Here is a 144,179-nt window from a genome sequence, read left to right as displayed (position 1 = left end):
CGGAGTTTCAGTTGTAGCTGCTGTTTCTGAGTTTACTGTTACCAAAGAAAGTGTCATACATTGTTTATGGAGCACTTTATGTACCACGTTTCTACGATAATAATGTAAATCCGTCACTAAAGGCAATTCTGAAGCACTGGAATATTAGCATTTTCGCATGCTAGTCTTTGTGTATATCAAACTGTTTTTCTGCGGTTATGGCAGAACCTGCTGTTTATATAATGAGCCAAAGTTCGGATGTCCGATACTATCTTAGATAAGTTTACATATCTAATGGTAAACAGACGGGTAAAACTTCAAGAATTTAGATAACAACCGGTTCCGGTGCTAACATAAAATATAATAGCGTAAGAGACTATAAACGTGGAAATCCATATCTGTAAAACGTGAAATATATGGAATCACATAACTGGGAAACAGGGGAAAACGGATAGCTTACACTCTATCTGTAGAAAAGACATTATGAAACACACTTCGGTCATTGCGGTATCATATCACACCTTGCAAGTTCTGTATTAGCTCGAGAAAAACCATGTTTCAACGACTAGTAGTTAGAGAAGAAGCTAAAGTTTAGAGTAGACAAAGATACAGTAGTAAATAGCTCATGATGTCTGCAGGAAAACCATCCCAGCATTCGCGTTATGTAGCTCAGTATGGCGCGAAAAATATAAGTGTTCGAATAGGGATTTAATCTCCAAGGGACAAGAGCGGTGCTGTGTCGTATTAGACCTGTGATACGAGTCTTCAACGTAGGAAGAACAGCAAAGACGCTCCTCATAATGAAATGCTACAGATCGGTTAAGGAAATATAGAAAAGCAGCTGCAGGAGCCAAATCTTCATGAGGAACAACAAGATACGAAACTCTATCGAAAAGATAATTCTGAAGCTATAAAATAAACTAAAAGGCTCAAAAAGAAAGTGGAAAGCAATAAAAACTGCTAGCGAAAACTGTGGTTTTTGTTGTGCTTACAAGTACTAAATGTATCATTATTGATCTAGATGATTGCATCCAGTTAATTGTAGTAGCTTCGAATCAGTGTATGAAGAGCCTCTTCGTGAAAATTTCACAACTTCCCTCGTTTTACTATAGTCAGGGTAAATGTCGTCATCATTGAAGATTTCTTTACTACAAAAGCCGTATCAGACTTTTCCATAAATATTGCAACTTGTCGGGAGCAACTCGCTTCATTCTTTATCGTAGACAACCTCATTCTACGAGCTGACTTTTCAGATCTTCGTAAGTTCCACAGATTTGGCACCTCCATTGTCCCAGTATATATCGCAGATATTATGACGAATGCCTGTTGTTGTTATGTTTCCGTCATCCATAAAACGAATCTTAGCTCTATCTCAAGTGCAAAGGCCGTTTTATTTCTACTCATCTTTGTAAACGCCTCTTACGATTTGAACACGTTCTGCAACTAAAAGAAAGTATATCATACTCCCCGCTGAAATATCATCCATTTCCTGGTGCATACATAACACTAAAATCTTGCTACCATTCATTAGAGTGAGATACCTAACGTATTTTTGCTCTGCCGTTTGCTCTTCATGAGAACAGTTTAACATGAGACTGGCGAAATTAGGGTTTGTAAAAAATATACACACAATCTGCACCAGCCCCTAGTATCAGCGGGCGAGCTCCAGAATCGTCATCGAGCAGCAATTAGTTCGCAGATGGAGAGCTATTTTGCTACAAAACAGTTATGAGTAAATCTAGAAATAAGGCTATAAAAGTTATACGTATCATATAAGATACTGCTCGCTAGTCGCCAATATTAATTTAGATATTCCTTGATTTACCTAAATTCTGTCACACTGATGACTCAGTATTCCTTTAATTAACTCATAGACTGTTTTCCATCCTATATCTCTAAAGACCTTGACGTCGACGGAATTTGTAACTCAAACCATTTTCAGCGCCTTAAGTTTCTGTCGTTGTCCTCATTAACTTCTGAAATATAAATCCTATTTAAAACCATTATTCAACTTGAAATGGATGCAGCAATTATATTCTATAGCTTTGCGAAAGTGCATTGATGAAAGTCAACTTTCCTTATACTGGCGAATGAGGATCCCTTGTATTTCGGTAACGATTCTACCTGTTTTCTGTAGGTAAAGACTGTACGGCTTTTTCAATTTCTTTCTGGCCTAATTTGATGACTAATAGAAGGTGATGTATTGCATTGTTGCTGTGTGACTTCAAGAGGCAGATGCAGTCATTTCATTAAAAGCACAACTGTCCGTTTCCTTCAATAAGTGTGAATATTAATTACATTTATTCAATTTTGAAAACTTCTGTGACAAGCGCGAAAAGACTTTCTCGTCGAGTATGTGTTGATTACGATGAAAGAGAAGGGAGACAATGATAACCTAATACAGACACTTAATTACTCCTTCAAATTTCACAGAGAGAGTTTCTGAGCTTAGTGTCCCCATGGGTGATATGAATAACCATTGAAGCTTCAAATACTCTTCCTCCATAGTACAATGCGGAGAGCTGTATGATTTGAATCCGTACATTGACCTAAAGTCTGGTAACCTGGAATTTTAAGCAAACATTTGTCCTTTCCTGCAATCAGGCCAAAAACTGAAAATTTCTTTCTCCACCAGGGTTCGAGCACAGTACATGCCTCTCGAGTACCACCACATTAAAATGCGTTCTCGGCCTCAGCTACGGAGTAAGGTGTTTGGCACGATTAGAGAAGGCCTCCGTTTGGTTCTATGTATCCAGCAGGTGCTGCAGTTTCATAGCTAGAATGACGTGTCAACGTTTCTGTGGAAAGTTCGCTTTAAATCCCTCTATAAATGAAACTTCCCGGCAGCCTAAAACTGTGTGCCAGACCGAGACTCGAACTCGGGGCCTTTGCCTTTCGCGGGAAACTACTCTGCCACTTAGGAAGGTAGGAGAGGAGATACTATCAGAATTGGAGCTTTGGGGACGGGTCGTAAGCCGTCCTTGGGTACCTCAGTTCATAGAGCACTTGCCCGCGAAAGGCACAGGTCCCGATTTCGAGTCTCGGTCCGGCACACAGTTTCAATCTGCCAGGAAGTTACATATCAGCACACACTCCACTACAGAGTGAAAATCTCATTCTCCCTCTACAAATGATTGTGCGGTTCTCTCCCAAAAACATGTTGGGTCGGCACGCCTCGAGCAAACGAATACTCCGCAAGATGCAGCCTATTGGAACAACAGCTGTCCTCTGTTGATGAGCTTCGAATTGCGAACGTCGTGGCCAAAACGTCATTCCTCTAGAGACTCGCTGTAAGCCTGTTAATATTTTTTTTGTGTTTCCTTCACTTCATATGGATAACAGACATCCTTCGTCTTCAAACACATTTTGTAGTTGTGGTCTCCAGTCTGAAAACTGGATTGATGAAGCGCTCTATGTTAGTTACCCTCTTTACTTAACTATAGCAACCTACATCCACTTAAACCCGCTTGCTGTAATCAATCCTTGGTTTCCCTGTACAGCTCTTACCGCCTCACTCCATTCCATAACCAAATTAACCCCGACGTTTCAAGATTTGTCCTATCAATCAATCCCATAATACTCTTTTCTCCCCATCTAGATTCAGTATCCCTTCATTAGTTCTCCGTTCTATTCATGTAATTTTCAGCTGTCTTCAGTAGCACCAAATTTCATACATTTCTATTCCTCTCGTTAAACCAGCTTCTCATCAACGTTTCACTTACACAAAAGGTTATATCCAGACGGAAATATGTCCTAACACTTAAATTTATGTATTAACACATTTCTCCTTTTCGAAAAGAATTTTCTTGCTATTACCACTCCGCATTTTATGTCCCCTCTACTTAGGCTGTCGTCGCTTACCTTACTACAAAAATAATAAACGTCTATCGAACTTTTACTGTCTCATTTCCTACTTTCCTGAGCATCTTCCTACTTAACTTTAGCATATTCGATCACTCTTGTTTTAATCTGTTAATGCTGAACTTCATCTTCTTTTCTTACCAAGAGTTTTAGTTGGTAAAAACAGTTCCACCGAAAGGCAGAAGGCCAGATCAAACCCTACCCAGCAAGCTATCAGCACGTTTTTATAGAACAGTGTTCTAATCAACATTACCACATACAAAATAAAGCCATTTAAGAACAGTAAGTTAACAAACATCAGAGTCGTAGTTCGGCTGAACTTGCGAGGCATTTGTTGTCTCGGACAGTACAAGCTACAACCAGCTGTAATCAAGAATTTAATACTGAATTCGTCCTAGAAAGTAGCACCGCAGTCGTAGAAAGAATTTTCACTCTGCAGCGATGTGTGCTCTGGTCTGAAACCTCCTGGAGGATTAAAACTGAGTGCGGGACCGTGACTCGAACGTGGAACTTCAGCCTGTCGCAGCACCTCCTCATTCGACTGGACTATGCATGCACAACTCACATGCCACCCCAGGAGCTTTCTCCGCAATTTCCTTCCTTCCAGAAGTCCTACTCCTATAAAATGTGCAGCAGAACTTTTGTCAAGTTTGTAAGGTAGGAGGGGGATGGTGGTGGAAGTGGAAGTATGAAAGTGAGTTGCGGGTAGATCAGTCGGAACAGCCGTTTACTGAGAGAGTAATTCTTACCGCTGTCGATTGACAACATACTATCTGTTCGTCCCGTGTCAACACTATTTCCTTCTGCTGTCATACTGCTGTATCTTCATCCACTCAATGAAGTATGGGACTGAAACACCATATATTACAAATTGTTCTGCAGTTTCCAAATCTCACTATCAATTGTTTCATTTAACTTTCATGTTACGTCTCTATTACTACTCTGATATTGGTACATGTAGGAGAGAACAATATTATTTGATCCACACTGGACGAAGAACAACACGTCTGCATAACACAATCAGTACCTTCCAGCGTGGTAACAGTGATAATGTTCCCGACGACAGTGCCATTAAAGCATAGTTACACAACATGGCTTTCCAAAATTCCCTCATCAAGGAAGATGTAGTACGTATCCCATAATTCGAATCAAGAACAACTGCCAACATGACCAACTAAGATGCCCTCTGTATAGCGAAACTACTAAAATCTGTTTCGAACTCTTTATAAGTTGCGGCCCTTTCGGAGTACTCTGAAAAAGTAGTACTAATTTTAGCAGTCATGTACAACCAATCACTTCACGAATGACCCGAACCTAAAGCCTAGGAAGTTTCACAGATCACACCAATCCACAAGAGAGGAAAAAGAAGTAATTCGTTTAATTATGGACCCACATGATTGACATCTATTTATTGTAGGATTGTGGAATGTATGCTGTACTTCAAAATTATAAAATATCTCGAAGAAAACGATCCATTGATGCGTAACCAGCATGGATTCAGAAAATACCGTTGTTGTGAAGCGCAATGGGTTCCTTATTCACACGATATAATGAGTGCTACTGAGAGACGACCTCATGTTGGTAGCATATTTCCAGATTTTCAGAATGCCTTTGACACCGATCCTCACAATGGTCTTGTAATGAAATTGCTTGCCTGTGCAGTATCGTCTCAGTTGTGCGACTGGATTCGTAATTTCCCGTGAGAAAGGTAACAGTTCGTAATCACTGACGGCAATATTTCGAGTAAAATGGAAGTGATGTCTCATGGGCCACAAGGAAGTGTTTAGGAAACAATCGCAGTAGCCCTCTTAGATTCCTTGCAGATAACACTTACCGTCTAGTAAAGTCTTCAGAAAATAAAATCCAATCACAATATAATTTAGACAAGCTATCTCTATGACGTTAAAAGTGGTAATTGACTCTAACCAATAAAAAGGGTCAAGCCATCAACATGAGTACTAAACACAATCCTTTACATTTCACCTACACGAAAATCATACATATTTAATGCCTTGTCAATTACAATAAATGCCTAGGGATTACGATTACGAACAACTTAAATTGGTTCCATCACACAGAAAATGTTCTTGGAAAGTCGAACCAAAGCCTGCGTTTTACTGGCAGAATAATTAGAAGATGCAACAAAACTACAAAACAGACTGCCTACATTAAGCTTGCCGCCCACTTCTGGAGTATTGCTGCCTCAGATACGATTCACGAAGGACTTCGAGAAAGGTCCAAGAACGGCAGGTCGTTCTGAATCGCCAGGAAAAAGGGGAGAGAGTGTGGATATGATACGTGAGTTGGGGCGGCAGTCACAAAAAGAAAGACATTTATCGTTGCAGTGAGATCTTTCCACGAATTTTCAATCACCAACTTCCTTCTCCGAACGCGAAAACATTTTGTTGACATTGGAAAAAGTTACCATCGAAATAAAGTAAGTTGTCACTTCAGAATGTACGTGGCCGCCAGTTAGAGCAGGAGCAGAGCATTGGTGGATATGCAAAACGAGAACCCAGATTTTTGCAGAGTTGTGCAATCTGTATCTCGGTCTGCCATATAACTTGTTTTATAAACAAGATTGAACTTCTTCAGTTACAAGATCGAATGCACGAATCTCGTGTGGTAGGAGTTGTTTATTCTTGATATTCCAGATACGTCATTCAGGTCAAAGTAGAGAAGTAATCTTAATGGATTAAGACAAGGGCTTACGTATAATCTAGACGAGTGTATCGTGCTCTGCAACATACAGGGCGTCACAGGAGGAATGGTCAGTGACAGTGATATAAGAGGAACTGTCATTCAAAGCAAAAAAGTGTAGCATAATTTCCTAAATGCATACCTTAAGAGATAAGAGCATTTCTTTATCTTCGATGCTATGAATGAAATCCTTTCTACCACAAGTAATTTGCTTCCCATATTTTGAGAGGTTGTAGTTTGGACCAAAACAAGAAAAAAATCCGTCAAACATGGACTATAAAGTGAATACCTCAACAGCTATAAGCGTTTGTTCATCTTTTATGTTGTGTGTTGAAAATGTGCCCGCAGCTCTGGAGGTACACATGTAAGAGCCCATCTCCACAAGACAATTTTCCTAGATTCGATCCATGCTGCCTCCTCCACACTACCTCCTCTTACGGTGTCGAAGATGAAGAGGTGCTCATTCATGTTTACTGGATTTTTGCTTCTAGTTGTCTTTACTATCATATACTTGAATACTGACCATTCCTCCTGGGACACGTGTCTATTTTAAACATTCTACTAAGTGAGTTATAGGTTGTTAGTACTAAGCCACGTGCTACCAAGTAGAAACCGAAGAGCTTGTTCGATAATCAGACTCCTTCGGCAAAAGACTACTACTCGAGCGTTTAGTCGCGATTACATCGATTGCAAACCGCTGAAATGAATGGCAAAGCACGAAACCTCTACATGCAGAATGTATTAACAGATATTTTACCAGATCTAGAAATCATGATTTACGTCGTTCTTTCTTCTCGGATGGCGGAATTTCAACGCAGCCTCCCCGATGCATTCCCGGGAAGATTTAGTCAGCAATACACATCGGGAAAGTTTAAGTTCATATACAGTATATATCTGACATGTCTTCATCAAATTTACAGACGAAAACCGTTATGATTTTTAAATATAGACTAAGGATGACAGATTCAGCATTATATCCCACAAACTTCGTTAATTTATGGTATCAGTATAGAGCCTAACATTTTGTGTAGACGTTTTATTACTTTTATTTTTATTGTAAATTTCGTTAAATTCATTTCCGAGCCTCTATCAGAAATGAAGCTGATTATATACAACAATGTGATCTGTTGTCATGTTAAATGACACAGATGTCATCGAAATAGAAAGTTCATTACTGACCCCATTTTGGCCGTCATTAACGGAAATTGATTTATAATGGAAATATACGGAAATGCGCAGAGATCTCCAGCACGAATCGGTATAGCGTCACGATACTATTGGTCTTCGTTGTTTCTGATAAATCCTTTAAGCAGCATCTTCTGCTGTGTAGCCGCTGACACACCATTCAGTTAACTCATTATGAGATGAAGCTGTATAAGCATTCTGTCTAGGATACTAATACTTCTTAAAATCACTAGAGAAGTAGAAAGGTATACGACAGTGAGCTTTACTAAAATTCTTTCACAATGATTCAGTTATACTGTTTTCCAGCGCTTTTGCAAAGGCGCTTCACTGTTACACTCTGCCGACTTCCGAGAGTTTTGTTAATGAATGAGCCATTTCGAGGCATATATGTACTAAATGGTAAGCAATAAATTGATGGTTTCATTTGTTACTTATGGTATGACACCATTTTCTACCTTGTAAATTAACTGAAATGGGTTGTACCCTCAAACATTCATTATCAGGTAAAAGAGCGGCTACGCCAATATGATGAGTAACTGTCATCATTAGAACAATCCCGACTGCAGTCTTAACTGTCCATAGTGTGTATACAGGAATAAGTAACAGCACTACAGCTGTTAAAATGCAGTAATCGTGTTGCCCTCGATATGCTAAATCATCAATTGCTCTCGAAATTGGTCACACCTGATACCGAAGAGTTTTAACATTATTAACAGTCAATTGCACATAAAGCAATATATTCGTTGGAAGTGTTCGGAGAAACAGTAACTCTAAAAAAAGTGTCTACGTGAGACTAAATCCATCAGCTTCTACGCCGATTTTTGAGACGAATTCTGCAGCGTTATACAGTCATTTAAATCAAATTTATTTCTGAACGTACAGCCACGACTGGATAAACTCACCAAACCTCACTCACTTCATCCTTGAAGATGTTGAAAAGAAAAACTCATGGAAAAGAAGTATTAATTTGTTTCCTGTTCCTACAAGTATGTAGTTTTAACTATATAACTCAGCTTCTAATTTTAAGAGTAAACTACATTAGTGATTTCATCAAACTCAGTTATCGTAATGAAAAACTTTTGAACGATATAATTTAACATACATGTAAAGAAAGAATCAGACACTAAAGAGAAGAGAAAGAACCGTTTGTGGCTTTCACAATAACTGGATAAATGGATAATTTTGCAGCATTTTTATTCGCTTTCTCAATTAATGCATTGATGGGAAATTGTTCACAGTTTTTCATGAGTCATTCATTATTCGAAGATTTGTTCTTTTGTATACGGCTCTAACTCTGCAAAAAAGAATAAGTAAATAAATAAATAAAAATATGATATTCCACTTTTTCAGTTTGGTGAAGAAGTAAAGTGAAAGGACACGATAGTTCTGCAGTTGTGAAAAAAGTACGGATCCAAAATGCATTCTTATGTCCCTTCAAATACGCATGATTACTTGACAGTTCATAAAGTAACAGTTAAAACTGGAACTGATTGATATGTCCAATGCTCTCCTGTAGCTGTATTTTTTCAGGTCAATTATAAACCCACTAACAGGTTTCGCAACTTTTACGTTGCATCTTCTGCTCCAAATATAGATGCTGTGCCATATGTTACAGACTGCTGCATAGCAACAATTGGCGTGGCTAGTTAAAATTTTTAACCCTCCTCAGTTGACAGTAAAACATCGTCAGCTGGAAGGAAGACCACCGTCATTGATGCATGCCATGTCTATGTTAAGTCGTGAGTTGTACTGATTTCAATTAAAATATGTCCTTTGTGGAGCTATGTTCAAATGGTTCAAATGGCTCTAAGCACTATGGGACCTGAGGTCATCCGTCCAATAGACTTAAAACGACTTAAATATAACTAACCTCAGGACATCACACACATCAATCCCCGAGGCAGGATTCGGACCTGCGACCGTAGCAGCAGTGCAGTTCCGAACTGCAAAATAGATGCAGATGTTAAAACTATTAAAACTGGAACTGATTGATATGTCCAATGCTCTCCTGTAGCTGTATTTTTTCAGGTCAATTATAAACCCACTAACAGGTTTCGCAACTTTTACGTTGCATCTTCTGCTCCAAATATAAATGCTATGCCATATGTTACAGACTGCTGCATAGCAACAATTGGCGTGGCTAGTTAAAATTTTTAACCCTCCTCAATAGACAGTAAAGCATCGTCAGCTGGAAGGAAGACCACCGTCATTGATGCATGCCATGTCTATGTTAAGTCGCGAGTTGTACAGATTTCAATTAAAATATGTCCTTTGTGGAGCTATGTTCAAATGGTTCAAATGGCTCTAAGCACTATGGGACCTGAGGTCATCCGTCCAATAGACTTAAAACGACTTAAATATAACTAACCTCAGGACATCACACACATCAATCCCCGAGGCAGGATTCGGACCTGCGACCGTAGCAGCAGTGCAGTTCCGAACTGAAGGGCCCAGAACCGCTCGGCCACAGCCAACAAAATGCCTCTCATAGTAGTTATTCAGGGAAGTACTGGGCTCTGTAGTGACAAAAACCGATACACTCATGTGTATTTTCCACCACATGGGAGCTGACAACATAAGCCACGCGAGTTCCGCGTGTTGTCGAAGCATATGCCGTTGCTGCCGTTCGGTACCCGACGTACCATAGACATCCATCACATGTTTTTTTAAAGCATCGAGAAGTGGTGTGTGAGCTTTAAGGAAAGAAGGAGCTTCAGTGATCTCCCTAGAAACAGGCAGGCCAGGACCTAGTGAGCATACTGTTCAGACAGTGAGAAACTGCTTGGAGAGAAATGCCAAGAAGGCAGTCAGTCCGAAGAGCCTCACGTCAGTTTCAGATTCCGAAGACATCAGTGAACGGCGTACTATATGACCAACTTCGTTTCCATGCGCAAAAACTCCATGCCATGGTGTGTCTCCAACAAAGGATTACACTTCTCGTTATGACTTTGCTGTTGTCATGCTCGCTGACATTTCTTTTCTTTTCTCCGAAGAGGTCACAGTTCATTTGAGACAATGTTAGTATCTGGAGGTTCCACAATCCCTTCACTGTATTTGACACCGTCAGAGACACACCTAAGCTGAAAGTGTGGTGCGGTCTTACGCACAATAAAACTAAAAGTGTACACATAGAAATTTTTTAAATGTTTGTGTCCACACAAAAACTTGAATATGTTACCTGCACTTCAAGATAAAGGATGTGTCATATTTTCTGCCTTATACGTGTCTGTAATCAGGGAAAGACCTCTGGGAGACCTCGGTTCGTACGTGTTGTATTATTACTCAGTATATGTCTGAAGATGGCCTTGTCAGCCGAAAACCGGTTAACAATAAAAGTAATATTGTAGAACAAAAGCAAACTGGTGCTTTTCATTTATTATAATGTTATTCTAGCAAGAACCGACGGGAGATTCTGTTAATATGAAGAAACATGAAGCACATATATTGGCTTTTCTGAAGCGTACTTATTCACTTTTCTCTCTTAAAAAAGTTGATTTTTATGATTATGTTCACAACACTGCGTGCTGAAATTTTTTGACGGTTCAAAACTTTGTACCTGCTGGGGTTCGAGTCTAGACCCTTACCTTTCGTGTGAAATGCTTTTAGAGGCTGAAAGATCCTGGCACAGCTATTACCGGTTTTAGCTCTGCTGTCAGCTCTCTCTCTCATTTTACAAAATTCATGGTACTTCTCATGCATAACCTTCTGGACGAGGGCTCTTATAATAAAAATCATCCAGCAGTGGTATAGCTTGTCTAGGTTTGGTGATTGTCTGCAGATGAATCTTTCACTCTGGGAAGCATTCGGATATTTATTCTTGGAACGTTCAGTGGATCTTATTCCGCCCTAAATTTCCTTTGTATTGGGTTAGTATTGCCTGTGAGTGACTAACAGCACGCATAGTTGAAAAGGCAACTGTAGTCAGTTTAAAATGAAAATGAGTTTTGTTTTCAAGTGATTTGAAATATACTTTTTCCTGAAAAATCGTTATAGTATAACCATACTGGTGAAAGTCTAAATCTCATAAAGTTTATTCGAAGGAATAGTATATAAGACCTCGAGGTATTAAGGACATAACTTAATTACAAAGTCCACCACTCATAACAGATATTACTATAGAGAATATGGGGAGAGGAGAGGTACGTAATACTATAACGAATATGAGAAGAGAAGAGTTCTTTTTACGGGGCAGCCGCAACTGTACAAATCCATTTCTAAAAATAAAGAAAACCGAAGGACATTTGCTTAATTCACAATTTTTTATTGGGCACACGACCGATTTCGTAACAGTTAACGTTCCATCATCTGCTGTGAAAAATAAAATCGCTTAGTCATCTGAGGTCATCCTCAATCCATGGTGTCCTGGAATCAAAGTTCCCTGTCAAAAGAGTTAAAGGGACAAAAATTCCCCAACAGCCGTTCCCCTGTGCTGTGTGATCGGGAACCCAGACAGGAATTTTTTGTCAGTTTTGCTCTTTTGACAAGGAAGCTTTGGCTCATGGGGGTGAGGATGACCCAGATGATTAAGTGATTTTATTTCTAATAGCAGATAATGAAATTATAATATTCCGAAACCGATCGTGTACCCAATTAAGGATTGTGGATTAAGTAACTGTGTAGCGGTTTCCTTCATTTTTGAAAATAGCGACGGTTAGAAGTGCGAGGAGAGATGATACGAGTATAATGATCGTTCATAGTTGAGGTTTGGAGATGGAGCGCAAGGTCGGAAGGGGACTGATCTGATACAGATGAATTGATCTTGACAAATAATGCAATTATAAAATCTGGATTATCGAACGGCGACTTGAAGGTCAGTAAACCGGAATGCGAGCCCAGTGATAAACACCATAGCATATCATTCGGTGTGACAGTTGTAGAATACAGCGCAGTCTGGCAAATTGTTCCCGGGTAGACCTATTAACACAGAAGTTACCTTCCCCTTGTAATCGTGGTACCAGACATACCTCTTTTTCAGGCTGCATTGGACAGTCCTACAGATCTGGTGTACGGAGAGTCCACCGCCTCCCTGTACGTTTGTCTGTCTGAAAATACCCATGATCACTCTACCTCACAAAAATGGCTTCAAATGTTGTGCGATATGACTCGTGTTTGCGAGGGTACTTGTTTTGGTATAACTGTTTGCCTCTCGACGTTTCCATTTGCTTGAGTGTACACAAAAACCATCTCCGCTTGTTGCTGACATGAATATCGGACCAATCTGTTGCTTATAGTACGCTGCGTCAATCACACAGCCTACAACACACAAGGAGGAAACGACAGGTGGTCAGAGGAACAGTCGTTGTCAGCGCCATCTACCGTGGCAACTATGCATTTCTGGACACGTGTTTGTTAGACGTTGCTTCATCCATTTCCAGTCAGGAACCCGTCCCTGAACTTAGTCGGTTTTGTTAATGTGCACCGTGTGTTAGCGTAGCTGTGGTACTTAGTGAGATGCTTTTCGTAAATTGACAGATAGTGCATGTACCTGCCTGCCTTCATTCATCCCCAAGATTGGCGATCTTTTACAGACGCTCGAAATTTAGCGCGGACTTCAATGCGAGGTGCCTATAACAGTTTCTACATCAAAACTTTGTCTCGAAACCTGGCACAAAATCCAAAGAGATTCTGGTCGTATGTCAAGTATGTTAGCGGCAAGAAACAATAAATGCCTTCTCTGCACGATAGCAATGGAGATACTATCGAAGATAGTGCTGCCAAAGCACAGTTACTAAACACAGCCTTGCGAAATGCCTTCACAAAAGAAGACGAAGTAAATATTCCAGAATTCGAATCGAGAACAGCTGCTGACATGAGTAATGTAGAAGTAAATATCCTAGGAATAGTGAAGCAACTTAAATCAATAAAAGCAAGTCTTCTGGTCCAGACTCTGTAGCAATTAAGTTCCTTTCGGAGTATGCTGATGTATTAGCTCAATCATATAGAACCGTTCGCACGACGTAAGATCCGTTCCCAGAGATTGGAAAGTTGCACAGGCCACACCAATATTCAAGAAAGGCAGTAGGAGTAATCCACTAAATTACAGGCCCATATCGTTAACTTCGACATGCAGCAGGATTTTAGAACATATATTGTGTTAGAACATAATGAATTACCTAGAAGAAAACGGTCTATTGACACACAGTCAACATGGGTTTAGAAAACATCGTTCTTCTGAAACACAATTAGCTCTTTATTCACATAACTGCTGAGTGCTATTGACAAGGGATTTCATATCGATTCCGTATTTCTGGATTTCCGGAAGGCTTTGACACTGTACCACACAAGCGGCTCGCAGTGAAATTGTGTGCCTCTGGAATACCGTCTCACTTATGTGACTGGATCTGTGATTTCATGTCAGAGAGGTCACAGTTCGTAGTAACTAATGGAAAGTCATCGAGTAAAACAGAAGTGATTTCTGGCGTTCCCCAAAGTAGTTTTATAGGCCCTTTGCTGTTCCTTATCTATATAAACGATTTGGTACACAATCTGAGCAGCCGTCTTCGGTTGTTTGCAGATGACGCTGTCATCTATCGACTAATAAAGTCATCAGAAGATCAAAACAAACTGCAAAACGATTTACAAGAAATATCGGAATAGTGTGAAAAGTGGCAGTTGACCTTAAATAACCAAAAGCGTGAGGTCATCCACATGAGTGCTAAAAAGAGTTCGTTAAAATTCAGTTACACGATAAATAAGTCTAATCTAAAAGCTATAAATTAAATACCTAGGTATTACAATTACGAACAACTTAAATTGGAAGGAACACACAGAAAATGTTGTGGGGAAGGCTAACCACAAACTGCGTTTTATTGGCAGGACACTTAGAAAATGTAACAGATCTACTAAGGAGACTGGCTACACTACGCTTTTAGAATACTGCTGAACGGTGATGATGATACGGGATTTGGGATGGACATCATTAAAAGAAAGGCGTTTCTCACGAAATTTCAATCGGCAGCTTTCTCCTCCGAATGCGAAAATATTTTGTTGACACCGATTTACATAGGGAGGAACGATCGCCACGATAAAATAAGGGAAATCAGAGCTCGTACGGAAAGATATAGATGACATTGTTTCCGCGCTATACGAGATTGGAACAACAGAGAATTGTGAAGGTAGTTCGATAAACCCTCTGCCAGGCACTTAAATTTGTGTGATTTGCAGAGTATCGATGTAGATGTAGGTGTCTTTCAGTGCGTCATGTAAGAAATGTGAAAATAAGGACAACCGTGACGCCTCTTCAGAATGACCTTCGGATACTTTCTGACATTACGAACAACAAGCTGGCGTTAAATTAATGAACGGAACGCCAGGCTGCACGAAACGAGTTGAAGAAAAGGCTCTGGATCAAAAGGAGACGAAGCGTGTCGAGATGTGTACCAGTACGATTAGTGACGTCTTAATAGACAACTCTTTTGAAATTCAAAATGTGAATATTTGATACTGTTACTTTGCAATTGTGAAACGCTCCTGGTTCACTACCTTTCCCGAAATGGTGAAGGAAGACAAATGGTTCAAATGGCTTTGAGCAGTATCGGACTTAATATCTATGGCCATCAGTCCCCTAGAACTTAGAACTACTTAAACCTAACTATCCTAAGGACATCACAAAACACCCAGTCATTACGAGGAATCGAACTCGGAAACACGGGCGCGGGAAGCGAGAACGCTACCGCACGACCACGAGCTGCTGGCTGAAGGAAGACGCTGGTATCTAAACTAGTCGATAATTACTGTACAGGGGCCCGTCTTTCCACCCCTCGGCTCGAGACGGTGAGGGCTGCCAACCTCTCAAGTCAATCACTGATCAATAAAATCTGGACGCGAGGCGAGGCGAGGCGAGGCAGGCCCTTCCGCGAGGCCGGGCGGCCGTCCGCCACGCCACAACCACCCCCACCCCCTCTCCTTCCCCCACACGTTGTTACCACCCCCTCCCTCCATTCCCCCTTGCTGCTCGCCCCCTTCGGTCCTCCGGCCGGCGCACAGCCGCAGCGTCGGCGTCCTTGCTCGCTCCCAAACACTCACATGTAACATAAACATTTCAAAGCAAATCCACGTCAATTCGGGGCCGGCCATTTTTGGGGGCAGTCGATGGAAGCGCGGCGCCGAAAGAGACGGGGGAGGCGGGGTTCCGAGGGCGGGCCCGCGCCCGGCTATCTGGAATTTCCACTCCCTCTTTCAGTATTCTAATCAGTACGCTGTTACGGGAAACATCCACCGTTCGTCATTAATTCATATCATTTCACTGGTTGACTTAAGAATACTTTTTGCGTTTTTTTAAATTTAGAGAGAGAACTTTTTGTTATTCCGGCTTCCTGTGGAACCCGCCACTCCTCTCGACGCAGTCTTTCCCGATCGCCGTGACCTGTTACCCTTCAGAACGTCCGGAATTTTGTTACTGTACGCCAGTCGATGATGAATATTAATACCGGGCGCCAGCGGGATGTGGAATGTGATACCCATCGCCGAAGACGCGATTGGGTACGAGTGCCACTGAGAACTCTGTTGTCTTTCCTCTCTTCTGATTGTAAAAATATTTGTATTTTTAGCAAAGTTTCTGTCGGCTAAAATATCGTTTGGCAGAAAATTGCCCTCCAGCACAACAGTAAAACGAGGAAGCAGAGAACGTTGTCACAAATAAGAAAGGCGGTTTCTGAATAAACTAGCCCTTCAGTATCGTCGCATGCGCAGTAGCTACTGAGTATAACGTGAAAACTGAGTATTAACTGATTCGTCATGATTCAATTCCCTGAATAGGAAAATCAAAAATACACATTTTAAGTATCAGTATGCAGGATACAACACACTCTTGTCTGCATGTGTGGTTCATCGAATTTAAAACACAAGATGTTTCAAGAAGCTATGATCCCATTACCAAGTTGTTAAGATTATTATGGCATTAAACACGGTGAAAAACAAGAAGCAAGCAAATATTTTTCACTGTGCCCAGTAGCATAATAATTTTAACCTGATAATGCGACCAAGTCGATGTGTTTTAAAGTCGAATAAATCACACTTCTGGGCAACGAGGGCATAATAAGCTCTGTAGTGATATCGTGATACAGTTGCACTATGGTTTACAACGGATAGATTTCAGGGTAGGCATAGCAACTTTTCTGGGAAAACCGAGGCAGTTAAATGTGTGGTAAGTTTGATAATGAAACATTATTTGTAGTAGGTTATGGTTCACAGCTTGAAAATATTTTTGAAAAGTCGTGACATGCACGAGAACCGTAAATATCTTTATTACAACCCTCACTTTCATTTAACAAGGCCATCCTCAGATATAAAAAAAAACACATAGGATTAAGTACAATGATAATCATTTTTAAAGTTTTGTGGGGGTCCATTGCTTAAGGTGTTTTGAGAACGAAAACGGAGTCCAAGCAGCCTGTACTCTATTTATTACCCATGCAGTTGGGCAATTTCAGCCGCTGGTCATTTTCAAGCACATAAAACGAAGCGCGAAGCTTAAAACATGTGCTTCAAAATGAGACGGTTGAAAGTGGCCAGCTGTACTGATAATAAACAGAACGCAGACTGCTTGGACCGTTCTTTTCCACTCCCAAAAAAATGATCATTTTTACCCACATCAACATATACTTTAACGGTACCAAAATTGTAGACTGCAGGAAACTGCCCCATTTATACATACGGCGACATATTGACAAGACGAACCAAAGGAAGAGCGTTGCCATGATCGTGATTGCGGCCATATTCTGTAATCAATATCCTTTTTTTACCAGAGGATAGTCTGCTGTTTGACCGAAACTGTTAGTTTTGATAGAGTGACTTAAAGGTATTTTACAAACATTTCATTTTTCGGTAATAATAAAATCAGTGTGCTTTCTTTTCGATACCAGTTTTAAATGTCCATTGTACATTCCGAAGCACAGCTTCGCCATCAGGGTTTCAGTTTGCTATCGGATGATGCACACTGGTGTCAGGGACGCGTATCTGGGAATTTCACCGAGTTCTGTTGTGTGTGGCATCAGTCATATGTTCTACACACAAATTTATGAACACTGTTGTATGAACCTACTGTATATATTCATATAATAATGTAGAAGCTAATACATTTTGATGTCATACACAACAAATATCAGAAAAAATTCCACTTACGTGTTTCTGGTGTGCTGACCTCCGAGTGAATGTCTTTTGATATCCAATTGAAGCCCTGAAGATGAAATTGTTCTTCGAACTGTATTGTGCGCTGGTGGAATAAAATTGCTGTTGAAAACAAGGTATAGGCCTATTGACTTCATTATTAAGTTTTTTAAGATTCATATTAAAACTGATATGAAACTATTATTGTGGTTAGCAGCTAAAAAACTAGCGGTCACTAAAATTTAAACTATTTTCCTACACATTTTCCATATCAGTAACCAAATGAGAAAGGGTAACAGACAGATCTCGTGGTAAGTATTAGTTATTGCTGCCAATGTGCTACACATGACATTAATATGCAGTCACGTGCACACGAAAAACATTGTCTGTGATTAGACTGTAATACCCGAAGTATTTTATTTAGCACTGACAAGAATTTCTTTCTATTTGCAGTAATTATATCCTTCTTCGACTCGGTTACAGAATTTTTTGGCAAAAGATGAAAAGTACTATAAATTATAACGTGGATTAAATTTTGGGCTGCGCATGATAAATAATACGAAACAGAAATTAATTATGCGATTGACGGCGTAAAAATAAATTCCCGTTCGTTCACCTTTGTCTTCCTAACCAAGTAGCGCTGAAAGAACCCGGTTCGTAAGAGATACGAATGTGAGACTAATTTTCGAGAAACAGGAAAAGCTATCAATAGTGGACTTTTCACATCCAAGCTTGTGTTCCTGCCTTACTTCGGGCTTATGGTAAGTAGTTGTCTTACAATGTTGAAAGGGATAATAAAATCTACAAGAACAAATTAACTGAAAGAAAGGCCTAGACGCCCTTATTTTATTTTTCAACATGGCCAAAAATCTAATGGAAACGCACAAATATTTGCTTTACGAAGAGTAGTTATTTTATTTAGTTATAAGTTTTCACAGATAAATAAAATATTTTAACTAATAAAACAATGTAGTTCCATGAAGTATTACAAAATGATTAAGACACGTGAATCGTACTGAAACTTAAAGTTACAGAAAATATTAAAGAAAGATAAATTCGTCCTGGTCTATGTTATCATTGTTTTAGAAGTCTTCTCAATATAGCTTCTCGTATTGCACTTTTTCGTGAGAGTCCAAGCAGTTGCGTGCGAGTCCAAGCAGTCGTTGTACAAATTAATGCGACAGTAACGGATAATAAAGCCGGGAATTTATACTAATGAAACATCGTTCATAGGAAATTTTTGAGGTACCGTAAAAAGTAATAAAAATTGCACCATCGAAATGAGAGTAGTTTTATATCGGTTCATTCGAGTGTTCCATATTAAGTTCTATTAAAAGTCGTTATCAATGGTTTCATCTAATTAGATATCTCTCTTGCTTGCCTAAGAGAAAAAGTAATTAATTACGACCTGTTTTGTTTCAACAAAGAGACACAGCCAAGTGCATATGCATTCATGCGCACCAAAGAGGAATGGAATGAAACACACATAGAAAGAAAAGGAGAGTGAGGGTTGTCAGTAGAATACAGACACAGCAAGCGAATAAGCAGCAAAGAAAGAACAGAAAGACGGAGCCTAGGAAAGCACCTAGTAGAGCGAGGAGAGGGAGAAAGATGAACACAACAAGAAGGAAGAAAAAGATAGACTGAGTGAGACTGAAGCGTGCTCTCAGATCATTATCACAGAATGAGGTTCTTCGGTTGTAGAGTTCAGAGTATTGGCATACAGAAAGTAGATTTTAGGATATGATTATAATTTGTCAAGAACATAAATAGTTCACAACTCGTATGAGTGCTGTGACGTTTGCTTCTGTCTCAAACACCCCAGGTAACTGTCGCTGTCACTATATCCTAATCCAGTTCACTGTCAAATTTCGGTTGTCTGACCCACAGACTGTATGTAGATGATATTATAGTATACTTCGTTTTTGACCTGGCAAGTCGTTCTCAGATAGGTCAATTGACATGGTGAATGCCTTTCTCTTGTAATCGAGGTACCGAATATACCTATTTTTTCAGGCTTCACTGGAGAGCAGCAACGACAGGGTTCTACGCTACGTGAACTGTATTTTTCGTGGATGTCCGTAAGATATACAATGAAAACTAAAATCTACACCCTTTTGGCCGAAGGACTATAAATCTTCGTACATCATCTCGTCGCTAGTCATTACTATTTACGATGGTATTGTAGGAACTGTTGACTTTCCTGTCTATATTTAGGGAATTATTACTCCAAAATAGAATCTGCTTTTTCAGCATAAGGCTATACGTTTTACATATAAAATAAAATGCGAGGGCTATTGCTTCTTATTACACCGAGATGTATGTTTGTACCAGATACCGGATCGTAGTAATAGATAGCGACTAGAGAAATCGGACTAAATTCTCAGAATTTTACTTATAGGTAAGGCACAAAGAAAAAATAATTTACAATTTCCTGCAAAGACTGCAGGAGCAGAGCACATAAACTACCGGAAATTCTTGAAGCTAAACAGCATTCTATGGACTCGCAAGAACTAGTTTATTGGACGATGTTTAGGTATCTTCTAGTCTTAGCGCGGAAGCACGTTTTGTACAATAGTAACAAGGCTCTACATTTCAGTATTACATTACTACACAATAATACTATTTCTTTAGAGTCTTATAATACAACCTTGATTGTAAATGTGTATTTCCAGCAAGTGTCTTAGATACAATACCTGTTGAACGTTTTGACCCCAAAAACTACTTATAAATATTATGTTTCACCTCTTACCTTTGGTACATGATGTAAATACTTGAGGCACATTTTCTAGACCGTAACAGCATCATATATGTATTCACTAATGGTGCATTAATAGTGATCTCTCAGCAGAAATATTTTAAATTAATTAAAAATAATTTTGGAACACAGTCTAAAAAAAACGTCGCTCCAATGTTAAATATTTTCTTTCCGGTCAGATCTGCACCATAGAATATACCAGAAAATTAAATTTCATAATGAATAATTCCAGGTATGCTGAAAGGTAAATGATTTTACTATTTCCTATATCGGTAGCAAAATGAGAAAGAGGGACAGACATTTCCCGTGGTAAGGAGTGACTATTCCTTTCTTTTTGCTACAACCTAGAATAATTCTACCAACCACCCTTAAGTTCATCGTCTCAAGCTGTCCTTACCTCTTGGATACCAGCAATCTATCATCTATTAAACTGAATATACGTCTCGCACACCATTTGATTTCCATCGCGGTCGTTGCCACGTCCTCCAAATTGGTCAGTTCTTTCCTCATTTGCTTGTTTTGTATTTGTAATCCCTAGATTTTAGAGGTGTTTAGTTGAATCGACAGTCTTCAAATTTGAGTGATGTTCGTGTAGCAGAAATTTTACGGATTTTTATAGTACTCAGATTGGAGAGTAAGAGAAGCAGAGCGCCTAAAACGCTTCCTTGGGAACCCCAGATATCACTTCTTTTACCTGTCACAGGGTACAAATCCGTGGCAAAATTCTTATAGAAGATCGTTTCTTGCAGACGACTGTTATTTATCTTCATTTCATTTTTATTTTGTGTACTACGTTGTTTCCCCTGTGTGCCCATTCTCAAGTTAATTCAACCCCATTAATTACATATGTTTTGGATTCCTGTCATTGTCATACGCAGTCCGTCGTTGGTTAAAGCTTTCAGGCCCGGCCAACAATGAACTGCCAATGAAAATGACTGTAGCACAAAACATAATAGTTAAAGCGTTAAATATTTTTATTGAGAATGCGTACACAGCCGAAACAACAAAATAAGCAAAATAAAAATAAAATGGAAATAAATAATCGCCGATTCTAGAAGCATTCCCTTCATTATATTCATCACTTATTTCTCACTAAATGACTTCCCGTCACTTACTATGAACTGTGACCTTCCTCACAGTAAATCACGAGTCCAGTCGCACAACTGAGACGATGCTCCTTAGCCACGTAATCTGATCAGAAGCCGCGTTTGAAGTATCGTTTCAAAAGTGTTCTGGAAATCTAGAAATATGAAGTGTACTTGAGCTCCCCTGTCTGTAGCAGTCAGTGCTTCTTGTGAATAAAGAGCCAACTGCGTTCCATAGGAACAATATTTTCTGAACATGGTCTGTGTCAACAGACCATTACTTTAGACTCATTTGTTAATCTCTGAGTACAGTACGTGTTCCAGAATCATATTACAAATCGATCTCAATCTTATTGGTCGATAACTGAGTACGTTACTTCTATTTCCTTTCTTGTGTATTGGTGTCACCCGTGCAACTTTCAGTCTTTAGGTGCGGATCATTTATCATTGAATATCATTCCTGAAAATGAAGCTGTTTTATCAGAACACTCCGAAAGGAACCTACGCTATTGCTGTACAGTCTGAACCGGAAGACTTATCTGACTGATCTCAGTTGCTTTCCTGAAACGAGGGACAGTTTTTGCATTACCAGTATGGGTCTCACTGCCGTATATCAGATCTGGCGACACACATTAGTGGTATGCCTTAGACGCTTCGTATGCTTAGTTGTCAAAACTCTATCTATTTTACCATAAGCGCTCCACACCATTTTTATTCTATTCTTATATGTACTTTTTTTACTGTCCGTCGAGCCGCAGTCCTCATCTGCCGTATAAACAAAAACTGTTCAACTGCTTCTAACGACTTCATTCTAAACCTTTACCATTTTCAGCTGTTCTTTGCTTTTTTTCCTCTATCTCTCTTAAACGTACTTGAGTTTAAGGGACTGTAACAATAAACGTGTTCAATTTTTATCTATAAAGCATTGTCATTTGTGTGTGGCGCTTATTATTTCCTTATACATTTACAAGGAAACCGCGTCTGCTGTAACATTCTCTTTAACTGTAATACATTAAGACAGAAAAAGCAAACAATATCACCAGATATAAAGCAGCTACTGTAGGAGATAGCCACCCGCACGATTTTTTAAACGTTCGTACTAAATTATTTAAATCTTATTTTGAATTATTTTCAGGGCTATTTTGTAATTAGCCATATGTTGTTCACCAGTTCGTTGGTGACGTTAATCTACAATAGAGGGAAAGAATACAGCGTCATTTCAAATACTGTGACAGTTGAGATCTGTACAATTTGCATGTGTCTAGTTTTCGTTTCGTCATTTTAAGAATCTGGAAACGGTTAGAGGTCCTGAAAATAGCTTCCGTGATAGAGAATATTCTTGCCTGACCTCTCTTTCTATTTCTCACTATTCTGACTTATAGATGTTGTGGAAGCTGCACTACAGCTTCCAAGTATTGCACAACAAGCCGGGAAACAGCAATGTGAGGGCAGTCTTTAATGTTTCATTTAACGTGTTTTGTACCAGAAAATTCAAAACCAACTGTAATAATTGACACATAATTGAATTACAAATAAAGTGTAGAAATGAGATTAGTGACAAACATAGCAACAACATTCTAAAAGTACGCGGTACAGGTGAAGGAAATTTTTTACCTCGAAATTAACGTAACACACTATGTACGAAACACTGATAATCCACGAAATAGATTGGAAATTGTAAGGAGAGGATTCCGCCCAAAAGGAAGTTTACTAGAGAACATTTACTTGAGATATAAATTTCGTAGAATACACATCTGAAGCCTAGAACTCTATGCCGGTGAATAACGGACTGTGAGAAAACCGGAAAAGAAGTGAATAAAATATATTAAGGTGTGTTGTTATGGAAGGATGTAAGAAATGGAGTGGGCTGATAAATAATGTGGGGCTCTACAAGATAGTAATGGTAAATACAAGTTATAAGAGAGGACAGGGTAATATGACCTGTGTTAAGAGAACAGGAATAACTTTCGTAGTACGAACTGTAGCTGTAGAATGGGCAAATTGGAAGGTAAGATGGAGATTAGAGTATATACAACAAATAACTGAGGGCGTTCTATTTAGGTACTGTTATCAGACGTAGAGATTGACGCAGGAAAATAAATCATGGCAGGTTGTATCAAACCAGTCAGAAGAGTGATGAAGATAAACTACAACAGTTTAGTAGTGAAAGACAGGCTTAACAGCACGGTACCACTGTAATTGGTTTACATAAAGTAAACGTTCGGTATCATATACCAGCACTCAGGATGAACGTATGCGTCGATGACCGAAAAGGAAGTAAACCTTTCCAACACCGTTTCAATATTAAATGTCAGCATTTGATTCGATTGGCACTACTCAGTTTCCACGATCGCTTCTGATTAATAAATAACATTTTTGCAGCGTACATGACTCCGAGAGTAAACACTTTATGGGGGGCGGCGTGTTTACCAGTAGGCCTGGCGGAGGATACGGTTGACCCATCGGCGAGCAGTTGGGGCGAACGCCCGGTCCCCGCTCGGCGTGTAACTGTGTCTTGAGGCTATCGATTATCCATTAGCCTCTCCTCTCGTCCCACCCACCCCCACCCTGCAGGCGCCGCTGTTTGCTGCTCGCTTCAAGACGCCTGCCAGCCGCCGGCAGTGCCTCTTTAAAGCGTCCCCAGCAGGCTGCAACCTGTGCAACCAACAAGTGCACAAGGCAAGCTACAGCTAAGAGACCTACAAGTGCACAAAATGAGCTACCGCTTTGACGCCAGTACCCGACTTGCCAAAATACTTCTATAAATTTCCCATATTTTTAAATTTTATCACAATAAGCCTAAAATCCGCCGTTTCTACAGTAAGACGTCCGTCTCAAAAGCAAGCATAAGCGTTTAACTTTACACATACTTCAGTTAGGTACTGTAATTTTCTATTTATAATCTAAACAAACACTCGATGTAATCAGTCACTAAGTTTTAAAGTTTTTTTAAATTTGTTTACAATGCTTTCCGCAGGGTTAGCTTCCTCACCAGGTCCGGATTTAGCTCAGGTACATTACTCCTCGGAAACCAACGATCTGTGCTTCTCTATTCTTCACTTTTCTCAAATCCACTGAATTTAAAGTTAACTCGTACACTTTTTTGCGAGGTATTAGCTTATAAAACGTCTTCAATGTAAAACTCTCTAAATAAAAAGTAAGATATTTATCGCTTTGTTTGAACATAAATTTATGTCCAAACACAGGCGATTTTCATGAAAACAAACCGGATATCCATTTTTTAGCTATTACCTAGATTGTAATATAACACAAATAAAAAGAATAGCTGAAATTTCATCGTAACACAGGGAGAACAGGTTACTTTACGTTAGCACTGACGCTTACTGCCCGCTATTCTCGTGAAACGTATACTCTCATTTCACTGTATCGCATTCATATTTTGTTACAAAATTCGTATAAGAACAATTACAGTTTTACGTCCATCTGAATCTGACATCATGTGACGAATAACACAAAACTACAAGTTAATAGCATCAGTGGTTAGTCGTGACAATTTAACATAACTCTTGAATAGTATATTACATATTCTCAGTAACAATTCATTGAATACAAAGAGAAATTAACGTTTCCTATTCGATGCTATAACCATTTTCTATTCTCAGAAATAATACCTGTTTTGTCATGGGTTTTTTAATAAGAGAATTGCTTCCTGTAGAAGTCTGGATGATTATTGCTCTACAATAGCCAAGTGATAATATTCCGTATCGAAGGCAGCAGTCCAAAATTGTAATATAAGATGAGAATATTGTTACCTATTCAGATTGGTAATTTTTCCCAATTTTTTGCTTCTACATTCTTTTTACAGTTCTGGTTGTTTGTAAAGATATAATTAGAATTTTGTGTCTCTTATTACTATATCTTCCTATGGGCAACCAAAACCCTACAGGGGTAACAGGTGTAAGTGAATTAAGCTAATGTCTCTTTATCTATAATACGTCCATAATTTCGCTCTTTCTTAGAGTAGCCTATAGTAACTGGAACGACAATAACTGCAGCCTCTGTTACATGCACAGAAACTACAAAAAGAAAATACAGTAGCAGCGAAATGATAGTTTCCAAATAGTTGAACATTTTACTAGAAACAATAGATTTAAGAGTGCTGATAAAAAATCTACTTTGGAATCAATACACGAATTTCGTCATAGTGGTACCAACGTACCTGTCCTTGGCCAAATAGTTAATCATTAAACGCTCTCTGGAAATTCATGTCTGGCGCAGTGACCGAGGGTCAACGGAACTTTTCATTGGCGCTTCATGATGCAGTACACGAATTGTGATAGCTACAGTATACATTTCACCCAACTGCATGGCAGACAAAGCTGTTCTTTATTCTCGTATTCGGCAAACACTCAATGCCGCACTGTGAAAAAGTCTTGTGGTGGGTGTTACTGAAAATCTGTGTTATGGGGACAGTGATACGTGAGCATTTTATTAAATTCTACGATACAGGTTGAAGAAACTCGGAAGGTCTATATTTGTAAGACTCGTTAAGTCCCAATCAGTGATAATGATTCCGGGAATAATATTATTAAAGGACTTGACGTAATAGCAATACCAGTACTGAAATATAATCTACAAGGTGTAGCATTCCACCTAAATTCGTTTAACTGTTATTGATGTAATCTGGAAATATATAAGCATGAATTCATAGAAAATGGCCTTGACGAGTGAGACTTAAATTCCAGTCTCTCTTTAAATTCCCATTTCTGTTCGTTCCGATGCAAATATCGCAAGAGCTTCAAAGGAAGTGTATTCACAAAAGAGGATTATGAACAATTCGGAAACGTTTACCGTGGTACAAACACTTCATTTCGTCCTACAATTCAGAAAAAATTTACAATATAGGTAAATATTGTCCACAGATTTAGCTCATCAAAAATCGGTAAAAACGTTCAGGAACCGTAGTAGATAATACCTAATTCCTCTGCAGAGTGAAAATCTCATTCCGAACATCTAATTCCTTTATTGAAATTAGTAGCAGAATTTTGTAAACTTGTGCCGATGGTCAATGAGCCACAAGTTAAGCGCTATCAGATAATACGTTTCTATGCGTTTCACCCATGTTCGGTATTGTATCTACAATATCCGCGCCCCCATTTACTCACAATTGTATTTCAAAAATATGTGACAAATATGAAAACTTTCACGTTTCGGTAAACTGAACGGTTAAAAATACAAACTAACCGCCTTTCTGTCACCTCAGATGGTTAACTTGCTAATTTTCGTAGAGCCAATTTTGTATACAAGACTGACTCTAGCCTTTCGTACTGTATCGTGGAGTAACTCCTAAGTGTCCCCAAGAGATGTCGTCGTTGTTTTGCAGAAAATCTTATGGGATATTTGTAACGATCAAAATCTGTAGAGAGTGTCGAGAAACGAAACAGATCTATCACGACGATAATTCGAAGTTGTTCTTTCCACATGATACACATAGTAAGATGTTGTCGGCAGAATGATAAGCGGGTTGTCTACGCATAGGGAACTCTCAACTGCGCAGCCGTCTTACGAAAAATACGTGTACGAAACAGAAAAAGGCGTCAAACATTTTAAACCTCTAAGACCCGATCTTTATTTCGTGAAAGGGCGGGTCGTATTGACGTCTTCCAGTAGCTTCTCACTTTTTATCGCCCTTTTAGGTTGAATGAAAAGCTACTAAACCCTTAATCTTTACAATGTTCTATTTAACAGGGCGCTAAGTAAGCATCTAAGGCATTCTGTATTTCAAAATGCCGTTCGAAATATGTACTGTCTGGATAAACATTTTTGTACCATTTTATGTGATTAAATATTTTCGTTCGGTATACTTATGCCAGCACCTAGCTACTGTGCAGCTGGTAAACGAATGAATTTGACATTCAGATCCGTAGAGACTTTACTCACTTTCCGTCTTCTAAAACCTCACCGGAAAAATTATTAATTCCGAAATTTCTTAACAAAAACAATTTTAAGCCATCACAGCTATCGTACATTTCTGACAAGCGTTCTTTCTTAAAATGCAAATCACGTAACTTGCACATCTTAAGAATATGTTCGTGTTCATACACGGGCCTCTATTTGTTAGATCTAAAATGTTCAGAGAAAGCTGACAGTAATTACAACTTTTTTCTGTACACCGGTTATAATATACATTTATTGGTGAATACTGTATGCTGAGCTTATAAACTCTAATTACTTAAACCCCTCAAAGGCTTCTTTCAGAAAGCGGAAGGAAACGCAGGGCGAAACACAGACTTAGTGAATTATCCTCTATGTTTACACGCGCTTCCAAAACCGGATTTCGTAAACCGAATTACCAATACCGCTTCTGGTTGGTCACGTAAACACTCCAAAATCTATTCTGGAAATCCGTTTCTAGCTGCGGGTTTTCCTCATTCACAATCGATTCTGGATCCCATATAAGACTCAATCGTTTTTGATACGTGCTTGGGCTGTCGGATTACGTCTTGTTTCCAAACTATTCGGCTAATATGGACGGAGTGACTCATTGTGCAATGAAGGAGAAGCAGAAATATTAGACTCAGAATGAAACTATATACCTCTAGTATTTAAGCAAACAGATACAACAATTGTGGTGACTAAATGAGAAGCTTGAACAACCGATTTACAGGCGCTATATTTAACTGGGCTAGCAAATTTGCTTCAGCTCTTAACATGTAAACACGGCACCGAAAAATGGTTTCCGAAATTCGTTTTTTGTCTTTCAGAAGATGTGTTGTACGTAAACGTAGTGATAGTAGAATAAGATTATGACCATGCAGCCACTCGATAGCCATAAATTACAAAACTGGTCAAATGCATATATATGCACGTGCCGTCTATGGATCGAAGCCACATGAAAATTACTATTTATTATACAAATGGCACCACTAAAAACATCGAAATGTAGCATCCACTTCGAGGTAACAAAATAGTGCAGAACACTTTCATTTGCAAATGAATCTATCTTTCTACCGTCTAGGGCATTTCTTACGTAGGGCCCGGCGAAAGAGTCTGCACATAAAGTACAGACTAAGGCACAATAGGCGTTCTGCAGCATGGTATTTGTACACAAATAATACAATACTTAACATACGGTGAAGTCATTCAGATAACGTATTCAGTTTCTTGCGGCAAAGAAAGCTGATAATTCCCATAGAAGAACAATTTCAGATGTAGACCTGTTGAATTTTGTTCATTGTGATGTACGTTCAGAAAACACGGAAATACGCAAAAGTTATTACCAATCTGAGAATCAATATAATGAATGCAGTGACAAAGAAGTGAAGTGAGAATATATAATAAATTAAATTGTTTCAGTAAATGTATGGAGGCGAGCATAATGAATGCACAAAGTAGTAACATAAGTTGTGACGTCAGTACTGACCGAATAAAAAAGAAAATTTCGTAATGCAGTCAGTTTCGATAATCCCTACAGAGACGACATTTTTTCACAAAAAAGGAAATGTATTTTCCTTAGTGAGGCAGTGTCATCGTAGCCTTATGGCAAGTATTACAGTTTTAGATGAGAGCTTATAGCGTGGGATTCAAAGAACGTTGGGAGGTACAAGTATTTCTCACCTTTCTTCGCAACACGATGGCATTACGGGAACGTCAGTACACTTTATTTATATCATACTTGATTAACATAGTTCCCTTAGCAAATACGATTCCTTTCCTACGTACTCACTAACAGACTTTAAGCTGTAGTATGTATTTTTGTGATTTTTGGCTATTTCATTAATTCAGATAATTTGAAGATGATCGGGATTATACAATGAGTGAAATAGATCGTTCTGAAAAAGAATCAACCAAGGCTGTGTAATTATATCACATGAACTTCTTAGAGTTGACATAAAGGTTTTCTTAGTATAGTACCGCGTCATAAAGTAAAAAAGCTATTCTGGAAAAATCAACGTTTCGGCCTCTGCTTTTTACATTATGACGCGGCAAGATACTCCTCTATGTAAACTGATTCTGGCCGCGAAAGCCTACGTATTTAACCTTCTTAAAGTGCTCGATAGACATTATACACTGTGTCACAAACTTTTCACTTCTCACACATGTCCTTCTCGGCATGTACGCCACAATATTGTAAAAAATTACACCTCAGCAAAATAGTTGTTCAAATGGGTCGTCTTTTTCTGTGGACATAGCTCACCTTTTCAGGTAAGAATGATTGGGTTGGAATACAGGTGAGTCTCCCAGAAGCTGATGAGCTGCCTTTGTTCGACATATTGAGCGGTTCCAGTGGATGGAGACCCGCTGCTTCTCAATATTTTGACGGCCTGCTGTCTCCTCAGGAACGTAGCCGGTGCCCGCACAGTAGAGTTATCGTCTGAAAAATAAGCACACTAATGTAAAAAACTGTATTTGCTAGAGCTGAATGTGCAATTCATGAATTGCCTCCGTTGACTCCTAGACTAGTTCATCCTAAAACTTAACAAATTATGGAAGAATTATTTTCATTAACTTAATTAAGTGTAAACGTTTTTTTAAATAAAGAACAGTCTAATATCGTAGGTTGTTAAAACTTAAAATTTATTAATCGGGTTATCGGTTTTGGTCTTGGTACGATCATCTTCAGACTATTCCAAGATGACGGCTGCAGAGAGCGTATCGAGGAGTGCTCCGCTATGTAGCGCTGGTAAACACTGCTTAATATCGATCTCTTTTCTCCCAGGAACAACATTCGACAAGATACTTAATTAAGGGTAGTATGCTCTTTGGAATTCTGAATTAATCATGGATAAAGCATAGGGAGCGAAAGCCAGACTGCAGTTGTAAAAATCTAGGAACTGAAAGGGAGGCATTAGTTGAGAAGGAAGTGAGACTGGTTTATAGCGTGTCTTACGCAAAACTCAATGAGAAAATAGAGATAACAACAAAGGAGATAAAAGAGAAAGTCAGCAATGGAATTAATGTTGAGGCAGAAGAAATAAAAGCTTTAAGGTCTGTTGTTGCCGTTGCAATTAATTCTATCAGTGACGGTAAGGAACTGCTGATCGGAATGGATAGCGTATTGAATAACACAACAAGAATAGAACACGGAATATAGTCGAACTGGAACAGATGACGATGGGATCTGATAAGGAAATGAGATATTAAAAGTAGTAGACAAATTTTACTGAGTAGACAGCAAAACTAACGATGACCCAAGTAGAGAGGATGCAAAATGCAGACTGTCAACAGTAAAACACGTGTATCTGGAAAGGAGAAACATTTTAGCAGTTAATGTAAATTTACGTTTTAAAACTTATTTTCTGGAAGTACGGTATTTGTCTGGAATCTTACCTTATACGGAAGAGAACCGTGGACGACAAACGGAACAGAGAAAAAGCTACAAGCTTTGCCTAAGTGGTACTACGGAAGAATGCTGAAGATCAAGTTGGTAGATAGAGTATTAATGAAACTGGGGAAAAGAAGCACTGTGGCGCAACTTGAGTACAAGAAAGGACAGGTTCCTAGGAAGCATCAAGAAGCCCAAGGAAGGTCAGTTTGGTAATAGAGAGGAGTGTGGGGAGTAAAAATTGTATGGGTAGACCAAGTCTCGGCTAATGTACGCAGGTTCAAGTAGCTGTAAAGACCAGATATTTCGCAGAGATGAAGAGGAGAGCACAGGACAGACAAGCTTCAAGAAATACGTTAATAGTCTTCGAGCTGAGGTCCGCAGCTAGAACATGACAAATCAGCGAAAATATGCGTTTCTTGTCTCAGGCGCTTTTTAGATAGAAACTAATTCATATCGACCAGGCAAAGCATAACTAAAATTTGTAAATGTTGTGCTGCAGGGTTTTGAATTCGGTATTACTTGTTAACGATGAATAAACAAGTGACAACTTCTTATTTATTTATTTGTTTATTTATTTTTTGAATATTGTGTAAGAGGCACTACACATTGTTTTTCTCGCACTGAAAGACGAACTTCACTGAAATGTTACAACAGCCAACTATTATTGTATTCAGAAGCCGTAGGCTGTAGCACAGAAAAGTTAAAATTGGGAAACAGTATGTGCTGAATTTATGACTGAAACCATCAGTTTTTTTTTTTTTTTTACTTCTGTTATAGGCTGAGTGGGAACAGGCGCAGGAGCAACGATTAATATTATTGGTCTAGATCTTTTTGCAACAAAGACATAAATTTTGTATTTCGTGTAGTTTTGTCATTGGTGGTCTCAAAGGCCATTTGGTAATATAAATGGACAATTTGGAACAAATATATTTTGGAAACGAGTGATCTATAAGTTGTCTGACACACCATACATTTAAATGATTTTCGTAAAATCGTCTTTAGGTTTTACTCCACATCTTCCATAAATGACATTATTAAATGAAACCACCACGAAGTTGCTAATATTTTTCTATGTTGTATTGTTCTCTAGCTAGTTTCCTTAATATTTCTTCGCCGAGCAAACTTAAAAAAAATTGAATTTTGTAAACTACAAGTCTTTAGTTTTGAAAAATGTTAGGTATCTAGTCACGTAAGACTCGGTGGTCCCGATGTATGACAAGACTTCTTCTAGCACAGAACGCAAAACAAAGTTTGGATTTATAAAACGAATATCTATACACTTGATGTGCCAAATGTAGCCACCACAAAAATTATTACAGGTACAAATGTAGACCAGCGCTGTGTATGGAGGTGACATCAAGAAATAGTGTTCGCTGTATATGTGTAAATTACAACTATAGTTACCCTCAAGATGCAGAGAGGTTTGGGTAAATATAAAACAGTGATGTGTATAAGGTGCACCCAACGTCTAAAATAATATCTTTTATAAGTATTTACATTTAAGAAACAAAGCTAATTTGTTAGGGGATATGCTCATGTGCAATGGTCTAAAGCCTTCGCTATTTATCTGTTATTGTATTGCCTTCAGGACACGTTAACTGCAATGTCTAGTGATTTTGCAAATAACATACATATTTCAGCATCATATATAATTACAGCATAGCACTTTACACAGTGAAAGGTCGGGCCGAGTATACTTCTTGTAGGTGGCATACCATCAGTGTCCTTTCCAAATTAGTTGAATTATATGTCATAGTGCATGTCAACAACATCGTATTCATTTCATTATTTCATCGTACAGGGATTGTCGTGTTAATGACACTAATGGCACTTTATTAGACGAAGAGGAAGCATCATTTTCTCGTAGGCTGCCTAAATTTTACCCAAGGATCAAGATAATTCTTTATGACATCATAACGAAAGTATATGTTTGGTACTTAGGTCTGCAGTAGCGTTATTAATAACAGTATCAGTGTTATGAGAACTTTTCTAATTGCCACGGGTTTATGGCCAGGAAACGAGGTGTTTATTCTTTTATTAAATGGCACCAAAACGAAATGCAACCTGTAGAAAGACTGCAAACATGTTAAGCCTTTCATGATACGCCAATCACTTGTAAACTCTTTGCTGTTTTCTTTTTCTTGTTTTTCGTTTTTTATTTCCTATGGCGAACATACTCCTATTATATGGTGTGGAGAGTTTAAAATTAACAGCGTCCACCCTTATTCTCTAACACGATAACTGAGGAATTCTGGAGAGATTTTTTTCATGTAAATTGTGATGTAATACCGTATTAAAACTAAAATGTGTACAATCACTTGAAAATGCTACTAAGCCGAAATTGCAATTGAGCATCCAGGAGAAAAAAACCAAACAAACGCGAGTAGGACTCACGCTATGAGTGTTCGGTGCATTTGTATCTCTGTTAATAGCAAAATTTTCTATGTGCTCGCCGGTTTCACAGTAAAATTTGGAAATTCGTGATAAGTTCCTATGGGACCAAACTGCAGAGGTCATCGGTCCCTTGGGTTACACACTATTGAATCTAACATAAACTAACTTACGGTAAGGACAACACACAGGTCCATGCCCGAGGGAGTACTCGAACCTCCGACGGGGGGAGTCGCGCTAACCGTGGCAAGGATCCATAGACCGTGCGACTACCCCGCCCGGCGGTTTCACACTAATGGCGATTTATTAAGAAGGGAAGCAGCTTTACTTTAAACTTTACAGTTACGGCAAGCTAAAGCGTATAATAGATACTTACCAGGTCTCTTATGTCAAAATTTCATGTAAACCAGATGAAAATTTTTTGCAACCACTATTGCCTCCCGCCCACCATGAAAACTGTAATGTCCTAGTGGGCGGTTGGGACCTGATTGACCACCACTGGTCTAGATATTTCATTTGTAGGTTTTCTTAAGTGAGTTTGTATCAAAATATGTGACATAATTTGTCTTAACAATAGAAGAAGCAGACATACAGAGGGACAGCAAATGGCAGAAGATATTTTATTTGTTATAATCTCAAATGAACACTTTAAGGTTTCTTTCCTTTACTCTTACTGTGACTCGCTACTTGGAACATTGTATGATTGCAAGACAACGGGAAGTACACACTAGGTCTTGATGAGCGAGTTAACGAGTATCGAAATATGTGATACAAATGCCGCTATCTTTTGAATGCACTGACTTAGAACAGCAAATACTTTACACCGCCAAAGGACCGTAGACGTTGGTACCTGACCTAAATTTTAACTTGATACCTATACCCCTTCGTGAGACAAAGAGATTTCAATAGACAAACAGACACACATACGCTCAACAAATGGCAAAAAATATCTTTTGCCCTGTAATTACAAATTAACATTTTTCTGACTTTTTTCTGCACTTTGACTGTGAAACATTCGTTCTTGTCGAATTTCATTTTTCTATTACAACCAGAAGTGCCCTATAAATTTTGATGATTGAGTTAGCGAGTATCGAAACATGTGATCCAAGTGGCCGTATCTTTCGACTTAGTTGACATAGAAGCTTAAATGTTGGACTTCTACGTTGTAAGAGTCAGCTCTAGCGTTCAATGTAATAGCTGGCATGGAGATTGCACTACGTGATTGTAGGAGATAGTGAAATGCGTTTTTTTTTCTTTATAGTCGCCATGTTGACGAGACCATTGACATTGAAAGTAAGTATATCTATGTCAACGTAACATATATTTTAGTTACTACTACAGTTTATCGAAACCACTGGAAATGTATATGATTGTTATTCAAAATGTATTAAATTTTAGTTGCATTTTTACTTTTCTTTACGGCTATGATTGGTTTTAGGCGTTATGAGTTCGTGGAAGTTTCTAGATGTGTGATTTGTACAAATTTGCTTTGAAATATATGACGTGAAATCATGGCTGGTTGAAAACTGAACGTCCGAGCAGTTCTACAGTGAAACCACCTCTTTAAAACAACTGACTGTCTACCTTTTGCCAATATCATCTCACATTCGTTGCTTACTACGTCCAAGAGGACTAATATTGTGAAAAATTTTACTTTTATATCCCAGACTACAACAACCTCCTTAAGGGAATGGACTGTTTACTTTTTTGCCAATTTCTTCTTGTTTTCCACTCTTGCAATGATAATTAGGGTTAATTACGTGAAAAATTTTAAAAATTATATTGAAGGACTCAGAGTGAGACAAACAGCCAGCAAAGTGTTCCTATAATACACTACTGGTCATTAAAACTGCTACACCAAGCAGAAATGCAGATGATAAAGGGGTATTCATTGGACAAATATATTATAGTAGTTGGCCGCGGTGGCCGTGCGGTTCTAGGCACTTTAGTCCGGAACCGCATGACTGCTACAGTCGCAGGTTCAAATCCTGCCTAGGGCATGGATGTGTGTGATGTCCTTATGTTAGTTAGGTTTAAGTAGTTCTATGTGCTAGGGACTGATGACCTCAGATGTTGAGTCCCATAGTGCTCAGAGCCATTTGCACCATTTTTTTATTATAGATATGATTCCATTTTCACGCAGTTTGAGTGCATAGATCCTGGGAAATCAGTACCCAGAACAACCACCTCTGCCCGTAATAACGGCCTTGATACGCCTGGCATTGACTCAAACAGAGCTTGGATGGCGTGTACATATACAGCTGCCCATGCAGGTTCAACACGATAGCACAGTTCACGTGTTGTGACGAGCCAGTTGGTAGGCCAATTTTCAATTGGTGAGACGTTTGGAGATTGTTCTGGCCAGGGCATCAGTCAAACATTTTCTGAATCCAGAAAGGCCCGTACAGGACCTGCAACATGCGGTCGTGCATTATCCTGCTGAAATGTAGGATGTCGCAGGGATCGAATGAAGGGTAGAGCTACGGGTCGTAACACATCTGAAATGTAACGTTCACTGTTCAAAGTGCCGTCAATGCGAACTAGAGGTGACCGATGGCACCCCATGGCACCCCATACCGTCACGCCGGGTGATACGCCAGTATGGCGATGATGAATACAGGGTTCCAATGTGCGTTCACCTCGATGTTGCCAAACACGGATGCGACCATCATGATACTGTAAACAGAACCTGGCTTCATCCGAAAAAATGACGTTTTGCCATTCGTGCACGCTGGTTCGTCGTTTACTACACCATCGCAGGCGCTCCTGTCTGTGATTCAGCGTCCAGCGTCCAGGGTAACCGCAGCCATAGTCTTCGAGCTACTGCAAACGTCGTCGAACTGTTCGTGCAGACGGTTGTTGTCTTGCAAACGTCCCCATCTGTTGACTCAGGGATCGAGACGTGGCTGCACGATCCGTTACAGCCATGGGGATAAAATGCCTGTCATCTCGACTACTAGTGATACGAGGCCGTTGGGACGCAGCACGGCATTCCGTATTACCCTCCTGAACCTACCGATTACATATTCTGCTAACAGTATTTGGATCTCGACCAACGCGAGTAGCAATGTCGCGATACGATTAACCGCAATCGCGACATGCTACAATCCGACCTTTAACAAAGTCGGAAACGTGATGGTACGCATTTCTCCTCCTTACACGAGGCATCACAACAACGTTTCAGCAGGCAACGCCGGTCAACTGCTGTTTGTGTACGAGAAATCGGTTGGAAACTTTCCTCGTGTCAGCACGTTGTAGGTGTCGCCACCGGCGCCAGCCTTGTGTGATTGCTCTGAAAAGCTAATCATTTGCAAATCACAGCACCTCCTTCCTGTCGCGTCTGTAGCACGTCATCTTCGTGGTGTAGCAATTTTAATGGCCAGTAGTGTAGTTCCATTTTTATGTATTGGGGTACGAAACCCTACAATAATAAAAAATCAAATGGCGAAGCCATTTTTATTTAGACAAAAATTATTAGTGTTGCAATTATTTATACATCCTCAGTGGTAAAGGAACAGGAATACTGGAGAAAGCACGGGTACGGCAGGGTGGTGGAGCAACGCGCTCGCACGCCATAAAACCCGTTTCGATTCCAGAAGCTGCCGTTTTATTTGGCACTCGGGCGCTCGCGGGAAGGTAGCTGGTGATTAAAAGCCTCGGTCGATTTCCGGGAGCAGAAATGCGGAATCCAGCGCGGCGAACGACACCGCACAATGGCGCGCGCTCCGCGCATTCACCGGCCGGGCGGCTGAGCCGGCGAGTCGCCGCGGGCGCAGCGAGTGGCTCGCAGCGCGCCCGGGCCCGATGTGGCGGCCGCTGCGACAGCTCGTCGCCGGCCGTGACGTCAGCGCGCAAGCGGCCGCGGCCGCACCGCCTCCTTAATTGGTGCGGCGGCGTCTTAGTGGCGCGCACGCCGGGCCTGGACGGCCGCTAATTGCCGCGTCAACACCGCCCCCACCGCCCCCGCCGCCCCGGCGCCCCCCACCGCCCCCCGCCGTAATGAGCCACGCCGGTAAACACCGTAGCGCCGCCGCCTGCGGCAGGCAATCCAGCTCGTGAGGCGGAGGTCAAGACTTCTGCAAGCACCCGCGCCTTAGCATTTAAGTCGGGCCCTTTTGTAGCAACACTTAAAGCTGCCGTAAGCGGTTCTTTACAGTATCCTATTTGTCTCACAGCGACCCACACAGTAGGTGCGGTTGTCAACACACTGTCCTGTGTCCGTAGATAATTTTAATTTTTATTCTTGCTTTTGTGACCATAATAGAACTCCAAGCACCATAGGCAAACAGCCAGCCGACATTAGGAAATAGTCCACCAGGCGTTCGGATAGATAGTAAGCTGTTGTGGAAAGCCCATGTCCAGGAACTTGTTCAGAAACTAAATGCTGCTTTAATTACCATTAGAACAGTATCTGAAATAAGTGACAGCTCAACACGGAAAGTAGTCTACTTCGCATATTTTCATACGCTTATGTCATATGGTATTATTTTTTGGGGTAATTCTTCAGATTCAAAAAGGTTATTTTTGGCTCAAAAACGGGCTGTTCGAGCTATATGTGGTGAAAGTTCGAGAACCTCTTGTCGATCCCTGTAGAGTTTCCTCATGGCTCACTCCTTCTATTCTGTCGAGGAGCTCCTGGAAGAGCTAAAAAATTAAGCAAATTCCAGTGTTACATTGTTGATTTTCTTTATTTAAACTTACGACTTGTCACCTGAATACGTTTTTTTATATTTCATTTTATCTGTTCCACTGACTTGCAACAAATTGCTACAGAATAGTGTCGTAATGGGTCCTTGTTATACAGTACTAACGATGTCACTAACAAAGAAAAACAATGATTATTAATAAAATCATGGAGATAGTGTTGAAAATCTGCATCTAAATCATTGCTCCTCAACCTATAGGCCGTGCGGTTCTATGCGCTTCAGTCTGGAACCGCATGACCGCTACGGCCGCAGATTCGAATCCTGCCTCGGGGATGGATGTGTGTGATGTCGGGTTGGGTTGTTTGGGGGAAGAGACCAAACTGCGAGGTCATCGGTCTCATCGGATTAGGGAAGGACGGGGAAGGAAGCCGGCCGTGCCTTTTCAAAGGAACCATCCCGGCATTTTCCTGGAGCGATTTAGGGAAATCACGGAAAACCTAAATCGGGATGGCGGGACGCGGAACTGAACCGTCGTCCTCCCGAATGCGAGTCCAGTGTGCTAACCACTGCGCCACCTCGCTCGGTTGTGTGATGTCCTTAGGTTAGATAGGTTTAAGTAGTTCTAGAGGACTGATGACCTCAGCTGTTAAGTCCCATAGTGCTCAGAGCAATTTGAAAAACTGAACTACATATTTTTAGTAACACCTTTACTGCTTCGTTTCGAATTTTATCTGTTAGTGTAAAGCCTTTCATTAATGCAGTTCTCATTTATTTTGCCTGTATTCACCGTATCTCCTGTACTTTGTTCTCGTTTCTCATTCTCGTTATTGTAAAATATACGAAGCTGAATGTAACCGACATTTCTTTCACTCTCTTCACTGTAGTCTTTGTTACTGAGCGTCATATGTACAAATACTTTGTACTTGTACTGATTCATTGTGAACTATGATCTTTAACAATTTCAAGGTCAATACCTTTGTTTTCTTGAGAAATAGTTTCATGCTGTATTTTTTGGGTTCTTTGTACAGGATACAGATACTTGATTACATATTCATTTCACTGACAATGAAAAGTCTATGGCACCTGCAAATAAAGGTTGTACACCAAGCTTCCTCTGCATGTCTGCTATTGTCATAAAATTGTGTCTATGAAAGTGTTCAAGACTATTAATGGACACACTATATTTTCGGCTGACTTTTCTGTTAATAAATACGTTTTATCTAGGTTTCTCTGCAAAATGATATGCTCTGCTTTCATTTTCACGCAAACTTGCTTCTATCATATAAAACGAACAGCTTATGTTTTCCATGATATTCCACAGTTTACTAAATTTTATTTGTTCATTTTTACCCTATTAAAGGCTTTTTCAAAGACCAATGATAAAATTTGTGTTTCCCTGCTACATTGTCTCTATTTCTCTATCTATAGGCTTAAGAAGACAGCAGTTTAGCTACTGTTTATAAGAACACAGTCTACTTCATTGCTAGGAGGTTCCATTTTAGGTCATTGTCACATAGTTATCACTTTATTAATTACTGATATTACATTTGATATTTTTCAGTCTTGAAAACGTTTTATCTTTCCAGCATATGCCGAACTAGTTTGATAATCTTGTGTATTGCAGGAGGCTTCCACATTATTATGTTTCGGCATTTATTTATCTAAACTGGACGCTTTTACATTTTGGCATTTTTGAAACTTTAAGTATTTTAGTGTGTGTGTTAATTGTCTTGTATTTACAGTGTCTTATCGTCGAGTACCTGTGTCTTTCGCTTTTATCTTTTCTGCATTTGGGCCGTACAATAAGTTACTAGAGATTTTCTTTTCACTACTCTTTTTTACTTTCACTTTAGATGTTGTGTTGTTGTCTTCAGTCCTGAGACTGGTTTGATGCAGCTCTCCATGCTACTCTATCCTGTGCAAGCTTCTTCATCTTCCAGTACCCACTGCAACCTACATCCTTCTGAATCTGCTTAGTGTATCCATCTCTTGGTCTCCCTCTACGATTTTTACCCTCCACGCTGCTATCCAATACTAAACTGGTGATCCCTTGATGCCTCAGAACATGTCCTACCAACCGATCAATTCTTCTGGTCAAGTTATGCCACAAACTCCTCTTCTCCCCAATTCTATTCAATACTTCCTCATTAGTTATGTGATCTACCCATCTAATCTTCAGCATTCTTCTGTAGCACCACATTTGGAAAGCTTCTATTCTCTTCTTGTCCAAACTATTTATCGTCCATGTTTCACTTCCATACATGGCTACACTCCATACAAATACTTTCAGAAAAGACATCCTGACACTTAAATCTATACTCTATGTTAACAAATATCTCTTCTTCAGAAACGCTTTCCTTGCCATTGCCAGTCTACATTTTATATCCTCTCTACTCCGACCATCATTAGTTATTTTGCTCCCCCAATATCAAAACTCCTTTACTACTTTAAGAGTCTCATTTCCTAATCTAATTCCCTCGGCATCACCCGACTTAATTCGACTACATTCCATTATTCTCGTTTTGCTTTTGTTGATGTTATATCCTCCTTTCAAGACACTGTCGCTTTAGGTATCTCTAACAAATTAAAATTAAATAACTTTTATAAGTCATTTCCTGCCACTGATTCTTTATATGTGCAGTAAAGCTTTCTCATTGTCAATGACATGACATGTTTGCTGTTTGTACCATTCTCCTTCATTGTTAGTGGGATGACTGATAGTCGTAATACACTTCATCTCTTTAATGGTTTATTTGATTTAGGAATTCTAGGTTTTCAACGTTTTTGCGTCGGTTTCGACTATATGGTGTTCAGTCAAAGTGATAATATTATCATTCATTTATATAAGAGCATTTTGTCTTGTGATAACATGTCTCCACACTGCAGTTATCCATTTACAGTAAATTATTGTAATAGAAATAAGAAGTATTTCTTATATTGTCCTTTTTTGTTTTAAAAATAAACAGATCACGATGGGTACTGATGAGAACTGTTATAGAAAATAACTGCAGACTACGGATAAAGACATTTAACTCTTATATAATCTAGACTCCAATAGTTTTGTGCTGAACTTTATAACACAAAACTTTCGCTTTAAGCACCCAAGTCAAGCACTGTCACTAAATCACAAGGATAATAAATTTGATGTTCCATGTGTTTATTTACTAAAAGTTGAACCATGCATGCAATAATTAAAATGCATGACTATTTCAATTTCTACAGATAGCTGTCAAATGTGAATAAAAATTGTCATGAGAAGTAATTATAACTTATAATACTGAATATAAGTATCATAAATGAAAGAAGGGAGGTTGAGTTCAATTAATCATCCACTGAAAGAAAATCTGAAGGCATTTTACATGCATATAATACTGAAACTTTGGACAGAGATTCTAAATCAAATTATATCACTTGGATAATATTCACATTTTCTGTAATAAATTACTATACAGAGCAAGATGAAAGTCAACGGACTTTACAAAAATCTATAAAAGAAAATATATAAATACACATATTTCTCAAAATACTAAGGTGAGTGGAAAAAAAGTAACAGGCCTCTACAGTATCTTCAGGAAGCAATAGAAAGTGGAGGAACTTAAGGTGAAAATAATAAATGCCTATCAACATAACTAAAGTCATCGATGTAAACCACAGTACAACCAAAGAAGCAAGACCTTCAGTCGTCTAGATCCTAAAGTACATGAAAATAAAAAAGACTGAATCCTTTCCATGTATGAAAATAAAGAAAGTAATTAGTGTTTTGACAGACTTTTTAAAAATAAAGTACTCCAAAGGGCCTAACGAAGACCTTAGAGAAACCTTATTCTCGTAGTCCCAAAAAGACGACTGCCACAATCCAAATTAATAGAAAGTTGAACTGTTGTGTATTGTGTAGATTTTGCAAGTGATTTAATTAATCACAAAAATCCACTAAAATGTAGTAACATTGTAAAGTCTTGATACAAGCGTTATATCAACTATATGTTTCACAAGAAAGAAAAATATATTATGTGAATAACAGATAACTGCAAAGCTGTAAAATACCGAAGAATATATCAGATCATCGTATGTACAGTTCCAGTAAAATAGTGGTGTCCAGAAATAATCCAACAGTAAAAGTATTATTTGATACAATGATGCTAAATAATGTTTTTCATACGACAAGCAGTAAGTATAATTAAATGTATGCTAAAGGCTCGAAAATAGAGAAACAGACACAGAAAATATAGACTGACATAAAACAATAATGTTGAAAGTGGAAGGATATGCTGAAAAATTAACAGTTGAGTTTACACAGAAATTACAGCAGAAACCAAACTATTTGCAACATTTCAGAACAACTACAGAAAACACTTTTTAAATCTAAATGAACCAAGCTCGTGTTTTTAACAATTGTTTAGCACAGTGTGCACTCAAGCATTACTGACTACATGTCGGAGGCTGTTACGGGATATTGTCTGATTACTTCAGTACAGTTGGTCTGTGACCTCCGCTGGTTCTCAGCCACTGCATTCACCACTCTCAATGTACAACCAACGCTATAGGAAAAACAAATACAAGATATCATCGTTCAATACTGGATGCAAGCTCGAGGGCGAAGAGTGAAGTGGGGATTACTATCGTCAGCAACTTGCCATCTACCGAAAAATCTCGTAACCTTTGTTGAGTATTTCTACTATGACACCAAATAAAACGAACGAAGTCAAAATCAATAGTGGAATTACAGAATTACTTAATTCTAATTCTTTTCTAAGAAGTCAATTTATAATGAAAACTGTCATCAAAGAATCTTTGCACAATATAGTGTAATATCAACCAATCTGATGAAAACCAGTTTCTAGGGCCCGAAAAAGAGGACGATCGGTAAATAAAGAGTATCCACTGACAATGACGTAAGCGTGCTGAAACGTATTTGGAGATTGTAAAGAGTCCCAAACTAAACATTGTTTTACAAACCTCTTCAAACAAAATATAATACAGAACAAAAAAATTGTACTTATGATTCCGGAATTTGCCTTGGCTTTTTGTTAGTTCCGTAATGAGGAACAAGTAACCTTGAGAAAACCGGAAATCGTGGTCGCTCTGCCTCCTGCACCCCGCCAAGGCCGCTGTGGAAGGAACAGGTGCAAACCGGTCAGCTCCTTGGAAGACGGACAGGAGGATCTCGGCTCGGAGGTGGGGGTGAGGAACCTGAAGCTTCTCAGGGTTCGGCGGTATGTGACGCACGTATGACGTATAACTGTTTTAAAATAAAGCCCTCTAAAGAGTCTAACGAAGACCATAGATAAATCTTATTCTCGTCGTCCCAAAAGGAATTTTCTCCCCCAAAATAACTATGAAAACCTTAGAACAGCTTCGCCATTGATGTCTGTCAAGAATTTAGTATTTATCGTCAGTCTGGTAGATAATGATTGCACTTTGAACTTCAGCTAGAAACATCTCTGTATCCGCTTTTATCCCCGTTGGTCTCTTCAGAGACAAAAACAGCTGTAGCGATTTTTATTGCTCTCCCACTGTCGCATTTATCTTTGAAATGATTATCGCTTTTGTTCAAAATTAGAACTTCTTCGAACCCGTCGTAGTTACGGAGCAATCTGTCAGTTTAATGTGCTGTGCACAGTCTTCTTAAGTCACTAATTTCAACGAAACCGCTAATCATTACAGTGGCAAATGCGGCAATAGTCTGCTCTCGAAAAAATTCGTCTGTTCAGATACTGAAGCTTTAAAAAATTTTCTGATTATTTGTTTTGCACATTATTTTGCCATTTCTTCCTAAATCTTTCAAATTATATCAATTTCTTCATGTATTGTATTTAAATCCGAGAGACAAAGGAGGAACAACATTTTTATTGATTCCCGTGGAACATTTGGGTGACCTTAAAGTCACTGCATTACATATTCACGATATAAGAACCAGGATTACTCGAGAAAAGAAACAGTAACCTAACTGACAGCGACATTAATGTAGCTTCCTAATTTTGATAAAGAAAATCGTGTAACAGCAAATTATGTCTTATACAGAGGACAACCAACGAGATTTTTTGAAGACATACATTTTTAAAAATCCAAAATTTGTGTACTTTGCACAGGTTGATTTTCCAAAATACTATCGTATTACGAAACAATATACAGGGATACAATGGATCAGGAGTGAAACTGCTGGAAGATTATCTTGCGGAAGATTACAGTTGGCGATATGACACTACCAGGAAGTGTTAGAAATTCGCCGTACGTATGACAACTCTTAGGAGGTTTTCGAGCGGAAACTTCTCAGAGATCGCCTATGCTCTTGTTATCGATCAAATGTACATGCTCCAAATTACGCAGCTATTCTTTGAAGTTCACTATTGTAATTAGTCGTTTCTACTATCAACTTAAAAATGGCAACTGCAAGGAAAACTGTTTCTGAAGAAGAGAAATTTGTTAACATTGCGTGTAGATTTAAATGTCAGGAAGTGCTTTCTGAAAGTATTTGTGTGGAGTGTAGCCAATATGGAAGTGAAACATGGATGATAAACAGTTTAGACAAGAAGACAATACAAATATTTGAAATATGGTGCTACAGAAAAATGCTGAAGATTGTAGGCTTAGATCACGTAACTAACCAGGAGGTACTGAATAGAACTGAGGAGAAAAGAAATCTATTGCAAAACCTGGCTAGAAGAAGAAATATATTGGTAGGACACATTCTGAGGCATCAAGGGATCACCAATTTAGTACCGGAGGCCAGCGTGGAGGGTATAAAACGTAGAGGGAGACCAAGAGATGAATACACTAAGCAGATTCAGAAGGATGTGGGTTGCAGTAGTTACTCGGAGATGAAGAGGCTTGCACAGAATAGAGTAGCATAGAGAGCTGCGCCAAACTAGTCTTTGAACTGAAGACCACAACAACAACAACAACATCCAAAAATGAAGCGAAAATTCCAAAATATGAAGAATAGTGAGGTAGTAGGTAGAAGCTCCACAGGGAAGGCATCAAACGGCCTGAAGCGCTCAGATACACGTCCGGGGAAGAAGTCAGTCTAATAGTAAAATATCTTTCGGGGTGCACAAAACTCAGACCTTCGTCACAGGGGTACCCTGTATGTCAGTTTCTTCGAAGATACAGTATATGCAGATATCATATGTCGTTAAGATTCACAGTGGAAATTAAAGATAGGAAAACTCTCAGGCAGCCATATAAACACCAGCGAAGGTCTAATTGGTACTAAGCTAGAAACAGGAGAAAAACATTAGTTATTTAATGTAATTGAGGAGGAATCTGCAGCTGTCTTTCTCACAAGTAGCGCTTTTCCTTTTAGTTTTACTACCTCAAACTTCACTTCAGTATATACGTGTTGGTAGCTTATAATAGCTTTACAATAGTTGATTATACTAGTTAATTTACACCTCAACTCTTTCTATATCCCTGAAGAATGTCCTTAATGATGGGTTATTCAGAACATGATGACTGAATGAATAAATATCTATTCACAGTATAAACAAATTAATTCACTCGGTGTGACAAGATACCGTCCAGTCTATTACCTGGCTAGATGGATATAATGTAAATGGAACTGAAATAAGTTTTCGAAAAGTAAAAAAAAAAATTATATTTTGACAACATTTTTGTATAGATAGTAGAGCGCAAACAAAGAAAGAGCTCTTCGATATCAAATATCCTTCAATCCTGAAATTCATGTTGCATTAGAGGAAGAGCTGTTAATCACAAATCATCATAAAAAATCACGAACACGCTCCAGAATCCTGCAGCAATGACATTAACTGCATAAGGATACAGTCTAATGCCTGTGATTAACAACATTCCTGGAAAACAAGAGCGTCTTACAATCTTTTCCAGTGACGAATGTGCCTCGCTGTTACAGAGATATTAGGTGTGGCTGTCCTAGATATGAAAACAGCCCTCCTGCATACCCAGAACGGCAGAAAATAACTCTGGTTGCGTGTTTTCAGGTTGCTTTCCCGTGCCACAGACAGTTGAGAGGAACACAAAGTTGTAGGGATTCTGGGAGAGTTCGATTCACCTGCGTAGGAAATTGCACATAGGAAATTGCGCACAGTACGTTATCGTAACCAAATACATTTTTTATTGTTTCAAATACTTATCAAGAAGACTTTATACAAAACATCGGATATAATCAAACACGCGATGTTAGAATCGTAACAAACGAAACTGTATCAGATCTGTCCAGGAAACCAAAACGCGAATGTTCGGAATTAAGGCAAGCTTTTTCTCGCGACGACGTATTGGGAAAATTTAGATAACTACTATTCTAGGAAGATAATGCAGCTATTTTGCTGGAGTTACCTCATATCTCTATTGGGATCGTGAGAATAAGAGATATTGGGATGCTTTCCGAGGAACAAACAGCATTTTTCATTCCTTCGCTCAATACGTGAATGCGACGGATAATCACTAATACGGAATAGCGCTTTGTAGTCTAAGCTGACCTCTCTAGAGTAGCTCCTGCAGTATAAATTTACGTGTGGTGTCAGATGTAGTTGCTTTTCGTCCTTCACCTTGCATGTGCATGGCTGTTAATAACACAGAATTGAGATATGCGATCACTCTTTTCACACTTCTATGACTCACAGGTGGTTGAACGGACGTTTCGATTAAACATAGCGCTGAAAATTGGCGGTTAAGTTTGTTAATTTGCATATACAATTGTGACTTCTGCCTTGTCATCGCTTTGGGAATGCTCTTATTAAACTATGCTGATTCCATACTTCCCTTCCATGTCATGATTGGTATTTTCTTAAATAATGCACCTGAATTCGAAACTAATATTTTATACATTGTAGACCTGGCAGTTAACAGTTCACAGGCAACTACTTTTGCCACCAAATGTTTTATTATCAGTAACTATTTGTAACTATGACAGCGTTTTCACTTATCATCTCTGAAGCTATAGTGCCGCTATTTTTTACAGTGTAAGCTGCCAGATCCCATACGTGATACCATCCCGGGTACTAAATTTTATCCATTCCATTTCCGATACAACATTCAGAACAGTTTATCACAAATCTTTATTCATATTACTATAGCAGACACTAAAAAGTTCAGGTTAATGACTGTTAATTGAAACTGACTGGTCCTATTACACTACACTAAGAGAAATGTGAAACTCTCTGAAGACAGTTCGCTGAAGTAAATAGACATGAAAAATGTGCAGTTAGCAATTGTAGTTGACGTTTAAAAGCTAAATATGCTCAGAGGGATACGAATAGTAAAGAGAAAGGAAAGTTGTTAACTATACTCATAAGTTTATCATGGGTGATTGTGGAAGAAAAAGACATGTCAGTAATAAATTACGAAAAGTGATCGATGTGAATCAAAGTTAAAGTCGGCACCTGATTAATAGTATACGTGTGCTAAGAAATGCCTTTGTCATGTGACATTTCAGAAAATAGCGAACGGGATTAACTAAAGGCACCAAAATCTATGTTCCTTGATATTCTTACAATAAATCATGTGGGGGAAGGATGAAGAAGGAAAGCAACTTCGACCTTCTCAAAGCAGCCATCCCTGTATCTGATTTAAGCGATTTAGAGAAACCACAAATGGCCCACACAGACAGAAGGTTTTAACAGACATTCTGCGGAATGATGACCCCGTGTCATTTCTCACTGTGCCACCTTGAACGGCCAAGACTTCGAAAATTAGCCTCCAGGCCACCGAAAGGGAAAAAATTTTCTTAACAAAAACATTGTCAGCGACGATAGTGAGAATGAAATTTACGTCCTTCGGAAAGAATGTCTGTGTGCAAAGCTGAATATGTGTATCTGTATGTAACAAACAGTCCTGTATTCTTTCACAGAAAAATTCTATTTTGATTAGTGATAGTTGTTGTTGTTGTCTTCAGTCCTGAGACTGGTTTGATGCAGCTCTCCATGCTACTCTATCCTGTGCAAGCTGCTTCATCTCCCAGTACCTACTGCAACCTACATCCTTCTGAATCTGCTTAGTGTACTCATCTCTCGGTCTCCCTCTACGATTTTTACCCTCCACGCTGCCCTCCAATGCTAAATTAACAGGCGAAAATATTGAGAGTGCATTGGTAATTCGACTGTTAAATGCAGAAGAGAGAGCAGATAGGTGGAGAGAGCACATTTAAGTCCTCTATATTAGATGGGGAACTTGCCTGATCATATATAAAAAGAAACAGAAGTCGACAGGCAAGACAGAATAGTGGGAAAAAACAGAGGATCGGTTAGATTACGATCAGTTTGGCTTTGGGAAAGGTAAAAGTCCCAAAAGGCCGGTTCTGACTTTGAGGTTTACAATGGAAGCAAGTCTGAAGAAGAACAGAAACACGCTCATAGGATTTGTCGACTTGAAAAAGCCTTCGACAATGCAAAATGGTGCAAGATCGTTGAAATTCTCAAAACAATTCGGTTAAGCATTAGGTACAGATGGGTAATAAAAAATATGTACAATAACCAAGAGGGAACATTAAGTCTGGAAGACCAAGAAGAACGAGGTGCTCAGATTAAAAAAATTGTAAGAGAGGGATGTAGTCTTTCGTCCCTGTTGCTCAATATATACGTGGAAGAGGAAGTGACGAAAATAAAAGAAAGATTCAAGGGTGGGTTTAAAATTCTAGGTGAATGGATATCTGTGTAAAGATTGGCCGATGACATTCCTATCCTCAGCGGAAGTGAAGAAGAAGTTCAGGATGTTCACTTGAGTGAACAGTCTAATGAGTACAGAGACATAATTGAGAGTAAATTGAAGAAAGAAGAGAGTAATGAGAAGTAGTAGGAATGAGAACAGCGAGAAAGTTCACATCAGAATTGGGGATCACGAATGAGACGAAGTAATTCCGCTACCTAGGCAGCAAAATAAGCCAAGTCGGACCAAGAAAGGAGGACATAAAAAGCAGACACGAAATGGCAGAAAGTCTGTTAGTATAAAAAATAGACCTTAATTTGAGGAAGGAATTTCTGAGAAACTACGTTTGGAACACAGCATTGTATGGTAGTGAATCATGGACTTTGGGAAAACAGGAAAAGAAGAAATCGAAGCACTTGAGATCTGCTACGGACAAATGTTGAAAATTATGTGAACTGGTAAGGTAAGGTGCGGGGAAGTTCTTCGCAAGATTAGTAAGGAAATGTATATATGGGAAACACTGACAAGAAGAAGGGGACGGATGATAGGAGATGTGTTACGACATCAGGGAAGACAACTGGAATACAGCCAACAAATAACTTGGGAACGTAGGCCGCAATTGTTTCTGTCAGATGAAAAGGGTGGAACAGAATAGAAATTCATAGCAGGCCGCATCAAACCAGTAAGAAGACTGAAAATTAAAATAAATAAATGAAAGAAATAAAATAAAGAAAGGAGGCAGACTGTATCTGACTACATCTTTTTCACAACGTATATGTATATGTGTGTATGTACGGATAAAGATGTCATTTAAGTTCTTGCTGACATATAATTAATACGAGAAGAACTTAAACAAAAGAACAGAACTGGATGTAATTATTACATTATTATACGAGACTGTATAGAACCATGAGCTGTATGGAACCATGAGCTATAAAAATGTCGTTAGTGACATGACTTTCAAATGTAGCGTTTTTCTCATAACTAATTCGAAGATAGAAAATTATAAGATCTAGCTTTCGCAGACATTTGGCACGTTGTTGAAAATAAAGTTTGCTGCTCAGGTCTACCTACTATAAAAATACTTGCTCATTCTACAATTTATACGACTCGTTGATGATTTAGTGAGTGAGACGAGATAATGATTTCTATCCAAGTACGTAGGAGACAAAGTGAATTTTATCCATAGTGGGTGCTGTTGAGCTCCGTGACAGTTCCTTTATAGGGTGCAGAAAAATTTCCGCTACCAGTCACAACAACAGATTATTTATTCGTCACATGACCGGTTTCAGGCTTGTGCCCATCCTCGGGTGTTTATAGATTCATGTACATGTTTTTAATTGCTGGCGATCACTGCGTAAATACAAGAACTTGTTCGCTGGTGACTGAACAGGTAGAAGCGGAACAATGGTAAATTCTTTGACCATAGCCTATATGTTGTACCTTGCCACTCACCACTGTTCCACTTGCACGTGTTAAAAAAAAATTGTATTTACACAGTGGTCTCCAGCAATACAAACATGTACATGAATGTATAAACACTTGAGGATGGCCACAAGCCCGAAACTAGTCGTGTGACGAATGAATAATCTTTTATTGAGACTGGAAGCGGAAATTTTTCAACACGTAGTACCCAACCTGCCTAAATTATCAGAGCACCTAGTGGTAGACATGAAGACATGAACATGGTGTGTGTCCCCCCACTGATTTTATGACGGTTTGAATTCAACTGGAGACACTTTCACTTGATGGTGATGAAATCCCATACTCCTTGACAGTTAGGTAGTTGAATGTATGTGGAGGAGTGGCAGCTTCCACAAGAGCTGAAACCAAAATAGGCAGTGAAGGTAAACACTGAGGTCTTTGCGCTGTCAAGCAGATACAAGGACATATCGTTTGCTGTACACAGTACAGACTGCTGTGCAACGTGTTCACATCCTCCCGCATTTAGCGATTTCTTGAGTGCAAGAAGGAAACCACACTGTAACCACGGAAAACACCCCCACACTTAACACTACCTTCTCTATAGTTCACAGTTGGCGCCACACAAAATGGATAGTAATATTCTCCATGCGTTCGCCAAACCCAGTCGATTCCTTTGGAATGCCACAGGATATAGCGTGATTCAATTATCCAGACCACTCGATTCCAGCCATTCACTGTCCAGTGGCGAAGCTCTTTACACCATCTCAAGCTTCGATTAACAGCGACCACAGAAATGTGTGGTTTATGAGGAGCTACAAGATCATTGTACTCCATTCCTTTTTAACCCGCTATGCATAGTTACTGTGCTAGCTGAACTACTGGTAGCACTCTGAACACACGAGTGGATCATCAGCCGAATGCAGGGAATTTTTTACTATCATCCTCCACAACGGTCGATGTACATGAGGGTTGCCTTGTTTTTGTTCCTCCACGTTTCCACTTCACAATCATGTCGCCAACAGTCGACAAGGGCAACTACCAAAGGCAGAAATATATTAAATTAAAAAAAGGATGTATTAAAAGCTTTTAGAAACACTTCAGAAGTGTTGAAATGTGCCTGCTTGCTTTGCTAGGTGACATCCAGTGACTAGTCCACATCCGAAGCCAATAAGCTATCCTGACCCACCCATTCTGCTCTTACTGTTCCTCTACTGACAATACAATACCTCCCGCTTCCTTTTGTACTGGCTGGCACACCACTCGTGACATCTGGTGGTCAGTTCCGGATTATATAGGACTGTCGAGATACTTTTGATCAGATGGTGTACATTATCTTTAAACGTGCTGCTCATTGATCCCTTATTTATGCATAATAACATGGTTCTGTGTTCGATTACTATCGTGGACACCATGTACCTAATTTAAGAGGGCTGTTCATATTAAAGTTTGATCGGATGCGGAATGGAAACCGCAGGGAAAATAAAAATATTTAATTTGCAATAGTTGGCTACACATTCCAGCTACTTCCTTACATAGACGCCGCACCGATTAAGACGTCTGTCGTAGCGTTGTACCAGCTTTCCAATACCCCTGTCATAGAAAGCAGTCACCAATTCTCTACCCTCGTTTGCATCTCGTTGTCTGCGCCAAAATGTTGTCTTCATAGCCAGCGCTTCATGTGGGCGGAGATGAAACTCGGAGGGAGCCAAGTGCAGGCTGTATGGTGGGGCATCAAACATCCCCTATCGAAAACACTACAGGAGCGCCTTCATTGCCCTTGCAGCGAGCGGCCGAGAAGTGTCATGAATAAGAAAATGCATAACAGTTACATCAAGTAGGCGTCTTTACGTGTCCACTGTGCGCGCAGAACTGAAAAGAGCAACATGAAGCGATCGATGCTCATAGTAAAAACACTGCCCAACACATTGCACAAAGCTTCATCGGATTTGCACTGTGGTTTCCATTTCGCGGCCGATCAAACCATAATAAACGAATAGCACTCGCATTTTTGCTTTGTAGGAAGAGTGTGGAACTATTGTTTATTTAACGCATATAATTTCTTAACGTTTATTGTAAATATGAATGGAAATGGAAATGAAATCCTATGCTTGTAGACAGAGCGTAGGAGAATGATGTGGGAGACCGGCACCGCCGTACTAGGCGAGGACCTAATGGAGGTGGTTTGCTGTTGCCTTCCTCGGACCATAATGGGGATGAATGATGACGATGAAGACTTCACAATAACGCCTAGTCATCCCGGGACAGGTGAAAATGCCTAACCCAGCCGGGAATCGAACCCGGGACGCCGTGCTCGGCAAGCGAGAACGCTACCGCGAGACCACAAGCTGCGGAATAAATAGGGATAATCATAGTTAATTAAAACAACGATTATACTCGCATGTCTGCATTTGTAATAATTCTCTGGTTTGTGGAATATCCTTTGGAAGTGATTCTGCTTTGTGCGTAACGAACGAAATAATAGCACTCAAGGTGAAAGGACTTGTTTCCCATTATCAAAAGAACACTATGGCAGAGAGACAGTACGAAGGACATTCGATGCCTCAAAGGAGGTTTCAGGGCCTGAACTTGTTATTCTAACGATTTCACTGCCGCTACCGCTATGCCAAACCGCAGGTTAAAGAACAAAGAGAAAGAGAAAGAAAATTAACGAAGGAAAAAGTAGACTGAATGCAGTAGAATAGCAACAGACAAATATCAAGACGGATATGGACAGTTTTTAACGCAAATTGAGTTAAGAAAATTTTAGTATTGCCCTCTGTTATTAAGAAACGATATCTTTGCTATGGGCAGACAATTCTTTCTTTACCAAGTATGGGACAAGGTAGCTGTCCAATTAGTTCTGAGAAGTAAATATCTCTATACTGTTCAGCTTATTTGAGTTTGTACAGGAGACATGTCAGATAGGACATAATTACTGAATCTCACTTAAAACGTCCGGGCTAAGAGGCCTCGAGTTAGCGCCAAATATATGGGCAGTGTAGAGGGCACCATAGTCCATCATGTGACATCGGCTACGAGATTATCTCTGGTAATGAAAACATTCTCGACTGAAAGTAATCGATCCTCATTCTTATGTTGCAATGTTGACATCGAAATTTTATCTAATTTAATATCTTCCCCTGTTCTGTTAAAATTAATACTGTGTTTATAAATGTCAACAGCCTCTCTACACATAAGCGCTTTACAGTATGAGGTTTTCGATATGATACTCGTCTCAGTGAATTTTATTTCCTGATCACACTCTTGGCAAAGATGTTCCGTTACCACCGATTTGCTCGTATATCCCACGCAGCAGTTTCTCTTTTGTTCGACCAGACGGGTTTTTATGGTATCAATATAGACCAGTTGACAACTACAACGAATTTTATACACACTCGATGTAGCCAGATGCTGTCGTATATACTGTATTTTGAAGATGTTAAACATTTTTGAACATTCCTGGAGGATTTGGACGTAGTTTCCACACAATACTTTTCCAATACGTTGTCATCGTATTTAACGGAACTTTCTCTTTGGACGGACGTCGTTTCATGTCGATCCTGGTGCTCACCATAGGGAAAAGTGTTCGATATATCTCGTTGTTAAAATAACCTTTCTCCTTGAATCTCGGCCGTAGGTGTTCGCGCCCATTTTCTAAATAACTCGGTTCACAAATTCTGTGCGCTCTGCCTACCATGGTTTTAATCACACCTCTTTTGTATGGGGTGGTGGTTAGAATCTTTATCCAGCTTACTGTCATTATGCATAGCTTCTCTCTACATTCTAAGGACCAACGTCCAGTCCCATCGCTTAATGATAGACACATCCAAGAAATTCAGTTGGCCATTATTCTCTGCATCAACAGTAAACAGTATTTTCGAATTGATACTGTTGAAACGTATCAGAAAGGCATGCCGCAGTCGGTGAGAAAAACGTTAGGATAAAGTTTCATGCATCGATCACGGCTAGTTAGCTTGGAATTTTTAAGTGATGTCAGTATTGGCAGTGAAAGCTCGCATTCTTTCATAATTACTGAATGATTGTGCGTTATTAATGTAAACACACACAAAGCTCGGGTTCAGGAACGTCAACTGCAAGTGCTACGTGAATGAAGGCAGCGTCATAGAAAACAACATCATTGCTTTCCTAAGTACATTCTGAAGCAGACCTCCTAAGTCTACATTTTTAAAAAAAGCGTCGTTGAAAATGAGACTTTCAGGGGACAGTTTGTACTGTGAACCTTTTTTGCAGATTCCGATGACAGACTGCGTCTTTCGAGGATTATGCTCTGATGAGCAAAGTACACGATACAGCACGTGTTGCGCAATAGAACTTCGAACTATCAGAACATCACCGACACAAAAGTCGCAATTGAGTTTCAATGCACGGACGAAATTTGAACTTTGTTGATGACATTGTAATCCTGCGAGAGAAGCCAAAAGACTTGGAATAACAGTTACACGAAATTAATAGCGTCTTAAAAAATGTAACAGCATGACTATCAACAATGAAAAAACAAAGTTAAAACAAGGAAATGGAATGAAATCGAATCTAATCAGGCGATGCCGAAGAAATTAGAAAAGAAACTCTAGAAGTAGTAGGCTAATGTGTTTTGCTGCTTGGACAGGAAAGTGAGTGCCGATGGTCAAAGTAGAGAGGATATAAAATGCAGACTTGCAAGAGCAATAAAAGTGTTTTTGAAAGAGAAACTGTAGAGATGAAAATTTTCTTTTAATACTATACAAGCTAGCAAAGGGCAGAAATACGGATGGTGTGTTACTATCGTCACAAAACACCCTTAATGTATTCTGGCGTGACACTATAAATGTGTAATTAAAGAGGCTGAGGTGTGTACTGATGTGTAAATCTTAGTCTTTCACACAAATTTCTTTGATTTAAGGTGTACGGTGCAGCGTTTGCGTTACTAAACTCTCACCAGGAACCGGGGAATCTCAAATAAAAGTCCTTTCACGCAGATTTAGGATAACTGATTCCACAGCGTAGTTTAGATGAGTACGGGAATATTCCTTCAACAATACCATGCCACATTATTCCGTGGTAGAGATCCCAGTGAACATGTACTTTGTGTCTAACGACCCCGTGTTCAAGTGTCATTTTTCCTCCTTTTACTGTTTGAGAACGAATTCTCGAGAGTATATGAGTACAGAAGCAAGAAAAAGTACTTTTCGATTTTTTTTGGCCTTAATTGCTCGGAATTGACAAACATAGTAAATATAGTAATCATCCGAGGTGGTAATTAGTATGGACTTCACAACAGAATTTGATCACCAATGAACCACAAACACTTTTAAAAATCCTCAAGGTTGTTAAGTAGTGGTTACGTATGGAGATCGCACATTCTAAACACCTGTTCAACACACAGAGCTCTTTGGGTAATAATTTTAATAATTATAAGCTGGAACTGCGTGATTTCCACAAGTGCTGCTTCTTAGCTGTTCACTTACACGCTTATTATTTCTCGTTTGTCACTGCTGATGACTAAAAGAAAATAATTGCAATTTTTAGTACACTGTTCCTATAGCAACAGGTACACACCCCATTTCTCGTACTACGTTCAGATCGTTGTAATTATCTCAGTCAGATCCCGTGTTGTTTGTATATGTGACTGCCTGAATTTCCTACAGCGATCAACTGCCGTATTGACAAGTGATGTGGCAGATAGCTCAAAATTGTACAAACATAAAACAACAAATTCAGACCAAATTGCCGGCCGGTGTGGCCGTGCGATTCTAGGCGCTTCAGTCTGGAACCGCGTGACCGCTACGGTCACAGGTTCGAATCCTGCCTCGGGCATGGATGTTTGTTATGTCCTTAGGTTAGTTATGTTTAAGTAGTTCTACGCTCTATGGGACTGATGACCTCAGAAGTTAAGTCCCATAGTGCTCAGAGCTATTTGGACAATTTTTTTCAGACCAAATTAAACACACATGACACAGTACCAATTACCAAACTGTCGCGTCAGTACTGTTTGCGCCCCCTCGCCCCCTCCCCCTCTACCCCCTGCCCCCCCCCCCCCCACCCCCCCGTTGCTCTCTGGCGACAAGGCAGGCTGATATTATCACAAGCAAACCATTGTAGAGGTGCCGAATCCCGTACTTCGACAGTTTGTCCGAAGCAACTTGCACTGGTCCTCCCAGGCTCTCGAACGAGTAAATTCCCACTTCGCCACGTACCACACATGTTCATTTGGTAGTTTTCTTACACCAAGAAGAACACGTTGTGTCACAACAGCCGTATGTGGACGGGCGTTGTTCTGCTAATAAAGCACGTCACCGTCCTGTCGAAGAAACAGCAGCAACACGGGGATGGCAATGTGTGCAATGTATCGGGCACTGGTTACTTTACCTTGCAGCAACAGCAAATGTGACCGCGAGCAGCATATGATGGACCCCACACCAAGAAGCCTGGGGCGGGACTTGCGCGTCGCGGACGAATACACTCCAAAATACGCCGCTCACCAAGTCTGAGCTGTAGAGTGTACATCCAATACCGAACCTACTGTCATCACGGAAGACAACAGAGTTCCAATCCACTCTCTAGTCGACTCTTTCACTACGCCAGAGGATGTGGTGTCATTGTTAGCCTGGCCAGAGACACACGCGATCTTACTCTTGCCGCAAGCAGACGGTTCTCAAAGGTCCTTGGTGACACTTGTGGTGTAGCATGTACCCACATTTCTTCTCTCGATGATCTTCGATCGTCCACTGCTGCTCTCTCAACGCGCCGATCTTGGCGTGCGTCTATACTACATGGACATCCAGCTCGTGGTCCACGGGTGTGAGATGTTCTGCAGGCCATTGCTAAAGTAACGACTCACGACCGACACGCTGTGCTCACCATATGCCGCAATACGTGTCCATTCAGTTTTCCACAGGCCCGTACTCCGACCCTGCTCAAATGGCTCACGTTCTTCATCAGGAGTACGTAATTACCGGAGGAGAATGGTTGTACCCTAGAATGAATGTTGCACACGCCGTTCACCTCTGAATTCAACACATTTCCCGAATTTAAAGTCGACAAGAAACAGGCCACACAAGCAACTTCAAAACGGCACCTGGTCGCCGTTGACGGTGACAAATGAATCACTAACACGACAGCCCCTAAGTGTACACGTATTACACCTTTGTGTCACAGAACAGAATCCTTGAGGGTGTTGATTTATTTTTTATTTTTTTATTTTCCGGCAGAGTCCTATCTGAAGATATAGTTCTTCTTCCGGCTATGTTAACGCGATTCTTAGTCTACACGCATTATGATAAACGGCTAAGGTTTTACAACAATAAATGGGCAATATGCCATTGCTAGAAATCGAAATATTCGAACTGTATAATTTACATGAAATACTTCGAGGTATCTAGGACGATAGTAGTGCAGTCAGGTACATACAAAGATTACGAAAAACAAGCGTCTGTATTCCGCCATATTCCGATGAAAGGAATGGCGCATCACGAAGGAAGATACTCCCTAACAACTAACGTGTTGCTACCTGTAAATTAAAAGCACCAAGCGTATAACAGCAAGGAAATTAAACGGCATCGACTTACAGTATTGAGGCGAAGAGGCAAAGTAATTACACTATTGTTTACAACGTGAAAAGCGAGAGTTTGACCTTCAAGGGGCTTAGTTCAAGAGAAATTTCCTTTCCTTTCCTCTCCCAACCCGAATCTCAACGCGCCATTGTTTTGTTTGTATGAAAACGCTCTTTGCCTGGAATTCTTCGATATGGTGACGATTATTCTTAAACAAATAAAAAATATAAAAAATAGGAAGCACTTGTTTTAGTCTGTCAGACAGCACGTATGTCATAACAGAGTAACATATGTACACAAACATGTATTGGCACTGACTGACAGTTTATGTTAATATCAGCACTTAAGATGACAGAATTCGTTGTAAGTATTTCTCCATCAAGCAGCACACGAAAGAGGAAAGAGATCAAGTCGCATCACATCATGAAAGCAGAAAGGAGCAGCTGTATAAGTATATACATTGTGGAGTACGTAGAAGTACCTTGTATGGAAACACTATGACAATTACACAGTAAAAGGTAAATTTCCTGCTCCAGTTTTCAAAATGTTTTTCTACACTCATGGTCGAAGAAAACATTTACCTTCAGAACGCACAGGTGTAACTAGTGGAATAGAAGAAATAAGATATTAGCACATTTTACCGAGTAAACAACATGCACGAAGTGCAGGAAGATCGTATGTAGCGGATGTAACTATTCCGGAGAGTCCAAGAAAAGTGATATTTAGGTATAGGAACTGATAAAATAACAGTACAGATCAAATTAAAACAAAAGACGTCCAAAATATGCTTCAACTTGAAAATTAAAAATTTATATTGTATGAAAATTATGGCACCGTAAGTTGGATCAACATAGCAGTAACAAAAGTATATCTGTGTATTTGTCTGGATGACTTTCAGTGAGTTGTAGGGTTCCATAATTGTTAATCACATACACAGCAAGATGATACTCGTTTTATAATATTATCATCTCTTCCAAGGACATGAATCAAAAGACGCAAGTAGTACTTCTCATTTGAAAACCTTTCTCCAATTGTGTATTCTCAGAATGCTGCGGATCGGTTATTATTTTCCCATCATATGTACCAAGTAATGTACGGTGTTGTGGTAGGTTTATACACTATTTAACTGCTATGTGTGACGGCAATTTTCTTTTCTGCTCTAAAAATAAACAGGACAGATACATGTGCGATGAGGGCCGTGGTTCGTTTTTACCTTCGTGAAAACTGACAGAAGTATACAGTTGCTTTCAATAGAGTGTTGGCAACATAGACCACACATTTAGATGATCAACTCTTCGTGCGCAAATAGGAAGAAGTGTGAGTATCCACGATAAAAACCAAAGGAAACCGCCTTCAAGTGTGGCTAAGTAAAAGACAGGATTGATACTAACTTCATAAGCAACAGTCGTTATACAAATAAGTACTTAAGCTTTCTCATGATGACGACGATGTTAAACGAAGAAATGTTTTCATTGAGCATGCCAAATTTCTCTGACATTATGACCACAGATCCCTCATAAACGGTGTGTTTCACAGTATCGGAACTTACTTTTCGAATTATTCTTCTGCAGCATTCTCCTAGGGCGAGAGGAATGTGGGAGAGAAAGCCTCCCTTGCCCTTGCAGAGCCTTTGCCTTCTAACATAGGAGATAAAATCCAAAGAAGAGCGGCGCGCTTCGTTACGGTTTCGTTTAGTAAGCTGTAGAACATTTTTAAGATGCTCATCCAACTCCAATGAAAGACGTAACAAGAGAGGCGTTGTGCATCATGGAGCGGTTTACTTAACAAAAAAGGCAGACCAGGCGTTTCAAGAAGAACCAGACATTATTGCCTGGAATTTTTTATATGTTGCACCTATGGCAATTTTCTTCTTCTTCTTTGAATTTTCCAAGTAGAGGCTAGTCGTTTTGTCTTTCCAATAGTCTCAGTTACTCCTGTCGAAAGCAGTTAAGCCCTTCTCATCCATTGCTCGTTCAATATGTAATTCCCATGACAAAAATTGCCTCTCCTTTTTGTTCTTCTTGGAGCCCACATTAACAGCCTCTTGGAGCATTTGTCATTGTACATTCTTTTAACATGCCCAATTCACGGAAGATTTTTATTCTCCACATAAACTGTGCCACTTCCACCTTTTTCTGTATTTCTGATGTTCCGACCTTATTTTCGTCAGTGTGAAATACACCAGATTGGACCATGATTCGGGGTCCACATTAAACTGTAGGTCCCCTGTAGCTGGCTGACTAAGTCCTATAGGTCGTAGGAAGGCAAGGGCATACCACGTCCAATAAGACCATGCCTACTGAAGCACTCAGTTATTCAAGTCAGTCTTCGGCTTATTGGAAGTTTTAGCTTTTTACCTTCCAGAAAGCTTATCATCATGCTTCCCAAGCGCCACTCACGAACGGAAGAACTGACATAGTAAGTAAATGAGAATGGTAGCAGAAACACCCTCAGCCACATCCTGTGGGACGGTTTGTGGATTGTTAGAGTATTTATTAAAGTGAAATTCGTGTATCTGCATCCACATATTTGTTGATTTTAAATCAGCATATGACACCATAAAAAGAAATAAGCTTATTGTAGCCATGAATAGGCATACCATAACATTTAATACGCCTCATAAATTTCTCCATGGGAAAAGTATGTAAAGTAGGGATACAAGGAAATTTAACACCAAATTTTGAAACTAACTGGGGACTGAGGCAAGCGGATGCACTCTCATGCATGCTTTTAACATAGACTAGAGAAGCTAATAAGGACAGCTCAAATCAACACAACAGGCATAATACACATTATAATGGCCCACCTTTTCGCCTATCCAGATAACGTGGATATTATTGAAAGAACAGAACTAGCTGCTGAAGAAACATACAGGACACTGGCAACAGCAGCAACAGAAATGGGTCTGGATGGGAACATCAATAAAAGCAAATAGATACGAGAAACACGACCAGAACAAAATTGAAAAGGCACAGAATCTGTTAGACAAGAATGATATTAGTACGAAAATAACGCGGTGTATCCACGTAGCTAATAAACGCTATTATGGTCAGGTCCCACCACTTAAGTCCAGAAATGTGTGCTGAAGGACAAAGTGTCAATTATATAAAACTTTAATACGTCCAGTATTAATACGAGAGCTATTCGGAAAGTAAGGAACGATAGGTCGCGAAATGGAAACAACAGTGAATATCAAAACTGTTTTATTAGCTACACACCCCCCCCCCCCAGCTACTTATCTACACAGCCGCCCTTCAGACTTACACATCTGTCGTAGCGTTGTATCAACTTTTCAATTCCCTCGTTATGGAAGACAGCAGCCAGTGTTTTTCGACAATTTTCTATTCTGGACTGCAGCTCGTTGTCTGTGTCAAAATATTGTCTTCATAGCCAGCAGTTCATTTGAGCAGAGATGAACCTCAGGTGAAACCAATTACGGGCTGTATTGTGGGTGATCAAACACTTCCCATCAAAAAGGCTGCAGGGGCATCTCTATTGCCCCTGCAGAGTGTGGCCGAGAATTGTCGTGTAGAACGAACCGCATGACAGTTACGTTATGTGGATTGCATAGCTCCAGGCGAAATCTTTCGCCAGGCCCTCATACTTGGCGGGAGACGCTAATTTCTAGACACTTTTAATTAAAAGATGGACATGATGTGATCGACAAGCGAACTAGACACAGTGCCCAACGCATCTGTGCAAAACTTCATCAGATTTTCACAGTATTTTCCATTTCGCTACTGATCTTTCCTTAATTTCCGAATAACTCTCGTATATAGCTCAGTAACCTGGGCACTGGGCAGTCAAGGAGTAATAGAATGTTTTGAACGAAATATGCTACTCAAGATCTATGGAGGGACAAATGAATGTGGAGCACGTCGTAGACTATATAATTTTGAAGTTTACAGATCTTGAGATCATAAAGTTAATTAAAATATGACACCTTAAGTTGGTATGCCACGCTTTTTACGTGGAATATGAAAACCCAACAAAAATAGCACTGCTTCAAAACCCAGTGGGACGTGGAAGCAGAGGAAGACCAAGACTGATATTTGGATAAGATACAAGAAGATTTAAAAATTATTGGTATCAGGGGACAGAGAAGAAAGACTCTGCACAGGGACGAATGATGTCCCAGAGCAGGCCAAGACCCATCGAGGGCTACAGAGCCAGGAAGAAGAAGAAGAAAACGAAGAAGTATCTGCTTTCCATCTCAGGAGTGGGTGTGACATCTCATTTCGGACGTCATATATATCCACCAAAATTAAAAAGAAAAGGAGAAAAATACCATAATCTTCGCTGGTCTCGAACTTCAAGTGAAATGTTGAATACATACTTGTATGTACATCAAAAATATCAGTTTTCATGAATAAATACAATTTTTTTAGTTAGTGTATCTAAAGTCAGTAGCGGAATGAAAAGTTATAGACACTATATGGATGATTCAGCTAGATGGCCATGAAAAAAACGTTCAAATGTGTGTGAAATCTTATGGGACTTAACTGCTATGGTCATCAGTCGCTAAGCTTACACACTACTTAACCTAAATTATCCTAAGGACAAACACACACACCCATGCCCGAGGGAGGACTCGAACCTCCAACGGGGGGAGCCTCACGGACTGTGAGAAGATGCATCAGACCGCGCGGCTACCACGCGCGGCTAATGGCCATGAACCTCATGAATAGATTCCCAAGAAGATAAGGGGCAAAAATAAAAGGTCATACATCGATATTTGACAGGAAATGCATTTTGAGGAAGTTGCACCAGTTTGAAGGTGGAGACAAAAGATCTTTGTCAGGGACCCTGGTATCAGCACCAGGCAGGTGGCGCGCCATCATGGCGTAAGCCAGGCGGCGGTGTGGAATCTTCTGCACGACTGTCACTATCCGAATCGCTTACAATGTGCGCAGGAAGATTTGTCTCCATGACGACGGTTTTGTCCACTGGTTGGTGGAAAAGGTCACCAAGTTGCTGTGATTTCTATCATGCATCCTGTTCACAGATGAGGCTACCTTTCTGGGTGGCTTTTTCGTCAGTGTTCACAACACCCACCTATGGTTTAAGGATAACACCATGGTTTGCTGGCAGCGAACCATCTGCGCCGGTTCAGCCGAAATGTGTGAACGGTGATTTCCAACCGCCAAGTTTGGAGTGAAGACTGTACTATAGACAGGGCACTCCCACTTATCTAATGTGTTCTCATGTATGCTGTTAATTTTTGAAAACCTACAGTGTCAAAGATCGGTTACCCTCAGCTCGAAGTCGGTGTAACTCCATCGGAATGCATTTCTGGCCACATGCCCAAGTGACCTCTTCTTCTCCTTATATTCTCAGTGATACTTCACCGCAGGTTGTGCCCGTTTAGAAAACCACCCAGTATAGACCAGCAATCACAAGCAATATTGAAAAGAAGAAAGGAAAAAACATCCATCAACAGCATACTCCTGTATCATTCTTAAAACATCCTCGTAATACGATAAATAAAAGCTGTTTTTATTTGTTTAATAAACAGTAATTATGTGATAATTCGATAAAACAAAACCGTACACGTTTCAAGTTTTATTGAAAGTAATGAAAACCTTAAATTTTTAGAAGACAGTTCTATTTTATCTGTGAGTTCCCTGAGAAATTATTCAACCGATACTTTTTATTCCACGCCCACAAGATTTTCTTCATTGTTGGTGATCTACGACAGTCAAATATTAGGTCGACAACTTTGTTTCAGTTGTTTTTTTTTCTTGAAGTTCGAGGCTTTAATGTGAAAAACTTACAAAAAGTTACTTACAAAAAAATTACGATTCAAATTCTTGATCGTCTATTTTTTTAGACAACACAGTTGTATGGAGATAAACAGAAATTGATTTACTTATAATCAAATTATTCAAAATGGCAGTCACGATCGCGGCAAAATAAATAATGCGATTGTGACTGTCATTTTGAATAATTGATTCTTGATCGTCGCTGGCTGCTATTTCGTCCTATCTTTCAAGGAGCGTACGTTGGAAGAACTGGACGTCTTCTGACAAGATCCTGGAATCGAAGCAGTTTTGCACTTTTTCATATGACTGGAAGTACTGACCATCCAGGCCGTGTGCCATTAATCGAAAAAAGTAGTAGCCAGAAGTAGCAATGTCTGGAGAATACGACGGGTGGGGGAGGACTTACCATTTCAACGTTTCCAAACATGTTCTGATGGCTTTTGCGACATAGGGTCTAGCATTCTCACGCTGCAAAATCATCTTTTCGTGTCTGTCACTGTACTGTGGCCGTTTCTCTTTCAGTGCTCGTCTCAAACACGTCAGTTGCTTCCCGTAACGAGCCCCTGAAGATGTTTCCAACGGTTTCACTAGCTTCGAAACCTATTCTCTTCCGCCGTCACGCCGGTCTTCGATGTCAAAAATCAGCCTTCTTGAAGCATTCAAATCATTTTCGGCGCGTTCTTTCACTGACAGGTGCCTCACCACAGATTTTACCCAGCATTTTTTGAGCCTCAGCGGCAGATTTCTTCATTTTAAAATTTTCTGCAAATGCGAACAACTGCACTCGTAAGTTGACATATTCAGTAGAGCATAACTTAATGATGTAATTACAGTTCTACTAATATTTTGATGGCATGATCTTTACAAATCGCTAAGCTTACTGTACGACACTTACGACCTACCAACCGCGTCACCACTGTCCCCTACTCGATCTGTATTACTAATCCACGTATGAAATGATACAGATAAAGGGCAGCTTGTAGTCAAGTTGTATGGCTTGTACGGTGACTTGGCGGTCAGCTGAGTGCGTTACGTACTAGATATCGAAATTCCATGGTGGTCAGTCGTCACTCGACCATATGATTTTATCAGGTATTTATCAGTTTTGTTTGTACTCGCTAAGAACTCCAGTTTACGCTATGATTCTGAGTACACGATAAACCGTTGATCCCCATCAAACAGACAGCACAAGTCAGATCAGTAACCATTGGAGGGCCAATGGAATCATGTCTTCTAAAGGTACTGCTGTGTTAACTGCTTCACGTCTGATGAGATGGAAATCTTTTCTTCATTTCGTTACTTAATAAAAAACAAAAAAATATAGCACAGTGGCATTGCTTCGTACAGTTTGGACAGTTAAAATGAAGAGCTTCATTGCCCACATGATAGAAACGTTTTCACAAGTTTGACTTTCATTTTTATGCAAGACAGCTCTTGGTGGTAACTTTCCGAGTACGGAAATTACATGGTAAACCAAAACTGGTATACTTTACTTTCAAATTTCCAACAATTCGAAGCGTCCTTTTTTCTGGTTGGAGTAGGTGCGGAGTTCTGTGCAGCAGACGCCTAACTCGCAGCCATTTCAAATATACATAGACGCCCCACACACTGAGCTCTTTTCGGGTGGACGGCTAAAGTCAATACATAAACGCTTTCGAGTCGCGTCGCCTGCCTTTAAAAATACATGTCTTACGGCCGCGCCGCGACGACAGCGCCAAGCGCGGCCGCACCGCGAACAACGCAACGGCTCCCGGCTCCCGGCTCTCGCGTGGCTGGCGGTGCGATGCGCCGCTCGTTTCGAAACGATCACGTCGCCACAGCTGCTGATAATTCGAGGCACTTCTGCTGCGGTTCTCACGGAAACACTAAGGCATGGATGACCTACGATTTCTCGTTAAGAAGTGTCCCACTTGCCGATAATGAGTGGCTTTTTGCATCGGCGGGAGGCACCAAATTTAAGTACAGGGTGATCAAAATGTCAGTATAAATTTGAAAACTTAATAAATCACGCAATAATGTAGATGGAGAGGTAAAAATTGACACACATTCTTGGAATGAAGTGGGGTTTTATTAGAAACAAAAAAAAGTTCACAATATGTCCGACAGATGGCGCTGGACAGCAAAACGTCAGTGACTGCGCATGACAATTGTGTATAAAATGAGCTGTAATGAGAGAGAGAATCAGATACGCCAGCAGTCGCAGCATATTGACGTTACCTGAAAAGGCGCTTCTAATAAAGCTGTATTATCAGAATGGGGAATGTGCTAGTTCAGCGTTACGATCCTGTCGGCAGAGGAAGGGGATACGAACGGTTAAAGGTCCGTTGACAAATGCAGCTGTGGCGAGAATGATTTCGAAGTTAGAAGCCACGGGTTGTTTAGACGATAGACCCCGTAGTTGCCGACCAAGCACAAGGCGTAATGCTGCTAAGACAGTTCAGGAGGAAATGGAGACTAGCGGGTTGGTCTACGCACGGGGAAGTCAGCGCTCCTGCAGTTGCACGTCGCACCGGCATTCCATACACTACTGTTTGGTCGCCACTTAATCGTGCCCTCCGATGCTATCCGTACGAAACCCGTCGGCATCATGAACTGTTACCTGGCGATTTAGTGAAGCGGAGGGCATTTGCGGTGTTGTCGTTTCAAAAGTTGGCGGAAGATGACGATTGGTTGAGTAATGTGTTGTGGACCGACGAAGCTCATTTCACGCTCCGAAGGTTCGTAAACGCCCACAACTGCAGAATTTCGGCTACCGAAAATCATAGAATTGTCGTGGAAACTTCATTGCACCGACGAGAAAGTCGCGGTATGGGTTGGATTTACCACATCTATAGTTATCGGGCCTTTTTTCTTCGAGGAAATGCGTGATGCTGGTTTTGTAACTGCTACTGTGACGGGTGTGAGGTACGCCGATATGTTACAGAAACGCATCATCCCCAGCCTGGCTGATAGAAACCTGGTCGAACGTACGATGTTTATGCAGGATGGCGCTCCACCCCATATTGACGAGTGAAAGATCCCTTGCGCGCGTCGTTTGGTGATGACCGTGTGCTCAGCAGCCTCTGCCGTCATGCTTCGCCTCCCAGGTCCACAGACCACAGTCCGTGCGATTATTAGCTTTGGGGTCACCTGAAGCCGCAAGTGTATCGTGATCGACCGACATCCCTAGGGATGCTGAAAGACAACATCCGACGCCAAAGTCTCACCATAATTTCGGACATGCTTAACAGTGCTGTCCACAACATTATTCCTCGACTACAGCTATTGTTGAGGAATGATGGTGGACATATTGAGCATTTCTTGTAAAGAACATCATCTTTACTTTGTCTTACTTTGTTATGCTAATTATTGCTATTCTGATCAGATGAAGCGCCATCTGTCGGACATTTTTTGAACTTTTGAGGTTTTTTTTTGTTCCAATAAAACCCGATGTCATTCCAAGTATGTTTGTCAATTTGTACCTCTCTATCTACATTATTTTGTGATTTATTCAGTTTTCAAATTTATACTGATTTTTTGATCGCCCGGTATTCACAGTGCTAACGTAAACACCTGTATGCTGAGGTGACAAAAGTCAAGAGATACCTGCTGATATCGTGTCGGACCTTCTTTTGCCCGAGGTAGTGCAACAACTCGACTTGGCATGGATTCGGTAAGCCGTTGGAACACCCCTGCGGAAATATGAATCTTACTGCCTCTCTAGCGGTCCATAGTTGCGAAAGTATCACCGGTGTAGGATTTTTGTGAGCGAACCGATCTCTTGATGACATCCCGTAAATGTAGGGGATTCACGTAGGTCGGTCTGAGTGGCTAAAACATTCGCTCGAATTGAGTAGAATGTTCTTCAAACAAATCGCGAACCATTGTGGCCCTGTGGTGCCTTGTCATACCTCGTTGTTTGGGAATATGAAGTCCATGAATGGCTGGAAATGGTCTACAAGAAACCTAACATTCACAGGCGGAAGTGTATTCCATGTAAACACTGCCCAAAACATTTGGAGTCACCACCAGCTTCCACAGTGCCTTGTTGGGTCCATACCCTCGTGGACTCTGCCACACTCGATCTCTTACCAACTGAAAGCGGGCCTCACGTGACCAGTCCGCAGTTTCCGGTGCTCTCGGCTCCTATTGACATGCTGACGAGCCCCGGGGAGGCGTTACAGACGATGTCGTGGTCTTAGCAAAAGATGATGATGATGATGATGATGATGATGATGATGTTTGGTTTGTGGGGCGCTCAACTGCGCGGTTATCAGCGCCCATATAATATTCCAAACCTTTGCTCAGTCCAACCTCGCCATGATGAGGACAACACAAACACTCAGTCGTCTCGAGGCAGGTGAAAATCCCTGACCCCGCGGGGAATGGAACTGGGGACCCCGTGTTCGGGAAGAGGTGTTAGCAAAGGCACTGGCGTAGGACGTCTGCTATCGTAGCCCATCATCGCCACATTTCGCCGCACTGTCCTAACGGACACGTTTGCGTACGTCCCACATTGATTTCTGCGGTTATCTCATGCAGTGTTACTTGTCTGTTAGCACTGACGAGACTACGCGAACGCTGCTGCTCTCAATCCTTAAGTGAAGACCGTTGTCCACTGCGTTGTTGGTAGTGAGGGCTAATACGTGAAATTTGGTGTTCTTGGCACATTTTTTTTTTCACTTTGAATCTCGGAGTACTGAAGTCCCTAACGCTTCCCGAAATGTCACTTCCCCAGCATCTAGACCCAACTACAATTTCTCGTTCAAGTCTGTCGATTCAAGTCGTGCTGCCGTAATCACGCTTTAAACCTTTTCACATGAATCATCTAAATACAAATGACAACTCCACCAGTGCACTACCCTTTAGTACCACGTGTACACGATACTATCGCCATCTGCATATGAGCGTATCGCTATCCCATGATCTTCGTCGCCTCAGCGCAATTAAGTTACCAAATATGAAAGTTGCTGTAAACCAGCCAACATCGTGACCATCAACAATACGTAGGTCTGTAAAATCGTAATAACCAACTGCTCTCCCAATCCGTCAGTTTTTAGCACCCATTGTTAACACTGCTCCAGTTACTGAGTATAAATATTCTTCAAATCAGCAAGCGTCTTAACAGCACGAAGAGACATCACTTTTAAGTACTGTTGACCTATCCTATCTGCTAACATGTTAGGCCGTCCGGAGTGGCCGAGCGGTTCTATTCGCCACAGTCTGGAACCACGCGACAGCTACGGTCGCAGGTTCGAATCCTGCCTCGGGCATGGATGTGTGTGATGTCCTTAGGCTGATTAGGTTTAAATAGTTCTAAGTTATAGGGGACTGATGATCCCAGACGTTACGTCCCATAGTGCTCAGAGCCATTTGAACCTTTTATTAAAAAAAAAAAAAAAAAAAAACATGCTGGCGCTGGGCGCTGTTGTCCTGAACAGGCTGATTGTTACCCATTGTTGACATTACAACTACTACTTTATATGAAGCAACAATGATGGGTTTATACAAGTACCGTGTAGTCACAGGACTTCCTAATTCCTAGTAAAATGGGGAAATATTTATTAATATCGACAGCCTAACGGTTATCAGTAGTATTCTTTTGAACTACACATTGTTGTAACTGTAAACAACGTGTTTCTCTCTTTAACATTTACCGTTAATTTACGTAGCTTCTAATGCATGAAATTCGAATGGAATGTGTTGAATCAACTACTTTCCAAAGTAAACCCGATATCAATCCATTCTTATACATAAATCACGAGAGCAATAATTTTTAAATCTAGGTTTCAACTCTTTGCACAATTCATTTTTATCTGTAAAGCCGGTAGCTGGCTTTACATAAAGGGCATTTTTGACAGCATGAAAAGACATGACTCGTCTAGTTTCATACAGCAGGAAGTAAAGCATTAAATATAAATGTATTATACCAACGAGAAGCAGTTGGGTTTTCACCAACTGATAATAGTTCATATAGTTAATTTGTTGGAATAATTTACAGGTTCTCTGTAACAAAACTTACCAGCTAATTTTCGTTCCGCAATGTATTATGCGGTAATATAACACAGTAACTCTTTCCTTCAAAAATTTTTTGATTTATCAGTGCAAAGAAATACCAGAACGCAATTTTTTCCCTATATTCTATTCTAGTTTGTGAACAACTGTGATATTCTTAAAGTAAAGACAGAAATTGTATTACAGATAACTGAAAAAGAGTACGATGCAGGTTAAAGCTGTTTCACATTGATAATTTTTGCTACCACTCATGTTTCATACCTGAACTGTATGACGTTATTAAGTACGTACCTATAAATGAAGAAAGTGTACTTAAAAAATTATGTGTAACTGCAGTACACATTCAGCCATACAGTTAACTTGAAAATGATCCAGTAAATTAGGGACTAAATTATTGATAGCTAACTCTAAATATGCCCCGAAAACTGAAAAATAAACACCACGTAGTTTAATCAAATGTTTCTTACGTTAAATGAACTTACCGCAAATATTACGAAGTCTAACAACTCACTTCCTCCTGATTAGGAACTCTGCTTAATGTAACATCATTGGCGCAACGAAGATCATTCGCTGTCCTTAAAACTGCGATACGGTTCCCTTATTGTGAATAATTCTGTGGCATTTCACTAGCGGTGCATGTTTCGCAAGACTTCGTCAACTGCACCGACTTTGTTCCTATAACGAATAGCAAGCATTTTTATGAAAGCATCAAAAAGGAAACAAGAAAACAAAAGATAAATATTTTAGTCTCAGCAGGTCGAGCTGATAACATTTTATATGCTTTGTAAAATTACTACCAGTACTGTAACGTCAAAGGAAGTTGGATGAATAATCTGATTAAAGGTGAATCATTGTATTCTGAATCATGCCTACGGACATCTAAGAAAATTTCTGCCCTCAGCTAAATTTTATATTCACTGTACATGAAGGACTGAACAAAATAAATTTCACATAAAGCAGCGATTCTTAGCGAACTAAGTGGTACTTGCTACCGCCGCTAAGTACAATTCACTGGCGACGTGGATGCTCTTTTTTTTGTACATATTTACGTTAGTGTGATCTCGAAACTATATTCTGATTTGTGTCTATGAAAAAAGTACCCTACACCTTTAGACGATGGTTCAACGTACCACATATTTTGAAGCTTTTACGAACTCCCCGATTTTGCTGCAGTCGATTACAAAAATAAAAAAATAAAAAGGACAGCTACAGGGTCGACATGAGATATTTTAGCACGTTTGTGGAATATACTTTCACCAGTTTTTAATTTTTGTGGAGACATCTAATAATTAAATACTGTGACGTATGGATAAATGTGAATGAAGCATGTGAACAATGAAAAAAAACCGCAACGATAATGTATGATCTCACAAAAATCCGAGGAAAATAGGATGGACTGTAAAACTGTAACCAATAATACTCCACTCAACTAGCAGTTAGATTATGAGGTGAGCATCGTCACAGGGGAATGCGTAAGACTTCAAATAAGCTAGGTAAACATAATTCCTTGAATCTAAAAAATAGACAAAGAAAATGGAAGCGGACATACTGAGCGGAAGGGATGGTAACTAATAAAGTAGCTGCTCATAAAAGGACGAAGAGCTATGTAGACAACTTACACTTAGCTTTTTCGGTACGGAACTTTCATTAATGTGCATTTTTTCATGCAGCGTCATACGGCGTCGGAGTGACAATGATTCATAGTTACTGATTTTGGGGGACGATCTATCCGGCGACCTACTTTATTTGTACATGCGTTTTTTTATTGCGTCCAGTATGCAAGAAAATTTACGCAAATATATCTAGTGTTTGTATTCATATAATGTTTTCCAACACAAGTAATCAGATAATAAATTTCCTAAAACTACTTTAGACCAGGGCGTTGGTATTAGCAATTTGTAGCCTATTAGACTTTCTGTAATTATTGTGCATTATTTTACATGAATCGGCATTAATTTTGCTTGCACGGATGTGGATCATTCTTTTGCTGCTTCTTCCCAAACTGAGTTTTTATGATCTCACAATAGCAATAAAAATAATGAAACACATTTATTGGTGCGACATTTGTCGACAACTTACATATTCTACTTAGTGAAGTCTTAAATAAAAGAAAAATAGATTTTTTATCCTAAATTCAGAAAGGTTTAGGTAGATCCGTCTTGAGAAAAAGAAAAAAAAAAGAAAAACAATGGTCCTCCAACACAAGCAACAGTCTCTACACAAGTGTGTGCTTAAGTTTCCTTACCGTTACACATCGCTAAACTGGGATCGATAATAGAAGCCATACGGCACTGTTTCGTTGTGATGAGGCTCTGCAACCAATTTACACGTCCTTCAAGACTCAACTTTAAGTACAAATCTCTTTGTAACGGCAGCGCCCACGAGAACCTTGTAACACCCACGTAAATGAAAACAAAATGAATATGAAGGTTGTTGTCGTCTTATCACTACAGCATCGGCAAATAGTAATTACCGTGCACACAAAGTATAAGGTTTTCTTTACACTGAAGGCGAGACACAGAGTTCAGATGCACCCAAAAGAGATAACACGTTTGGACGGAAACAGTTCTTTAAGGTAATTACTGAGCTTCAAGATTTAGTCTCCACACGAAAATAATTAAAAATCAAATGATCTGACTGTGGCAAGAAACGCCACATGAAGTCCACGCCTTCGAATGTGCCGTGCTTATGCTACCTAACACATTCACCTAAAAGTCTGATTCGAGCACTGTGATACAAGCGAAGTGCCGTTACACTGGCGTCGATCAATCCTAGAACACAAAAGACAAAATATTGTCACGATAAATTATTGTTTATGGGTTAAGAAGACAAGAAATTTAAATAAGAACCACAGATTAATATTGCCGCCTTTGGGATGGAACGATAAAATATTTACCCATGGCATTGTTTTTGTGTGGTAGCAGAGAAAATCTTAAGCCTGTACCAGTAGTTGACAGGAAAAGAAGGTGTTCTGTAAGGTGCACTGTCCGGTGATCACAAAAAAATGACTCTGAGCACTATGGGACTTTTAACTGCTGAGGTCATCAATCCCCTAGGACTTAGAACTAATTAAACCTAACTAACCTAAGGACATCACACACATCCATGCCCGAGGCAGGATTCGAACCTGCGACCGTAGCGGTAGTGCTGTTCCAGACTGTAGCGCCTAGAACCGCTCGGCCACTCCGGCCGGCTCTGGTGATCACAACATTGTAAATAAATTATGCACATCGTCCGAAATAACCCTCGCATCATTTGTTCAACAGCATACTAGAGCATATCAGCAAACTTCTGTAAGTTAAAGTTTTTGTCATTGTAGGACTTAGTGACCTGGACGTCCATAGGACTTACCGGAACCTTGCGCTGTAACATAAATTCTACTACACAACCACAAAATCCATATGATTAACATTTTTCTTAGTGGCAGTACAGACTGCAAAAAAGTCGATATAAATAACTCGAACCAAAACTTCTATACCTAGCATAAAGAATATTCACTCACAGCATCTATATAACAAGTGTTTATGTTACTTGGCTTTATAAATTTTTCATTGATTTTAATTTTTTCCCCCATTTCCATTTCCTTCAACTTCAGCTGAAATGTTGAACTTCCACATAAAATGGCGACCGAAAACATGTAAAACAGTGAGTGCAAAAAAAGGAAGGAAATCAGTTGTTGTAATAATCGTTATTGCAGTAGGACATCATAAGAAATTCATCTCCTCTAATCTTTCCGCAATGACCGTCAGACGTTCCTGAGTGCAAAGAGTACCATTTAAATCTGGGATGCACACACACTTTCAAAGTATTTCCGGTCCATATAGTCAGCAGGGAAGAATCACATTTTTGTTGTGAAAAGTCGAATTAAATTTGTACGAACATATGTTGCTTCATGCAACACGAAATAATGGTCATAAACAATTCATTCATACGCAGCTAATAACACCGTGAGCAAAGTTTCAAATTTCCCGCTACACACGAAAACATCTTTAGATGATGTATACAGAATTGCAACACTTCATCTAGCAATTCCTCATTCACCGACACTATGTGCTTAATTAATGAAGCATATCAAGCTACGTCACACAGTACTAGGACTTGTTCAGTAAGATACACACAATGTGGTGCTTCGTTACATATCCAAATCATTGGTGCAATATTTGAGACCATATTTGCAACACTCCCACTAATAATTGCTTCTCCTATCGGATCCGCGGTACTGTCTTAACTAGGTAAATACGTAAATAAAAATAGAAGGGAAATGTGCAGCTCTTTTGCAGTTGGCAAAGAAATCATTCAGATGTCACCAGTGGTTGCCACACTCACATGGCGAAAAATACTGATCAGTCACAAAGTCGGTGCAAGCTGTTAGGCAAAGGTTACATTTTTTCTGCAGTATGCTAAGGTTGCATACGTTTCTGGCTCCATGTGTTTTCTGTATGCATTGTTATAACTAAAATGCAGTTTTAACGTGACATTCAAAGTCTTAGTTCTAGATTACTCCCCAGAAATGTGTTAATACTATCGACTGTTATAGCTATTCATATTTCACAAAACGTCTTGCATCTTACGTTAGACTGCTAAAGAGACTGTGGGGCAGGAGGGGGGGGGGGGGAGGGGGGGGATGTCAGCTAGATAGCTGGACGGGGATCAGAAAACATATCGACAATGGACTTGTTGTGAGACCTACTGCAGCTTTAGACTGTAGTGATTCTGCGAAACCACATAAAATCTAACTGAGTTATTTGAACTGTTATTTGGGAACCACTTCATCCATACAATATCAAATGATGTTCGAAACATTCCCCAACTCTGACGTCATACTTAGTTTAACGATAGATAACGCACTCGCAAGACCGAAATTCTTTAGAATTTCGGAATAATAGCAAAAGATCAGTCACATGCCCCTTCATACGTATCTTGGTCTCTTAGAATGGCTAAGCCAAAATAAGCGACGAATCTTAGTGTACTCACTGCAGAAATCAAATTAGCTTACTATTGTTGAACTCGAGGGGAAGATCCGTAGTGATTACTTAGGAGAAGAAGAATTTCTTATCCGAGATCGCTGTAAAAACTTTATTTCGGTAAAACTGAGTTGCAATTTTCAAATATCCCTAAAGGTTATTACAAACATCTTGTGCCAGATAAACACCAAATCAACCCAATTCACCACATCAGTCTTGTGGCGCCCTGCTAGGCATATATGTTATGGTAACGATGTTTAGGCGAGCTGTGATGTATACAATAATTTAATTTTAACGTGCCAACGCATAGACCGTTTCATGTTTTATGTACTTGGAAATTCGATGGAAATTTTTGTATGTAACTGGCACAAGATGTGAGATCTGAAGATGTAACTTAGATTTATCGAAACCAGTTACCTACAATAAAGTTTTATAGCGATTTCGGCTAAGTAGTATTTATTCTTCTAAGAAATCAAATTATTCGCCAATCTTTTCTTGATAGGCTAATTTCATACTGAAGAAGGAAAACGAAAAATTATTAACATTATGTTTCTACTTAGCAATACGGGGAACCGTTCTTCTGCTTACAAAAATATCCCCTAGTGAACAGAGTCTTGTAACCAAAGATGATAACATTTATAAAGCATGAAAATAAACACTGTGCTGACAGGAATGTGCTGACCGTATACAAAGTCTAATGAAAGTAACCTATGACTCTAAGACCGCTAAGAAATCAAAGCACTGAAGACACAGGCCAAGGTTCGAATACAGTAAGCAAAGTCAAACGAATATACGAAAGGACTTCAAGAAATTAATTACACGTTATAATGGTAGCCAAAGTATATTTTATTGAACTCTGCATTACACTTCAAAGTGACACAGATACATCAAGTTATTTTTCAACATAGTCACCAGGTGTCTGTGAACAACAGACACACTGTTTTATCAATTTTCAAATTCCTCGCACATTGGTCACGGGGCCATTCGGGAGCCGCTGCGTGAACGTCTACATTGCTGGAAAATGTCTTCCACCTAGATCAGGGCTTCCCAAACTTTTCCTACGACAGAATACTTTGAGAGTCCTGGTACTGTACTTTGATTGAACACTTTATTTGTTTTGAAGGTTAATAAAATTTTTGAAAATTCGAAAAAGTTATTTTATTCAGTGATTACTTCTGTTTCATTACGATTATTACCTCAGGTTGTCAGCTGTATTACAAGAGACCTCAGAATCTAAACACGGTTATTCTTTTTATTACAGAGGTTTCTTCACCCAGATACCATAAAATAGACACAAATTATAAAGACGACAGTCATAGTCTCGTCTCTCGTTGTACAGTAAGAGAATAGCTGTGCGAACAGTACACAATATTTACAAATAAAACACATAAGACGTCTTATGTATTTTATCTGTAGTTATTGTGTGCTGTTCGCACAGCTATTCACTTACTGTATGATAAGATATGGTACTATGGAATGTCATCCAATTAATGTGAACAGTCGGCGAAACAGATTGACCCTGAAAAAATTTTTCCGTACAAATGATCTGAAGATGGTGATTCAATTTCGCTGAAACGAGTAATCGTTGTGTATTTTTGTGTGATTTGAGAGAACAGACTTCTTTAATAAAAGGAATAACAGTGTTTACTTCAATTTCAAATCATGAATAATAACGTAGAAATTATGATAAAATTTTAAAAAGTAATTACTATCTGCAAAATGCCGATAACATCGCCGTATTATTGATAGCTTTTTGCGAAGAAGTGATTCACTTTCCACGCAATACTAGTGTTCCGCGGAACACCGTTTGGGAAACCCTTCTCTAGATGCTGCTTCAGCTTTACGAAAAGATGGATACCGCCTGCACTATACTGCAGATCAGCATGACCCACGTTTGTGTGGGCTTAGTGAAACCGGTGGCACCGTTTTACCAAGGCTAGATGCGATATTGCATACACCGTCAGAATTTCATGGCGAATCTGTCTCCAATTTAGACATTTTGCTGCAAGAGTTATATTGTCCCGAATACCTCAATTTTTGAGAGCGGTTCAAGCTACCATGCCTTTTCACTAGCGCACTATGATGTACCGTTATCTGTACCGCAGCAGCCAGCCGCGGTGGCCGAGCGGTTCTATGCGCTTCAATCGCAGGTTCGAATCATGTCTCGGGTATGGACGTGTGTGATGTCCTTAGGTTAGTTAGGTTTAAGTAGTTCTAAGTTCTAGGGGACTGATGACCTCAGATGTTAAGTCCCATAGTGCTCAGAACCATTTGAACCATTTTTTGTACCGCAGCAGAACTATATATGTCAGAAACTCTGAACATGTACTCTTTTGTGACAATACACTATTCTTGTTGCACCTTGATGTATACTGAGAATATAACAGATCGTATTAGACTTCCTTGGGGCTGCCCCTATATTACTTTCCATTGTGTGGAACAATCGCCCTCCAGTATAACGTGCCGGCAGTGCCTTCTATTAGGCAAATATTCTTCCAATTAAGTCACAAAAGTTTCGTCTAAAAACGATTAGCCACAATTGGGATGATTTCAGAATGCACCAAACTTATTTCGCAAGCAGCACAAGAAGCTATTGAGCAATTTAGGCATTCCGGAGCAAAGCCATACGACTTTCTTGTGCTCAATCAAGGTTACACTACAGATACAGTGACAGAAAAAAGTCACAACACCAAAAAATAATTACTGTAGAAAATGAATTACGTTCGTCTATGTAATATAATTAAGTGATTATAAGATCACAGATGAATGAAAGAGCGAGATAAGATACTGCGAATAGGAAATGCTTGTATAGCGCACAGAATGCTGAATGCAAGCATGCAAACATGCATTGTGCTGTACCAGTAGCGGATATCAGTTGGTGGGGTGGACTTCCAAGCCTGTTGCACTTGGTCGGTCAATACAGGGACGGTTAACGCTGTTTGTGGATGACGCTGGAGTTGTCGTCCAATGATGTCCCGCATATGCTCGATTGGAGATAGAGCAGGCCAAGGCAAAATGTCGAAACTCTGCAGAACATGTTAGTTTACAACAGCGGCCTGTGGGCAATCGTTATCCTGTTAGAAAACACTCCCTGGAAAGCTGTTCACGAATGGTAGCACAATGCACGGAACGACCAGCTGACATACAAATTTCCAGTCAGGATGCGTGGCATAAGCACGCGAGAGCTCCTGCTGCCATGCGAAATCGAACCTCAGACTCCAGGCTTAGGTGCAGTGTGTCTAGCATGCAGACATGGCCATCACTGGCCCCGAAGCAAAACCAGCTTTTATCAGGAAACACAACAGACCTCCAACCTGCCCTCCAACGACCTCTCGCTTGAAAACCACCGAAGTCGCAAATGTTGGTGGTTTGAGATCATTGGAATGCACGCTACAGAGCATCTGGTTGGGAAATGTCCTTGAAGTGGCCGATTTACAACGGTTCATTGTGTCGCTGTGGTGGCAACTCTTGCTCAAATTGCTGCTGCAGATGCAGTGTGCGACAGGGCCATGCGCAGAACACAGTGGTCTTTTCTCTCGTCGGTGCCGTGTGGCCGTTCGGAGCGCGATCTTCTTGCGACTGTGCGTTCTTGTGACCACCACTGCCAGCAGTCATGTACAGTGTCCACATTCGTTCCCAGTCTTTCTGCAGTGTTGAAGAAGAAACTTCCAGCTTTCCGTAGCACTATTACACGACCGATTTCAGACTCAGTGGGATGTTAATAATGGCATTTTTGAAGCGTTAAAGGCATTGTTGACTTACGTCAACTCACCACGTGCAATCTTTCCGATGTAACTAACGCTCGCGGCCGTTACAGTGTGTATTTACATAAAGCTTGATTTCCATCCTCATAGTGCCGCTACTACTCTTACGCGACATATATATTATAACATATATATTATATATATTATATATATTATATTATATATTATATATTATATTATAACTTATATATTAACAGAAACCATCTTTCAGACTGTTATGTAACGGACTACTGAAACTATCGATATCAGCGGCTGGCGAGCTATGCGGTGCCGTGAATCGACATGGAAGAACAATTGTATTAATCTAAAATTACAGTGAACGTTAACATAAACTGAAATATTATCATTTTATTATAAAAACGAATAATCTGCAGGACAATCGTATTATGTACTGCTGCAGAACTATTTGAGAACTCTGTTCAATTTTCGTACCGTTTTCATAAGTGTATATATATTTATTTATTTATGCATTTATTTTGCCTGGCAAGATTAGGGCCTGAAGGCCCTCTCTCACACCAAACCAGGCATACTCAAATTGAACGAATTTCAGTTTGTACAGGACATTAAGGACATATAACGTGTTATACAGTATTAACGTTAAAGAAGAAAAATAGAGATTATAACAGTAGTACAATGATAATTATAACAATCAAGAATAATAATAATAATAATAGTAATGATTATGTATATGAAAGTAAACATATTTTTCTTTTATGAATGTCAGTCCTATTGATGGTTGGGAATTTTCTCGTTATGTTCTTGCAGCTTGTGAGTTATTCTCATCAAGAAGAGACATACGACGATGGAATGGAGAGAAAGAGATATAGAAGAGGTAGCTAGGTTAGAGGAAGAGAAGTAGAATGGTAAAATTCGAAGCTATGATGGAGAGGAGAAAGAAAGAGATGAGAGGGATACAACAATGGTGGCTATACCGTCCCTAATATGTAAGTTTTGAGTTCCCTCTTGAATGTTGAGTGGTTCTGGATAAGACGCAGATCACAGATTTTGTGTTATGTAAAGGTACAGCCAAGATGTTAGACATATCCGATCTGGTATTGCGGTTGTGGAATGATGATAGGTCTTTAATGTGAGAAGATAAGTATTGGGGGGCACCAGTGGCTAAGAAATCGATGAAGTAAGCACATCGTGTGATGTATAAGATATCTATGCTGAATTCATGTTGGCAAACCTGTGTACTTTGTAAGGTCTTTGATTGTTAATGCAGAATCAGTTTTGCCGGGCGAGGCTAAGGGACAGTCGCGTTTTCGCGAATCTAAGAGACAGTGATTCTTGAGCAGTCGTGAGAAACGGACTTATGTTGGAAAAGCTCATGTTGGTGAAATACTGAATGTTATGAAGATGATATTACAAAACATATAATATGGAAAGCTTTAAACAATATCGGTTCTTACGAAACATATTACAAACCTAAGGACCCATTGTATTAACAGTTACAGCAAATCCAGAAGTTACCCTTAGACAATGAGCAAGCAACAACGAGTATTCAAGGTTAGGTAATTAAATTATTTAGTGTTCGTACTGTGAAGTTACCTTCTCTTGTCAAATATTTAAGTCTCTTATGCTCTGTTAACCCTAGGACGCCTAAGGGGGGGGGGGGGGGGGGGAGTTAGTTGAAACCACAATTTTTTATGTCCCCTGCTTTTTCCCAAGTAACTTTCATACTACATATTCACTTTGAGTTATTGTCTGTTGGCTATTTTATGAGACGTTAATGTCAATATATTTTATAGAAAATTCCTGCTTTGAAAGAAAAAATAAATAAACTTATTATGGGTCCAACAACCCCCCCCCCCCTTAGGCTTCCATGCTATAGGAAATTTCCCTTAGTAGGATATCGTATTTCTCATCTCTACAACAATGCAAGTTAGTTTCTTGTTGGTTGGTATTCTTGGTATTAACAACAATCGGTTTACTTTCAGAGGAAGTGATTGTTGATGTCAGTCAGCAGTTATTTATCTTGTAAACTTGCAGTGAGTTAGTGCAGTTCCCAACACGTAGGCCTCCAGTAACTTTGGTGTCCTACACAGCAGAAACGAAACCAAGTAAAAACTTACTGATGTTGTCAACTATGCACCAAGATAAACGCACTGTTCGAAGAGAGAAGAATACATCCGAGATAAATCCATATTATAATCCCACTAAAGGTGGTATTGATACCATTGATCAAATTGCGCGTATGTACACCTGCAAGAGGGGAATAAAGAGATTGTCTCTGTCTGTATTTTACTCTCTCAACGACGTTTGTGCTATCAATGCAACCACCATATTCATCCAGCAACATCCAAGATGGAATGAAAATAAACACAACAAACGGAAACGTTATCTTCTGCAAGCTGGAATGGAACTAGTGAAATCGCAGGTAGAAGAAAGAAGTGCCGGTGCAAGAGGGTTATCTAACCAAATTGTTCAATCAATGGAGACTATTCTACAAAAGAAAATCAAAGAAGCACGTTAGCCTCCTGCAGGGAAAGGTCGCTGCCATATTTGTGTAAGAAAAGCTAAAACAAAGAAGCAGAAATACAACAATCTAAGTAAACCAAAACAGTATAGTGGACAGTGTCATAAGCATGTGTGTAACACACATTGAGAAAAAATTGTGAAATCTGTCTCTTGCCCTGAAGTTGAGGGCTCATAGTAGTCTATTGTATATGAACACATCTATATTTTGTATTGTAATATGTCAATTTTTTTATTCACTCAATCCAATATTTATAACAATTAACAACATTTATAAACCGATGTCTTAGTTAAAATACATAAACCATTTTGAAAGTTGTATTTTTTTGTCAGTAAACTTTTATAGTACCTGTGGGCTCGCCAACCTCCCCCCCCCCCCCCCTCTTCCTTAGGCATCGAAGTAAGAAAAAAAAGGCTTCGGTGTCCTAGGGTTACAGAGTGAACAAGCTGACGGGGACTTGTGGTCCACTATTGAAACCAGGAAGACCACACAAGTTTTTAAGCACGTGTCACAATTTGATATAAAATAATTGATGATATTTAATATTTGTTGCGCGTACGAGAGAGGGAACATTACAAGATGTAGAAACATCCCTGCCAACTTTCGTTAATGTCCCACAACTGCTTCTTGGTGTTGCGGTTCTTTTCGTCATTTAATGTACGGCCTCCGCTACCACGTCCGTAATGGTAGAACTCGACGACAGTTAGCTGCGGACGTGTGGTAGCAGTACACTTCCTGTTCCCCTGTTCGGTCGCATCCTTCCGGAGGCACAAGACGAGACGCCTCCGTCAGCCGTTTCCTCCCGCAAGGTCGCCGAGGGGTGGAAGAGGGCGGCAACCTTTTGTACTGAGTCTTAATGCCAGAGACACCTGAGCCTCTGGCACTAATACCTGGTACCTAGCGGGGCCCGGAATTAACTGCTGACGGCTTTTTATGAGGCTTACGGCTCAATTAGATTTTCGACAATTGAGGAGTCGGCACAGATGCGCGGGGGAAACGCGAGCCGCGAAGGACTGTGCTAAGCAGCGGGACGCAGCGTCTTGTGTGTGGGGGGGGGGGGGGGGAGGCGGAGGGGGAGGGTAGCGCCAGCGGGGGCGGGAGAACACTTCCCTCCTCAACCGGCGACCTACTTCCCAGCTGGCCTGCCTTCTCCTGCCAGATCGGTCGGAGCATCTGTGTCAGTCACTACTCCTTGCGCGATTTATTAATAATGAAACTAGAGGGAGTACTGTTATTTATTTATTTATTTATTGTTCCGTGGGACCAAATTAAGGAGAAGTCCCCATGGTCATGGAACGAGTCAATACATGAAATTATAACACCATAGTAGAAACAGATAAAATGAAATATAAAAAAAAACATATTCAGTCGATAATTCGTAAGTTTAAATAAAGAAAATTAACAATGTAACACTGAGATTTGCTTAATTTTTTAGCTCTTCCAGGAGCTCCTCGACAGAATAGAAGGAGTGAGCCATGAGGAAATTCTTCAGTTTAGACTTAAAAGAGTTTGGGCTACTGCTAAGATTTTTGAGTTCTTGTGGTAGCTTATTGAAAATGGATGCAGCAGAATACTGCACTCCTTTCTGCACAAGAGTCAAGGAAGTGCATTCCACATGGAGATTGGATTTCTGCCTAGTATTAACTGAGTCAAAGCTGCTAACTCTTGGGAATAGGCTCATATTGCTAAACAACAAACGACGTTAAAGAAAATATATACTGTGAGGGCAATGTCAGAATTCCCAAACTATTAAATAGGGGTCGACAAAAGGTTCTCGAACTTACACCACATATAGCTCGAACAGCCCGTTTTTGAGCCAAAAATACCCTTTTAAGTACAATGTCCCTTGCCGTTTTATTTTTTTCCTTTTATTTAACAGAACGTGCGTAATATTGTCACTCCATCACATTAAGTGCATAATTTACTAACGGAAATAGAAATAAAATTAATTGAATGTTCCATAAGATAATATACCGGGTGGTCAAAAAGTCAGTATAAATTTGAAAACTTAATAAATAGATAGAGAGGTAAAAATTGACACACGTGCTTGAAATGACATGGGGTTTTATTAGAACAAAAAAAGTTCACAAAATGTCCGACAGATGGCGCTGGACAGCAAAACTGCTACCGTGACGGGTGAGAGGTACACCGATATGTTACAGAACCGCATCATCCCCAACCTGGCTGATAAACACCTGCTGGAATGTACGATGTTTATGCAGGATGGCACTCGACCCAATATTGCTAGACGCGTGAAAGATGTGTTGCGTGCGTCGTTTGGTGATGATCGTGTGCTCAGCCAACACTATCGTCACGCTTGGCCTCCCAGGTCCCCAGACCTCAGTCCGTGCGATTATTGACTTTGTGGTTACCTGAAGTCGCAAGTGTATCGTGATAGACCGACATCTTTACGGATGCTGAAAGACAACATCCGACGCCAATGCCTCACCATAACTTCGGACATGCTTTACAGTGCTGTTCACAACATTATTCCTCGACTACAGCTATTGTTGAGGAATTATAGTGGACATATCATCTTTACTTTGTCTGACTTTGTTATGCTAATTATTGCTATTCTGTTCAGATGAAGCGCCACCTGTCGGACATTTTTTGAGCGTTTGTATTTTTTTGGTTCTAATAAAACCCCATGTCATTCCAAGCGTGTGTGTCAATTTGAACCTCTCTATCTACATTATTCCGTGATTTATTCAGTTTTCAAATCTATACTGACTTTTTGATCACCCGGTAAATTGACTATAAGAGGTACAGCCTGCAATTATGAGCGGTTCTTTGGCCTGTAATGATGCAGGAAATTGCCGCAAAACCCACATGAAGATACCTGCATCAGGTCCTCAACCGAGAATGTGCATGACGTAGGAAAATTCTCATTACAGTCCTCCAGGGTCTTTCATAGGAACCAACTGGACATGGTTTCAAATAAGAACTAACGTCGGGAATTTTCCCAAATCTTCTCGTTACAGGCTACCTAAGTAGCTAGTTTAATCCACAAAGTCTGCTTTACGCTTTCTTCAGTTCCGTTTCCTTACCTCTCATCTCCATTTTAGCCACAGTCTGGTTCTGTTTCGTCATGTCTTTTCACCTCTTAATTTTGTTTCCATATTTTGTTTTGTCTTTAATTTCTTGCCGGCCGCGGTGACCGTGCGGTTCTAGACGCTTCAATCTGGAACCGCGCTGCTGCTACGGTCGCAGGTTCGAATCCTGCCTCGTGCATAGATGTGTATGATGCCGTTAGGTTAGTTAGGTTTAAGTAGTTCTAAGTATAGGGGACTGATGAGCTCAGATGTTAAGTCCCATGGTGCTTAGAGCCATTTAAACAATTTTTTTTAAATTTCTTCCTTATTTGCACCAATTTATTCTAGGTCTTTACGCAGTCTCCGAGCCATTTAGAGCTCCCATTTAATTTTTCAAAGTGTCAGTCTACTAGGACTCATTCTTTCCTTTCGACATCTGTCTTCCTTTTCTAATTTAGTCTGTAAGTTTTCCACATTGTAGTATGCTTTCTATTACCTCTTTTCTCCTGTTGTTCTGTGTCATAATATCTTCTCCGCAATCTACCTTTCCTTTTCCGTGAGACATCCATTTTCCTTAATTAATCCTAAAATCAATGTGTCTCTGCATATGTGCATTCTGACCAGACCACTATCTCGTAATGATGATTTTTTCATCTACAAGAAATAACTTTTTGTTATCATTCTTGTTAAATTAAATGCTGCGTTTGTCTTGCTTTCACGAGCTCCTTTTCCTCTCCATTACTAAAGCGACTTCCCGCAGGTACTTTAATGTCTTTTTTCCCAATATATCCATACTTCGTGCTTAATTTTGGTGGCACAGTTTGGTTGTTTATCGTAATATTTTTCCCGAAGGGGATTTGTAATCGTTATTTTCCTGCTACTTGTTTAAGTATGTCTATTTGTTTTTGTGCTATCATTTCATACTGCATGAAGAAATTCGCTCTCGTCTTCTTTGTCTACTTGGTGACGAAATGGTGGTGAATTATTGTGACTTCAACGGTTGTTATTAAATTCGTAACCAATTAAGTTACGTACCCAACATTTTCCACAATAAGGAATAAACGAAACTTACAGGACACATCGTATAGTGGTGACGCTTCTACTATGCATGGTTCGTAGTCTCGTCTATTAGTGCTACTGTGATTAGTATTTAACAATAGTTATCACATTAGTTAATTGATTCCTTACACAATTATTGCCAGTCATTGTAAATTTGTATCCGTGCTGATACGAGCTACAAACACACAGATCCTTTTTATTCATTTTATTTCTGTAGGTTACTGCTCTATTTTCAGCACTTCTAACCACTTGAAAATAACCTAAAGTATAAACTGCAATAGTGGATATTGTAATAAATAGTACAATCGATGCTTAATGTGATGTCGTTTAATAATAATCCATTTGCTGTCACAGTTTGTTGATTTCCTTTCTACAAAGTACACTCTGGCTTTTAGCGATCTAAATCCACTTGAACTTTTCACTGGGTCATTATAGAAACAGCACAGCTGTTAATTTGATTAGAGAGCTTTCTGGTTTTTACTGGTAAATCTGCTTCAGTTTTGCAGGTGGCAGTTATCGATCATCATTTGAGGGATAAGAGCGTCGAATGAAATATTGTGGGAAAAAACACTTGCAAAATTCATAGAATTGTTTCGAAATTAATATTTAGAATACCATTCATGAAAAAACAATAGCTCATTTGCTTAATTAACAGCCTGCTGGAAAAGCAAATCTACTCTATCGAAAAAGCAACATGGAATGGTTGGAGCTGTTTGCTCTTACTAAATACTTCTGTGGGTTCATACACCCACATGGAAGCGAAATACTTCCTTTATATTACTCAAATACGCTAAAAAAGTTTTATCATATTCAGAGAGTGTTTCTTTCTCTTTTCGGACAACTCTTCTGGTTTTTAGCGAACAGCTAATGATTTTTATACAGCACAACGAGCAATATATTTGACGTCAGTTAAGAGCCAGTAGCAGTTTTGTAAAATGAAATATGTACAAAATTCATGGCTAGAATTGCCAACAATAACAAAACTTTGCCGAAACATGTTAGAGTAAAACAATGTGATAAAATACTTTTTTTGCCCCATAATATTTAATTATTTTGCGACCTGGGGTTTGGATTATTAACGCATTGTCTATCGTTGTTGGCAAATTAACGCTATACAATGAGTTAATAAAGCGAACCTAGGACGTGAAATTATTTTAGCATTGGCAGAAAATGTTTTTTCTCTATTAATCACGTTTCACCTCCTACACAAAGAAAAGTTAACAAAAGCTAACGAAGTATTTTTGTGAAGGCGAATGCAAAATTAATACATCATTTTCTGCGGACAAAGACAAATCAAGAAAAGTTTTGACAAAAATAGAAGAGAAAACGTAGCACTCTAGTACCATTACAACATTGTTTCACTCTCATAGCAGCACACAACAATCAATGACAACTACATCAACGTTTGCTTTTATTTTCTCCTCGAAAGTATGAACGGCATGGAGACAAATACTGTGAAAGTAAGTAAATGTATCAACTCGCTTCTTTCTGCTACGTTTCTCAATACATTTAGTCTTATCTGTAGTCCCAAGTTGTCTCCGAGAATGCTATGCCTGTTTTTAGTGTTCATTTTAGTTGGAATATGAACTGTAAACAACGAAAATTATTACATCATCAGCCAACAAATCATTTGTACATCTATTAAATGCAATTATGAGCGATAATGCTAATAGGCCTACCGTTGTTAAACGTGTTCTCCTACTACCTCTGCCCCCCTCCCCCTTATCCATAGTCGCCAGTGTTTGTGAAAAGGTAAAATACTGTGATAGTCCACAGATCAACCATTCTCTTGTAATTCCTTCATGAGTTTTAGTCAAATGCACGTTGTAGGAAATGTAGAAATTGTTGAAGAATGGAAAGAAGGTAATTTTAAATTTGACATCGTTCAACTTAGCGGCCCGAGTATTGGCTCATTTGGAGAAATGTGTAGAGCGAATCTGTCGATATCTCGCTGAAGAAACCACCCCCGTATACACTTCAAGCGATTATGGTAAACCACAGAAACATTCAATGAAGATGCCCTGACAGCGACTGAATTTTGCACATCCTTAATAAGTGTACAGCGCTGAACCACTGGGCCATTGATGCATTGCTGTGTAGTGGGTCAAACTAAGTGAACCCTAGCACATGTATTGGGGGGAAGCTAGGTTCATTCGCCTATATCCTGAATCAAATTTAGCTTCATTTCTCAAAATTCGCTTCAGTTGGTTTTCAGGAACTATTCACCCATCAACACAATAGCCAATTTTTCCACAATATGCTAATGCTCCGATTACGGTTACTTCGCAGGCGAAAGGAAGTAAGGGAAATTTATCCAAAAAGTGTACAGTTTCAACAGATGAACAGTTAAGTCACCACAGAAATTTGAAATAATGTGCTTCAGGATTCAAGAAAAGTAAACCAGTGGTAAGGTGAAAGTGAAAAGTTTCCATCGAGCAAGAAGAAGATGGACACTGTGAAGGACATTAATCCATTATGATATGGTCTTTAATGAGGTTATTCCGCTCCAGGCAGTATTGTGTCCTATTTAATTCATAAGTGGTCTGTACAGCGAAAAATTAACATTTTCGAAAAATTTTCACGCAGAGCTTAGTTTCCTGACTTTTCAGTGAACCTTCCGGTACTGGAGAACTGTGGCTCTTTTTGATTATACTACAACGTCTATGCTTATCTACAAAAGGAATTTAAAGAGATTTGTTCAAAATTTCTTTGTGGCCTCGTTCCCGAACTCTTACTTCGTGATTCGTACTCACTTCGTGTTTCCTCATTACACATGTCTCGCAAATACATTGTTTTCAGGGCAGTGAATAATTTCTGTTCGTTTCGAGAAAGCTCAGTTGTTATACGTCTAGAGGTTTCCTTTGAAATACACGTATCTTGAAAGTTTTATGTCGTGTTCTTTGTTCTTCGATTCTGCTGCCAGGTAATTTAATTCTAAATTATTTTATCTACCAATAAGCTACAATTGTTTTCCAAACTGCTGGCTGTGTAGACGTGTTTAAGCATTACTATAGTGCTTGGTCACAAAAAAATGGTACCTTTTAGGATACGTGAGCTATCCTACAACTTCATTTTTAATATTTAATCTTATGATCTTCGAAGAGTACATAGAGGTTTCTGGCAATTTCAGTTATGTGTTCAGATGGTAATGCAGAGAGGTTCGGTGTGTTACAGTTACTAAATTATAATGGAAAAATAAGACTCTTGCAGACTGTAGTTCACAGATGGGAATAGTTGCATACATCCCAAGGGTCAGTCATAGTAGAGTGTGAGGTACAGAGATTGGGCAAAACTATGGAACCACCAAAAACACAACACATTACCGTGCCTAATACGGTATAGGAAAACTGTTGGCATTCAAACTAGCTTCCAGTCGTCTTGGAACGGATATCTATTTTCGAAGTCGAAGCTTTATGCACTTTTGCGTGTTCAAACGGGCATAGAAAGAGTCCAAATTGTCGCAGAGAGCTTCGGTTTACAGGAATCGACAGAGGATGAAATGACGCTTCGTTTGATGTATAGGAAGTTGGGTTTTCGGGGGAAAAAAACGTGAATTTTATCGAAACCCGTGTGCTCCTAGAAGTGCGTTTCGTTGCATGCATTTTATACTTACCATCAAGTAGATATTGGCCAGGGTGCAAGAAGTTCCATTTGCCAAATCATACTATTTTTAATCTATTTTTGAAGTCGAAGCTTTATGAAATATCTCGTACGTTTCTATAGGGAATCATATTCTTCCGAAGACAGTGGCAAGTTGGAGTAGGGTTGCTGGAGACGGCTTAAGATTACGCACCCTTCTCTCCAGACTACATCACAGACACATAGTAACACTGAGATCTGGTGACTTTGGCGACAGTGGGAGATGTGATAATTCATGCACAGAAAACCGGTCCTGTACGATGCAAGCCGTGTGATCAGCATCCCCATTTGGGAACAAATTTTGCACCATGAGATCGACCCGGTCAGCCAGAATGGTCACATAGACATTGACTGTAATGCCACCTTGCACAGTAACCGTGGGGCCTGTGGAATACCACGATATGGCTGCCCAAATCATTACCGAACCGTGCCACGTTTCGCTCTTGGGAAGTAGACTCGAACAGAAGTTGGAAACAGTGTAAAACAAGGCTCATTCGACCACTCTTGCACTCTAACATTGCTCCTTAGTCCATGTTTTATGGCTTCAGCACCAAGTTTTGCTGCTATCGGCATCTGCGTCACTGATTAGTTGTTTTCGAATTCCACGTAGTTCTGCAATTCCCTGCTTATCGAAATCCCTTCGTATTGTTTTGGCGCTGACAGATTATTACGAGGGCGACATTCAATCCTGCAGTGACTTTTGCAGCAGTCGTCCTCTTATTTTTTTTTTCGCCATCTACTTCTATTACCGTACATTGCGATCACTCAAATACACTGTCGTTCGCATTGCGACTCAGCGGATGACGTTTTTTCGTTTTCCCTGTACGCGGTATAAATCTTCTATACTGTGCTCCTTGTAACACCAACTTCTGCTCCCTTGGTTATGGAAGCAACGTCCATACTAGCATCAATAGTTTACCGACATCCGAATTCTTCTGTCTCCAACACAACGCACTCACTACTACACAGAACACTTTTCTGACTACGAGTGACTCTTGCAACGTGTTGAGGACATTACTCAGGTACTGACCTCAGACAGATACAACATCGTAACCTGCAGGCTGGGATAGCCAGTGCATTTCTGTTCAAGCACACAATTCTCACGGTGTTTCATATTTTTGTCCAACACCTATAGCTGGGTATTATATGAGTGTTTGTGTTTTGAAATTGTGGTACACTATAGCATCGATAAAATATGATAAAGAATCTGTGTAACGAATTTACTTCTGATGGTAGTATTATATATTTTAATAATTTACGCGTAATTTTCACACAAACGTGCGACACTGAATACAAATAAATAAATAAAACTGCACTAGGAACCTAAATGAAAACTAAAAAGTACCGATAACGTTTGAAGATTGAATCCTTTGATCACACAAAAATTGCTGTGCTCGATACAACTTGTCCCAAACATTTGAACAGTTTAAATAAATGTTTCTTGGACTGCTCATTACTTCTTGTAAAACCTCAAACAGTTGACGACAACCGGAGTCATTTTTAGGGGCTGATAGTTGTACTTGATAGAGTGCTGGGCTTTTTTTGTTTTTAGATATTCTCTCGTCTCGGTAACACCATGAAAAAGTCAAGAAACTGTCCTCTGCCAAGAAAAAGTATGTTAACGTTCGTGAAGAAGTGCAATTCGTTCCGTGAATCCAGTTGTCATGGCTTGACGTATTTCTTTGCGGAGAAATTTCCACACTGTTCTACAACGTTTCTTCCCTTCGATTAGAGTCCTTCGTATCTTTCAACCCACATCAACATTCGATTGCGGGTAACCTCGCTGACATATTTGTCACACAAGTAGGAGATTCATAAAGCAAATCACGAAACGAAGTTACTCGGTAGTTGAGGCACTGAACTTGTATTCTTGAAGAGTGACATTAAAATCCCTAGATGTTGGCGATGGTTGGGACGGTTTCTTATTACATCCGTTTGCTTCTCTAGAACAAATGAATTAAGGTTTCGTCTGCAAAGGCATAGTTTCAGCAATAAAAGAAATTATTCAGACTTCCTTACCTTCTCACAAGGCCCACTAAAGTACAAAACATATTGCAATCTTCATAATAGATTTATCGCTGGTTCCAGTAGTTTTAAAACCTGAAAAGCCAGTTTTTTAAATTTTATTTTTGAAAGCAGTTATTCGGATCATTACCTGTCGAGTATGTTTCATAAGTCTTATTAACATGTTGTTCGATTCCACTACATCAGAGGATAAAAATAATCAAAATTGTATCTGTTGACACTCATTGTAGAACATAGTGTATTTGGACAAATAGATGTGTTATGTATGAAATGTAACAAGACATTATAAATCTAATTTTAAATACATGTCACAGAAAAAAAGGCCAACTGGCAGGCTAAGGAATTGCTGGATGAAATGACAAACGGTGAAAAGAATTATAGCATTGCGAGTCTTGTATTTAATAGTGCACTTGATGCGAGCAACTTTTCAGTGATTTTGACAAACTGAAGAAATTCAGACAAGCTATACCGAGCTTACGTCACTGCATTTTTGCTCCGGAACTTTAACTTATTTGCTCGAAGAAACTCCTCATACGGTAAAATAACACCAAATATACAGATATCAATTAAAACTGCATATTCTTATATTAATTCTACTGAACATGATACAAAAATATGGAATAAACGCTATCATTTTTCGTTGTTGGCGGGAACATAAATATTAGAGCACCAGTACCAAAATCGCTGTCGTTCTCTCTTTACAAAGGAAATATTCATCTTCTAAACAAAAGGGAAATATTATTGAATGAACCTACGCCCTGTATAAAATTTTTACAGCTGCAGTCTGCATCTTCAGAATACGTACAAATTTCCAAAAATCAGACGTTTTAATTAAATCAAAAATTAAAAAATGCTACCTTCATTGTCTGGAAATAAAGGAGAAATACGCGATGGAACAGCTATTGGTATTACCATGTCAAAACTTGAGAAGTGAATGGAGAAAAGATTGTGATTGGGAGACATCATTATTAATGCCCCAATTTGAGAAACGCTTTTCATTAATTTCGTACTGAAATTGTCATTTGTGGTAATAAGCAGATAAATATTCAAAATGTTCAAGTTCAAGTGACAGTGTATATAGGAAAGCATAAAATATCTCAGTGGAATCAATGTGTTAATTAATTTACTTCGCAGTACAAAAAAGGAGAAACAAAAGTATTCGTAATATCTCGTTTCAGTAGTCGTCCATTAGATATTACAACGTTTCAAATGAAGTTGAGTTTCTAGATTATGTGGAGCAACCGCTTGTCTTAAATTCAGTTAAACCTCTGTCAAACAAGCAGCAAACTTTAGTAATTTAAACCCAGAATACAGTAACAAGGAATTGCGTGTCCTCTTCTGCAGTCATTCAGAGTTAACCAATACAATTCAATGCCACACAGTAAAATATCATCTGACTTCTTAGCAGTAAATGCCATGCAAGAAAAGTATTATTTTACAAATATTACGAGGACGTGCTAAAATGCAATGTACGGAAATTTTTTAAGCGAAATCCTTTAAAGGTTTTTAAATCAAACGATAACGTTGTTAACTCTCTGCATCTTTATTCTTCATGTCTACATATTTATTTCTCAACGTAGTCAACCTGCTAATGAACACAGTTCTGCCAACGAGAGACCAGTTTATTGATACCGTCACTGTAGCACGTTTAGCTGTGTCGACGGAGTCACAACCTCACCTATGATTGCACAGCTTCATCGCCATCAAAGTGAAGTCCTTGAAGGTGTCCTTTAATTTTGAAAACAGATTGAAATCGATGGGCCAAGTCGGGACAATTTGGAAGATAATCAGTGTCAGTGAACCGAGGCGTTGGAATGTTGTCGACGTCGTAGCTCTAGTCTGGGGTCTGGCGTTGTTATGCTGAAGCAGGGGTATGTCATGCGTGGGCGAATTCTTCCACTTCGAAAATCGATTACAGTACACTGTCATGTTACACACCGCCACGTTACACGCTATAATATCGAGTCCTCAAGCGCTACAGAGCCGCAAGTATGTAGACGTGAAGAATAAAGACGTAGAACGTTAATTCGGTTTGTCTTATTTAAAAATCTATAAGAGTTTCAGAGGAAAAAGTTTAGAGACAGCACTTTTCAACGGGCCTTCGTATTTATACCCCTTGAAATGACCTTGTTATACATTAACCACGATAAGTTATTATTTACTTCTTACTGTCATTTTACACAAGGAAAGTATTTCTCTTTACACTGAATCTTTATTTCAATACGGAGAAAGATTAATGGCGGATAATCAACCCCCATTAATTCCACTGAACATGCTGATATGCCTTCTGATAGCGGTAAGCGTTTTTTTTCTTTTACTTTCATAAACTTAGTTTCTCTGCGGTGTATTGAACAGTTACTTACATTTCCACAAAGTAATATAAATGGTACAAAGCAATCGTGAGCGAACATCTCAAAAGTTTATAATCGCATGTTGCATTTCAGGCTGTAAACAAGCTAGCAGTTCCGAACGTTTGTGAAATATTAGCGATACAAAAAATCTTAAACCCAAACACATCGATAATATCGAAACAAATTATTCATTCCTGTTAGTCATGAAATTATTCATCAAAAATCAAAACTATTTTTTTTTAATTTTTTGTAAAAAATCATTAGATTTGTATATAAGGGATTAAAAGTTTCACAGTATGTGTTCTCATTACTTTTTTCTGGAATGTCTGGATCTACCGGATTTTCTGCCAACTCGATTATGATACAATGCAGTTTTTCGAATATTTAAATCCCGAATTACACAAATCATAAATTGCATCAGTCTGTTTAAAACCTGTTCATGCAGATATATTTTGCTAATAGGTAGTGTAGTTTACATATACATTACCCTTCTATGGCAGATAGCAAACTCATTTAGCGTCGATTGCGTTTTGCCAATGCTAAGTAAATAAGACCAGTATTCACTCGTGGCCCGATCGAAAGTTACTTATTTGATGCGTTCTTTCTGAATTTGTGGTATAAGAGTGTATCCTGAAAAGTTAATGTCACTTTTCACCAAAGTATGTACGTGAGGTAAATTTTCATTTTTAGAGACGACACTTACTTAACTGCACAGGTACGTCTTGCTTCACAGACTGTCCACTTCATTCATGGGAACATTAACAAGGAATTATTCACAGGAATTCAGACAGTTCAGTTACTTTCTTTCTGTAGTTTGTTAAACTATGTGATCTGTAATTTAACCTCTTTCTCACGAATCTCAGATTGTACTCTATGTTCATGCGAGTAAGAAGTCACAGCTAATTTATTGAAACCAGACAAGAAAAATATTGTACTCATGATCGGAATCGGTTCCGTTTGAATCATTGTGTGTGAGGAGAAAATTTTAAAATAGCCTTAAGAAATTCCTGTATTGTATTCTCATTCTGAAGAACTATTAATTTCACGAGCTATGAACACATTTGGAAAGTAAGTTGAATCTACTCCCGACAGTTGCTCATGGGCCGCTGCGTAGCAGCAAACTTACCCCCTTAGTAAATTAACGGAAAAGGAAATAGGACAAAAAAACACAGTATAGAAAAAATAATATAGAAACTACTTACTTACAGTAGATCTTAGACACTAATCAGTCTACAGTCTACATGGAGATAATTATCTTGAATTACAAAATCCTACTTTCAAGTGACATGGATAAGGTTATGCAAACCAGAAAAGTATTGTAAAATACATCCAGTGGAAATAATTTGAAATGTTATACAGTCACTATAACGACCGATCTAGCGCTACGCCACATTCAATGGAAGGCCAACGGAGAACCGTAAAAAAATGACACCCATAAAACGACGCAATTTGTAAACCGAAACATTCCGAAGATTTTACTGAAGTGCAATTTCAGGACGCCGTGTTTGTTGTGTGTTTTATAACTTTCCCTCGTAGTTTGGCCTCTAGTATTGCCTTTAGTTTCACATGAAAGACTATGATGTCAAAATGTCGTACTATGTTGAACAATCTACTATCTACTTCAGTGCATATTTAACTACCTAATAAGTAACAGTGGGTAAAATCTTAATCGTATTAATTATTTATTTTTGTAGGCAGTTGTATGCTGTGTAATCAATGAAGCAACATTCACCAGAGGACTAGATAGTGGATTATAATTTATGACTATGCCACTGTGGCAACAAACACAAAATTTTTTTTTTCCATTTTTCCCTTTTAAACATTTATACTTCGGCCCAAACTCCTTCTATGGTGCATCCGTTGGTAATGTGCATTAGAGAGCGTCAAAAATCTACTCTTGTGTAAATAAATTATACAATGATTTTAATTTACATTTTCAATTGAAGAAGAGGTAAAGATATAAAGGCAATGGAAATTTCTAATCATCCGTTACAAGAAGGCGAGCTACGAGGACAGCGAATGCAGAAAACAAAACTGCTTCACACAAGAGACTACAGTTTATGAGTTATTTCTAACAATTTCTGAGTCACTTTTGAACAGCCTCTCTTGACAGAATAGTTTCTTCAGCAATATACAAGTATAAAAATAAGAGGTGGTAGTATGACGGACACGAAGAACACATTTCTTAAATGAATACCGCAAAAAAAATAAATCACGAAGACGGCAGGAATATAAAATGTTGTAATGCAATGTGAAGGGATACAGAGCTGGTACATAACGCTAAGCTATCGCTGTGAAACATTTCTAGTTTATCTACATTTCAGCATTTAAAGTTACCTGGACCTTGATTAACCTTACATAAAAAGATTGGCAGTATTGAGTGAAACAGTTTCAGTAGGGTACAAGGAAGGTATAAATAAAATGTGATCGATTGTTGGAGTCCATTAACAAAAGAAAAAGTTCCATACAATTTACTGTTTGAGCTGCATTATCTGAAGTATTACGCGCTGCATGATACGAAACAATTTTGTTCAAATACAGTATGAGATACTGTCTGTGCCTGGAGAAATCCTTGATTTTTTGGTTTTTCAAACAAACAAAACACTCCGTGAAGGTTACTTTCATGTGTCTGCTGATGACGGTTTCGCCTTTATCACGGACCCATTTTACTGTGCGTTCATTATAAACATACTGGGTCAAGAATTAAGCATAACATTTGCATTCAGAGTCAGATATTTTGTATTTAGAAAGGAATATCCAAATAAAATTGTTAGATTATAAGTCGATTTCATACTACATGAAAGAAAACAAGACATAAACCCAAACAGATGTCTGTGAAATATTTGGGGTTAATCTAAATTTTAAGCTAGAAATTTTTGTCTAATAAAAATTATTTTAAGAGGGAATATATTGCAAATGTAAAATTCTGAAACTCAGTTATTCAAAAAAAAATTTGTTTCATTTTCGTACCTAATTACAAAATGCAAGTGGTGTGATGTCCACGACATTGGAGGAATATATATTGTGACAGAATTATTTTTGTTTTCAATGTTGTCATCCAACAGCATGTTTTGTTACCGTACCTAACCGCTATGACACGGAAACTCGGTGTTAATCCTTAGCTTCTAAGATAGCCAGTGCGATCAAGAAAAACGTAGAGAGTATGTCAGCTGCCATTGAAATTACTACCTGAACAATGGAATATCAACCAAATATAAGCACAAACAGCACTATACAGAAGTGTTCTCTTCCACCATTGCTATTGGTTCTTGTAGGAGAAATGTTTGTCAAATACAGCAGTTATTATTTCTTTTCATGAGGAAACAATGAAATTTAGGGAATAATTCAAAATGTTACTGAACCCTCGCCAGAATTATACAGTGATAGGGGGTGCTCTGGAGAGAATATCACTAACTTGTTTTCAGCAAACACGATTCGTGAAAAACTTTCCTTGAGCCGCTGAGAAGGGCAACGAATGTACCTTAAGACTAATTTGTAGAGCTACTTCTGATAATCAGCACTGCTTATTACAATGACATTCGATTTAGTTTAGCTAATTTAACAGAATCTTCCGTCGGTTCTTGGTAGAACAACCTTATAATAAATGGAAAGCACCAGTTTGCTTTTATTCTACAATATTGTAGAACAAAAGCAAACTGGTGCTTTTCATTTATTTTAGCTAATTTCTTTTAGATGAATGTGATAACAACAATACAGAGGTTACGTATCATGGGAAAATAAATTCCACAACGGGAGATCACTGAGAAGATAATCTAATATTAGTTAAACGTTCCTTGTGCTCCTATGGACCGTTATCGTGTCAATACGTGAAAAATATTCTTACGATTGATGCCATGCATCTGTCTACATTGTGTGTTTTTCATCGTGGATGTCTCTGGCACTGAGGAGTCGAGAGCACAGAAGCTACAGACACCACATCTCTCGCCAGTAACAAATAGAAATGAAGAACAATATGTAACAATAGCTATATTTTTTGAATATTCCACAATCTTTGGATGATTAGTAAGCCATTAAAAAAAAATATTGAAAGTAAGGTATGGAATACAACACTGTATGGATGTAACACACGAATTATCTGAATTTCGGAGAAAGCACCTGTATTATGGTACTACCGAAAAAATTAAAAAATTAAATGGTTGTTTAAAGTATGAAATAAATAAGTAAAAAGAATAAGCGAGGAAAGAAGTTTTCGGAAGAATTTACCAGAAGAAGGGATAAGTTTGAGGGACATCTGGTACGGCGTTCAGAATAATTACTTTGGCTCTGGAAGTAATGTCACAAAGGAAAACTGCTAAGGCAGAGGAAGATTAGAATATTTAAAACATATTACAGCGGTAGTGGGGTGTAATAGTCAGGTAGAAATCCGTGATTAGCACAAGAAATATAAGAAAAATATGAATGACAGATTGAACATTAAAATATTTTTTTAATTGAAAAAATTCACTTGAAATTGTTAATAACAAAAATCACACAGATAATTACAGTTTTCATTGGCATTTATTAAAACAATAATGCTGTTACTTTTACAGGTGCTAGATCTGGAGAAATATGTAAAATGAGAAAGTATTTAAAATATCAGTTGATGAGGATAAGTACACATTAGCAGTTCTTCAAATTATAACCACATCCAAGACCGCACAGCAAATTTAGTGGCCAAATAAAATATATTTTATGAAATTTTAAATTGAATTAATGACAATGAACACGTATTTCGAAGGATTGGCGTTCAAATACACGACTGGTCATTTATATTTAGATTTCTTGTTTCTCTACCGTTGGCCAAAAGAGATAATGCTCTGTCTCTAATGATATTGGCGTCGACGAAATGTTTCAGTCTATCCTGTGTTCCGCCAATTTTTATCCTTTCTTCCCATCGTCCCTTCATTTTCCTTATGTCCTTTCTTGGAATTGTGCACACATAGAGTAGGAAGTCAGTTACAAATTTACGCATGTACAGAGATCAAATTTCGAGTGTCTAGCAGGTTCGTAGTTACGCTGGAGATAGATACACATGTCCTAGAGCGCTTGAAATTTCTGTATCACAGAATATCATCTTACATTCAAATTAACACTCTCACGTAATTTAAACAGAGAAAAATGAAACAACATTCTCTTGTAGTTTTTATAGAATGAAGAACCTTATTTAGCCGATCCTAGTTTCAGAAACATTTGAATCTTCAGACTTTGACTCATATTTTTCGCTCAGATTATAAGGGGTAGTGAAAAAGTGTCCGTTCGAAGGCTACTCTTTACCCCTTACCTACACGTCGGTTCTTACATTCCCTTATTGGAGTCGCATCAGGTTGCATATACGTTGCAGCGCTTCCTTAAACGGAAAATTTTTGATCGGTCCTTAATATAGATCTTCATGCAGAGAAAGCCATTTCTGTGATGCTACAAAAAAGCATTCTCTATTGTTCATGCAAAACATGTGTTTTCTCATCGTGAGAAACAGTTTGTCACTTCGAGGAGCTCAATAAATATAAAATCTGTGATTATGGAAAAGATTTTCTCTAATTCAGCTTACATCTTCTTCGTGCTTCCGTTATTATTTCCAAGTAAATATGGCATAACCGTGCCAACTTTAGATGGATAAATAGGCAGTTTATACTTAATTTTAGAGAGGGTTTGTTTTGAGTTCGGTTGTATTGACTTATATCACTATATGAGGATGGTGCCTTGCTGCCGAAACGTGCCGTAACCACCTTTGTTGCTATTTTTTTTTTTTTAAAAAGTAGTGATGTGTAAAGTGAAGCCTGGATTTAGTGAAATACCTCGCGAGGAACCTAGGATCGAAATTAGTTGATACTAAGTAAAATTTCCACTCGAACAATTTGTGAGTGATTTATAATTTTTACATCATTGTTTCAATTCAGTTGTAGAAGAAATGAGTTAAAGCGTTGTGTACTATCAGACACGGTCTAAATTTATCTATATGAAAATGGTTTTTGTGTGAGGTTGCAGCATTCATCTAAAGTTTAGAAAGCTACATGCATCACCCTTTTCAGTGACTGTTTTATTTCCAATAACCGGCATGACACATTTCGACATCCCACTGTCTTCTTAAAGGTTCCATATTTTACTCCAAAAATATTACGTGTACTAGGCACTTCTACAAAAAGTGGCGTTTTTACCGGGTATGCCACTTAGCTTAGGTGCAGTTTCTCTCGTGGTATGTCATATTGTACGGGACTGTATACATTAAACTATAGTACTTCGTACCATATTGTTTTCTGATCAGCAGACACATTTGGCCAGATGGCCTAAAAGGCTAGCCCAGAAGGAAACATACTTTTGGAAGTGATTTTCCTCTCTTTTTTACCCACACAGGTTTCGGAGAAGTTTTCTCATCATCAGTCAGATATTGTGCTACAGTTTGAGATCTGCCTGAAACTTTCATGTAAGAGGCGAATAGAAGTTTCCATTTGCTGGCGTTGATGCAGCGTATATGCAACCCAGCGACTTCAGTGGTATCAAGCGAGAGATCATTGCAGGGCAGCAGGGTGGATGTCTGCTGTCTTTTCTGTTGAAAGCTGGTTGTGCCTCGGTTCCGGTGATGGCCGTGCGTTGATTAGGAGGAGGCCAGTTGAGGTTATGCAAGAAACTAGTCTACATGTTAGACATGCTGGATCTACAACTGGAATTACGGTCTAGGGTGCGATTTCGTATGACAGCAGGAATACCCTTGTGGTTATCCCACGAACCCTCACAGAAAATATTAATTGTCTCTGATACTTCGACCTGTTCGGTTGCCATTCATTAACAGTACTCGAGGGAGCGTTTTCCAACAGAATATCGCTCGCCCACATATCGCTGATGCAGCCCAACAGAGTGTCGACATGGTGCTTCCCTGTTCGATGACCAGATACATCTTCAATCGAGCACATACAGGACATCATAGGACGAAAACTCCGCCGTCATCCACAACCAGCATTAACGGTCCCTGTATTGACCGACTAAGCGCATTGACCACCATCCTTCAAACGTATATCCGGCGCTTTTCCACCACAATGCATAAATATTTTCATGCTTGTTTTCAACATTCTGATGCTTACAGCGGTTATTAACGTACCAGCATTTCACATGCGCAATGGCGTATCTCGCAATTGCATTAAACTGTGATCTTAGAATGTTAATCGCGTACATACTCTCATGCTCATAAATTAAGGATAATGCTGATATATGGTGAAACAACGCTCTGGTGAGCGGTTTTCGGTTTTAAATGACCTCTGGGTATGACCATGCGGTGTATTTGACTTGAGGTCGTCGCACGTTGGCGCAGGCAGCAGTCCACTTAAGCAGAGGTGTGTTGCTGCATGTCAGAGTACGGTTCAGCGAGTGAGTGTCCAGACATTTTCAGACGTGCTAATGGTGACTGTGTGTTGTAAATGGCACAAAGAACACGTATTGATCACGTTATGAGGGGTAGAATACTAGGGCGACTGGAGGCTGGTGAAACACAGCAGGTCATAGTACAGGCCCTCCGTGTGCCACAAAGTGGGTTCTCAAGATTATGGCAACGATTCCAGCAGACATGAAACGTCTCCAGGCGCTACAATACGGAACTTCCACAGCGTACAACACCACAAGAAGACCGATATCTCACCATCAGTGCCCGCAGACGGCCACGGAGTACCGCAGGTAGCCTTGCTCGAGACCTTACCGCAGCCACTGGAACAGTTGTCTCCTTACAAATAGTCTACAGACGACTGTACAGACATGGTTTACTCCCCCGGAGAACTGCAAGGTGCATTTCACTGACTCCTGGTCACAGGAGAGCCCGTAAAGCCTGGTGTCAAGAACACAATACATGGTCACTGGAACAGTGGTCCCAGGTTATGTTCAAGGACGACTGAACAGTGGTTCTCCCGGGGTTTTCATCTGGCGGGAAGCAGGAACCATATACCAACCCCTTAATGACCTTGAAAGGGATCCGTATGGAGGTTGTGGTTTGATGATGTGGGGTGGGACTATGATTGGTGCACGTACACCCTTGCATGTCTTTGACAGAGGAACTGTAACAGGTCTGGTTTATCGGGACGCCATTTTGCACCAGTACATCCGCCTTTCCAGGGTGCAGTGGGTCCAAACTTCCTCCTCATGGATGACAACGCACGTCCCCACCTTGCTGCCTTGAAACATAAGATATCAGGCGAATGGAGTGGCCTGCCTGTTCTCCAGACCTAAACCCCATCGAGCACGTCTGGGAATGTCTCAGCCGACGTATCGCTGCACGTCTCAAACCCCTAGAACGCTTCAGGAGTTCCGACAGGCACTGGTGCAAGAATGGGAGCCTATACCCCAGCAGCTGCTCGACCATCTTATCCGGAGTAAGCCAACCCGTTGTGCTGCCTGTGTACGTGTGCATCGTGATCATATCCCATATTGATGCCGGGGTACATGCGCAGGAAACAGTGGCGTTTGTAACACATGTGTTTCGGGACGGTTTTCTCAACTTATCACAAATACGGTGGACTTACAGGTCTGTGTCGTGTGTGTTCACTTTGTGCCTATGCTGTCAGCGTCAGTTTTGTGTAGTGCCACGTTGTGCAGCACCACATTCTGGTCTTATACTTAATTTATGAGCACGATTGTATGTGTGGTGTGCGTACTGTAAGACCTTCGGTACACACACCATCAGATTATTTGACTTGTCGCTCTAACGAAGTAGGCGAGTGTCAGAAATATGTCTCGTGGTCTTATTGTGGCGTGTTTATCTTCTGCCGTTTGGTCAGACGATAGAAATGCCACTTGCACGCTTAGAGTAGCAGATTGACGGTGACCAGCTTTAAACAGAACTTGATTAATTTTCACAAACATTTATTAAAATAATTAAAATCATAGATATTACGTAACTTGATTCTGGATGCTGTTTACAATTGACAATGTGAAGTTCCTTTGGTCTTGGTACGTTAATCTTATCCTCACATATCTCTGATACTTGACAAAGTGTCTATTCATTTATCTTCATGGCTGTGTACAGGAATATGATAATCTTATTAGGCAGAGACTGAAACTTGACTAGAGACTAATTCAGACTGACTAATCGGTGGTCTGTACACTCGTTATAATACCTCGCGCGTTCAGGTATCACTGCGCGAGTGTGATCCGGAAGGAGAAAAGTTTCTACGTTAGCAGCAATCTCATAGGCTGCGTTACATATTAATACGCGGATCGGCGGAACCAGAATTTGGTCCGTCTCTAAGGTAGCGCCATCTCGTAGAGCGGAGACGGACGAGCGGTGCACCTGCGCTGTTGTGCTTAGCGGGGCGCGCTCTAGTGGGAAAGTGGTGTACGCGCCGACTACGCGGAACTATGTACACAAGTGTATGTTACCTAGACTAATGTATTCCCGAAATTTCATTACTCTACATTAATTATTTCTTGGTGCTGTGATTTTTTTCCGTCATTGTGTAATGCCAACATAAGTATGCCTAAGGAACCAGCGCTGTCATCGTGCCTAGAAGCGTCGAGGCAAACTGTTCTTGGAAATAAATCAGTGACGGTAGCGGAGACAGCGTACAGCTTTAAGGCCGTTCGCCGCTCTTCAGACAAGGGTCTTGTGCTTTTTCACAGTAGTCAACATGACTTGTACCGCAACCGGCCGGCTACAATGCGGCCGGCGCCTCTTGGCTGCGGCGCCCTCGGCTTCCACGACGCTCGGCGTCCTTGAGGCGGCGCAGCCTTCCGTCTCCCCCGCGGCCGGCGACGGGCAAGGTCGTCCACAGGGTGGCCACCGAACCGGTTGCGCCGGTTTCCGCGCTCTCTCCCCGTACAATCCGCGACGCCGTCTTCAAGGAATTTTGCTCGTCTGACGGCCGCGAAGGCGGAAATAAATCCCTCCTCATCTCCCCAGTGAAACAATCTGTTTACATCCAGTAAATCTCTTCACTGTATTACAGGGAGTAGAACAAAAAAAATATAAGGCATGTGGAGAAGATCAGGTTTTTGTTGACATGTGGATATTTGCAAGTGACACAGTCAAGACGTCCGTACACATGGCTCGAACAAAAATTTGGGTAATAGAACGATTCCCCGAACATTGGACCACAGCTACCATCCACCCACTACACAAAAAGGGAGGTAAGAGCAACCCAGACAACTACAGAGGAATCTCTCTCCTACATAGCACATACCAAATTCTGTCCAACATCCTACATGAAAGAATCAAGGAGCAATTAGAACAGGAGTTAGGAGAATATCAGGGAGGTTTCAGACCATGGAGAAGCTGTGCAGAGCACATAATTAGTTTAAAATTGATTATAGCATACTACAAGAAACGGAACAAACCTCTGGCAATAACATTTGTAGATTTTAGGAAGGCATATGACTGTCTCCACAGACCTTCAGTATCAAAAATTTTAAGACATCTAGGACTCCATCCAAAACTAATTAAAATAATACAACTCACTCTAACCAACAACAAATCAAAAGTGAAGTTTAGAGGAGAAATTTCGGAACCATTCCTCATAAAAACAGGCTTAAGACAAGGTGACTGCCTATCACCTTTACTGTTCAAGTGTGCACAGGTATACATAATGAGAGAATGGTACAAGGACAATCCAAAGATGATAATAACTGGAAGTGCAAAAGGTGACTTTAGCTTAAACTGCTTGGGGTTCGCTGATGATCTTGCTCTCCTGGCCAACACCGTTCAAGGAGCCAGGCAACAAGTGAAATCACTACAAGAAATAGTAGAGAAAGTAGGCCTTAGAATATCATATGAAAAAACGGAGATTATGCTAACTGATCCACCACTTGCAAACAAAATTACAATAGGAGAACAGGAAACCAAAATTGTCGAAAATTTAAATATTTAGGCGAAATAATAATATACAATCTAAATGAGAAGTCATCATGGCAGAATAGAATAAAAAAACTTAACTGCGTAAATTACATTACCAAAACTACATCAACAAAAAAGCCTATCTATAGATGCAAAATTAAAACACTATAAAACAGTTACACAACCAGGAATAACGTATGCAACTGAAACTGTCTTCAAAACAACTAATATAGCAGAAATTGACAGAATACTAAAAATAGAAAGAAGAGTAATTAGGATATGTATAAATAAACAGTATAAAATAAATGGACATTGGAGAACAGCATCAAATGAAACATTATATAAGAAAATAGAACCAGTCATGAGCACGATCAGGAAGAAACCCATCTCATTCTTTGGACATCTGATGAGAACTCCAGAAAACAGAATTAGTAAAAAAATAATACAAAAATTGTGGAACAGCAAGAGCGACATTAAATGGATCACTGAAATTAAGGAAGATATAAAAGAACTCCAAATTACAGTAGATGACCTAAAAAACAAGACAGAGAAAACCAGAATACTGCAAGACCCGCAAACCAGACTACAAATGAAAATCAATAAAAGGAGTACAGGAAGAGTGGTCTCAAATGAACAAAGAAAGAAAATATCTGAAAGAATGAAGAAATATTGGGCAGACAGAAGAGCAAAACAACTCTCATATAAGAATAAATGCTAACAATTATATTACTTAAATATCATGTTAAGTTATTGTAGAGCCAAATTGTATCCCTGTGTAACAACTTGTTTATAACTTTCTATTTTTGACTAAAGTGGTCCAATGAAGGCCATGAAATAAGTAATAATAACAGGGAGTAGAGACGTGATTCAAATAATCTGCACCCACTCAGTAAATCTCTTTATTGTTTTATCGGGAACAGATAACCGATCTTTCACATGTCAGCATAAGCCAAAATAAACTGATGTTTCACATCTCGGAGTAACCAAAAATAGTCTCATTTACAACAATCCACTTCCATGAGGTGTCTGAATATCTGTGATGGAATGGCAAGAACCGAAACCAAGGAAGGTAGTTATGTTCGACGCTGGAATCTGAAGTAATGCCGGCGTTCTAACTCATCCCAAATGTATTACACTACTCAAGGCAGGACAGTATATTTCAGGTGTGTTGCCGTCCACAAACCATTGCCTCAGATAAGCTTTTATATGACAGGGCCCATATCTGACTAATACAGTCATCATCTCCGAACTGTTCCTCCATCGTGCGCAGCACACATTGCATTAAAATGTGCCTACACCATGAGATCAAAAGTATCCGGATACCCCAAAAAACATACGTTTTTTCATACTAGGAGCATTGTGCTGGCACCCACTGCCAGGTACTCCATATTAGCGACCTCAGCAATCATTAGACATCGTGAGACAGCAGAATGGAGCACTCTGCGAACGTGGTCCGGTGATTGGGTGTCACTTGTGTCATACGTCTGTACGTGACATTTCCAAACTCCTAAACATCCCTAGGTCCAGTGTTTCCTATGTGATACTGAAATGGAAACGTGAAGGCACACGTACAGCACAAAAGCTTACAGGCCGACCTCGTCTGTTGACTTACAGATACCGCCGACAGTTGAAGAGCGTCGTAATGTGTAATAGGCAGACACCTATCCAGACTATCACACAGGGATTCCAGACTGCATCAGGATCCACTGCAAGTGCTATGACAGTTAGGTGGGAGGTGAGAAAAGTTGGATTTCATTGTCGAGCGGCTGTTCACAGGCCACACGTCACGTCGGTAAATGCCAAACGACACCTCGCTTGATGTAAGGAGCGTAAACAATGGACGATTGAACAGTGGGAAAAAGTTGTGTAGAGTGAAGAATCACGGTACACAAAGTGGCGATCCGATGGCAGGGTGTGGGTATGGCGAATGCCTGCTGAACGTCATCTGCCAGAGTGTGTAATGCCAACAGTAAAATTCAGAGGCGATGGTGTCATGATGTCTTCGTGTTTTTCATGGAGGGGGCTTCGGTCCCTTGTTGTTTTGCGTGGCACGAGGACAGCACACGCCTACGTTGATGTTTTAAGCATATTCTTGCGTCCCACCGTTGTAGAGCTGTTTGGGGATGGCGTTTTCATATTTCAACACAAACGAGTACCTGTTCATAACGCAGGGCCTGTGGCGGAGTGGTTAAACGACAATAATATCTGGCCTGCACAGTGTCCTGACCTGAATCCTATAGAACACCTTTGGTGTGTTCCTGAACGCCGACTTCGAGCTAGGCCTCATCGACCGACGTAGATACCTCTCCTCACTGCAGTACTCCTCGAAGAATAGGCTTCCATTACCCAAGAAACCTTCCAACACCTGACTGAACTTATGTCTGCGGGAGTGAAAGTTGTCATCAAGGCTAAAGGTGGGCCAACGCCATGCTGAATTCCAGCATTACTGATGGAGGACGCCACGAACTTGTATGTCATTTTGAGGCAGGTGTCCGGATACTTTTGACCAAACAGTGTATGTCATTCTGCATTTAGTAGTTTCTTAAGGGCAGTAAGGGGACCACACCCTGACCACGAAAATCACCCTCATACCACATCACAACCTCCTCCGTACTTCACTCCTGGCACTAGACATGATGCCAGGTAATTTTCTCCAGGCATTCACCAAACCCAAACCCTTGCGGCAGCTTGCCACAGGATATAGCGCCATTTATCAGTACAAACTGATCGTTTTCAGTCATCCACTGTCCAGTGACGTTGCTATTTCCACCACTTCAAGCATCAGTTTGTACAAACTTCAGGAATATGTGGTTTATAAGTTCAAATGGTTCTAATCACTATGGGACTTAATATCTGAGGTCATGTTAAGTCATCAGTCCCCTAGAAGTTTGAACTACTTTAACCTAACTAACCTAAGGACATCACACACATCCATGCCCGAGGCAGTATTCGAACCTGCGACCGTAGTAGCAGCGCCTAGAACCGCTCGGCCACATGGGCCGGCCGGCTTACAAGTAGTTGCTCGACCACTGTATCCCTACGCAGTCATTGTGCTAGCTGGATTGCTGGTACTTCTGTACTCGCTAGTGATTTCTTCTGCTGATTTTATGACAGTTTTGAAAGAGAAAAGTCTTCGTGCTTGCGTCAAATTTGAAACAGAATGTTTACTGAACGCAGTACATAACGACAATCATTCTTTCCACGAACAATACGAGACTGGAATTGAAGGGAGAACCGGTAGAGGTACTCGAGATACCATCCGCCACACACCGTAAGGTGGCTTGCGGAGAATGGATGTTGATGTAGATGTAGATACTCATCGTAGAAACTACTGTTACCTCCTTAGACACCAGAATGTGGTCAGTTTCGTAGCGAAAACTTTCAGTTTGTTCGCTCGGGAAACAAACCAAGTAACGATACAGGATATTACATCGCTTGCTCATAAATCGATAAATGTGTCAGAGATGTATACGTAAGGTATCCGTATAACTACTGGTATATTACATGCTAAAAATTGAACAAGCAAGTCCAGCGCAGAGAGAGCCAAAGCAGAAAATACATGTTCAGAGCAAGGTAAAATCGAAGAAAGACGGGGAGGAAGTTCTTTATTCCATTTGGACGTAAACAGTTAAGATATACAGCTCTACTACACGATACATAAAATAAAACTACAAATCTACTACAATGTAAACATACATAACTATATGAATAGTATTTATCACCTTAAAAATGAACGAAAATGTCAAGGTGCAGAACTCCGACTGAGAGTAAAGTGTACAATATAATGATCTGGCTGCCCCCTAAGTATCATCGTCCCTACGTTGCTAATAGCTACTAAAGTGATGGACGCGCCTGATAACTGTACCTATATGATGCTATTACAAATGTAAAACTCAGCTTATAACTGAAAACAGATTATATTGAAACGCTTCACAGATATTTATAATTCGAGACGTGATTCTGCCAGGCGTTCCATAAAGAAGATAAAATTACGTAAAACTACGTAACAAGCGATCACACAAAAGGTGAACCATAATTCCAATGGCAAACTTTCAGAGGTGGTAGTCTGGACCAAAATAAGAAACAATACACAGCAAGCAGGGCCTCTAAAATGCATGTTGTGATAGCTGATGTGATTCACAATAGTTCTTATGAAATGCACGTTAAAGCCCATGTTTCCTGGACATTTTTTGACTTGTTTTGGAAAATACTACCATCTTTTAAATTATGGAAAGGAAAGAGCTATCGATAGAAGAGATGTGTCTTACAGTAGCAAGATAAAAAAGTCCTCTTACCTCTTAAGGTATTCATCTTAGAGTCGACGTTTACTAGACTTCCTTTCTTGTTTTGCTTTGTCAGATGTAGTTCGGTTCACAAATATGACAAAAGCAATTAGTCACAGCAAAGAAATGGCATGATATACAAATGTAAATTATGATAAAATATGCAGCATCAAGAGCCTAAGGTCGTCTAGCATGCGATACCAGCGGCTAAAAATGTGCTGCCGGTGCCCAGTAAGATATCAGATGATGCATGGAGTAAAAATACATGATAAACGAATACATTAATATATCTATACATAAAAAAGTGAACAGAAGTAGCTTGCTACAGCAAAAATGTGCCAACGTGTAAAACATGACGATAAAGTATACTAAGAGACGGTCGTTTGTTTACATGGACACCTAGTTTGGTTACTGCAAGAGGTTGCAAATGGATTTAGGTTGCAGCAGGTATGCGGAGATGATGAGGCTTCTTCAGGATGGACGAGCATGGAGAGCTGCATCAAACCCGTCTTCGGACAGAAGACCACAATAACAAATTACAAGTTCTACATCACAAGTTGTATTGCGAACATGATACATGGAACATGTAAGAAACTGAAGTAAGGAAATCATAACATCAACATTTCAAAGAAATTACGGCAAAAAGTTCTGTGCTTCCTATTTTTGTTTCTTAAGGATAAAATCAGAGTTCTGAAATTTGCCACTTAATATAACGTTTATAGGTGGAGTGTACGGAGGAGGGTGTATGCCAGTTTCGTAATCGACCGTTTTCGTCCATGAATTATACTTCACGAGTCTGCCGACAAATATGAGTCTGGCATCTGTGTTTTCCACGGTTAAATTTGTGTTGTGATTCCGTGATTCGATCTTAAATCACTCCAGAGAGAAACGAACAGAAACGTGACATTAGTTGGTACCAGTACACGAAATTCGAACAATGTGCGTAAGTGTCTGAGTATATAATACTGGCGAATCTTCCTTGAAAAGAAGAAAAATAGTGAATGAGTTGAAAGGTACTTAGTACGATTTGATTGTAAAGGAATTAGTAAACATCAAACGTACAGTGGAATCACTTATCTTGAAACGTTCGGTTGTCGTAAGTGTGTAGAGATGAACACGCCAACGTGTGACGGAGAACGTTAGACATCGGCGTGAAAACACTATGGAAATAACTTTTATATTATACTGTTTCACAGAGTAATCAAATCTATCATATTACTCTTACGTTCCTTGCATTCTATTACGCATTAACGAGCCGTAGCTACTCAATAGCTTTTAGCATTTATGTTTTTATTACACTGCACCATATTAGTAATGAACTGGTTGTGTGTAGGTTTTTTTAGAGGAGGCATCCTCGTTATACTTCTTATAGTTAAGTGTTTCTTCCGTCGCTTCTTGATGAAACAAATTCAGAATTATAAATGAAAAGCACAATACTGTGGATATTCTTCAGTATTCATTTATTTCGTTATGGCTCTCGTCAGACGATGACTACGGTCAAAGTCCGATGACGAAGCTAAAAAACTCTTCATACTATAGAAGAGCCACAATAACGCGCTTTTCACATGTAAAATTACGTATTTTTACAAAATGAGTAGATTCGATAATGGTCAAGATGTCCAGTACAGTAAAACATGTATATGTCAATAGGAGGTAAGGACCGAACAAAACAAAACCGCTTCTGAGGTAATGGAAGTCCCTGTAGCCTTGGGGTGTACTGGTGGTGGATAGCTGCTTATTGTCGTTTTGATGTGACTTCTGAACCTCTAATAATGTTTTACTTAAATTTATACCATATTAAAACAACTCAGTATAATTAGTTGTAGAACAAAATGCATGTGTATGTTTGAAGATAGAAGACTTTTGATTACTATGATCAACACGGTTACAGTATTTTTTAAATGAAATACAGAGCCGTGAAGCTCTGATATACTACTAGCAGCAAACACTTATTTACTAAGAAATGTAATGCTGTAAGAAAGATTATAGATTTGGGTAACTGATGGAAAGACATAGGACTACGAAGGTCTAAACGAGGATACCTCAGAAATAGAGGAATTGCTGTGATTAGCACGGTGGTTTGGCGCTACTTATCATTTAGCTGCAAGTTACATAATCTTTAAAACTTTTGTTATTTTGTGTAGATGAATTTAGGAAGGTACAACGTCTTTCGCAAATAGTACGTGGACATATAACAGTCAAGGCAACATAGCAATAAGAAGGTAGCCTGAAGTATCTTGTTGTTGTTGTGGTCTTCAATAAGAAGACTGATTTGATGCAGCCTTTTCATCTCTGCCAAATTACTGGAACCTACACCTTGTACTACAATTTTTGGTCCTTCGCGACACCAACCCACTCACCCATCAAACACTTGCACACACTTACACACAAGCACTTCCCTCCATCACGAAACTGACGATATCCCAATGCCACACAATGTGCCTTGTCAACAGGTACCTTCTGTAAGTCAGATTGTGCTACAGATTCTTTTTCTGTTCTTTTAATTAGATTGAATACCATTTCATTATTTAATCAATCTATTCATATAATTTAAAATTTCGATCTGTAGCACCACCTTTCAAATGCATCTACTCTCTTTCTTTGTGATATGCTTATAGACCACTTTTCACATCGGTACGAGACTGCACTCCAATAAAATACCTTTACACAAGACTTCCTAACAACTAAACTTATGTTCAACGTGAATAAATTTCGCCTTTTTAGAAACTTTTCTAGCTATTGCCAGTCTACTCTCTACTTCGCCCATCGTAAGCTATTTTGTTGCCCAAATAGCAACAGTCGTCGACTACTTTTAGTGTCTCATTTCACAATATAATTCCATCAGCATCATCTGGTTTGATTCGAGTACATTCTTTTTCTTTGTTTTACTTGTATAATAAATTATCATATTTATTAAACAGGCCACCTGCTTGTGAATCACATGGTCAAAATTACAGAAAAAACTGTAACAAACATCTAGATGAATTACTGTTGTGCTGTTCTCCTCGTTTATTATTTTCCTATACTTGGCAGATTAAATGGCCATTTCGATTAGCTCATTTTCTTATTGGTACAACTAAAAATATTCTAGTAATCTATATCTCGCCTGTGTAAAATTCTGAAATCACGGGTATATAGCGTTTCTTAGAAAATGGAAGACGAGCTCATTCTGGAACGCAAACATGCGGTTTCTCGTAAGCAAATATTAAGAGCTTAAAATTCTTATACTTTCGATAAGTACTCCATCTCATAACTTAGTAACTCATCTTTTCTCCGAGAACGCAGTTCCATACGCATTAGCGGTTTATTCTTTTGCTTGATTATTCGTGACAGTTTGAAATTGTAATTCTCACCAGAACACTATATCTTTTTGCTGACTCTCACTTTGTGAAAGTATCCAAAATTTTCAGCTTCTACTACTCGTATTTAAAAAATCCACATCTTCTCTCCCATGTCGCATCAGGATGCGCATATACGTGTGAAATATGCTGGAGGTTCCTTCAACAATGTCGTTTTAGCATATATCAATTTCGTACATTACCCGCAGTACTGTGAGAGTAGCGGGTGTTATTTAAATTAAAAAGGAAAGATTAATTCTGCGCCACCATCCACCAGATGTCTGGACGGTTAAACTATCACAGTCAGATGGGAGGGGCGTTTTACATAGCTGTTTTTATTGGCAAGCATCGGCAATTTCTTGCAGCAGCATTTGTCTTCGCCGTGAGGTTAGATAACGGCTTGCAGCGCAAGAAGAGCAGCAAGTTTACTGAATTCTCAAGCCTAAAATCATTTATGTTGCTCACCGTACATAAATCACTCACGACTGTTGAAAACATTCGAAAGCATCCTGCAAGCGTAGTTCTCTCTGAACCTAAAAGCATGTACATTATTTAGTGTGATTATCTGCTACAGAGCAGAAGAGAATTGTTTTGAACTTAAAACTTTTTTTTACTTTTGCACATCGTTATAATTCGTATCAGATTGCGTCACAGTAATATTTGTAGCCAGAAGCAAGGAACCTTTAAGGAAAGAGAGGGGATCTCAGTCGGAATGGTGAAATGTGGTCTGTGACAAAATCACCTATAATCTTACTAAGAAATGTCTGTGTCGGAATATGAGTAAGATCAGGCGCTAGCAACTAACAAAATAGAAAATTAAAGCAAGGAGAACGAAATACTAAGGTTGTAGACATGAAAATAACTTTCGTTAACTTATCTCTGTCTTTTTCCGACAGTATACTAGGATAACTGACTGTATTAGTACGTTATATTACTGTGGAATATGTATCAAAATGGCAGTATAGATTCACATCTTCTTTGTTCTCTGTTGTATCTTCCAGATTATCTGAATCAGATACTCATTTAAGTTCTTAATCACGGGAAATGAGTAGAATTTAATGCTGCAAAGTGTAAAACTACGAACGGAGGGCGGTTTTTTTTTAAATGAAGCGTTATAAGCCTCAGTCGTTAAATATGTGATATAAAATACGCAGATCAATTGACACATCGTCCCATAAAGTAATTTTCTATGGAATCATACAAGATGCTGCCGTTTATAGACAGAGAAACGACACAAATGATTTTCCCTTGTACAATCACACTGTCAAGAGAAAGCGCTGCAGTTTGAAATGTATTATTCATGTCAAAATAGTCTATGCGTCAATACCAAATTCCAGGTAAAAGTCAAACTTCGTGTGAAAGTTTATAGATGGCTAATACATATTGCAATCAGGTTTCTATCTTCTTCCCCGAATCGTGTTAGGGGAGTCGTTTCTCTTTTTTTGTATGCTTCAGCCTTCACATTTCTCTGAGTAAATTAAAAAGATATGTGGCTGATGCTCTAGCGAACAGCTATATAATTCTTCAGTTTTTTGAAGACTTTTGGGAATAACGCTACAAAGATAATTTTTCTTCTAATTTGGGTTTTTTGTATAAGAAAATGCAATAAAACTTCAAATAAAAACCCACTTGAAATAGGAATCACAAGTTTTATTCAGTATGCATCCAATTAATCTACAAACAGTTACGAAAATATAAAGTTTCTTTCCGAATTTACTTTCGAAGAAGTGCGCAGAATAACAACTATCTCAACTCAAGAGCAGCGAGCTCATGTGGTACAAGTGTCTGTTGGCAGTAAACTGAGTAAATGACTGTCAGAGTTAAATGGCTAGTTATAAATTATTTGAGTTACTGTCGAAACATCAGACATTTTGTATTGATTATCTGTTAGTCCGTGTTTAGCTGTAGGTATGGTTCGAGATTTTAAGGCTTCTGCGTTTTTTTACAGTATATTAAAAATGTCTATACTTCTTGCATCTTAAAATTTTTAAGAGTAAAACAGATAAAAGTGCAAAATCATTATTTTACTGTGCTTTTGTTCTAAAGATCTTTTTAGTAAACACAGCTGATTCTCGTAGTACAATATATGGTCATTATAAAAGAGTAACATGTGCGTAATTAATTCAAAATTAATATAATAAACTGAAAAAATAGATAAATACCAAATAAAATAAAAATACATAAACGAAAATATATTGGTGTGACTCCAACACATGTCAGATAATATTCATTCTTATTTCCTATAATTCTCAAGAAGTCAGTGAGATAATGTCTTCCCTGGGGCAACATGTTGTACCACTGTGTCCTACATTTTTATGCCTTGATTGTCTCCTTATTTGATCTCGTGCCCTTCTTTCTCAGATCCCTCTTCTTACACTACGGTCTGGGAATGGGATATATTGTTACAGAACTTATGATAAATTAGAGGGACGTGGTTCTTTATTTCCTGGTGATTTTTCCAGTTCTCATATTTTATTTCGTACTCATCTTGATCCAAACGTAGCAGAAGAGTTATTGATGTGAGACCAGTATTGCACTCCTAAAACCGAGTCAATAAACTCAAAATCACTTTTCAGTGAATATTTGAACTGCATTGATAGAGAATTTTCTTTGCTTATTCTGATCAAAATAATATTTCCCCACTCCATGTTATCAGCGATAGCTGCTCAGCTTTTCTCACCTGATGATGAAGGCCACTTGGCCAGGTGGAAAATATTGTGTGCAGGTGACAGTCTGGTCCGGCTGAAGAACTTACAAGATTTTGAATATTTGTCCATTGTTTTTTGTCTTTAGCAAGTTTGTACTCTGCTACGGCTTCCATGGCTTTAAATGAAAGAAAGTTTTCTGTTTTCATTTGCGCTAAGAAAAACTGTAGGCTGACATTCTTCACTGATTTCATTCCGTCATAGGGAACAATTACATATTTTAAGCGCTTTTAGCATTATCACAATACATGTACGCGTGGCAAGGTTCAAGAATCTTGTGACCTATTGATCAATATGCTGACTGTGCGATAGATATATTTAAACTTGCATTAAATAGAGCTATAAGTAATCTTAAAAATATATACATTAGGCTGTTGCACTAATTTCAAAAACATTTTTATTAATGATAGCAGCAGTTCGCCTTTCGTCCGTCCTTTCACTTGTACTGGTTGTATTCTAAATGTAGTCCCGGCATTGGCTTAGAGCATATACTTATACTTACTTATATTCTATATATGTCACAGAGTGCAGAACTATGCAGGAAATCTCTTGTACTTCCATTACTCTGAAGTGATCCAAACTTTAACTTAATACATGTGGGCTTAGGCTATTTTCTTGCGAAGTTTCACTTGTACCATTTGTAATATCAGCCCCTCAACTGTTTACACAGCATTTTAAATATTTTATACGTTTCTTTCATGTTGTTCACGAGCGAAATGTTAAACAGCATAACGACCTCAGTTCTTTCTTTAGTCCTTTCGCTAAAATAATTTATACGAAAAGAGTATTAGACTATTTAAGCTATTAAAGTAGCAAATCTCTTTTTCTGTATTTATTATTCGTATGACTTTTCTGAAATTTTCATTCACCAAAAATCACATATGAGCCACATCACAGAATTCGGAAGTGAATGTCTGGGACCTACGCCTCTTTTATGCACAGTTAACGGAGAACAGAAAAGCAAATTGGTGGGTTTGTAACTATATAGTTGTGCAGCCGGTTGTCTCCTGGCCATGCAAATTATTCCACCCTGCATACAAACAAGCGTTAGCTCTAGGTAAAGTGGAACGTCCCGTTTAAAAGCACAGAAACCGACGACAGTATATCAGGACCAGTGTGTGATGTGCAAAGGAATTGTAGGCAATATGACACTTGGCAGAGAAAGAGTAAACAGAACTAAATAGTAAATTACGTATAGACACATTGGGTATGAAACCATCTGATGATATATAACAAATATAAAGCCACCCTAGTTAGCAAATAAAGGCAGCGACAGTGCACATGCATTTCAAAACACTATTTTCTCTTAGAAATGCCTCAAGTTGAGCTGCAACTTTTACACAGCTTAGATTAAAGATACTAATTTACTGTAATGTAAATGTCTAAACATTTTTTTTCTGATCCCTCCTTATTCAGCTTCTAGTCAATATTGTTCAAAATTGTTTCTAAATGCCACTGGCTGGTCACATCTGTTGGTACAAGTCCTAAATATATAGACAATATTCTTTGTGAGACAGACTCAGCAATAAGAAAATGTAAGTATTCGAAAGACATTCTAAGAAAACTATTTTGTTCTTGGCATATTTTGAAACTGAAAATTTAGAGGCAAATATATTCAAGGGTCTCCAACGCCAATAATGTAAGGAATATTTATTATAGCAATATCTCCACTCTTATTGATTTCCCTTATTAAAAACAATATCTCGTCCACAAATAAACGTTCTTTTGTAGTGATTTGTCGTTTTTAATGTTTTCACGTGATGTTTCTCCTTGTAGAATAACCTGAGCTGCGCGTTGCAAGACGTGCAGTAAAAGGCACTGATTGTTAGTAAAAGATCAAGAGTATTTTTGTAAATGTAGGAATACACGTTATTCATTCAATATTCAGTTCACGTTTTTGCGATTTTACGAGATCCTTTTGTGGAATGAAGGAACAACTCAAGTATCCACTAACCCTGAAGATAAAAATACTGTTTCGAATTTAACAATACTCATTTTTTCAAACGATATTTCTTTACAAAATGTGCTCAGGTGTTTTATGAATGTCTGAAGAGAGCTGAGAACTACTTTTTTTTCTTTTTTTTAATTCAAAGCTTTGCTCTCAAACAAACGAATCTCTGGTGTCGTAGGATGGGGAGAAATTTCATAAACAGTAAAAGCGATCGAGCGATGACATTCTGGCTTAAAAGGGACGGAGGGCGGCGTGAGCACGTGGCTCGTGTGACGTCACAGCATGGCCGTTGTTTTGGCTCGGTGGAGGGGGTAGCTATTAGTTCCGGCCACAGCCGCCCACGGGCGCGTGGCGCCCCAGGCAGTGCATACGAGACAGCTGGAGAGAGTGGACGTTCTGTGAATGGCGGTTCAATGATCTTGGGGAAAACGTAAACACTCTTACGCCAAACAACAGCAGACGTAGAGTATCACTAGCTAAATGTAAGTTATCAGTCGTTCAATACTAGGAGCATTATTTTTACTATCGGAGGAAGAACCATAATATTAAATCGCGGACGATGAATTAGTTTACCGTTTTCGGTACTTAAACATTATAAAACAGCAGTGTGAGCCCGTATGTTAATACGGTATCTATGATACCGAAACTATATTTTTCTAAAAGTACATCAAGCTTTCTTTCGTGTGTGCAGTGACTGAAAGGTTCACTAAAGTATTCTGCTGCAGTCCTGTGTTAGTTGCCATGATTGAAACCTATCGCTTTATGTTTAAATGCGACAATGTAATGCTCTCACGCGAATGAGACAAGGAAATAATGGGCCGGATATTTGATGTTTAGAATAAATTTGTTTCCAATATGTCTGCATGGGTTTTACAAATGTGTCGTCATGACTTTTTTACAGAGTATTTGTGTTCGTTAAGTAAATTTATGTGTAGCGTGCAGAATGGAAGGTAGTGATAGAAGCCGGATATACGAGAGCGTGAAACAGGAATTATTTACAAAATATAGGTGGTTACTCATTTTTTATTTCGGCAGCTCTGCAAGATCCAGATCTGTCGTGGAAATATTACTAGTATTTTGGAAGATGTTTTTGCGATAAGCCTTTGTTTTTCAAATAAATACCAAAACCCTACCTCCTAGCAAAATAAAGTTTTTTTAGTATCTAATTAAATAATGTTTCAGCTCGTTGTATACTTCTCACGACGGTTTATCGTTTTATTACCCCTCCTTTCTCATGTCTCCAGTACAAATATCAGCAAAATAGTGCGAGTGCACTCACACACACATACATACACACACACACACACACACACACACACACACACACACACAAAGAGAGAGAGAGACGGTGGAGGAAAGGGAGAGAGAGAATTTCTTTATTTAAAAAACATAGAGATGGAACGATGAAGTATATTCCATAATGCGTTTGTGATCCCACATCTGCAGAATAAATTTTAACATAATTAACTGCAGGGCCAGTTTGACGATTAGGAAATAGCGTAGTATGCTAATCATATTTCAAAAGTTAGTAAAGTGAACAGTTAAACACACCTTTGATTTCTGCACAAATGTGACCTCTAGTGGGCGTATACCTCACAACGAGCTTGGTGTTCTTATGTTTCTGTTGGAATTAAGAAGAGAAATTTCTGCGTTACAGATTACTGATCCCGTATGATAGTTACATGCAATGATCAACAATAACGGCTTTTTGTTTGTATGATCGACGAATATAACAGTCTCATTAATATAGGCAGTACTCAAAGTAATTTATGTTGGCTGGATCAGTTTCTTGCCTGTCCTTCGAGAAGTTTTATTTGTTCGGTATTCCACTGAAATTTAAAATCAGGTTGAACATTCTCAACTCTCTCGACAAATTTACTTGACCTAAAGGCTCACATACATACAGTTTGACAGATTTTGTTAAATAATTACTTAACAGCGAAACAAAGAGGTGGGCATAAATTTTCTACGACCCCATGTGACTTTTGTCCCATTACCATTATGTTCGGCCGCCCTTAAGAAGCGCATTCAGCGTCACTATGTACTTCACTCGTAAAACTCAGAGAGCGCAATGTCCTAGAACAATCTACTAATATAGTGCTTCTTCTTGAAAAGATAAAATTAAAATGATTCGAACTCTCACAGTGGCCCACAAATAATCGTTCTTTCCAACCATCATTCGCGAGTGGAACAGGAAAGGGGGGGGGGGGGGGGGAAGGGGGTGGGAGAGGCAAGTGACAGTGGTACACGAAGGTATTCTCCGCCAAGCACCACAATGTAGCCTAAGGAGCATAGGTGTAACTAGAAAAAATCAGAGTTCGGTGGTCTTTCTGACCGTAATTATTGCTCGAGGCTTTCAATTGAAGATAACGATTTATGCGAATATGATGAAGACATTATATATTTTGCACCCTATCAGAACATATCCACTTTGCCCTCCCGCTCTCTTCTACAGTCACCACACGTCTGCATCTACTACAGGTCAACGTTGTTGTAAAACATTTTGTTATCGTTTTCAGCCATAATGTAATTTACAAGGGTAAGATCGAATTTGAGGAATTATTTCACCGCAGACTACTAGTATGCTAACATTAATACTTACACGAAAGCATTAGCAGACTTTAAATTACACTTGCGTCACTGGTACCTCGCGACATGAACTATAGCGCCCTCCGTCTAAGCCGGTGTCTACCACCACCACCAAAACATGAGAAACACTTCTAATAATTTTAACCACTACAGCTTACTAGAAAAGCATAATTATTGGGAGCTTCTCGCCTATTTAACTGTTCGATGTTCAGTGAAATGTTGGAAAAAGTAGACAGTGCGATTTACGGAAGTTAAATTTCGAGTATTATTATTACATCGTACCAGAGTCGTGACTGTATTTTGTAAGCAACTTCGATTATGCAGTTTCATCAGACATTGAATAACAAAGCAATAAAAATAAAACTACATTGCTGATAAAATATTTTTTTAGTGAAGAAAGTAAAACGCAGGGAGCAAACAATAACATTCATTTGTCTTTAAATTTGCTAAGAAACTGTTAACACGTCTTAATATTGAGGGCAGTTTCTATGTCTGAGTTAACCTTTGGACACGTTGGTCAACCACATATTTGAATGGTTGTACTTAAATAATTTTTTAACTTTACATCATATTACTATATTAAAATGTAGCAGTATTTCCAGATTACACAATTTCACCTCTTGCACAACGTTATCAATCTCTCTTTGCTACATAAAATATTATCACAGTCCCTATTCACAAATTTCTTGAGCTCAGTAATTAAATACGTGTCGCTATAGATGACGGAATGCAGTTTGTAAGGAAGCAGTTTTTGTAGCATCACAGTGCATGAGAAACAACAGTGTTGTGCTTTCTAAAAAAGTGACGAAATACGTCGCTTCTTGTACGCATCAGAAGCTGAAATGAGTTGCTGATTGCTTATAACCGTTACGTGCAACAAGGAATAAAAATGATTCTAATTCATGTACTCAGCGAAAATTTAGATATCTTAATTCTACGGAAATTGTAATTGTAACCACAGCTAAGCAAAGGGATCGCTGTCTCGCACAAATCTATACTCTGCAAACGTCATATGTCTTCCCTGCTGTTTTTAAGAGTTTCTGACATTCTTCACTGACGCATCCAAGGATTACGTAATGTACAAATAAAAATAGCAAAGTCATGCATAGTACATAACAGTCATATCACCCACGTAACCATTCTTGTTACTCTTTGCTCGAATAAGATAACTCATGCAGTAGCGCCAAAATACAAAGTAGTTTGATATAAATGCATATATAAAGCGTATTTCTTACAAGGTTTTTGTTAATTGTAGTAGGCATAAGCAGTGCGTTCCTATAATGGTAACTATCAATTTCCCGCAACCATCAGTATAAGTGACCACTGCGTATAACAGATCGCTTACGGTTGTTCTAGCTGCCTATAGTGTTTACAAATTTCTGTTGACATTCAGTATTATGACAGTTACGAAGGATAGCAATCATATTTCAAGCGGTATACTATTTCGAAGTTCTTTCGTTACCACATTCACACCAGCGCAGTAACGCTACAATTCATCAGGCAGAGAGTAAAGCCTTGCTCAGGAAAACAATATACAACTGCATAAAGCATACTGACATTTTATAATAAACTGCGATGCCTGCATCAGGCCTGAAAGGAAAACCCATTACTTAAACACATGGATTCAGCACTCACAAGAAAAGAAAAAAAAACAAAGGAAAAAAACGGAGAACTCAATATTGGTGCCTTGCAGATATATCCTATTGCTCTGCAGATATAATTATTTCCGTTCAACAGTGTACGATGGTGGTACTTTTTTGTAGGTAGAAGACGAACTTAATAGCAGTGTTGGAAGATACTGGCCCATCTGTGTTACGTCAGTGAGTCTGCTACGTACTTTGCTGTGTACTTTGCTAATTTAACCTGTGGTGAGAAAAATCTGGCATCTTAAAGGGACTTTGTTGTTGTTGTGGTCTTCAGTCCAATGACTGGTTAACGCATCTCTCAGTGCTACTCTATACTGTGCAAGCCACTTCCTACCCTAGTACCTACTGCAGCCCACATCCTTCTGAATCTGCTTACTGTATTCATCCTTAGGTCTCCCTTTACGCTTCCCCCCACCCCCACCACTCTCACCCCCACCCTTCCCACCCGTACTAAAGTGGTGATCCCTTGATGCCTCAGAATGTGTCCTATCAATCGATCCCTTCTTCTGGTCAGGTTGTGCCACAAATTTCTCTTCTCCATAGTTCTGTTCAATACCTCTTCATTAGTTACTTGATCTACCCATTTAAACTTCAGCATTCCACTATAGCACCACATCTCAAAAGCTTCTGTTCTCTCCTTTTCTAAACTGTTTGTCATCCATGTTTCACCTCCATACATGGCTACACTCTATATAAATACTTTCAGAAACGTCTTGCCAACACTTAACTCTATACTCGCTGTTAATAAATTTCTCTTTTCCAGAAACACTTTTCTTACCATTGCCAGTCTACATTTTATATCCAATCTACATCGACCATGATCAGTTACTTTGCTGCTTAAGTACCAAAACTCATCTACTATTTCAAGTGTCTCCTTTCCTAATCTAAGTACCTCTATATCAACTGATTTAATTCCGACTACATTCCATTATTCTTGTTTAGTTTTGTTAATGTTCATCTGATATCCTCTGTACTATACACTATCCACTCCGTTCAACTGCTGTTCCAAGTCCTTTGTTGCCTTTGACAAAATTACAATGTCATCGTAAAACCTGAAAGTTTGTATTTCTTCTTCTAACAATTGAATTCTCACTCCAATATTTTCTTTTGTTTCCTTTACTCAGTATGCATGTGACTAACATCAGAGGTAGGCTACAAACCTGTCCCATTCCCTTCGCAATCACTGCTTCCCTTTCGTGCCCCTCAACTCTTATAGCTGCCATATTGTTTCTGTACAAATTGTAAATAGGTTTCGGCTCCCTGTATTTTACCCGTCCACCTTCAGGATTTGAAGGAGAATATTACAGTTAACATTGCCAAAAGATTTGTGCGGGTCTACAAATGCTATAAACGTAGGTTTGTCTTTCCTTAACCTGTCTTCTATGAAAGTAATAAAGTCAGAATTGCAGCGCGTGTTACTACATTTTTCCGGAATCAAACGTGACCTTCCTCGATGTCGTATTCTACCAGTTTTTCCATGCTTCTCTAAGTAATTCGTGTTAGTATTTTGCAACCGTTACGTGTTAAACTTATAGTTCGGTGATTTTCACACCCATCAGCACATGATTTCTATGGAATTGGAGCTATTATATTCTTCTTGAAGTATGAGAGTATTTCTCCTATCTCACACAGTTTGCTTACCAGATAGAAGAGTTTTGTCAGGGCTGGCTCTCCCAAGACCATCACTAGTTGTAAAGAGACATTGTCCACTCATGGGATCTTCTTTCGGCCTAGGTCTTTCAATGTGCTGTCAGATTCTCCACGCAGTATCATATCTCCAATCTATCTTCATCTACGTCGGCTTCCAATTTCATAAAATTGCCCTCAAGTATATCTTTCTTGTATAGGCGGTCTATATACTCGTTCCATCTTCCTGCTTTCCCTTCGTTGCTTAGGACTGTTTTCCAATCGGAGCTCTCGATATTGATGCATGAGGTTGATGCATCAGGTTGATGCATCAGGTTCTCTTTTCTCCCAAGGTTTCAATAATTTTCCTACAAGCGGCATCTGTCTTATCCTTAGTGATATATGCTTCTAAATCCTTACATTTGTATTCTAGCCATTCCTGTTTAGCCATTTTGCACTTCCCGTCGAACTCTTTTTTTAGACGTTTGTATTCCCTTTCGTCTGCTTCAGTTACTGCATTTTTATATTTTCTTCTTTCATCAATTAAATTCAGTATCTCTTGTGCTATCCAAGGACTGCTACTGCCCTTGTCTTTTTACCGACTTGATCTTCTGCTGTCTTCACTATTTCATCTCTCAAAGCTACCCATTCTTCTTCTACTGTATCTTTTACCTTGTCAATCGTTCTCTAATGCTACCTCTGAAACCCTCTACAACCTCTGGCTCTTTCAGTTTATCCGGGTCCCATATCCTCAAATTCCTACCTTTTTGCAGTTTCTTCAGTTTCAATCTACAGTAGAAATCATTAAACTGTGGTAAGAGTCCACATTTGACCCAGGAAATGTCTTAAAACTTGAAACCTGGTTTATAAAGGGTTTTTAGGATTTGCAGTAACAGAGTTTCAGTTAGAAGGATACGTGCTATTATTATATAGCAATGTGGCATACTGTTGCCGTTGTTCTGTATATATGGCCGAATAATTCATTTTTTGCAATGAAACATTCCGTACCACATGACTAATTCTAATACGCCGTTAAAAGTTGCAATCCGAAGTAATGCGACTAACTTATTACTTTTGACTCAGAGTAAGAGAACGGCGACACAAATGTCTCGTGTGGAGCTAATACCTTAAGAAAGACGCGTCTGTCTACCAAAGGAGGCTGCTTCGTCCTGTCCGGTAAACTCAATGCAAAAAACATAATCAAAATTACTACACTTTTGAGGTAACACAAGGTTTCTGTCGCTATGTTTACAAATTGTGGAAAAGTTTCTTCAGTGTGGAAAGACTTATTTCTTCCAAAGTCGTCTTTTAAGCTGGATACAGTCTATTCCGTGGAAATTCATAATAAGTGTATGTGTGCCACTGTTTTCACATTTTTGGAAAACCTTAAAATCTACACTGAAAACCTGATAACTCCGCTATCAAATCATCAGTTGCAACCGGATCTTCTCGAAATAGTTGCATTAAAGTAACAACAATGTTAGGGCCGATACGAGATAGCGAGCGTGCTGATCTTATTGATCTGGAGGTGTATCGTAGTACTGAAGACAAAGGCTTCTATCGAGTTTTCTTCTTCTTATACCCGGCCTTACCTCATATCCTCAGGGGTCAGCACGTTAATCTGGATTTCATTCCTCCCCGCGAAGGAATTTGTGAACGCAATCTGTCTACGTGTAGTGATATCCCGAGCGAAAGTGTGAGAGCGTTTTCTAGATGTTTGTGAATCGTATAATTGAAGCGGGAGGTGGGTACCAGCTTAATATTCACCCAGTTGGATGTGGAAAACCGCCTAAAATCCAAACTCAGGCTGGCCAGTACTTCGGGTCTCATTGGTAATCCGCCGGGCGGATTCGATTCGGTTCCGGAGATCCTCCCAGAATCCGAGCTAACGCACGTGGCTATGCGGGTGTCTCGGACGCCACACCTAATCGTCCAATTAGCAATTTTTTATAGTTTACCTAAGTAATTTGAGACGATTTCCTTTAACATGGACTTTCCGCGTATTTCTTGAACTAAAATAATACTTGGTTTCTAACGTCAGTGTCCACGAGTCATTAAAATGGATCCCTTTAGCTTTCCTCCACATTAATCTTCGCACAATTCACTTGAAATTCGGTCAAAGAGCAGTGAACTACTTACTCATTCGCCTACACGCCGTGAATGACATTTGTAACCACGAATAAATCCTTTTATATTAATATATTTTTCTGCTGTTATTGATTAGTAAAAATCGCCCAGAGCGCAGCAAAAGACTGTTTAGATAAAATACAGCTCGCGGATCTAGAAGAAACAATTTTGCAATTTTTGTGTGATTTCTCTTTAGCGTCTAGCATATGTCATAAGCAATAATGAATAAATAAAAATGAATTTACTGTTCATTTAGGGGAGGAAGTGAATGGATAATTCTCTCATTAAATGCTGTAAGAACGACGGTGTGCATTAACATTTCTCAGTCCTAAATATCGACCTCAATACTGCGACAGTTTTCGTCTTGTTGCATCTTTGCTTTAAGCATTTTCAGTCTAGGCTTCTTGCAGTTTTCCGGAAACAGAAATTACAAATTGGCACGCTATCCGATGTTGAAGATTTCATTTTATGGACAAGTACTTGTGGTAACGATGCTGTATCATTCAGTAGTAAATTCATAGTGTCTCTACCACAACTCCTTTTAAAGTTTCCTGCCTTCCGTGGCTGAAATCTTACATCATAAAGCAGATTCTGCTACGGTAATGAACCTGTGTTTTGGCAAATAAACTTACATAAAAGGATGTTCCAGGAGGGACACACATTAAATTCAGTCAATATTATTTTCGCTATAGCACACAAATTTAACCGCTTACACGTCACGTTGGTGATGATAGCAACTCCACTGAAGAAAAAATGTACCCAAAATTTGTTCGCAAATGTTCTGTTTTACCGATGCTTGGTAGACCTGACAGTCTTAAGAAGTTGAGAGCTAATTTGTAGTAAACATCTGAATCGTCCGTTACCACTATAGCGTAATGACTGTTCAAAGTAAGGTACATGAAAAATGACTTAATGAACAAGCTTTGATACTTCGAAAGTAATTGCCAGCTCGTAACACTTTCAATTAACTTCATCTCTACAGAAATACCTATAATGGTAAGTATCACATCTGCAGGCTGAACACGATGAAGCACTGACATTTAAAAAATCTGAAAGCATTTCACCGTTTTCATAACACGTGAAAATTGAAAACTTTCTACGAACTGGGACTGTAATCCAGATACCTGCCATCCGCACATGCTGCTCTTTCGTTTTAGCTGCCTGAGAATACGTTACAAGTCTAGGCAAAGCACATTACTTTCACAAACGTCTTCCCACACCATCCAAACTGCAGTGACCTTGTTCTTCGACGGTCGGGTCGGTACAATGAAGTGTAAAAATAATTTAACACAGCCTCAGTTAATATCAACATCGCCTTATGAAAAATACAGCAAAGAGTGTCAGAAAAATCACGCTGACACAGAATAACGGCCAGTACAGCGAACCAGACACAGGCAAATATCGCTTAAGTAACAAAGTATTGAATTCACAAAGCCGTAGATGCTAATCCATCACGCTTAGCTCAAAGAAGGGAGCCGCAGCGGTATTCTATGTTTCGTATATACCTGTGACTGATATGGATGGAAAATTCCAACCACAGTGCAAGATCAAGATAGGAAATAGCACATGCGTACCAGAAATTGCGAAACATGGATGGCTTACTAGTTAATATACATTTATACTGACTGATGCTCCTAAGATTTTCATCTCAAATGACTTTTGAACATTAAAATATTTTTAATCACCTTTCAACTCGAGGGATAGTAACCAGAGGCTCATAGAACAAAGACAATTCATTCACGCAACTTCATTATTCACGGCGCCTAAGGCACTGACTTAGTTATTTTTGTAATGAACCATATTCCTTTCTGTAGAATAGTAAATGTACCTGATTTTTCAAGAGGAGAAAAAATTTTGTGCTTCAGCACAAGCCACAGCTTTAAAAATATTTGATGTATATGTGTGTCGTCACCCCATCCATAGGCCGAGTATTTAACCTGTTCACATATTATTTATAAATAGCAACGTTAAATGTTCAGCCTATGTGAATGGTGATGACATGTATACATGTCAGATATACTATTTTGTAGATAGGGCAGCGACAGCTCAAACAAGTTCGTTGTTAACGTCTAAGAATCTTCAAACCGTTTTTTACTAAAAAGAGGGTCTTGTGAACTGATGGGCATCACTGTGAATGAAAACTGTTCAAGCTACTTTAGTTTTTGTAGTTCTTTGTTGAGAACACTGCCGGTTTCGCACCGTTACAGGTGCATCCTCAGGGGATGCAATGATTAGCCCTCAAACACTCGGGAATCTACGATGTCCAATAGTTCAGTTGTAAATCGGAAATGTTAATCCACTGTACGCTGTTATCAATAGTACAATTGGCGTTAAACACCAGTAGGTGAACGTTATATTGGACACCATCGATCAAATGCGAGAACGGCGACTGCTCGTTATGCCTATACTGCTGAGTAGCAATATTGGTGGTGCCGTACTAGAAGCTCATATTGGCAGTCGTCCTTCATGCCAATTTTCCTAATGACATCAACCTGTGACGGATTTACGCTTTCGATTTACAACGGAACTATAGGACATCGTAGCTTCCCTACTATTTGAGGGCTAAATATTGCTTCATCGGAGGACGCACCGGTAACGGTGCGAACCAGATAGTGTTTGCTGAAAGGACTACAAAACAGCTAAATCGGCTTGAAGAGTCTTCATTCACTGTAAATCCCGTAAGTTCGTAAGACCTTTTCAAGTAAAAAACGCGTTGAATATCGTTAAACATTAACATGTCAGATAATTTTAAATTCGAATCTGTGCTAAAGCACAGATTTCTTTAAGAACTCCACTTGAAAATGGCGACATTGTAAAAGTATATTCTGAGAATAAATACTGCATGATAGTGAAAATGATGTTTTTCAAACAATTGTATAATATGCAGCCGCAAAAAATACATATAATACAAGTTCAGATATGTTAACTTTGACGAGAAATTAAGCAGTACATGTATGTCCGATATGGGGATTCTTGTGCAGTTGTGGCAGGAGCCGCAATGGAACGACTCCCAAATGTTTACGGTCTGTGAAGAGTGAGATGAAAATCAAGTATCACTTGCGTCGGTTAAACTAGTTTCCGTGTAGAGAGGTGTAACCTTCCGGGCGAAAATTATTATATAAAAGTAAGTGGGTACATGTTTTGAAACTATGAAATAGTGCATTTATGATGGCTAGGCACTAGCCGAAATGTAGATTTACTTTAATAAAACCTGAAAGAAAAGAACGATTGATTGCGGTGCTCCATCATTCTGAAAGTCATATCAAAGTCGGTGAGTGCATCCACATTCCTGATGGAACATAACCCTGATTAAGAAAAAAAAAGTACGTCGTATCAAACTACTGTGCTAACATTAGAGGCTGTATGATAATTAATAGCGGAAATTGTCAGGGGTGAAGGTATACTGCATGAGAAAGGGAAATGATTCAGTGAACGTGAACGAGCGTTTGCGAGATAACTACGAATGTGTGAATACGACCTACCACTGACTTCAGCACGAACTATTGTCTTCATTAGTAAAGATGCACTTGCCGATCCCGTTGCTAAGTGGTCTTTATTTATGGCCACGACCTGTTCCGGTCTCCGCATCCGAAGTATTTCCAAGTGGATCTGAAAACTGGGCTCGAATTTCAGCCATGGTACACATTAAACTACACTGCTCTAGTACTTTCCATGTTACAATCCACTGTGAACTACTACCCGCTATAGAAAGTCGCAATTGGATACAATATTACACTCATTTCTATACAGTTTCCTGCCCCAATTACTCAATTTTAGCAACGGAATGCTCTGCACTCCACTTCTGAGGTTACTCGAGACATAAAGCTCGGGAAAGCGGAGATCAAGTGATATTGAGAACCAAGGTGCATCCCTATCCACTGCGGGCCATAACAGTACGTTAGATACCTTACATCAGCAGAAAGATCTGCCTATGATTCGTCATGTATGTCTCATTCCTCAACCATGGAACATGGGTGAAATTTGAGGCGAATTAGATGGGTATTAAATCGAAAACTTCACATTTCAAAAACATTTGTACAAACTCGGACTATACCTTGTACTGAAGTCAATGGCAGCATGTAACCGCATATTCGAAGTGACATTTGCGCCGGGGTGGAATGTGTTGACAGAGACGCCTAAAGTAATTTTTTGTTTTGACAGTCGTTGGTTTCGCCGACTCACAACGAAAGGTCACATTATATCCTAACGTAGGGCTCGCCTGAATATCGACATGCAGCTTGAAGCTCATATAGGCCAAGTAATTTATCACACAAAAGTGAATGGTCGCAGTTTTTAAAACCTCTGAACCTCAAGTAAAACTAATTTCTAGTAATACGTATGGTATAGGACGCTGTGCTACAGTGCTTGACAGGAAAAGAATTCTTCTTTTAGTGTACATGCATGGTACTTGCAAAGAGCAACTTTTCCTTGCAGAAATTTCCACCCGCAAAAGTGTCAGTCCGCACAAGTGTTGCAACCACATTTGTAAGTCGGTTGCAATGCGCAGTGCCTCGGAGACAGTAGTCGCGTCATTGACGTCTGCGAAAGCTACACAGTGCGACACGTCACTTTGGTTTCCTGAATAAATAATGTTTAGCATAAGTTAGTGAATCATTCAGTTTTTACAAGCATAGAATCCTACGATTATTACACTGATAAATGCAGCACGATTTAACCTTATGGTGGTTTAACTGCGATGGCTATTCGAAACGTCCGATCGGCAGCGATGTGGAAACAACTGCGAAAGTCAAAATTGTTTTATTTTCAAGGGTTTACTACACCTTCCTATTACTGCTTTACATAATCGCCGTTTCATAGCGTTGTGGCAACTTTCCAATACCCTCGTCGTAGAAGGCAGCCGCCTGTGATTTCCGAAAATTCTCTACGTTGGTCTATAGCTCGTTGTCAGTGACAAAATGTTGTCTTCATAACCAGAGGTTCCTGCGAGGACAGATGAAACTCAGGGGGAGCAAATTACTGGCTGTACTTTTTACGGTCAAACACTTTCCATCGAAGACGTTGCAGGAGTTTCTTCGTGGTCACTGCAGAGTGTGGCCGAGAAATTTCATGAAGAAGGAAACGCATGACAGTTATGTTTTGTGGGCTGTGTGACGTCAGGCGAAATCTCTCAACAGGTAGTCACACGTGCGGGAGACAATTTATCTAGGCACCTTTATGGCCACTGTACCCTCAGAACAGAAAAGAGCGATGTGACGCTTCAAAAAAAAAAAAAAAAAATTGGTTCAAATGGCTGCAAGCACTATGGGACTTAACATATGAGGTTATCAGTCCCCTAGACATAGAACTAATTAAACCTATCTTAAGGAAATCGCACACATGCTTGCCCGAGGCAGAATTCGAACCTGAGAGCACAGCAGCAGCGCGGTTCCAGACTAAAGCGTCAAGAACCGCACGGCCTCTCGGCGGGCGTCAATTTTTACCTCTGTATCTACATTATTCCGTGGTTTATTAAGTTTTCAAAGTTATACTGACTTTTCGATCACCCGGTATAACAGCATGAGATATGTGACAGCTGAAAAAAGCACGAATTTATTTGGCTTGCCAATACTTAGGAAAATTTTACAAAACTGGTTTCAGTAACTAAGGCAGAAGGTTGCAGCTTAAAGAACGCATAACGAATATGACAAACTATCTCGCATTAAAATCTGGTCGTGGTGGGCCTCCACAGCCTTAGTCTACGGACTCTAAATTAGTAGGTCCGACTTTTACAGTCGATGAACTGCAGCTTGGGGCCCATCTGCCACCAGTGACGCAGAGTATCGAACTGGCTAAATTGGCTCGTAACGTATTAATATTCGCGGATGTGTACATGGGACATGCGGACGTGGTGTGGTGGCGAAATGTGCCCTCTGATAGCATGCTAATAGACGTAAACATATACAATAGTACTGTTTTGCGCCACGTATGCACAGAAGCAAACATAATCGCCGCTTCATATCTTTGTGACAACTTTCCAATACCCTCGTCATAGAAGGCAGCCGCCTGTGATATCAGACAATTCTCTACGTTGGTCTAGCTCGTTGTCTGCACCAAAATGTTGTCTCCATAACCAGAGGTTCCTGTGACGAGAGATGAAACTCAGGGGGAGCAAATTACTGGCTGTACCTTGTACGGCAAAACACTTTCCATCGAAGACGTTGCAGAAGTTTCTTCATAGTCTCTGCAGACTGCGACAAGGAAATTTCATGAAGAAGGAAACGCATGACAGTTATGTTTTGTGGGCTGTGTGACGGCAGGCGAATACTCTCGACAGGTAGTCATACATGCGGGAGACAATTTATCTAGGCATCTTTAAGGCCACTTTGTGCTCAGAATAGAAAAGAGCGCCGTGACGCAATCGACAGGCTTACTAGAGACTGTCCAACACAGCTGCGCAAAGCTTCATCGGATTTTCGCTGTAGTTTCCGAATAGCCCTCGTACATTTGAGAACTAATCTACATCTACATCCATACTCCGCAAGCCAACTGACGGTGTGTGGCGGAGGGTACCCTCAGTACCTCTATCGGTTCTCCCTTCTATTCCAGTCTCGTATTGTTCGTGGAAAGAAGGATTGTCGGTATGCTTCTGTGTGGGCTCTAATCTCTCTGATTTTATCCTCATGGTCTCCTCGTGAGACATACGTAGGAGGGAGCAATATACTGCTTGACTCTTCGGTGAAGGTATGTTCTCGAAACTTTAACAAAAGCCCGTACCGAGCTACTGAGCGTCTCTCCTGCAGAGTCTTCCACTGGAGTTTATCTATCATCTCCGTAACGCTTTCGCGATTACTGAATAATCCCGTAACGAAGCTCGCTGCTCTCCGTTGGATCTTCTCTATCTCTCCTATCAACCCTATCTGGTACGGATCCCACACTGTTGAACAGTATTCAAGCAGTGGGCGAACAAGCGTTCTTTAACCTACTTCCTTTGTTTTCGGATTGCATTTCCTTAGGATTCTTACAATGAATGTCAGTTTGGCATCTGCTTTACCGACGATCAACTTTGTATGATCATTCCATTTTAAATCACTCCTAATGCCTACTTCCAGATAATTTATGGAATTAACTGCTTCCAGTTGCTGACCTGCTAATGGTAGCTACATGATAAGGGATCTATCTTTCTATGTACTCGCAGCACATTACACTTGTCTACATTGAGATTCAATTGCCATTCCCTGCACCATGCGTCAATTCGCTGCAGATCCTCCTGCATTTCAGTACAATTTTTCATTGTTGCAACCTCTCGATACAGCACAGCATCATCTGCAAAAAGCCTCAGTGAACTTCCGATGTCATCCACCAGGTCATTTATGTATATTGTGAATAGCAACGGTCCTATGACACTCCCCTGCGGCACACCTGAAATCACTCTTACTTCGGAAGACTTCTCTCGATTGAGAATGATATGCTGCGTTCTGTTATCTAGGAACTCCTCAATCCAATCACACAGTTGGTCTGATAGTCCGCATACTTTTACTTTTTTCATTAAACGACTGTGGGGAACTGTGTCAAACGCCTTGCGGAAGTCAAGAAACACGGCATCTACCTGTGAACCCGTGTCTATGGCCCTCTGAGTCTCATGGACGAATATCGCGAGCTGGGTTTCACAAGACCGTGTTTTTCGAAACCCATGCTGATTCCTACAATTTCTAGTCTCCACAAAAGTCATTATACTCGAACATAATACGTGTTCCAAAATTCTACAACTGATCGACGTTAGAGATATAGATCTATAGTTCTGCACATCTGTTCGACGTCCCTTCTTGAAAACGGGGATGACCTGTGCCCTTTTCCAATCCTTTGGAACGCTTCGCTCTTCTAGAGACCTACGGTACACCACTGCAAGAAGGGGGGCAAGTTCCTTCGCGTACTCTATTTGACGACAGAAAGTAGTACGACTTCATTTGGCTTGCCAATGTTTATGAAAATTTTACAAAACGCTAAACTGGCAGATTGAAACTGTGCTAGTTCTGCAAGGTTCGTAGGATAGCTTCTGTAAAGTTTTGGAAAATAGGAGACCTGGTGCTGGCAGAAGTAAAGCTGTGAGGACGGGGCGTGAGTCGTGCTTGGGTAGCTCAGATGGTAGAGCACTTGCCCGCGAAAGGCAAAGGTGCCGATGTTGAGTCTCGGTCCGGCAGACGTTTTTAATCTGTCAGGAAGTTTCATATCAGCGCACACCCCGCTGCAGAGTGGAAATCTCATTCTGGTTTACGAAACACGATTCAGTAATGAAGGCAGAAGGTGGTAGCTTAAAGTGCGCATAACGAATATGACAAACTATCTCGCATTAAAGTCTGGTCGTGATGGGCCTCTACAACCTTAGTCTACGGACTCTAAAAAAATGGCTCTGAGCACTATGGGACTGAACATCTGAGGTCATCAGTCCCCTAGACTTAGAACTATTTAAACCTGACTAACCTGTAGCACGCTAATCCATGCCCGAGGCTGGATTCGAACCTGCGACCGTAGCGGTAGCGCGGTTCCAGACTGAAGCTCTTGAACCGCTCGGCCACAGCGACCGTCTTCGGACTCAGGTCCGACTTCTACAGGCGATGAACTGTAGCTTTGGGGCCCGTCGACCAACAGTGACGCGGAGTATCTAACTGGCTAAATTGGTTCGTAACCTATCCGCGGATGTGTATATGGGACATGAGGACGTGGTGTGGTGGCGAAAGGTGCTACCTGTAGCACGCTAATACATGCAAACTTGTACATATGCACAGAAGTAAGAGTTATCCCTATCGACATGCACCACCGATGTATTACAATGTAAAATGAAGCTGGAAGATTAAAATACTTGCTGGACCTAAGGATAAAACTGGCCGATCGCACAGCTAAGAAGAAGAATACAGCCTACTTGGACCACGCTTTCATTTTGAAACTGAGACGCAGACCTTGTAATGGATTTCCCGGCAGTGAGCAGACTCCGAGACGCCGCGAGAGCGTACAGACGGCGGACAGTCTCGGGACCCCTACCTGCTGGAGCCGCGGCGTGCTTTCCTCGCGGCCGTGCCTAGGTGTCCCGCCAGGTTGCGCTCCTGTCCCGGACGGCCCGCAGGCGGCGACTGCCGGCCCGCGGCGCGCTACGGCCCGTTCGCCACGGCGGGCCGCTTTTTACGCGACCCGCATTCTGGCCCCGATCCCAGTCCCCACAGGCGGCTTTTGTTTCGCGGGCCATAACGAGGCGCGCCCGGCCCGGAACGGAATGCAAATCAGGCCCACAAAGGCGGGCCTCCACTTCCTCATCGCCAGGTAGCGCGCCGCGCCTAGGCTGGCCGGGCCAACGGAAGCCGCGCCTAACGTCCCGCGCGTTCCCAGGCGTCCCGCGGCAGGACGGGCCGCGCTGCCACGAGCTGGCCCGTCACCTCCGACCCCGAAGACCTGACCGTCGATGGCGGCCCGCTTGACCGGCGCTCGAGACGACGTTCCCTCGCTTACCAGGTACAGACTGGGACACTCAGGTGTTTAGGACGGGTCGTAGGGACAGAGCATCGAGTGACATTACACTATCCGAAAATTACACGAGCAATTAAACAGAGAACCGACGCGTGGAGATAACATCTTGGGCCTACTGATAACAAACATACCCGAACTTTTCGACTCTGTAAGTGAACAACAGGGAATCAGTGATCATAAGGCCGCTGCAGCATCCCTGAATATGGAAGTCTTAGGAATATAAAAAAAAGGGAGGAAGGTTTATCTGTTTAGCAAGAGTAACAGAAGGCAAATTTAAGACTACCTAACAGATCAAAACGAAAATTTCTGTTCCGACACTGACAATGTTGAGTGTTTATGGAAAAAGTTCAAGGCAATCGTCAAATGCGTTTTAGACAGGTACGTGCCAAGAAAAACTATGAGGGACGGGAAAAACCCACCGTGGTTCAACATCAAAGTTAGGAAGCTACTGCGAAAGCAAAGTGAGCTTCACTCCAAGTTTAAACGCAGCGAAAACCTCTCAGACAAACAGAAGCTAAACGATGTCAAAGTTAGCGTAAGGAGGGCTATGCGTGAAGCGTTCAGTGAATTCTAAAGTAAAATTCTATGTACCGACTTGACAGAAAATCCTAGGAAGTTCTGGTCTTACGTTAAATCAGTAAATGGATCGAAACACCATAACCAGATACTCTGGGATGATAATCGCATTGAAATAGAGGATGATACGCGTAAAGCTGAAATACTAAACACCTTTCTCCAAAGCTGTTTCACCGAAGAATACCGCACAGCAGTTTCTTCTCTAAATCCTCGCACGAACGAAAAAATGGCTGACATCGATATACGTGTCCAAAGAATAGAAAAGAAACTGAAATCAGTCAACAGAGGACCTGACGGGATACCAATTCGATTCTACACAGAGTACGCGAAAGAACTTGCCCCCATTCTAACAGCCGTGTACCGCAAGTCTCTATAGGAACAAAAGTTTCCAATTGATTGGAAAAGTGCGCAGGTAGTTCCATTTTTCAAGAAGGGTCGTCGAGCAGATTTGCAAAACTATAGACCTATATCCCTGACATCGATCTGTTGTAGAATTTTAGAACATGTTTTTTGCTGGCGTATCATGTCATTTCTGGAAACGCAGAATCTACTCTGTAGTAATCAACATGCATTCCGGAAACAGTGGTCGTGTGAGACCCAACTCGCTTTATTTGTTCATGAGAACCAGAAAATATTAGATACAGGTTCCCAGGTAGATTCCATTTTCCTTGACTTCCGGAAGCCGTTCGATACAGTTCCACACTGTCGCCTGATAAACAAAGTAAGAGCCTACGGAATATCAGACCAGCTGTGTGGCTGGATTGAAGAGTTTTTAGCAAACAGAACACAGCATGTTGTTATCAATGGAGAGACGTCTACAGACGTTAAAGTAACCTCTGGTGTGCCACAGGGGAGTGTTATGGGACCATTGCTTTTCACAATATATACAAATGACCTAGTAGATAGTGTCGGAAGTTCCATGCGGCTTTTCGCGGATGATGCTGTAGTATACAGAGAAGTTGCAGCATTACAAAATTGTAGCGAAATGCAGGAAGATCAGCAGCGGGTAGGCACTTGGTGCAGGGAGTGGCAACTGACCCTTAACATAGACAAATGTAATGTTTTGCGAATACATAGAAAGAAGGATCCTTTATTGTATGATTATATGATAGCGGAACAAACACTGGTAGCAGTTACTTCTGTAAAATATCTGGCAGTATGCGTGCGGAACGATTTGAAGTGGAATGATCATATAAAATTAATTGTTGGTAAGGCAGGTGCCAGGTTGAGATTCATTGGGGGAGTCCTTAGAAAATGTGACGGCCGTAGTGGTCGTGCGGTTCCAGGCGCTACAGTCTGGAGCCGAGCGACCGCTATGGTCGCAGGTTCGAATCCTGCCTCGGGCATGGCTGTGTGTGATGTCCTTAGGTTAGTTAGGTTTAACTAGTTCTAAGTTCTAGGCGACTGATGATCTCAGAAGTTAAGTCGCATAGTGCTCAGAGCCATTCGAACCTTAGAAAGTGTATTCCATCATCAAAGGAGGTGGCTTACGAAACACTCGTTCAACCCATACTTGAGAATTGCTCATCAGTGTGGGATCCATACCAGGTCGGGTTGACGGAGGATATAGAGAAGATCCAATGAAGACGGACGAGTTTCGTCACAGGGTTGTTTGGTATGCGTGATAGCGTTACGGAGATGTTTAGCAAACTCAAGTGGCGGACTCTTCAAGAGAGGCCCTGTGCATCGCGGTGTAGCTTGTTGTCCAGGTTTCGAGAGGGTGCGTTTCTGGATGAGGTATCCAATATATTGCTTCCCCCTACTTATACCTCCCGAGGAGATCACGAATGTCAAATCAGAGAGATTCGGGAGCGCACTGAGGCTTTCCGGCTTTCGTTCTTCGCGAAAACCATACGCGAGTGGAACAGGAAAGGGAGGTAATGACAGTGGCACGTAAAGTGCCCTCCGCCACACACTGTTGGGCGGCTTGCGGAGTATAAATGTAGATGCAGATGTAGACCTAGAGGAGAACAGTGGCCGGTATTTGGTTAACTCTGGTTTGTATGGGTCTAGCGTAGCAACGATCCTTTCCATTACAGCGAGAGTAGAGAAGTTGCTGAAAATCACATTTATAACAATTTAATGCAATTCACACTACAGGCCATTAAAATTGCTACACCACGAAGATGACGTGCTACAGACACGAAATTCAACCGATACGAAGAAGATGCTGTGATATGCAAATGATTAGCTTTTCAGAGCATTCACACAAGGTTGGCGCCGGTTGCGACACCAACAACGTGCTGAAATGAGGAAAGTTTCCAACCGAATTTTCATACGCGAACAGCAGTTGACCGGCGTTGCCTCGTGAAACGTTGTTGTGATGCCTCGCGTAACGAGGAGAAATGGGTACCATCACGTTTCCGACTTTGATAAAGGTCGGATTGCAGCCTAACGCGATTGCGGTTTATCGTATCGCGACATTGCTGCTCGCGTTGGTCGAGATCAAATACGGAACGCCGTGCTGGATCCCAACGGCCTTGTATCACTAGCAGTCGAGATGACAGGGATCTTATCCACGTGTCTGTAACGGATCGTGCAGCCACGTCTCGATCCCTGAGTCAACAGATGGGGACGTTTGCAAGACAACAACCATCTGCACGAACAATTGGACTATCAGCTCGGAGACCAGTAACCCTTGACGCTGCATCACAGACAGGAGCTCCTGCGATGGTGTACTCGACGACGAACCTGGGTGCACGAATGGCAAAACGTCATTTTTTCGGATGAATCCAGGTTCTGTTTACAGCACCATGTTGGTGGCATCCGTGTTTGGCGACATCGCGGTGAACGCATTGTTCGCATTGACGGCACTTTGAACAGTGGACTTTACATTTAAAATGTGTTACGACCCGTGGCTCTACCCTTCATTCGATCCCTGGGGAACCCTACATTTCAGCGGGATAATGCACGACCGCATGTTGCACGTCCTTTACGGGCCTTTCTCGATACAGAAAATGTTCGACTGATGCACTGGCCAGCCCATTCTGCAGATCTCACTCCAACTGAAAACGTCTGGTCAATGGTGGCCGAGTAACTGGCTCGTCACAATACGCCAGTCACTAGTCTTGATGAACTGTCGTATCGTGTTGACGCTGCATGGGCAGCTGTACCTGTACACTCCATCCAAGCTCTGTTTGACTCAATGCCCAGGCGTATCAAGGCCGTTATTACGGCCAGAGGTGGTTGTTCTGGGTACTGATTTCTCAGGATCTATGCACCAGAACTCCATGAAAATGTGATCACATGTCAGTTCTAGTATAATATATTTGTCCAATGAATACCGGTTTATCATCTGCATTTCTTCTTGGTTTAGCAATTTTAATGGCCAGTAGCGTATTTTTCTGCAACCGTCAAGTCTGTCTATTCGCCTATTGTCCCCCCCCCCAAACCCCCCCCCCCCTCTCTCTCTCTCCGTCCCTCCTCATTCACTGCGTGCTGTGTGTGTGTGTGTGTGTGTGTGTGTGTGTGTGTGTGTGTGATGGCCTATCTCTATTATTCTTCTCAGTTAACTTAAATAAATCTCTCGAAACGCCCTATTACAATATTACTTGACATCACAGTGACTTATTCGGACACCTGTGTGTCTTAAGTGCTGTTTCTTAATTTTCATTTTCTCTAAAACTCCGGCAGTTACCACTCCTTTGCAGTTAGTTTTTCGTTTTAGTAGAAGTAGCTAAAATTTGTAAAACGAGCTTCCAAAATATACCTATTTACGTTAAACAAATATCCATTGGTAAACCAGAGATAGTTGCCTATATTTTCCGCGAGGCCAAATTACTCTTTACACGCGTAGTCGAAAGAGCTAATCTTTCTTGAAAATAACAGCTTTTACCGAGAACTACACTTGCTAATTCCATCGGCCGACGTTGCGTATATGACCACTATGTGTATTACCGTCCTGATCAATTACAAATTACGTATTTTGCTATCTAAGAAGACATTGATACTGGTTTAACCAAACGGTGACTGGGGTTCTTTGAACTGTAAGATCGTTGTAAAGAACAGAGATATCAACTAAGTCTTCATCATTTGTGGAAGTAAGAAGAGATAATTTATGGTAATTTCGTCACGTCTGATATGGCATAGATTTTTAGAAGAGGAAACAAAAACTAATCATCTTTTCGCCTTTCTTTTCTCTCTCCGTTTTTGACCATAAGATGGGGTCTCCCTGAACACGGACCTGATCTCGCTTCTAAAACATTGCTGCAGGCGCCAACGGCTCTGCTATACCTGGGCAAACTATTTCTTATGTCTTATGTCTTGATTTACATTTTAAAAGTTGATCATTGAATTCTTCGATGTCTTGTAGATCGTCTGATTTAGGTTTCCCGAACCAAAAAATCCAAACGTTTTGCTGGAAAGAAGACGTTAGTGCAACCTGGGATAAAAACACGAAAAATCTCGTTAACAGTTCACATCTGTACTGCTAAAGACACTGCATTATTTTAGGCCCAAAGTACCGCAGGTATCCTTATTACCATCTCTTGATTCCAAATTCCATTATTCGTGGATTCTGGATGGAAGGACGCTTGGCGGATTCAAAGCCGTCCTCTAGCACGATCATTTCGCAAAACGTCTTTAGGAGTAAGTAACATTCTTTCCCTCTTTTTGGAACGTACGAACTCAAAAAATTATAAATACACCAACTGAAGAAGAAAAGTCATCGCAAAAAATAATTACAACAAATTTTAGAAGTATCTCGACAAGGCCAACTTTTCCGGTCAGCTCCATACAGTGTCCTATGGAGGTATAATGATCAGCTATCGCTGAATTACTGGTCTGCGAAAGGCTTATGCGGTGATAATGTTCAGTGCACCTTTCACGTACAGTGCGTGTGATCTGACCAATGAAGGCTTCGTGTATAGACAAGTTATTCTATAGATTCTGTCATTCCTCTCGTTCAGGTCGCCCTTTACCGAATCGATTAGAGCCCAAGTTTTTATAGATGGTCAAAAGATTAGCATAAAGTTACCTTACGATTCTGCATAATTTCAACAAGATATTGCCCTGGAATTGAACAGCTTCTTCTCCTCTTTTGAGTGGTCACGTTTCTTCCTCCTTAAAGCTATGTTGATCTGATGTGGAAAATAGCCATTATGTTTGTACAGACATTGTACGTGCTCCAGCTCCTTTGCAAAGCTGCCTCTACAAAACACGACATTAACTCGTGCACCAACTTTTCGTTGGACGCCAATAGTTTCTGAAGAGGTATGACAGCTAGAAAGCTGCAAATACAGTTTCGTATGTGTGGGATTACGGTAAGCGGAACTCCCCGATCACCCATCCAATTTCGGTATGACCAGAAACGGCAGACAGATGACCTTCTCCACATCCATCGTCAACAAATTATTCTCGTGGAATGAATTAGTGTGCTGAAAAATTCGTAGCAGTTCTTCACAATGGGACCACGCACCAAAGGTGTCATCAACGTATTGTCAGAAGACTTTCGCCTTAAAGTTCTGTCAAATCCGAATCAAGTGCCCTTTCGATAAAAAGACGGGAGAGAGCACTTCTTGTAGCAGTACCGTCAATTTCCTTAATATATTCGTTGTTGAATAAAAAGTAGGCTGAGTAATGGGCATGATGAGATAGCTGTTTCTGGTTTATTTTTAGCTGGTAAAGTTACTTGGTAAGTTTTTCTTAACTTGTTTATGTGTTTAAAACTACATGAAAATAACGTTGAAGGTGTATACACTGAAGCGCCAAGGAAATTGGTATAGGCACGCGTATCCAAATACAGAGTTATGTAAACAGGCAGAATACAACGCTCCGGTCGCCAACGCTTACATCAGACAAGTGTCTGCCGCAGTTGTTAGGACGGTTACTGCTGCTACAGTGGCTAGTTATCAAAATTGAAGTGAGTTTGAACTTGGTGTTATAGTTGGCACACAGGGATGAAGTGTGGATTTTCCCGTACGACCATTTCACAAGTGTACCGTGGATATCAGGAATCCAGCGAAACATCAAATCTCCGACGTCGCTGCGGCCGGGAAAAGATTCTACCAGAACGGGATAACCGACGACTAAAGAGAATGTTTCAACTTGACAAAAGTGCAACCCTTCCGCATATTGATGCAGATTTCAATGCTGGGCCATCAACAAGTGTCAGCGTCAGAACAATTCAACGAAACACCATCGATATGGGCTTTCGGAGCCGGAGGCCTACTCGTTTACCTTTGATGACTGCATGACACAACGTTTTACGCCTCACCTGGGCCCGTCAACACCGACATTGGACTATTGATGACTGGAAACATGCTGCCTGGTCGGACGAGTCTCTTTTCATATTGTATCGAGTGGATGGACGTGTACGGCCATGGAGACAACTTCATGAATCCATGGACCCTGCCTGTCAGCAGGGCAATGTTCAAGCTGGTGCAGGCTCTGTAATGGTGTGGGGCGTGTACAGTTAGAGTAATACTGGACTCCTGATAAGTCTAGATACGACAGGTGACCGTACGAAAGGATCTTGTCTGATCATCGGCATTCATTCATGTCCATTGTGCATTCCGACAGACTTGGACAATTCCAGCAGGACAATGCGACACCCCACTCGTCCATAATTGCTACTATGTGGCTCCAGGGACACTCTTCTGAGTTTAAACACTTCCGCCGGCCACCAAACTCTCCAGACATGAACATTATTTAACATATCTGTGATGCCTTGCGAGATGCTGTTCGTAAGAGATCTCCGCCCCTTCATTCTCTTAGGGATTTACGCTCAGCCCTGCAGGTTTCATGGCGTTAATGCCCTCCAACACTACTTGAGACATTAGTCGAGTCTAAGTCACGGCATGTTGCAGACTTCTGCGTGCTCGCGGAGCCCTACACGATATAAGGCAGGTGTACCAGTGTCTTTGGCTCTCCAGCGTATATTTTGTATATCACCCGTCCTTCCCTATAGCTTACCCCTATTTTTCTCAGAATTTCGATCTTGCGCTATTTTACATTTTTGAACGCTTTCTATGAACGTATGTCTTGAAATTTTTTTTAGTTCTTCTTCTGTCCGCAACGTCAGAGCTGCCTCTCTGGTGTCTTTACGTTTCCTAAAGCCAAACTTGTCGTCATGTATGATATCCTCAATCCTCTTTTGCATTCTTCTGTATGTACACTACAGGCCATTAAAATTGCTACAGCAAGAAGAAATGCAGATGATAAATGGGTATTCATTGAACAAATATATTATACTAGAACTGACATGTGGTTACATTTTCACGCAGTTTGGGGGCATAGATCCTAAGAAATCAGTACCCAGAACAACCACCTCTGGCCTTAATAACGGCTCGAAACGCCTGGGTATTGAGTCAAACAGAGGTTGGATGGCGTGTTAAGTTACAGCTGCCCATGCAGCTTCAACACGATACCACAGTTCATCAAGAGTAGTGACTGGCGTATTGTGACGAGCAGTTGAACGGAATGGACAGTGTCTTGAAAGGAGAATATAAGATGAACATCAACAAAAGCAAAACGAGGATAAAGGAATGTAGTCGAATTAAGTCAGGTGATGCTGAGGGAATCAGATTAGGAAATGAGACACTTAAAGTAGTAAAGGAGTTTTGCTATTTGGGGAGCAAAATAACTGATGATGGTCGAAGTAGAGAGGATATAAAATGTAGACTGGCAATGGCAAGGAAAGCGTTTCTGAAGAAGAGAAATTTGTTAACATCGAGTATAAATTTAAGTGTCAGGAAGTCATTTCTGAAAGTATTTGTATGGAGTGTAGCCATGTATGGAAGTGAATCATGGACGATAGATAGTTTGGACAAGAAGAGAATAGAAGCTTTCGAAATGTGGTGCTACAGACGAATGCTGAAGATTAGATGGGTGGGTCACATAACTAATGAGGAAGTATTGAATAGGATTGGGGAGACGAGACGTTTGAGGCACAACTTGACCAGAAGAAGGGGTAGGTTGATAGGACATGTTCTGAGGCATCAAGGGATCACCAATTTAGTATTGGAGGGCAGCGTGAAGGGTAAAAATCGTAGAGGGAGACGAAGAGATGAAAACACTAAGCAGATTCAGAAGGATGTAGGTTGCAGTAGGTACTGGGAGATGAAGAAGCTTGCACAGGATAGGGTAGCATGGAGAGCTGCATCAAACCAGTCTCAGGACTGAAGACCACAACAACAACAACAGTATTTGCACATAAGTGTCTTCCTACTTTTGTCTAAAACATAAAATCCTTTTGACGAAAATTCCTTTTCTCGGTCGAAAACTGTCAGTGCTATATTAATCATATGTAGCACGAAAACAAAACACAAAATAGCACAGTCAATGTACCGCCGATCCACAACGATTTCCAACACGCAATACTGAATACACAGTCAGAACATTGTAGAATGTCTTTGGAATACTCGGTATATTATATATATCGAAATAGTGTACAGTCGATATCCGGACTGTATTGCCATAACTAGAATCGAATTTGCGCAGTTAAGTTCAAATGGCGAGATTTTGCAAAGCCTCGTGAATTATTGCGCGATTTGGCTTAAAAGTAAATAGTTTCACGGTTTCATCAAAATGTGTAAAATTTCGTGAAAATTTCGCGGTTTCGCGCTTTGCGAAAAACAGGCGCCTCTACCGATTAGTTGCAGTGAGGGTGCGAGGGCTCGGTAAAGGTGTTGCTTGTGTGAGGGGTCTGTACGTCCGCGTAGCTGGGCGAGCACGGAGCGTGCCCCGGTGGGGGGAGACGCCAGAGCTGCCGCGAACTGAGCCGACGCGACGCGACGCGACGCGAGGTGTTTTTTGCGGAGGCGGCGGTTTGCGCCTTGTGTACACGTGTGGCGGCACAAAGGTGCGCGCTCCACAATGCCGCCGGAGGCGCTGCCCTCATCACTCGGGCGGCGGCCCGCAGACTAATTCCCACAGGCTGCGCTTCTGGCCGTTTCATTCCCCACCACGCGGCGTTCGGAAGTCTGCCCACCCTGACCCACTTATACGATGCCGCGAAGGCCGTCACCTCGTGAACGGCCGAAAACAGGCGAGACGGCCCCACGTCGCCGGCAGAATCACTAAACCACGTAACACGTGGAAATAATACGAGGGTCACTCCAAAAAAAGACGAATGGAAAAACTGGTAGAAGCCGACCTCGCGGAAGATTAGTTTGGATTCCATAGAAATGGTAGAACAAGTGAGGCAATACTGACCCTACGACTCACCTTACAGGGGAACCTCCCCATCGCGCCCCCCTCAGATTTAGTTATAAGTTGGCACAGTGGAAAGGCCTTGAAAAACTGAACACAGATCAATCGAGAAAAAAGGAAGAAGTTGTGTGGAACTACAAAAAAAAAGCAAAATATACAAACTGAGTAGTCCATGCGCAAGATATGTAATATCAAGAATGATGTGAGCTCAGTAGCTCCACGGTTTCGTGGGTGCCGGCACGGTAGCTTAGCGTGACCGGTCAGAGGGCTGCGTGCTCTCTGTAATAAAAAAAAACTGAGTCAAGGAACCAACGACCAATTTGAACGGATGTCTTGTGACGTCCGCCCTGACCAAATGCAACGAACTATATCGAACGAAAAAAAAGAAAAGAAAAAGTGGCTAGCGTGAGCAGCTGCAGGTTTGTGGTTCAAGACTTCCCTCGACTGGAAATTTTAATTTTTTATTTTCACTTTATGTCAGAAACTCTTATGTTTTCATCACTTTTTTGGGAGTGATTATCACATCCACAAGAAAACCTAAATCAGGCAAGGTAGAAGAATCTTTTCACCCATGCGCCAAGTGTACAAGTTAGGTGGGTATAGAACATATTCCCATCATGTGACGCACATGCCGCCACCAGTGTCGTATAGAATATATCAGATGTGTTTCCCTTTGGAAGAATCGGTTGATTTATGACTTTTGCGATCAAATGTTTTCAGTTCCAATTGGAGAGACACGTCCTTTCGTCTAGTAATCGCACGGTTTTGCGGTGTGGTTGCAAAACACAGACACTAAACTTATTAAAGTGAACAGAGACGTCAATGAACGAACGGACAGATCATAACTTTGTGAAAATAAAGAATGTAAACTTTTCACTCGAGGGAAGACTTCAACCAAGGACCTAATGTTCTGCAGCTGCTCACGCTAGGACATGTTCTGAGGCATCAAGGGATCACCAATTTAGTACTGCAGGGCAGCGTGGAGAGTAAAAATCGTTGAGGGAGACCAAGAGATGAATACACTAAGCAGATTCAGTAGGATGTAGGCTGCAGTAGGTACTGGGAGATGAAGAAGCTTGCACAGAATAGAGTACCGTCGTGAACTGCATCAAACCAGTCTCAGGACTGAAGACCACAACAACAACAACTCAAAAAGTAATGCACACTATTTTTTTTAATCCATGTTTTGTTCTACATGTTCGAAAGTTTTACAGTGTGTAGATAAATCATTTTGGAACAATGTTTTCATTTCTCCACGTAATT

General features: G+C 40.0%; 1 long non-coding RNA gene across 1 annotated transcript; it reads right to left on the bottom strand.

The window, feature by feature from the left end:
• Positions 1-29,839: 29,839 nt before the first annotated feature.
• LOC126336719 (uncharacterized) lies at positions 29,840-132,790 on the bottom strand. Its single transcript, XR_007564988.1, has 3 exons — positions 132,711-132,790; positions 69,832-70,024; positions 29,840-30,010 (listed from the first exon to the last, which is right to left on the bottom strand). It is a non-coding gene; the product is annotated as an uncharacterized LOC126336719 (long non-coding RNA).
• Between the last annotated feature and the right edge of the window lie 11,389 nt (positions 132,791-144,179).

The sequence above is a fragment of the Schistocerca gregaria genome, chromosome 2, assembly GCF_023897955.1.
Source record: "Schistocerca gregaria isolate iqSchGreg1 chromosome 2, iqSchGreg1.2, whole genome shotgun sequence".
NCBI lineage: Eukaryota > Metazoa > Arthropoda > Insecta > Orthoptera > Acrididae > Schistocerca > Schistocerca gregaria.
This window is presented reverse-complemented; position numbering and strand designations above follow the sequence as displayed.